The following is a 102,332-nucleotide window of genomic DNA, read 5'->3' on the forward strand; positions in this document are numbered from 1 at the left end:
ATTAGTGTCCTGTCATTCTGCTCCACGCATTATAAGCTTCCTATCCATTTTTCACCTAATCGTTTTCACATCCATTGCTATCACCATGAAAATCCATGATTTTGCAAAATTAAAGAGTGTCATTTTCAAAGTCTGTCATTCATTTGATCTTTTTTTTTTTTTTTTTTTTGAGACGGAGTCTCACTCTGTCGCCCAGGCTGGAGTGCAGCAGCACGATCTTGGCTCACTGCAAGCTCCGCCTCCCAGGTTCAGGCCATTCTCCTGCCTCAGCCTCCTAAGTATCTGGGACTACAGGCGCCCACCGCCACGCCCGGCTAATTTTTTGTATTTTTAGTAGAGACGGGGTTTCACCATCTTAGCCAGGATGGTCTCCATCTCCTGACCTTGTGAGCCGCCTGCCTCGGCCTCCCAAAGTGCTGGGATTACAGGCGTGAGCCACCGCGCCCTACCTCCTTTGACATTTTAACCAGTTGGAATTCTCTAATAATAAACAACTTTCCTTCACCAACTTTTGGTTGTCTTGAAATATAGTCCGTAAAGGATAGGCAAGGTAAATATTCTATTCTTTTCCTTTGTTAATAATGCTCTAAGTATGCTCCATAACTCATCAATGCATTTGGTTCAGGAAAAAAAAAAAAAGCTGAAAGGTTGGAGTGCTCATGATAAAAGGACACAGGAGTCAATTTGAGGGGATTGCCATTGGCCAAATATAGGACAATTTAGCATTTTTAAAAACTGCAATGAAGTAATTAAAAAAAATTAATGGAGCTTTATAATAAGGTGATTTTTGATTTCCAAAGTTTCATGTTATCCTTTGTCAATTTTTAATATTGACTGGGGCCAGAGAATGCTGATTGTAGATTTTTTTTTTTTTTTTTTTGAGATAGGGTCTTGCTGTGTCACTCAAGCTTGAGTGCAGTGGTATAATCACAGCTCACTGAAGCCTCAACTCTTGGGTTCAAGTGATCCTCCCACCTCAGCCTCCCAAGTAGCTAGGACTACAGGCATGCACCACCATGCCCAGCTAATTTTTAAAGTTTTTTTGGTAGAGACAGGGTCTCACGATGTTGCCCAGACTGGTCTCGAACTTCTGGCCTCAAGCAGTCCTCCTTACTTGGCCTCCCAAAGTGCTGGATTTACAGGCATGGGCCACCTCACCTGGTCTAGGATATCTGTTTTTTAATGAACAAATTGGAAAGGAATTCCTTACTTTCAATATTTTAATGAGAGTAAGATATCTCAAGTTCAATGAAGGATAAATGTTGGTAGAAGGCATTTCTATATTCATTATGCCCATAGCCTTTAGTATGATTTATCTACAAAGAAATATTAAATATGATAATAAAAGAAAGTTTAGTGGCTTAAAATGACAACCATTTTATTATATCTCATGTTTTTGTGGGTCAGAAATTTGGGCAGGGGCTCAGCTGGTCAATTCTTCCATTCTACATGGCATCAGTTGATGTTACCAAGTCACTCAGTGGCATTTAGCTGGTGGCTGGTCTGGTGGATCCAAAATTTCACTCAAATGTCTGGTATCTTGGCAGATGTCAAGAAGACAGGGTTCAGCAGGTGCCTCTCCCTCTCTATGTAGTTTCAGGGCCTCTTCATGTGGTCTCTTCAGCACAGTAGCCAGACTCTGTAACATGACAGTTCTCTCATTTCATGAGATGAAGTAACTCTACCAGTAAAGTCTGAGTCAAGAAACCAGCACAGCAGTACATCTACCATATTCTATGGGGCGAAGCAGTCACAGAGTCTGCCTATATACAACAGAGGGATGTAAATTCCACCTCTTGATTGAAAGAGTGTCAAATTGCTGCACTCTTATATGACCATTTCATAAATTAAAAAATTAAAGCACACAGCAGTTAAGCTTCTTGTCCAGTATGACACAAAGTGATGGGATAGGGATGACGGTATCTTTCTCATTCTTATAACAGGATTCGTTTTTAGAACAAATGTGCTGAAGTTTCAGGTTTGAGTGATGACGGAATACAATACATTATCACACTCTTTTAATGGTATAAAATCTCTAATGCCAAGTCAGTTGCATGTATGGAGCAAAAGAGATTAATTACTACATTCATAGAATGTTCTATTACACAGAAGTTGAAAAGACTTTCTTAGATTTTTACATTATGAATTTTCAGATGATGAGTAAGGTGTGAATGTTGCCTAAAGGCCTTCTTACATTCCTTGCATTCATAGGGTTTCTCACCAGAATGAATTCTCAGATGTTGAATAAGGGATGAATTAAGTCTAAAGGCCTTCCTACACTCCTTACACTCAAAGGGTTTTTCACCAGTATGAATGCTCTGATGTAGAGTAAGTTTTTGGCGCAATCTAAAGGCCTTGCCACATTCCTTACATTTATAGGGTTTCTCACCAATATGAATACTCTGATGCTGTGTGAGCTGTGAAAGTAGTCTAAAGGCCTTCCCGCATTCCTTACAGTCATAGGGCTTAACACCAATATGAATACTCTGATGTGAAATAAGTTGTGAGTAGCGACTAAAGGCTTTCCAGCATTCCTTACATTCATAAGGTTTTTCACCAGTATGAATTCTGTGATGGAGAATAAGATGATAACCACGGCTGAAGGTCTTCCCACATTCCTTACATTCATAGGGCTTCTCACCAGTGTGAATTCTCTGATGCAGTGTTAGCTGTTGCCGCACTCTAAAGGCCTTTCCACATTCCTTACATTCATAGGGTTTCTCACCAGTATGAAGTTTGTGATGTACTCTAAGACCAGAGCCACACAAAAACGCCTTCCCACATTCTTTGCACTCATAGAGCCTGTCAGCACTATTAAGCTTCTGATGCCGAGTCAGGTGTGCATACTGTCTAAAGGCCTTTCCACACTCTTTACACACATAGGGTTTCTCACCAGTATGAATCCTCTGATGCAGAGTAAGTTGTCCTCGTACCCTAAAAGCCTTCCCACATTCTTTACATTCATAGGGCTTCTCACCAATATGCATTTTCTGATGTACTCTAAGATCTGCACCACATATGAAAGCTTCCCCACATTCCTTACATTCATAGAGTTTTTCACCAGAATGAAGTCTCTGATGTCGAGTAAGGTGTGCAGTCTGTCTGAAGGCCATCCCACACTCCTTACATTCATAGGGTTTTTCACCAGTATGAATTCTGTGATGAAAAGTAAGCTGTTGGCGCACTCTGAACGCCTTCCCACATTCCTTACATTCATAGGGTTTATCGACAAAATGAAGTCTCTGATGTGAAGTAACAGATGTGCGTTTCTGGTAAGAGGACACCTTTTCAGATGGCATTTTCACACTACTGAAGTATCCTTCTTGAGGTCTCTCCTGTCCTTCCATTTTTCCTGTGGATTCCCAATCATGTTTTAAAATGAGACCCTTAAGGCCATGGTTTTTAATTCTTTCCATTATCTTCCACGGGGATAAATTTATTTCATAAATGTCATTTTCTAAAGATAACTTCTTGGTTTCATACTTGGTCTCCAAATCTAAAATGAAACAAGAAAGCAAACACATGCTGTTTTCTTTCACTAAAAGAAGCAACATTTCTAATGTAGAAATAAAAGACAACAAAAGTAATCCTCAACCAAACTCTAAAATTGGTTATACAATTTGGAAGAAAAAAAAAAGCCAAAGGGAACATCAGGAAAAATGAGAGTTCATACCATATAGCAAGATTGGTGATTAAATAAACATTTTAAGTCAGTGGTTCTCATATTGAGGTGTGGATCACAATCACCACGTAGCTGGTTACTAACACTGAAGTTTAGACACCACCCAAACCACCTGGATCAGACTCTGCAGTCCTGGAAGGATATTTAATATTCTCTACACGACAATTCTGATGAAGATGAGAGGTTGAGAATCTATACCTACATTTTTTTCATCTTTCGTCATTCTTAGAATCCACTCAATCTCACTGTGGTTAAGAAGGCTTACCTACATCATATGATCTCAACACAGTATCCCCTTTACTGCTCCCTGGAGAGGTCTCCTTGTAGACCTCACATGTCCTAACTTACTTCCATCTCTTAGGACTCTTCACAGTCTGTTCCATCTCCCACAAATCTCCTGACTGGGCTCTTTGCATCGCTGGCTCCTTTCATCCTGAGATCTTAGAGTAAAAGTCATTTCCTTTAAGGTTGACCCTATTGATAGTACCTAAATCCATGTTGCTATTCTCTATTCCTTGCCTTTATAATAGCTCTCAATTTAAAAATTATATATTTATTAACTTCTCCAATTGTCATACTGTTTATTCTCACCTATAAATCTCCTCAAGGACAGAAACAATCCCTAGTTAACTCTACATTAAGTAATAAATGCTAAGCATATAATAGGTTTTACTCATTTAATTCCCATAGCTATATACTTGTTCTAAATGTATCTCTCTGCCTCTAGTCTCTCATGCCTTACTACAATGATTAAATATTCTCTTTATTCATCCAAGGTAGCCCAGCTAAATACAAGAATGGAAATAGGTGGCTATATATTCCTACGCATCCGCCACCGCTTATGCCCTTACCTATGCAGTACACTGCCCATTTGCTCCTTCACATAGCTATGGGTAACTTTTTCTTTGTCTCTACACCATAGCAAAGGTATTGAGGAGTTCTACCTACTCAATCTCTCCTTCAACTTATTCTCTTTTTTTTTTTTTTTGAGACGGAGTCTAGCTCTGTTGCCCAGGCTGGAGTGCAGTGGCCGGATCTCAGCTCACTGCAAGCTCCGCCTCCCGGGTTCACGCCATTCTCCTGCCTCAGCCTCCCGAGTAGCTGGGAGTACAGGCGCCCGCCACCTCGCCCGGCTAATTTTTTTTTTTGTATTTTAGTAGAGACGGGGTTTCACCGTGTTAGCCAGGATGGTCTCGATCTCCTGAACTCGTGATCCGCCCGTCTCGGCCTCCCAAAGTGCTGGGATTACAGGCTTGAGCCACCGAGCCCGGCCAACTTATTCTCTTACTCATTCATTTGCCAAATGTTCAACTGGTTTTGTTCTTTCCTCCCATTGCTCAAGTTTTGTCCTTTCCATTCCCTCATAGTCAAGGCCATTCCTGTACTTTTAGGAAATGTGTATCAGTGATTTTTTAGACAGGAAAACACATCTGTATCTTATTGAAGTTCTTATGAAATTCATGGCACAAAAAGATAGGATATGCTTGTAACTCAGTAATGTGGACAAAAGTAATGTGCATGTTCAAATGCTGCAGTCATCTGAATGTGAAGGACTTGCTAAGAAACGTCACATCAGATGTAGGCCAGAGGATAGCAAGCCAGCAACAGGAACAGCCAGAGGAAAATCTACGTGCTGAATGAGTTGTGTATGAGAGAGAAACAGGATGAGGTTTTCAATTATGGCAATGTGGTCTCTATTAAAAAGTTGAAATCTAGAAACACAACTAGGAGTTAACCAAAAAAAAAAAAAAAAAAAAAAAAAGTTGAAATCATATAGACATTTTCTACTAAAACTAGAAATTAATAACAAAATTTAAAAAACTAAAACTAAAATCTACCTGAAAATTCAAAAGTCTATATTAAATAACTCTTAGGTCCACAGGAAAATAAGATCTGAAACAGTATTTTTGTTTTTGTTTGTTTGTTTTTTGAGATGGAGTCTCCCTCTGTCACCCAGGCTGGAATGCAGTGGTGTGACCTCGGCTCACTCACTGCAGCCTCTCCCTCCTGGGCTCAAGTGATTCTCCTGCCTCAGCCTCCCGAGTAGCTGGGATTACAGACGTGTACCACCACACCTGGCTTTTTTTTTTTTTTTTTTTTTGGTATTTTGTATTTTTAGTAGAGACAGGGTTTCACCATGTTGACCAGGCTGGTCTCAAACTCCTGACTGATCCTCCCGCCTCCGCCTCCCAAAGTGCTGGGATTACAGGCATGAGCCAGGGCACCTGGCTGTATTTTAGTTTTTTTGAAAGTCATGGGAGGCCAGGTGCGGTGGCTCACACCTGTAATCCCAGTACTTTAGGAGGCTAAGGCAGGAGGATTTCTTCAGCCCAGGAGTTTGAGACCAGTCAGGGCAACATGGCAAGACCTCATCTCTAAAAAAAATAAAAAAAAATTAGCTGGGCGCGGTGGTGTGCTATAGTCCCAGCTACTTGGGAGACTAAGGTAGGAGAAGTGCTTGAGCCCAGGAGGTCAAGGCTGCAGTGAGTTCTGTCTATGCCACTGCACTCTAGGTTGGGTGACAGAGCAAGACTCTGTTTCTTTAAAAATAATAATAATAGCCGGGCGCGGTGGCTCACGCCTGTAATCCCAGCACTTTGGGAGGCCGAGGCGGGCGGATCACAAGGTCAGGAGATCGAGACCACGGTGAAACCCCGTCTCTACTAAAAATACAAAAAATTAGCCGGGCGCGGTGGCGGGCGCCTGTAGTCCCAGCTACTCAGGAGGCTGAGGCAGGAGAATGGCGTGAACCCGGGAGGCGGAGCTTGCAGTGAGCCGAGATTGCGCCACTGCACTCCAGCCTGGGCGACAGAGCGAGACTCCGTCTCAAAAAAAAAAAAAAAAAAAAAAAAAATAATAATAATAATAATAAAGTCTACATTTTGAAAACTTTCATATAAGTATCTATAAAATATAACCATAGTGCTTATAAGAAAATTTAAAAACTAAAACACAGCAAAAGTGAAAAACATCATTAAAAGTCTCACTCAAAAAAAGAAAATAAAATTAAGCTGAAGCAAAGCAGAAGAAAAATATTAACCGATATAAAGCAGAATCAGAATACAGAAATAGAAGTAATAAAGCATAAACAAATTTTTTTTTTGAGATGGAGTTTTGCTCTTGTTGCCCAGGCTGGGGTGCAGTGGCCTGATCTTGGATTGCTGCAACCTCCACCTCCCGGTTCAAGCGATCCTCCTGCCTCAGTCTTCGGAGTAGCTGGGATTACAGGCACGTGCCGCCATGCCCAGCTAGGTTTTTGCGTTATTAGTAGATGGGTTTCATCATGTTGGCCAGGCTGGTCAAAAACTCGACCTCAGGTGATCCACCTGTCTTGGCCTCCCAAAGTGCAGGGATTACAGGCGTCAGCCACCGCGCCTGGCCTCATAAACCAGTTTTTTAATCAACAAAATATAAACCGTGGTTAAGATATTGAAAACAGCAAGAAAGTACAGACATAGAAATAAGAACAAAGTAAAAATGATCATGAATACAGAGGACAGATGACTATGCTAATAAATTTGAAAACATAGCTAAAATGGATAATTTGTTGTTTTTTTTTGTTTTTTGGCTTTTGGTTTTTGAACGGAGTCTCAGTCTGTCACCCAGGCTAGAGTTCAGTGGCGTGATCTCTGTTCACTGCAACCTCCACCTCTGCCTGCCGACCCCCACCCCACCCCACTGCCTTCAAACAATTCTGCTGCCTCAGCCTCTCAAGTAGCTGCGATTACAAGCGCATGCCACCGCACCCGGCTAATTTTTGTATTTTTAGTAGAGACGGGGTTTCACCATCTTAGCCAGGCTGGTCTTGAACTCTTGACCTCATGATCTACCCACCTCAGCTTCCCAAAGTGCTGGGATTACAGGCATGAACCACCGTGCCCAGCTTAAAATGTATAATTTTTTAGAAAAATATAATTTATCAAAACTGACCATGGAAGAGACAGATATTAATAAAATGTTTATATAGATCAATTCCCATAGAGCAAATAGAGAATGTGGTGAGACTTACCATCCCTTTTGTCAAAAATAAAGTTTTACAAAACTTACTTAAGCTTAAAGACAGGCTATCAAAATTCTTTTTCAACTAAGAATTATCAGGACTTCCAAACTGTTTTCATAAAGTGATACTGAAATAAAGATCGCTCACAAAAAGAAAACTACACACTAATTTTCTAAACACTGAAGAAAAAATTCTAAATATTTAATAAAACAGCACACTGAAAGACCCAAGGGGTGTTTATTACAAGAACGTTTTAGGCCGGGCGCAGTGGCTCACACCTGTAATCCCAACACTTTGGGAGGCCAAGGTGGGTGGATCACGAGGTCAGGAGTTCGAGACCTGCCTGGCCAATATGGTGAAACCCTGTCTCTATTAAAAATACAAAAGTTGGCCGGGCGCGGTGGCTCAAGCCTGTAATCCCAGCACTTTGGGAGGCCGAGACGGGCGGATCATGAGGTCAGGAGATCGAGACCATCCTGGCTGACACGGTGAAACCCCGTCTCTACTAAAAAATACAAAAAAACTAGCCGGGCGAGGTGGCGGGCGCCTGTAGTCCCAGCTACTCGGGAGGCTGAGGCAGGAGAATGGCGTGAACCCGGGAGGCGGAGCTTGCAGTGAGCCAAGATCACGCCACTGCACTCCAGCCTGGGCGGCAGAGCGAGACTCTGTCTCACAAAAAAAAAAAAAAAAAAAAAAATACAAAAGTTAGCAGGGTGTGGTGGCGCACGCTTGTAGTCCCAGCTACTTGAGAGGAGCTGAGTCCCAGCTACCCGGAGCTACTTGGGAGAAGAATCGCTTGAACCCAGGAGGCAGAGGTTGCAGTGAGCCAAGATCATGCCACTGCACTCCAGCCTGGGCAACAAAAGCGAAACTCCGTCTCAAAAAAAAAAAAAAAAAAAAAAATGGCCGGGCGCGGTGGCTCAAGCCTGTAATCCCAGCACTTTGGGAGGCCGAGATGGGCGGATCACAAGGTCAGGAGATCGAGACCATCCTGGCTAACATGGTGAAACCCCGTCTCTACTAAAAATACAAAAAACTAGCCGGGCGAGGTGGCGGGCACCTGTAGTCCCAGCTACTCGGGAGGCTGAGGCAGGAGAATGGCGTAAACCCGGGAAGCGGAGCTTGCAGTGAGCTGAGATCCGGCCACTGCACTCCAGCCTGGGCAACAGAGCGAGACTCCGTCTCAAAAAAAAAAAAAAAAAAAAAATAGAAGAAGAAGAAGAATGTTTTAATGGTTCAATATGGGGAAATCTATTAAGACAATTCAACATATCAACACAATGAAGGAGAAAAAAAAATCACAGAATCAATTCCATAGATGCTGAAAAGGTAACTAAAAAAAGACCAGAACTGTTCCTGAATTTGTTTTCCCAAGAAACAGCGTCTCCCTCTGTCACCCAGGCTGGAGTGCAGCAGTGCAATTACAGCTCACTGCCGCCTCTAACTCGTGGGCTCAAGCAATCCTCCCGCCTCATGTTCCTGATTTTTTTAAAAAAGCTCAATGAAACAGTAATGATACTTCCCTAAATGATAAAGTATATATTATCTTACCAAAAAGGCAGTTTGCCTAACATTACCACTACTATTAATGATGTAGTATTAGAGTTATTAGTCAACACAATTTAAAAATCAGGGAAAAAAATTAGAGGTAGAAGAATTACAGGTAAAACTCTATTTCCGAAGGATATGCCTGTCTAATTGGAAAACTCAAAGGTTTAAATATTATAAATGGCAACAAAATTTAGAAAGAAAATGTATAAAGTCAAAAAAATTTGATTTTATATCAAAATCAAAATACAAACAACAATAACCTTTGAATATACATTTAACAATAAAATATGAAGGGAAAGATCTCATTCATAATACTTACAAAAATTTAAAATATATGGATAACCTTTATGAGGAAAACTTTGAAACACTCACGAAGTATTTAGCATTGGGTATACTGAAGAAATCATACACCAAATCACAAGGAAGAGATTCCTGCACAGAAGCTAAGGGTGTCCCATCAAGGGTGGTCATATTAAGAAGTTGCTGAGCAAGAAGCAGGGATGGAGACAGTGGCAAAACACAGGGTAACTGCTGTGTTCAAAGTGGTCAGATATACTTAACCCTCAGGTTACCTCTCCAAGGCCAGACAGCAATTACTACTGTTCACCTCCAGAGGAGGCAACAGACAAGGGGTTAGGGTATCAGAGACAGGTCAGTGGCTGGTCATGTCCTGGGGATACAGCCACAGTCACAGGCCCAGGTGACAAAGCACCCCACCTCACAAGAGGCAACTATGCTTGTTCCAAACAAGTTTAGGTGCGTTTCACTTTTTTCCTGAAAGTATCTAATTTAATAAACGTTAAATAAATTCATGAGTGTAAACTCACGAATAACAATGAGGAAACAGCTGATTCTATGAAAACAAAATTGAATGCTTCAGAAAACTGATGATAAATACAGATTGCTAAAAATCTCAGCTGTTGAAAATTAAGTGTAGGAAATACAATAGTAAAAAGTGAAAGAAAACATAACAATCAAGAAGTATTCTGTACTCATACTGCAAGTTTGATTCCTATTCTACTTTAAAAATAAATAAAACTGGGCTGGGTGCGGTGGCTCAAGCCTGTAATCCCAGCACTTTGGGAGGCCGAGATGGGCAGATCATGAGGTCAGGAGATCAAGACCATCCTGGCTAACACGGTGAAACCCCGTCTCTACTAAAAATACAAAAAACTAGCCGGGCGAGGTGGTGGGCGCCTGTAGTCCCAGCTACTTGGGAGGCTGAGGCAGGAGAATGGCGTAAACCCAGGAGGCGGAGCTTGCAGTGAGCTGAGATCCGGCCACTGCACACTCCAGCCTGGGCGACAAGCGAGACTCCGTCTCAAAAAAAAATTTAAAAAAATTAAAAAAAAAATAAATAAATAAAACTGGAAATAATAGACTTTGTATTATGTGTGTGATTTAGATGAAAAATGAAATACAATGAGACAATGGAAAGGAAGACTTGGACACTATCAAAAATACTGGCAAACAGACATACATTTGAATGTTCTAAGTTAAAATAATACTTTCATGGTATGTACATAAAATATATGACCCATTTTTTTTTAATGACTAACAGATCTATTACCAGTCCCAAATCTGTTGGATCAAAGGATTTCTAGTCTATTAAACACTTCTGATGAGAATGTAGAAAAGTCCTTTTTTTGATCAGGTAAAAATATATAAATATAAAAAATCATAAATGTGATTCCTCTTTGCAGAGAACCACCTTTAATTAAACAGAAAATGTCATATAAATCACTTAGACTTACTCTATTTGGGCACTGTATCGGCCATCTTACTTTGTTGAAACAAGAAGTCTGGGATACAAAAGATTTGGTTCCAAGGAAGTCCTATTTGCATTTCAACACAGGGACAATGCACAAAGATCTGAAAATAATAAAACCTGACATCTAAGGAACTGTACTTCGGAGAACCAATTTTAATCACACCCTGAATAAGCCCATACTGAATGCTAATAATATTCCATTGATGCTCTCGCATTCTATTGATCTTTCTTATTTCACTGAGAAAACAGCAACAGAAGAATAAGCTGTCTTCTCTCCACCATCCTGACCAACCTACCTGCACACGTAACTACACTGTTTTCCCTTTTATTCCCCTTACTCACTGGATCCTTTCCCACTCCAGTCTTGAAGACATTGCTCCAACAATTATGCCCTTTCTCTACTGTATTGATTTCCTCCACCCATAGAATCATTCCCATGAGCACACAAACATGCCCTCATGTCATAAAATACACTGCTTTTTAACCCATATCCCCAGTGTAACTGCCAACCCTATTTCCCAGCTTCCCTTCATACATAATTCCTCCAAAGAGTTGTCTTATATTCATTCTCATTACTGCCTCACCAACCCTTCTCTCATCAAGTCACTCCACTTGGGCTTTCATCCTGACTCCACTGAAATCTTTCTTGACAAGCTCACCAGGATTCTCCATCTTGCTAGAACCTGGGGTCAATTCTCAGTCCTCATTCTCTACTCCCTCCATGGTGAAACATTTGCTTTATTTTTATTTTATCTCAATGGCTGCTCCTTTTTTCTCTTTTGTTGTCCCTCTTTCCCTCTTTCAAAGGTCTACATGGTAGAGTGACCCATGAGTCAGTTCTCAGGCTGCTTCTCCTTATCTGCTTTATTTCACCTGCCTGCCTTCCCTAGTTGGTCACATCCAGACCCATGAATGTAAATTCCAACCATCAAGAGAGCCAAACATAAACCAGGCTGTAATCTCTCCAAGTTCCGGGTGTACATATTCAACTGCCTATGCAACATCTCAAACTGGACAGATATTAATCATATCAAATTTAAAATATCTTAAACAGAAATTCTTAGTGTCAACTTTCCAACTTGCTCTTCCTATCTTCCCACTTCAGTAAATTCTGCTTCTATTAACCCAATTGTTTAAGCCAACACCCATTTCTTCTCCTTTTATATCACTCCTTCCCACTTAGTTCACTTATAATCCTATCAGCATGTTCTTTTGACAGTGCCTTCAAACACATCATGAGCCTAACAGCTTCCTACTACTTCCTAACAATGCCATTCTTATCCAAACCACCACCCTGTCTAACTCAACAACTGAAACTGCCTCCATATCAGTGCTTCCTGCTTTTGCACTCAACTGGAGAAATCATCTTAGAATACAAGCAGCCTGTGGCTTTCAATTTCTCTTAGTGATTACATTACCAGGTCCTTGCCTAACTCTGATCTCATCTTGTTACTTTCCCTTTCCCTGCTCTGACCATAATGGCCGTCTTTGTTATTCCTCAGACAAGCAAGGCTAATGCCCCACTCAGACCTTTTCTATCAGCTCATAATGCCCTTTTCCCAGAAAATGACATGTCTTGAGCCCTTACTTCATGTCTCTTTTCAAATATCACCTTAAGAAAGTCATTTGTCCACTTTTCTGAAGGCATGTTATTTATAGTTTAATCAAACTTTCTTAAAGGAAGAATAGAAAAGAAAGAAAAAAAAATACATGGTCTTGTTTAAGGTGTCTAACTCTGAGCCAACAGTTATTATTTTGGCAAAATGCTTCCTGACTAAATGGATATTATCTTATTCACTTGGAACCTCTGCATTACATTTTGAGTATTAATAATTGTAGATGTCACTTAATTACCTGAATGTGAATTTTAAAATAGATTAGGGGGCTGGGCACGGTGGTTCACGCCTGTAATCCCAGCACTCTGGGAGGCCGAGGCAGGCAGATCACAGGGTCAGGAGAGAGACACCATCTTGGCTAACATGGTGAAATCCCGTCTCTACTAAAAATACAAAAAATTTAGCCGGGCGAGGTGGCAGGCGTCTGTAGTCCCAGCTACTCGGGAGGCTGAGGCAGGAGAATGGTGTGAACCCGGGAGGCGGAGCTTGCAGTGAACTAAGATCACGCCACTGCACTCCAGCCTGGGCAAAAGAGCGAGACTCCGTCTCAAAAAAAATAAATAAAATAAAATAAAATTTAAATTTAAAAATAAGATTAGAGATTAGAGGGAAAAAGCATGTTTTTCTTTCTTTTGGTAGAAGGTTAAGTCGGAAGATAGAACATTACAAACAGTGTAGGCACTGAAATGGCCCTACGGTTATAAAATAAGAACTAGTACCCTAAAATAAGTGTCCTCATCCAGACCTGAATATACAGAGAAGAAAATACAAAATTACAACATATGTCTCTGTATAAAAACATTTTGAAAGCCTTTTGTGGCTGGGTGCGGTGGCTCTCACCTGTAATTCCAGCACTTTGAGAGGCCAAGATGGGCGGATCATGAGGTCAGGAGTTCGAAACCAGCCTGACCAACATGGTTAAACCCCATCTCTACTATAAAAATTAGCCAGGCATAGCCAGGTGCGGTGGCTCACGCCTGGAATCCCAGCACTTTGGGAGGCCAAGCCGGGCAGAACACAAGGTCAGGAGATCGAGACCAACCTGGCTAATGTGGTGAAATCCTGACTCTACTAAAAAAAAATACAAAAACTTAGCTGTGCATGGTGGCGGGCGCCTGTAGTCCCAGCTTCTCGGGAGGCTGAGGCAGGAGGAATGGCGAGAAACTGGGAGGTGGAACTTGCAGTGAGCCGAGATTGCACCACTGCACTATAGCCTGGGCAACAGAGCGAGACTCCGTCTCAAAAAAAAAAAACAAAACAAAAACATTTGAAACAAGAGCTGCAAAGAGAGATGAAAACAGCACCTAGACAAGGTAAATGAAAGATAATGAGATCATTCTCTCTAGAGTCTACTATATCCATATTTCTTCTTAATGTGAAGATAGATAGATACATAGATGGAAAAAGCAAGTAAGAATGATATTCTGTGATCTAGAAGCTATCTTCTAGAATAATTCATATGAAACTTTAGTTGCTGATAACACACACATGATTATAATATCAAGCATACCGTTTTTGTAGTCTTTTATTTTCCTTTAATAATTTAAGAGAAAAGATGGGGGGAAAAAGGCTTCTCTGATAACTAAAATAATCTTCCCATAGCACATCTCCATCCCCTTACTCTGCATACTTTTCGTTATAGCACTCTCATTACCTGACATTGTATTTCCTATTTATTTATAGGTATTACGTTTTTCTTATTACAAGGTAAATTCGGTGGGAATAGAAACTTGACTGGTTGTTTACTACTGTACTCCGAGGCCACCTATCTATTTATTAAAGACCGAAGTAAAAGTCCTAAACCCCGACAGACGGAAGGACCCTCTTTTGGCTAAAGACCCCCAAACTTTAAGTTCCCAGTCATGGCACATGGCGGAACAGAAGGCTGGTCATGACCCATTTGCTTCCAATCCCTTTCACCTTTCTGATCATTAGATTTTCTCAAAAGTCAGCTTGAGAAAATCAAAGGCTGAAAGACCCTTTTGCTTACTTCATCAGAACACTCCCCCACCACTCCACACTCCTGTTTTTATGGTTCCAACATGACAGCTATTCCAGTCCACAGCTTGTTCTTGATAAACAACTTACAGCCTTGGACTGGTTTTGACTGGTCTCCTAAGGATACACAGATCATGGACTTGTGTCCTACATTTACCCTTTTAAAGTATAGGTCCTACTTATAATGCATTTAAATGTTAAATCTCTACCCTAAAGTGATCATAGGACTTATGTTAACCTAATATGCATGTGTACAGTCTCCTTCCTGAGTATTCATAGCTCCTCCTGTAGCCTGTTGAACATGTATACTTGGCTAACATTCAGCATATGTTTCTGTCTTACCCTCTACCTCCCTTGAAGTGCCTGTCTCTGGGCAGAAACCTAGGCTACACTTCCCAGTCTGTCAGAATAACCACCTTGCAAGCTGCAACCCTTTATGAAAAAAAAAGCACTCCTTTCCAAATGTATGAACTTTGTCATTCTTCAGCTGACACTATAAATGCAAAAGAGGGGCCGGGCACGGTGGCTCACATCTGTAATCTCAGCACTTTGGAGGCTGAGGTGGGCGGATCACCTGAGGTCAGGAGTTCAAGACCAGCCTCGCCAACATGGCAAAACCCTGTCTCTACTAACATGGCAAAACCCCGTCTCTACTAAAAATACAAAAATTAGCCAGGCGCGATGGCACATGCCTATAAACCCAGCTACTCGGGAGGCTGAGGCAGGAGAATCGCTGAACCCAGAAGGTGGAGGCTGCAGTGAGCCGAGATCGTGCCATTGCACTCCAGCCTGGCAACAAGAGCAAAATTCCATCTCAGGAAAAAAAAAAAATGCAAAAGAGGAAAGCAACTGAATCAAAATATACAATGGTTGTCAACAGTGAGCCAAAGAGAGCACCACCCCACCCCTCAGTTCCATCAAAGAGGAGGAAAACTACAGAGAACAATAATAAAAAAGAAGAGTGGTAAATGGGACAAATAAGTGGTTATTTTAGTACCCCCCAACTAAGACCTTAATTTGCTCCCCAGGTTGCAGACCTTTCCTCCTTGGGCCACAGACCTTTCAAGAGGGCTTTCTAAACAACATAAGGATGTGCCTCTTCCCCAACCATCTGGGGCTCCCTGTGGTGATGGCTTCTTCCTGCCCAACTGGCCCTCACCTGGATATTGTCTTCTTCCTTTCCTCACAACTTTCCAAGGCTCTTTTCCTTGTTCCAATAAGGAAATCACATCTGGTTTAGAAATGAAGCATCCTGTTTAGAAGAAAAGGAATATAAGGTACATGAAAATAAAAAATAAATCAAAATTACTTTGATTCAGTCTTGGTTAAATTATATGTCAAAACAGTAATTGATAAGGCAAAACAAAGAAGTGAAAGATGTTTTAAAAACATGTACATTAAGGTTACACAATAAATAGATATTAGAGAAGGAATGAAAAAATCTTTCCAAAATCTATATTCATATAAGTGTTTCTTCTTCAGAGGCAATAGTGGTTGAGATCACAGACTGCTGGGTGCAAATCCTGTCTGAGCCACATCCCAGTTGTGTGGCCTTGGGCAAGTTACTTCTATGCTACCTTTTCCTTCCCTATAAAATAGGGATAATCATAGTACCTATATGATTATTGTTAATACTATATTTATATATGTCTGTATCTAAACATTGCCTAGAGTATATACCAAACACTATTCATATTTCATTAGCTATTGGTTATTCTTCTTTTGCTGAGAGGAAAAATAAGCTTCCTACGAGATGTATTATTATTTCTTGGATATTCAAACAATGTTAAATTAAATGTAAAGTTCTTGGATTTTAACAGCTTTACTGCAATATAATTTATGTAACATAAAATCTAACTGTTTTAAGTGTACAATTCAATGATTTTTAGTAAATTTACAGAGTTGTGCAAACATCACCACAATCAACACTTAGAATATTTCCATCATCCCCCAAACATCCCTGCTGGTCACTGGCCGTCAATCCTCATTCCTACTCCCAGCCCCAGACATCCATTGATCTTCTTTTTGTCTCTACAGATTTGCTTTTTCTGGGCATTTTATATAAACAGAATCATATAATATGTAATCTTTTGCATCTGGCTTCTATCACTTAGCATCGTGTTTTTGATATTCTTGCATGCTATAACATGTATCAGGAGTTTGGTCCTTCAATGAATAGTCTATTGTATGACTGTGCCATATTTTATTTATCCATTTATTTAGACATTGTGAATAATGCTGCTGTGAATACTTATACATCTTTGTATAGACACATGTTTTTATTTCTCTTGAGTAAACATTTAGGAGAAGAATTACAGGGTCATATCTTTAACATCTTACATTCCCACTGTAATGTATGAGGGTTCCAGTTTTTCCATATACTCACTAATAATTATTTTGTCTTTTGACTAATAATTGTATATATTTATAGGCTACAATGCGATGTTTTGATACATGTTACTGTGAAATTAGCAAATCAGGGTAATCAGCATATCCATCACCTCAAATATTTATTATTTCTTTTCTTTGTAGTGAGGACATTAAAAACACTCTCTTGTAGCCATTTTGAAATATACAATACACATTATTATTAACTATACTCATCTTGCTGTGCAATAAAACACATGAACAAAATTCTTACGTTTTTAATTTTCAATCATAAAAGTAGGTAAAGCTGGTAAAATTGAGTATGTTTATTTATTAATGAAAGGTATGAGTTCTCTTGAATTGTAAATAAATGCTGTTGATCCATTTTGCCACTACATAAATCATATGTATTCTTTTGATAGAGTAAACTCAATAAACAGGATCTAGCTATTTCCCTTACAAATACACCAACAAACAACAAAACATCTAAAGTAATTCTGAATCCAAACACAAAGTGAAACTTGTTTTCTTTGACACTGGTAAGGCTACAAATCACAAAGATCTCAAACCCAGCCCCTTCGTTATTAAGGAAGGCCCAAGGGCTACTTAAGGATGGGGAGGGTGGATGTGCTTAATGAAAGTGCTCACTTCCAGTGAAATAAAGCTCAAAGTGTTCCCTTTAGAAAGTGCAGCAAAAATTTAGATAGTTTCCTAAAAGATACTCTTGAAATTTCCAGAGGAAAAAGCTGATGTTACAGAGAACAGAGTCTAAATTCCTAGAAGCAGACCTTACCCAGAGAGACCAAGTTGCTGTAGTTCTCCAACATCACATCTCTGTACAAGTCCTTCTGTTCCAAGTCCAGGTATTCCCACTCTTCCGGAGAGAAGTCTATGGATACATCACTGAACATCACCGATCGCTGAAATGACAAACCACACATTATAAATGAAATGGAAGAAAATGTATTTTAAGATAGAAGGAGAAAAGAGAGAAGAGATACTGCAGGAAGTGGACCATATGGTAAGAAAACAGGCTCGGGCTGGAAGCCTGCAACACAGCGAGTCAGGAAATGAGTGTGCCTGAAGCAAAGTGCCTAGGTTCCTGAAGGATCCTGTTGCTACAGACACAGCCTCTTTTTTTTTTTTTTTTTTTTTTTTTTGAGATGGAGTCTCGCTCTGCCGCCCAGGCTGGAGTGCAGTGGCCGGATCTCAGCTCACTGCAAGCTCCGCCTCCCGGGTTCACGCCATTCTCCTGTCTCAGCCTCCCGAGTAGCTGGGACTACAGGCGCCCGCCACCGCGCCCGGCTAGTTTTTTGTATTTTTTTAGTAGAGACGGGGTTTCACCGTGTTAGCCAGGATGGTCTCGATCTCCCGACCTCGTGATCCGCCCGTCTCGGCCTCCCAAAGTGCTGGGATTACAGGCTTGAGCCACCGCGCCCGGCCGACACAGCCTCTTATACTCCGGCAAATCTTAATCTAGACATGCCTGGGAAAGAAAAAAAAATCAGTTTTCCAATTAAATGAAATACTGTATATAAGCCTTTGCCTACTATGTCTCCCTCATAAATTCCCAAGGAAGGTAAGTTCTTCCACCCCTTTCTCCTTAAATAACAGATTGTTTTTTAAAGCCTCCCTCCGTATAATATCTTTATTTTAGAAAAGGATCTAAATGCAATTAGAGAATGTCTTCTAAGTTTGTCCTAGAAGCAGATCATATCATAAGCATTTTTCTAATTATGACTGTTAAAAATTGGTTGTATAGTCTGGGCACCGTGGCTCACGCCTGTAATCCCAGCACTTTCAGAGGCCGAGGTGGGAGGATTACCTGAGGTCGGGAGTTCGAGACCAGCCTGACCAACAGGAGAAACCCTGTCTCTACTAAAAATACAAAATTAGTTGGGCCTGGTGGCACACACCTCTAATCCTAGCTACTCGGGAAGCTAAGGCAGCAGAATCGCTTGAACCCAGGAGGTAGAGGTTTTGGTAAGCCAAGATGGCACCATTGCACTCCAGCCCAGCCAACAAAAGCAAAACTCTGTCTCAAAAAAAAAAAAAAAAAAAAAAAAAAAATTGGTTGTATAATAGTCTATACAATGCATATGTGAGATTTAATCATTCTTCTATACTTAGATATTTTGGTTGGACAAAACCTTAAGATCCTCCTCAATTCTGGGAGTCAACATGACTACTTATGTACCTGGATTACCTTCTCACATGCTATCACTTTCCATCCCTCACTGTATGCCTTCCTGATTCCTGAGTTAAAGGATACTGATACAGCATAATCCAGAATCACAAAGATGTCACTCTAGACCAGCACATCCTGTTCAACAAAAAATGGAATCTTGTTCCTGTGTAACTCAGGAATTCCAAGAGAAGATCTCAGATCTCTCTGTATGTAAGACCTAGCCACACCCCTAATCAGTCCTAAAAGCCTCACAGAGCATGAGATCTTATGATATACTGAGGCTGAGGCCAACTAACAGCAACTCTTACCTTTTTGTTTTTTAACTTTTTCTTTTTTTTTAAGAGACAGGGTCTCCCTCTGTCACCCAGGCTGGAGTACAGTGGCACATCCACAGCTTCACTGCAGCCTCGAACTCCTGGGCTCAAGCAATCCTCCCATGTCAACCTCCTGAATGGGTGGGATTACAAGTGCAAGCCACCATGCCCAGCCACGACCCTTATCTTATGTACTTGGAAAACTCAAGTCTGGAAAAGTTCAGTTTTCCTATAAGTGGCTAAATGGGCCCATCCTCTCTTACCAACTCACAAAGACTGGTAAAATATTTAAGAGATTTCATTTTTCCTCCATCGCAGCTTTTAGCAGAAGACTGAGCACATATAGGAGACGCGGAATGATTTGTTCAACAAATACAAGAACAATGACTAGAATAAAGAGTGTTCATAGGACAAGCATTGTGGTTCACCCGCCACTGGATGTGGAAGAACTGGAAGAAGGTTCTTCCAGTTAGGAAGTTTCAGGATAAAAAAATGGTGACAGGACCTTGACATGATAGTATTCCCAGAAGGAGAAAAAAACTTACAAGGGCCATGGTACAGAAATTCAAGAACTGGTCAGTCCTCCTTGGGGTTTACTTGCCAGGAGAAGCACCGAGTTCACAGAGGCTGATCTAGGGGGAGGAAAACAAGGCCATGAGATCAGATGGACCTCAGAAATCCCCAAATGACTTGAGTTACTATGATCTTTCCCCTCTCTTCTGATCTCTCCACCACAGCACCCCCAACACACACGTGTGCACACACACACAGACAGAGAGAAATTTGAGGGAGCCTGGACGAGTCTAATCCGTTGCTAATTCCAGGGCTGATAAGGGGCCATATCATCTAAACCATAATCTTCCTCCTTCAAAGTTTCATAGGTCTGTTTAGATTCACCAGACACAAAGAGAGAAATTCATAAAGACCAAGCCTGGCAGCCATTACCACCACAAAATTGCTGCACTGGCAGCCCTGCTTGCAGCCAGAACAACTTTCAAAGTCCTCCTGGCTCATCACTCTCATTTCCAGTCAGAATCAGAATCATCCACATTGTCTTCTGGAATGAATTCATTTGTCATTCTCTTTCTTACAACCTAGGCTGAACAGGCATGGACTCATGCTCTTGGTCATTTGACAAGAACGAATGTCTATTTATCAAGAATTCCCGTATGTTGGGTGTTATATGTGTGTGTGTATGTGTGTATATATACATACATATATAAATATATATATATATATTTTTTTTTTTTTTTTTTTCCTTTTTTTTGAGACGGAGTCTCTCTCTTATTGCCCAGGCTGGAGTGCAGTGGCACAATCTTGGCTCACTGCAACCTCCAGCTCCTGGGTTCAAGCGATTCTTCTGCCTCAGCCACCCGAGTAGCTAGGACTACAGGCGTGCGCCACCACACCCGGCTAATTCTTGTATTTTTAGTAGAGACGGGGTTTCACCATATTCACCAGGCTGGTCTCGAACTCGTGATCTGCCCACCTTGGCCTCCCAAAGTGCTGGGATTACAGATGTGAGCCACCGCACCTGGCCTGTTTTATATATATTAACTCTATACTCAGGATGGCTCTTTAGCACAATAATTATTCTATCCATGCAATGGATCAGAAATTCACATGAAGAGAAATAAAACCACTTGGGCTGGGTGTGGTGGCTCACGCCTATAATCCCAGCACTTTGGGAGGCCGAGGCAGGTGAATCACCTGAGGTCAGGAGTTCGAGACCAGCCTGACCAACATGGTAAAACCCTGTCTCTACTAAAAATACAAAAATTAGCTGGGTGTGGTGGCAGACACCTGTAATCCCAGGTGAGGCAGGAAAATTGCTTGGACTTGGTGGGGGCGGAGGTTGCAGTGAGCCGAGACTGCGCCATTGCACTCCAGCCTGGGAGACAGAGCGAGACTCCGTCTTGAGAAAAAATAAAAGGAAATAAAATCACTTGTAGAAATGCAGTTTATGAGTAGCAAAGCTGCATTTGGAATCATTTATCTAACCACAGAGTCAGCTTTCCTTCAACTCTAGCTCTTTTCTCTGAAACCCAGAATTTCTATTCCAGTGAGAGAAAACTGGCATGTATGATTCACCAAAAATAAAATAAAATAAAATAAAAATAACACATCAACTCGCCAACAGGTATCTGGTACTGATGCCCATATTAGTAAGCATGAGAGCAAATGAACATTCTAACCAGTATACTGCAGATTATATAGATTTTAAAGTATGTACAAGCAGCATTTAAACCATACACACTCTTTGATTCAGAAATTCTACTTTGGGGATTAAAAAAATAATTGTACATATGATCAAAGGTATGTGTATGAGTATGTGGATATTGTTCATAATAGAAAAAAGCTGGAAAGAATCTAAATGTCCTTCAATAGAAAACAGGTTAAATAAATCATAAAGCATCCATAGAGTAAAACAAACTGCTGTCATTTAAAAAAATGATGATGTAGCTCTTTTTTTTTTTTTTTTTTTGAGACAGAGTCTCGCTCTGTTGCCCAGGCTGGAGTGCAGTGGCCGAATCTCAGCTCACTGCAAGCTCCGCCTCCCGGGTCTACACCATTCTCCTGCCTCAGCCCCCTGAGTAGCTGGGACTACAGGCGCCCGCCACCTCGCCCGGCTAGTTTTTTGTATTTTTTTAGTACAGACGGGGTTTCACCGTGTTAGCCAGGCTGGTCTCGATCTCCTGACCGCGTGATCCACCCGTCTTGGCCTCCCAAAGTGCTGGGATTACAGGCTTGAGCCACCACGCCCAGCTGATGATGTAGCTCTTTAACTGGAAAGATGGAAATATATTCAGTACAGTTTGTTGAGTGAAGAATGCAGTAACAGTTGTGAGTGGTATGATCCTGTTAAGGTACAGCAAAAACAGATGTGAAAGAGAGAGAGAGAGAGAGAGCATATGTGTGTGTGTGTGTGTGTGTGTGTGTGTGTGTGTGTGTATGAATCTCTAAATACTAAGTTTTAGAAAATATACAAGGACATATTCTTAGAAAAATAAAATGAACATTATGAGGACATCTGTAAAGTATACATACAAATCAGCACAAAGAAACACTGAGAGGCATCAATAGATAGTGATCTTGATTTTCTTTTTGCTTACATTTATTTCATGATTCTACATGACCATATATATATTTGAAATATGGATTTTAACTTTGCATAGTGGAAAACGTTCTTTTTTTTTTTTTTTTTTGAGACGGAGTCTCGCTCTGTCGTCCAGGCTGGAGTGCAGTGGCCGGATCTCAGCTCACTGCAAGCTCTGCCTTCCGGGTTCACGCCATCCTCCTGCCTCAGCCTCCCAAGTAGCTGGGACTACAGACGCCCGCCACCTCGCCCGGCTAGTTTTTTGTATTTTTTAGTAGAGACGGGGTTTCACCGTGTTAGTCAAGATGGTCTCGATCTCCTGACCTCATGATCCACCCGTCTCGGCCTCCCAAAGTGCTGGGATTACAGGCTTTAGCCACCACGCCCGGCCGGAAAACGTTCTTTAAATAGTTTAGATACTTTTTAAAGTAGTCATCCCTTGAACTTGGAGAAAAAACTCAATATCTTAAAAAACGCTGCTATGTTTTTACTGGTTTTGTTGATTTCAGTTTCCAAAATTTGAACTGACTCCATTATTTCTAAGTGTGTTCATGTATGTTGGAATTCTGCTTACATAAACATGGCTACACATCTTCAATTAATGCCTTGTTTCACTGCTGCTACTTCTCATGACTTCTTGACCAAGCTTTTGTTTTGCTTCTCAAAGAGTTGTTTTAGCCATGAGGCCCTCCTAGGAGTTGCTGAATCTTCTTGTCCTGTTCATTTGCATCAACATCATGAGAATAAAAACTAAAAGGCATATGCTTATTACATAAAATCCATTACCCCATAGGAACCCCATGAGTTTGGTATTATTTGGCCGTGACCTGACAATGCTTGCTATAATCAGCTGTCTCCTTCCCATGACCTCTCAAGCCATGCCATCTGACTTCTTCAATGACCTTTACCTCACCTATCTCAGTCTTATTCTTGCATAGGCTTATCTACCTTGAAAGATAACAAACAACCTGAGGATACCAACCAAGTCATTTTGGTCACTGTATTTCCCCTGAGGACTGGCACAGGATCTGGCATATTGTGAGTACTTTATAAATGTCTCATAATTCAACCCAGAAATTCCACTTTTAGGAATTTATCATTAGGAAATATTTGTAAAAGTATACAAAGATGTATTGCAAGAGGGTTCATCAAAGAATAGTTTACTGGCTGGGCGCAGTGGCTCACACCTGTAACCAACACTTTGGGAGGCCAAGGCGGGCAGGTCACTTGAGGTCAGCAGTTTGAGACCAGCCTGGCCAACATGATGAAATTCCATCTCTACTAATAATACAAAAATTAGCTTGGCATGGTGGCGGACACCTGTAATCCCAGCTACTTGGGAGGCTGAGGCAGGAGAATCACTTGAACCTGGGAGGCGGAGGTTGCAGTGAGCCGAGATTGCACCATTGCACTTTAGCCTGGGCAACAGAGAGAGATTCCGTCTCAAAAAAAAAAGAATAATTTACGACAACCTGAAATCAAATATCTAACAGTAGGCAACAGTTGAATAAATGATGTTCCACTATATTATAGCATATTATGCAATTATTATTGATGGCATTGGCCCATATTAATTAAAGAAGGAAGATATTCATGATAAATTACTAGCTATGGGAGTCAGACTAAAAGAACATGTACAATGTTGGGAGGTGGCAGATTCTCATTTATTAAAAATACAGGCTTTGTTGTCAAGATTCAGGATATGAACAGAGCTCTGGGAATTATTAACTGTGAGAATTTGGACACATTAATTTTCAGTGTCTCAGTTTCCTCAGAGATAAATTAAGGAATCAACAGTACCTACCTTATAGGGTTGTTGTGAAGGTTAGGAACATAATACGTAAAGCACTTAAAATGGCTTACTGTAAGCACTAAATTCAGTGAAAAACATTACATACCCCTCATTCCATTATTTTAAAAATTATCTTCGATAATTTTCAATTTAAAAATTTGGTATTTGCTGATAAATTATCTTTAATAATTTTAATAGTAGTCCCTTTCTCTAAAAACTTCTTGAGATTTTTCAGCACTGCTCTTAAAACACTGATAAATGTTAGAACTAGGCTTGAAAACGTAATTATTTTTTTTTTTTTTGAGACGGAATCTTGCTCTGTCGCCAGGCTGGAATGCAGTGGCACGATCTCGGCTCACTGCAACCTCTGCCTCCCGGATGCAAGCGATTCCCCTGCCTCAGCCTCCCAAGTAACTGGGACTACAGGCACCCGCCACTACGCCCGGCTAATTTTTTGTATTTTAGTACAGACGGGGTTTCACCATGTTGGCCAGGATGGTCTCGATCTCCTGACCTTGTGATCTGCCTGCCTCGGCCTCCCAAAGTGCTGGGATTACAGGGATGAGCCACTGCGTCTGGCCTATGTAATTCTTCTTAATAATGTTATCAAAAAAGGATTCACAGAAATCAAAAAGTAGAGCAAGGCCCCTGTTGCTTTCCATCCCTAGTAGTTCCAAAGGGAAATCATTCCATATCATAAAACCAGCTCAAGAATTTTGCTTTGATAAGGTATCATATTAAATACTTTTTTTTTTTTTTGAGACAGTTTCGCTCCTGTTGCCCAGGCTAGAGTGCAATGGCACGATCTCGGGTCACTGCAACCTCCGCCTCCTGGGTTCGGTTCTCCTGCCTCAGCCTCCCAAGTAGCTGAGATTACAGGCATACGCCACTACGCCTGGCTAATTTTGTAATTTTTTTTTTTTTTTTTTTTTGAGACAGAGTCTCACTCTGTCGCCCAGGCTGGAGTGCAGTGGTGCGATCTGGGCTCACTGCAACTCTGCCTCCTGGGTTCACACCATTCTCCTGTCTCAGCCTCCCCAGTAGCTGGGACTACAGGTGCCCGCCACCATGCCCAGCTAATTTTTTGTATTTTTTTTAGTAGAGGTGGGGTTTCACTGTGTTAGTCAGGATGGTCTCGACCTCCTGACCTCGTGATCCGCCCGCCTCAGCCTTCCAAAGTGCTGGAATTACAGGCGTGAGTCACCGCGCCCGGCATAATTTTGTATTTTTAGTAGAGACAGGGTTTCACCATGTTGGTCAGGCTGGTCTCGAACTCCCGACCTCAGGTGATCCACCCACCTTGGCCTCCCAAAGTGCTGGGATTACAGGCGTGAGCCACCACACCCAACCTCTTTTTCGTTTTTCAAACAAAGTGTTGGAGAGTCTTTGTCTCCTTAAATGATCAATTGTTGTGATTCTATTTTGGAAAACAAACACATGTGCACAAGTGCACAGAAAAAAATGGAAAAACAAACATTAGAATAGTAATATTTATTCTGCACGGTGAGACTACGGGCAACTTAAATTTTAGTATTATAGAGTGAAGATGACTGGGTGGTAGGGGATGGAGAAAATCTTTTCTGAATAGTACTAAAAATAGTTGGCAGCTTAAACCAGGACTTACTTTCTTTTTTTTTTGGAGCCAGAATCTCACTCTGTCACCCAGGCTGGAGTGTAATAGCAGGATCTCGGCTCACCGCAACCTCTGCATCACGGGTTCAAGCAATTCTTCTGCCTCAGCCTCCCTAGTAGCTGGGATTACAGGCATGCGCCACCATGCCCAGCTAATTTCTGTATTTTTAGTAGAGACGGGGTTTCACCATATTGACCAGGCTAGTCTCAAACTCCTGACCTCAGGTGATCTGCCCACCTCAGCCTCCCAAAGTGCTGAGATTACAGGCATGAGCCACTGCGCCCACCCAATTAAACTATTTTCATACAAATAAAATTAAAAACAAGAGTTGTGAAGAGGGAATATCTTTTAGTTGTTAAGAAAATTGTGATTCTATAAGCCTGTGACATGAGTGGGTTTTGGGAAAATAAACAACAGCATGGCACAAATAAGTAACACCCATCAGTTCTTTAACTGTTCTTCATCAAAACGATGGGCTATTTTCACTATCAAGATTCTTCTATGAATGAACACAATCAAGTAACATTCCTAAATTCAGTAAAAGTATACCAAAGCAGACAGAACAGTGTGGTAAACAACTGTTTATCTCTTTTTCTCCACTAAGAAACTAGTTTTATATTATGTATAATCCTTGCAAAATGTTTTATTAATCTCTGTTCTAAGAGCTTTACACATAGTAATTAAAAGAAGGCCCACAGAAGTAATGAAAAATATCTACCAAACGGGTATGTGCATACAGGCTCTCGGGAGCGGACCTAGGTATCAACTCAATGGACAGGACATTTATGGAGAATGAAACAAATATTCTCATGTCCTAAGAAATAAGAATGCATTTCACAGAAGAAAGCAGAAACACCCACTCGCCTCGACCTTGACTTAAACAGGCAACAGCAACTCATTCCTCCTCCCCCTCAGACCCCTTTTCTTAAAGAGTTGGGCAGGACTGGCTAAGAAGGGAACCTGGCTTTTCTTGCAGCCCAGCCTCGCATGGTTAAATTAGGGCACAATGCCACTACCGCCCACCCACACATAACCAGAGTAACATAAGAGAAAGGGTTGTTAACTCTTCCCAGTATGGCCGGGCGCGGTGGCTCAAGCCTGTAATCCCAGCACTTTGGGAGGCCGAGACGGGCGGATCACAAGGTCAGGAGATCGAGACCATCCTGGCTAACACGGCGAAACCCCGTCTCCACTAAAAACACAAAAAATTAGCCGGGCGAGGTGGCGGCGCCTGTGGTCCCAGCTGCTCGGGAGGCTGAGGCAGGAGAATGGCGGGAACCCGGGAGGCGCAGCTTGCAGTGAGCTGAGATCTGGCCACTGCACTCCAGCCTGGGCGACAGAGCGAGACTCCGTCTCAAAAAAAAAAAAAATAAATAAATAAACTCTTCCCAGTATCAAAGAAAGATCAGGGTCATGGATGCCCGGGGCTGGAACTGGAGTTCACAGTAGCTTCCTGGAAGCAATGCTGTGGTTCTGAAACCTGCAGCTGGACTCTTCAGAGCTGTGAGTGTACGTGCATGGGTCCGGGTCCGCGGGGAGGTGGCGTGGGAGTCCCTCCAGGAGCAAGCATGGGCGGGAGCGGGGGCTCGTTCAGTTCTAACATTCCTATCCCAAGGTCGGGTCTGAGCCTTGTTCCGCTGTTGCCCAGGCTGAAGTGCAGTTGGTGCTATCATAGCTCACTGCAGCCTCGACCTCCTCCTAGGCTCAAGCCATCCTCCCGCCTCAGCCTCTCCAGTAGCTGGGACCACAGGAGAGCGCCACCACACTCGGCTCATTTTTTAAATTTCTGGTACAGATGGGAGTTTCGCTTTGCTGCCCAGGCTGGTCTCGAACTCCTGGCTTCCTGCGATCCTCCCGCCTCGCTCTCCCAGAGCGCTGGGATTACAGATGTGAGCCACCTGGCCCGGCCTAGTCTGAGCCTTTCTGCTGGGAGTCTTTTTTCTGGCGCGCAGAAACTAACCAAGGGCCATTTCTCTGCAGCTGGGCCCGGTGTAGGCAGAGGATGCTGGGGTCAGTCACGCACTCCACGGCCACAACAACCTTCGCTCATACAATAGGCTCTGCACCCAAGTCAGCCGCACAGACGCCGTCACATCCCAGCCCCGGCCCCGTCACGCCCACGACACACACACCCGGGCCTGAGGCGCGGGGTCCCGCCGCTCTGCGATACTGCAGTGGTCCCGCTCCCCTCTCCTTACCCCGTGCCGCAGTGCTTTTCCTACGGATTGCCAGGACCGACGCTTCGGGCCAGGACTGCTCACTCGGGGCGCGAACCCGAGGCACAGCGATGCCGGAACAGAGGGAGCCGCGGCCGGATCGGGCCACAATCCCCGGGGCCTAACGGGCTGCGCGCGGGGGCTGCTGGGAGGGCCGGGCGCGCTCACGGAGTGCGCAGGCGCGGCTAGTCTCAAGGGTCCGCTCACTGGTGCAGCCCCACGCTCTGTGTGAACCGCGAGCCGGAGTTAGGCCTGTCCCAACGAGGCTGCGCTTCGAGCCCCTTAGCGCTTGCGGATAGGGCGGCAGGGCCTGGAAGGGAGCGGAGACAGATGGCTGGCGCGTTAAAGAAAGGCGCCCGCGACCGCCTCTCCATAGGGCCGACTAGGGAGCTCTGTGAGCGAGGACGGCGCTGCGGGTCTGTCCTTGGCGCGGTCCTGTCCCTGGCACGGTCCTGTCCCTGGCGCGGTCCTGAGTGGGATTCTTTCACTGGGTGTGGCTGGTTGGGATTTGAGACGATGTGACTCGGCAGACTTGGGGATGACCGGGATGAGGTTTGTGACAGATTGTGTGACTGGAATTGAGTCGAGCTCCGTAGGACTGAGAGTACCGTGGGCGACTGTGAGGCCACCCGGTTGACTGCGTGCGCTTGCGTTTCTGTGAGCGCGTATATAACCCACGATAAACTTTAATGTGGCGCGGTTTTTTTGATGTCTGTTTTCCTCTTCGGATCTTTCCTGGAGATCGTGTGAGTCAGTGTGTGTGTGAGAAACGACGCCCCTGATTGTGTGGTGGGTGTGTGCCCGCGGGGCTGTGACGAAGTGACTGGATAATTGATTGTGACCCAGAGCCTCGCTCTCCTCAACTACGAAACAGAGAGGGGAATGTTGCATCCTCAAGAGCATCAGCTTGACTGCAGGATTTGGTGAAAAGCGCATTTTTTAAAATTCCGTATTTATTTTCCATTTAATCACAGGCTTATTATGGGGGAGAATGCAAATGAGCGTAACTTTTACATTAAGATTTTATAGGAGATTCCTGGCATAGTTTATTTGCTTCTGCCCCAGATTCCTTCTTTATTAGGGATTTTGAGGGGGAAGTGAGGGAAGATTTGAGAAGGCCTAGACTAAGAAAAAATAAAAGCAGCAGTATGGCTAAATCAGACAGCCCAGGATTATGGAGTCAGATATCTTGGGTTCTAGATCAGGCATTGTTTTCCCTTTATTAAAGCAGTGCAAGAAACTTGAGACCCAAAGCATGAGTTCAGACTCACATTACTAATCTAAATTTAACATCACAGGGTTTTATTCTTGCCTTTTATATTCCTGTTTATTTTCTTTAACAAATCTTGGTTCCTAGCAATATTAACATATTTATTAGTTTTAGACTAAATCGCTATAAAAAGTTTAAAATTGCAACACCAATATTATTGCTAACAACAAAGCTAGTAATTGAAATATCAGATTGCAGTTCTTTTAGAGCAGCTATATCCTGCAGGCCAAATCTGTCCTGCTGCCAGTTGTTGTATAGCTAAGGAAATAGGAATGGTGTGTGTGTGTGTGTGTGTGTGTGTGTGTGTAAATTTTTTTTTTTTTTTTGAGACAGAGCAAGACTCTGTTGCCCAGGCTAGAGTGCAGTGGCACGATCTCGACTCACTGCAGCCTTCATCTCCCAGGTTCCAGCAATTCTCCTGCCTCGGCCTCCTGAGTAGCTGGGATTACAGGTGCCCGCCACCATGCCTGGCTAATTTTTGTATTTTTAGTAGAGATGGGGTTTCACCATGTTGGCCAGGCTGGTCTCAAACTCCTGGTCTCAAGTGATCCACCCACCTCTGCCTCCCAAAGTGCTGGGATTACAGGTGTGAGCCACCGCGCCCGGCCCGTTCCTATATTTTCCATTTCTATATTTTTAAATAATAAAAAAATGAAAAGGAGAATATTTTGTGAAGTATGAAAATCATACATGTCAAATTTCAGTGTCCATAAATAAAAGTTTTATTGGAACATAGCCGTACTTGGTTGTGTACTGTCTATGGCTATATTTGAACTACAAGGACAGACTCGAGTAGTTACACAGACCGGATGGCCCACGCATCCTAAAATACAGTCAGTTCTCACTATTCACAGTAGTTATGGTCTATAAACTTGCTGCAAACATGGAATTAGTGCATACCATACCACTGCTTCTAGGGGAAATACAGGGTTAGCTTCCTGTAAGCATCTCGTCACATTTTAGTCAACTGATGAATGCATAAGCTTATTTTGTTGTGTTTCTTGTCTTTCTTTTTTCTTTCTTGCTTTTTTTTTTTTTTTTTTTGAGATAGGGTCTTACTGTGTCACCCAGGCTGGAGTGCAGTGGTGGGATCTTGGCTCACTGCAACCTCTACCTCCCAGGTTCCAGAAATCTCCTGCCTCAGCCCCCAGAGTAGCTGGGAATACAGATGCATGTCACCATGCCCAGCTGATTTTTGTATTTTGTAGAGACGGAGTTTCACCATGTTGACTAGGCTGGTCTCGAACTCCTGACCTCAGGTGATCCACCCGCCTGGGCCTCCCAAAAGTGCTGAGATTACAGGCATGAGCCACCGTGCCCAGCCTTATTGTGTTTCTATTTAAACACCTTAATATATATTATTGATTCATTAACACTTGAACTCATGGCCAACAGCTCCATAACTCATGCCTGAATGAAACTTATCTAACACATGTATTTTTTCTGTAAGACACAAGACCGCTTTCTCATTCATAGCAACATTCAACAGCACTTTAGCACTACTCCATTTGGGGTCCCTTTGAAACAGCAAAATCACCAGCAATCACAAAAATACGAGAAGCCAAGGTACTAAATGGACGGTAAAAAGGGCACTTGTTTACAGTATGAGAGCTGAAATAAGAAGACAGAGAGTCACTTTGTTTGACTTTGGCTGAGAACATGCCTATTAAGGGACTCAAAACTGTTCACCGCTCTTCAGATGTCCACAAATAACCACAAAGGTGCTGCAAATATTGACTCTGAGTTTACACAAAAAAGTTTTAGGAAGTAGATGAATTCACAGATACAGAATCTGTGAATGAAGATTGACTGTATTTACTATCGGGCCCTGTAAAGTAAAAGTTTGCCAATCCCTGTTTTTATATGTCCCTCTTAGTTATACAGCTAGTGTTTAAAAACTACTTGAAATAATTATTTTCCCTATGCCATCAATTATGTCTATAATTGATTGTACCCCATTAAATAAGCAAAAAGAAAAAAAGCTTTCTTTATAGAAGGCCAGCTAATAACTATCAGGTGTTTGATTTTACGTGGCTTAGACACTGTGCTTCAAATGCATTTATGATGTTTGGTTTTAACAAGGATTTTGCACAGTATAGTATTTTCCTTAAGTTCAATGTCATTTCTTTTTTTTTTTTTTTTTTTTTTTTTTGAGACGGAGTCTCGCTCTGTCGCCCAGGCTGGAGTGCAGTGGCTGGATCTCAGCTCACTGCAAGCTCCGCCTCCCAGGTTTACGCCATTCTCCTGCCTCAGCCTCCCGAGTAGCTGGGACTACAGGCGCCCGCCACCTCGCCCGGCTAGTTTTTTGTATTTTTTAGTAGAGATGGGGTTTCACCGTGCTAGCCAGGATGGTCTCGATCTCCTGACCTCGTGATCCGCCCGTCTCGGCCTCCCAAAGTGCTGGGATTACAGGCGTGAGCCACCGCGCCCGGCCAGTTCAATGTCATTTCTATGTCATGGCAGCCATCACCTGCAGTTAGGTAAGACAGTGACATCATTAACATGGATGCATTTTCATGGCATGAAGGCTAGCCATTGGTGGGGTAATATTATAACCCAATTTATCAGTAAACGCTGAGTTTTCTTTGAAGTCAGTCTCTGATTTCTTACAGTACTTGATGTCTGCTTTGCCTGCTAGTGACCAATTCCCCTGCGTCTTTACAGAGCCTTGTCACTCACTCAGTGTAAATAAACACAGTGGTGGAAACGAGGTTTCCCAAAGTATCCTTATGTGCAAGAGTGTTTCTTATTACTTTGGAAATACTAAGCTGAGTTTAATGTTTATTCTTTTTCTACCAACAGACACAAAAAGGACAAGTACATTCCTTAGAATATTCAATAAAATTTTCTACAGGGATATGGTTAAATACTCTTCTGTCTTCACCACTTTTTTTGTTTTTACTTTACTTGGAAATTATAATTCTCTAGGAATAATGGGGCAGGAGTCTAAAATATACTTTGTGGGAGTGAAGTATATATTTTTTCCAAGTAAAAAAAAAAAAAATCAGGCTAGGCGTGATGGTTTAGGCCAGGCGTGAAGGCTCATGCCTATACTCGTGATGGTTCTGACACATACTCGGAAGGCCGAGGCAGGAGGATAGCTTGAGCCTGTGAGATCGAGATTACAGTGAGCTATGATCAGCCACTGCACTCCGGCCTGGGCAACAGAGCGAGACCGTGTCTCAAAAAAAAAAAAAAAAAAAAAAAAAAAAATTCTGCGCTCCCCGGGGTCCGAGGAGAGGACCCAGGAGAGGAGTCTAGCTCCTTTTGCCTCAGACGAGTCCAGGGCGCCGGGTTAACTGGTCTAAAGTCCCAGGCGCTCTCTGGGACTGCTCAGCCACCGGCCGCTCCCGGCACCAGGAGACACCGGACGCCCTCTGGACAATCGGCGCACTTGCCACGATCTTGGACGGGCCTCGGGCATCGACCTTGGGATTCCCCGCTCCGGCTCCAAAATGTCAGCAACGCTGATCCTGGAGCCCACGGGCCGCGGCTGCTGGGACAAGCGGTGCGCATCGCCGTGCGCGGCCTGGCCCCGGAGCAACCGGTCGCGCTGCGCGCGCGTCCCTGCACTACGAGAAGAGCGCGCTCTTCCGGGCCCACGCGCGCTACTGAGCTGACGCCCGCGGCGAGCTGGACCTGGAGCGCGCGCCCGTGCTGGGCGGCAGCCTCGGGGGCTCGAGCCCATGGGGCTGCTCTGGGCCCTGGAATCCAAGAAGTCTTTTTGGCGCTTTCTGAAGCGGGACATACAGATTCCCTTTGTGGTGGAGTTGGAGGTGCTGGACGGCCACGACCCCAGGCCTGGACGGCTGCTATGCCACGCGCGGCACGAGCGCGGCTTCTTCTCGCTGGGGGTGCGGCGCGGGTCAGTACGCGCGGGCCGGGTGCGCGCCACGCCCTTCCTGTCGCCAGGACCTGGACCCTTCCTAGGAATCATTGGCATCTTTGGTTATCGGAGGGAGCCTGTTAAAATATCGAGGCAGCCTCCTTGCTGGCCGTGGCTTTGTCACGTTGGCTCTAGCTTATTATAACTTTGAAGATCTCCCCAAGATCGTGGACAACATACCCCTGGAGTACTTCGAAGAAGCCCTATGCTACATGTTTCAGCATCCCCAGGTAAAAGGTCCAGGCATTGGGCTTTGGGGCATTTCTCTAGGAACTGATACTTGTCTCTCAATGGCCTCATTCTTGAAGAATGTCTCAGCCAGTTTCCATCAATGGATCCCGGATCAGTGGGAACAGAGGCATAAACTAGAAGCAGAATAGCATTCCACGATTGGGCTATGACCTGAGGAGAATCAAGGTAGCTTTCTCAGGCCTCGTGGACGTCGTGGATATAAGGAATGATCTTGGAGGAGGGTATGAGAACCCCAGCATGATTTCAATAGAGAAGGCCCAGGGCCCCATCCTTTTCATTGTTGGTCAGGATGACCATAACCGGAGGAGTGAGTTGTATGCCCAGTCTTTGAACGGTTACAGGCCCATGGAAAGGAAAAAGCCCAGATCGTCTTTTTACCCTGGGACTGGGCTTTACATTGAGCCTCCTTACTTCCCTCTGTGCCCAGCTTCCCTTCACAAATTACTGAACAAACATGTGATGTGGATTGGGGAGCCAGGGCTCATTCTAAGGCCCAGGTAGATGCCTGGAAGCAAATTCTAGCCGCCTTCTGCAAACATGTGGGAGGTATCCAGAAAACAGCTTTCCCTAAATTGTAATGCATTTGTCTGTTGTTGACATGACAGATTCAACATCAGATTCTAGTGTTCAATAACCCTATGTGAATCAGCTGTCTCCTGGATAACATTAAAGCCATGTCTTTGTCATTAAAAAAAAAAAAAAAAAAAATCGGCCGGGTGCGGTAGCTCAGGCCTTTAATCCCAGCACTTTGGGAGGCGGAGGCGGGTGGATCACAAGGTCAGGAGTTCGAGACCAGCCTGGCCAACATGGCGAAACCCCGTCTCTACTAAAAATACAAAAATCAGCCAGGAGTGGTGCAGGCACCTATGATCCCAGCTACTCGGTAGGCTGAGGCAGGAGAATCGCTTGAACCCAGGAGGCGGAGGTTGCAGTGAGCCAAGATCATGCCATTGCACTCCATCCTGGAAGACAAGAGCAAGATTCTGTCTCAAAAAAAAAAAGAAAAAAAAAATCAGTAAACTAGAAATCTCTGAACGAAGTATCATACATGTAACTTAATTTTCCCATAGATATAGGCAAAGAGAAGTTGTTTAGTTACAGCCTCTATCTAGCACAGCAATCTCCTCAAAACACAAGGTAGCCACCTGGAGAGGCCACAGAGGAGATATCTAAGAGATATAACACTAGGGACGTTTGCAATTGGAAATTAAATGACACTTTAGAAGTGTATTTATCAATGTCAAGCCTTGATAGAGTGTTCACATATGTCTGAAACCTAATACATGTTTTATATGTAATAAATGTAAACAGCTTAGCTCTCATCCATTCAAGATGGGAGAAAAACTAAGTTAATGTGATAAATGTATTGAGGTGTTTGGCTTTCACTCAATGCTTCCTGATACTCAAAAAGTCTTCAAGGGAAGGAACCAAATAATGCAGAGTATGGAAAAAATGAGGCCATACACATATTAGTGTGTGGTAAATGTTTCCATTGAAAGTAAAATCTTTACACTCACCAAAGCGTCTCCATAAGAGAGAAGCTGTATATTAGAAATGTAAATGTTTTGATAGCAACTGAAATCTTTACAGAGATAGAGAAATCTGATAACTGTTATTATTGTAGTAGGGATTTAAGCTAAGTTCTTGTCTCATGGTAGTCATCTAGGTTCTTGATGTTTTGAACAAAGAATTGGACAAAATGCACAAAGCAACAAAACAATGAAGCAACGGAAGCACAGATTTATTGAAACAAAAGTACACTCTGCAGAGGGGGAGCAGGCTTAAGCGAAAAGAGTTCTGGTTACGGAATTTTCTGGGTTTTAAATACCCTCTAGAGGTTTCCCATTGGGTACTTGGTTACACTGTATGTAAATGAAGGAATGGCCCACAACCAGTCTGATTGGTTGTGGAAGGCAGGACCAATCAGAGACTAAAAGGTAGTTACAAAGTTATGCCCTATGCAAGTGTCTGATTGATTTCTGCACCACAGTGCAAAGGTAGTAGCTTCTGATCCTTTTGTTACTTGGGTGTGGAGAGACAGGATTTTCCTTTTGATTCAGTTCTAAGAAGTCAGCGGGAATGGCCTTATGTTCCCTGCCTCCAGACCTATTCTCTTGTCTCACCTCCATTTATCACTGAAGAGTTCACAATACATGACTCTCCAGAAAGAGACATGTGACATTAATATGTCAGACTCAATCAGTGTCTTCACACTGGAATGACTTTATTAGTATGAAGCTGGAGTAACATTTTATCATTAGCACAGAACGAGAAGCATTGCAGATGATAGAGCCTTTTTTGGTCACCAAGTGATGCAGCCAGTACACTATTGACTAGCAGTGACGGTAGCAGGTCTTCTTGCCTTGGTCCTGATCTTAAAGGGAAAGATTTCAGTATTTCATCATTAAGTAAAAAATATGCTGTTGTTGTTTTTTTGAAACAGGGTCTCCCTCTGTCGCCTAGGTTGGAGTGCAATGGTGCCATCAGGGCTCACTGCAGCCTCTACCTCCTAGGCTCAAGTAGTTCTCCTGACTCAGCCTCCTAAGTAGCTGGTACTAGACAAGCACCACCACACCCAGCTAATTTTTAAATTTTTTTGTAGAGATGAGGTCTCACTATATTGCCCAGGCTGGTCTCAAACTCCTGGGCTCAAGTAATCCTCCTGCCTCAGCCTCCCAAAGTGCTGGGATTACAGGCATGAGGCACCGTGCCCATCAAAAAAATGCGCTTAAAGTTCTCCTTTGATATCCTTTCTTAGAAGTTTCCTTGTATTTCCATTTTTCCAAGAGGCTTGATGATAATTTAATTTGAAATTCTATCATCTTTTCTATATCTTTTCAGATGATCCTGGGGTTCTTTCTAAATTAATACATTAATGTGGGGAATCATATTAACTGATTTTTAAATAATAAGTCAAACTTGCATTTCTGGAATAAATATCTCAAGTTGGTCATAATCTAGTTGGCTAAAAATCTAGTTCCCTTAATGATTTAGATAAGAACTTTGTATCTACCTTCATGAATACAACTACCCCATAATTTTCTTTTCTCATACTGTCTTTGAGAGATTTTGAAATCAAGGTGATCATATTTTCCTTCTTTTTAATTTTTTTGAGAAAAAGTCTGTCTCTGTTGCTCAAGCTGGAGTGCAGTGGCATGATCTCAGCCTACTGCAACTTCCAACTCCTGGGTTCAAGAGATTCTCCTGCCTCAGCCTCCGAAGTAGCTGGGAATACAGGCACACGCCACCATGCCCAGCTAATTTTTGTGTTTTTAGTAGAGATGGGATTACTATGTTGGCCAGGCTGGTCTTGAACTCCTGACCTCGTGATCCACCCGTCTCTGCCTCCTAAAGTGCTGGGATTACAGGTGTGAGCCACCACGCCCGGCCAGTGATCCTATTTTCATTAAAGAAGTCATTGTTTCTGCCTTTTTATTCTCTGGGAAAGTTTATGTAAGGTTGGAATTGTTCTTAACCTGAATGGGTTGGTAGAACTTTTCAATTAAATCATTTGGAACTGAAATTCTCTTTCTGGGATGCTATTTGCTGATAGTCATTCCAAAAACTTCTGTGCCAAAAAAGCCACACACTAGGTATCTTAGTTCATGGTCTACTCAGTGTAACACACAATAAATATCTCCCCGAAGCCAAGGAAAAGGCCACCTTCCACCCTTCAGTGAACAACAATGAGTTCAGGGAGCAGTAATCTCTTTCTCAATTCCAGCTGGTCTTATCTATAGTTCTTCTATGCCAGATTCCCTTTTGTATCTTTTGTACCTTTGTGGATTTGATTACAAGTGGGGTCACAATTGTGGATAGCCTGAAGATATGAGAAATGTCTATTGTGAGAAGGTAATGAAGGAGAGTTGGTGACCAGCAGGATGAGAGCTTTAGCCATGGGGCAAATAAGACAGAGCCAAGTCAGCAGGGATGTAAGATGTAAGAGGGCTCTGGTGCTCAGGTAGAACTGGATAAAGGATGGGTGAGTTGGAGTTAAAAGTTCCATGTCATAACACCAGGAAGGCAATAAAAATGTTTTTATTGTGGCAAAATATACATAATATAAAAAGTCACCATTTTAACCATTTTTAAAGCATAACATTTAGAGGCACCTAGTGAATTCACAGTAGTTTTTGTTTTTGAGACAGAGTCTCGCACTGTCGCCCGGGCTGGAGTCTGGAGTGCAGCAGCACGATCTTGGCTCACTGCAACCTCCGCCTCTGCCTCCCGTGTTCAAGCCATTCTCCTGCCTCAGCCTCCTGAGTAGCTGGGATTATAGGTGCCCAACACCACGCCCAGATAATTTTTGTATTTTAGTAGAGACGGGGTTTCACCATGTTGGCCAGTTTGGTTTCAAACTCCCGACCTCGTAATTTGCCTGCCTTGGCCTCCCAAAGTACTGGGAATACAGGCGTGAGCCACTGTGCCCAGCTGAATTCATGGTGTTCTTTCATCACCACTATCCAGTTCCAGAACATTTAATCACCACCCCCCAAAAAAATAATAATAATAAAAATAAAAGCCATTGATATGGTTTGGCTCTGTGTCCCCACCTAAATCTCATCTCAAATTGTAATCCCCATAATCCCCACATGTTGAAGGAGGGACTTGATGGGAGGTGATTGGATTATAGGGGCAGTTTCCTCCATGCTGTTTTTGTGATAGTGAGTGAGTTCTCACCAGATCTGATGGTTTTATAAGTGTTTGACAGTTCCTCCTTCACACTCTCTCTCTCACCTGCTGCTGTGTAAGACGTGCTTGCTTCCTCTTCCGTCATGATTGTAAGTTTCCTGAGGCCTCCCGAGCCATGCGGAACTGTGAGTCAATTAAACCTCCTTTCTTTAAAAATTACACAGTCTCGGGCAGTTCTTTATAGCAGTGTGAAAACGAACTAATATACCCCCATACCTTCTAAGTTGCTTTGCGTTCCTTACTTCCTCCAGCCTTGGCAACTACTAATCTGCTTTCTGTCTCTATAGATTTGCCTGTTATAGATACTTTATATAAATGGAACCATACAATATGAGCCCTTTTATGTCTGGCTCCTTTCACTTAGCATAATATTTTGAATATTCATCCATGCTGTAGCATACATCAATACATCAATACTTTATTTCTTTTTCTAGCTGAATACTGTTCTATTGTATGAATGTACCACATTTTGTTGACCCATCAGTAGATAGAAGTGCATTGTTTCTACCTTTTGGCTATTGTGAATATTGCTGCCATAAACTTTGTGTACAAGTTTTTGTTTAAACACTCATTTTCAATTCTTTTAAGTATATACTCAATATATACAAGTGGGCCAGGCATGGTGGCTCACACCTGTAATCTCAGCCCTTTGGAAGGCCAAGGTGGGCAGATCACTTGAGGCCAGGATTTCAAGACCAGCCTGGCCAACATGGTAAAACTCTGTCTCTACTAAAAGTACAAAAATTAGCTGGGCATGGTGGTGTGCACCTGTAATCCCAGCTACTTGGGAGGCTGAGGCATGAGAATCACTTAAACTCAAGAAGGGGAGGTTGCAGTAAGCCAAGACTGCACTCCAGCCTGGGCAACAGTGCAAGATTCTGTCTTAAAAAAAAAAGTCTTAAAAAAAAATGCATAGCATGTGTGTGTGTATATATATATATATATACACACACACACACACGCACACACACATACACAAAGCACATATATATATATATGGAATTCCTGAGTCATACAGTAATTTATGTTCAGTTTATTGAGTAACCCCCAAACTTTTTTCCACAGCAGCTACACCATTTACATTTCCATAAACAATGTATGATAGTTCCAATTTCGCTACATTCTCACTAGCACTTATTTTCCTTTAAAAAAAAATTATTGGCTGTACGTGGTGGCTCAAGCCTGTAATCCCAACACTTTGGGAGGCTGAGTGGGCAGATCACAAGGTCAGGAGTTTGAGACCAGTCTGACCAACATGGTAAAACCCCGTCTCTACTAAAAATACAAAAATCAGGTAAGTGTGATGCCTCATGCCTGTAATCCCAGCTCCTCAGCAGGCTGGGGCAGCAGAAACGCCTGAACCCGGGAGGAGGAGCTTGCAGTGAGCCGACATCTCGCCACTGCACTCCAGCCTGGGCAACAGGGCGAGACTCCATCTCAAAAAAAAAAAAATTTGCCCTTGAATGTTCATAGTAGCTTTATTCACACTGTCAAACACTGGACGCTACCCATTCTCTATCAACTGGTAAACAGATAAACAAATTAGAAGATGTCCACACAATGCAATATTACTCAGAAAACAAAGAATAATTTACTGACATATGCAACAACATGAATGAATCTCAAAAGCACTATGTTAAGTACAAGAAGCTTTACATAAAAGATCAAATACTATATGATTCTATTTATATGAAATTCTAGAAGAAGTACAACTATTGTGGACAGGAAGGAGAACAGCGGCCCTCAGGGGCTGGGGCAGGGGTTGGGGAGGAGACGGACTGCAAAAGTGCATGGGTGGCCGGGCGCCGTGGCTCATGCCTGTAATCCCAGCACTTTGGGAGGCTGAGGCAGGCGGATCACGGACCAGCCTGGCCAACATGGAGAAACCCCATGTCTACTAAAAATACAAAATTAGTTGGGTGTGATTGAGCATGCCTGTAATCCCAGCTACTTGGCAGGCTGAGGCAGGAGAATCGCTTGAACCTGGGAGGTGGAGGTTGCATTGAGCCAAGATTGTGCCACTGCACTACAGCCTGGGCAACATGCGGGGCTGGATGCGGTGGTTTACACCTGTAATCCCAGCACTTTGGGAACCCGAGGTGGGCGGATCTCTTGGGTCAGGAGTTCGAGAGGAGCCTGGCCAACATGGTGAAACCCTGTCTCTACTAAAAACACAAAAATTAGCCGGGTTCAGTGGCACCATAGTCACAGCTACTCTGGAGGTGGGGAGAGAAGGTGCAGTGAGACGAGATCACGTCACTGCACTCCAGCCTGAGCAACACAGCGAGACTCTGTCTCAAAAAAAAAAAAAAAAGGACATGAGGGAACTTTCTGAGTTGATGGAAGTTCTGTATATCATGATTGTGGTTGTGAAAGGAACACATCTTGGGCCCCCAAAATCACTAAGGTAAAGAGAAAAGTCAAGCTGGGAACTGCTTGGGACAAACCTGCCTCCCGTTCTATTCAAAGTCATTCCTCTGCTCACTGAGATAAATGCATATCTGATTGCCTCTTTGGAAAGGCTCATCAGAAACTCAAAAGAATGCAGCCATGGTCAGGCGCGGTGGCTCACGCCTGTAATCCCAGCACTTTCGGAGGCCGAGCCGGGCGGATCACCTGAGGTCAGGAGTTCAAGACATGGCCAAACCCTGTCTCTACTAACAATACAAAAAAATTAGCCGGGCATGGTGGCAGGCGCCTGTAATCCCAGCTTGGGAAGCTGAGGCTTACAGGCAGGAGAATCGCTTGAACCCAGGAGGTGAAGGTTGCAATGAGCCAAGATCATAGCACTGCACTCCAGCCTGGGAGACAAGAGTGAAACTCCGTCTCAAAAAATAAAAATAAAAATAAAAGCCATGAATAAAAAGAATGCAACCATTTGTCTCTCACCTACCTGTGAACTGTCCTACCTTTCTGGACCAAACTAATGTTCATTTTACATATATTGATTGATGTCTCATATCTTCCTAAAATGTGTAAAACCAAGCTGTGCTCTGACCACCTTGGGCACGTGTCATCAGGAACTCCTGAGGCTGTGTCACGGGCGCATGTCCTCGACCTTGGCAAAATAAACGTTCTTTTTTTTTTCCTGAGACGGAGCCTCACTCTGTCGCCCAAGCTGGAGTGCAGTGGCGAGATCTTGGCTCACTGCAACCTCTGCCTCTCGGGTTCAAGCGATTCTCCTGCCTCAGCCTTCTGAGTAACTGGGACTACAGGTGCCCGCCACCATGCTTGGCTAATTTTATTTTATTTTATTTATTTATTTATTTTTAATTTTTAGTAGAGACGGCGTTTCACCATGTCGGCCAGGCTGGTCTCAAACTCCTGACCTCGTGATCTGCCCACCTCGGCTTCCCAAAGTGCTGAGGTTGCAGGCATGAGCCACCGTGCCCTGCAGCAAGATAAACTTTCTAAATTAACTGAGACCTCTCTCAAATTTTCGAGGTTCAATGGTAATAATTACATGATTGCATATGTGTCAAAACTCATCAAATTGTACACTTAAAATTGATACATTTTGTTGCATGCAAATTTTCCCTCAATAAAGCTGATTAAAAGAAAACAAAAACAGAAGCACCAAGATTCTAGAAAAATTGTGCCTCCAGCAGTAGTTTTTGAATCTTCCAAAATTCTCAAATAAAAATAGAGCAATCAGACAGCAAAACCAAAAGCCTGTTGACAACATTCAAACAAAACTACGTGAGATAATGTGATGGGCTGAATTGCACACTTCCAAAATTCGTATGTTTAAGCTGTAACCCCCAGTACCTCACAATGTGAGTGTATTTGGAGGTGCAGTCTTCAAAGAGATGATTAAGCTAAAATGAGGTAGTTGCGGTGGGTCCTAATCCTATATGACTGCTGTTGTCCTTATTTTATCTTTTTTTTTTTTTTTTTTGAGACAAGAGTCTCACTCTGTCACACAGGCTGGAGGGCAGTGGCTTGATCTTGGCTCACTGTAACCTCCACCTCCTGGGTTCAACGATTCTTGTGCCTCAGCCTCCCGAGTAGCGGGGACTGCAGGCATGTGTCACCATGCCTGGCTAATTTTTGTATTTTTAGTAGATACGGGGCTTCGCCATGTTGCCCAGGCTAGTCTCCAACTCCTGACTTCAGGTGATCCGCCCGCCTCAGCCTCCCAAAGTGCTGGGATTACAGGTGTGAGCCACCACGCCCAGCCTGGTGTCCTTATTTTAAAAAAGGAAATTTGTATATGCTGAGGCACATGAGGGATGTGCACATGCAGCGGAAATGCCGTGTGAAAATCCAGCAAGAAGGCAGTTGTCTGCAAGCCAAGGAGAGAGGCCTTAGGATAAACCAGACCTGCCAACACCTTGATCTGTGACAAAAAGCCTCTAGAGCTGTGAGAAAATAAAGTTATGTGTAAGCTACCCAGCTGTGGTGATCTGTTATAGCAGTACCAGCAAACTAATACAGGAAATGTCCCCATGAGCCCCCAGATATAAGCAGATCAGAACAATCATAAACATCACAATACCTGCAATAGTGGACCTGAGCATCTGTGAAGGAGGCAGCCGAGGGAAGTGATGGGGCATCTGAAATCATCTGAAAACGGAAGAGCCTCAAAACGAGTATTAAAACACAGAAGGGGTTGGGCATGGTGGCTCATGCCTGTAATCCCAGCACTTTGGGAGGCCGAGGCAGGTGGATCATGAGGTCAGGAGTTCAAGACCAGCCTGGCCAACGTGGCGAAACCCCATTGCTACTAAAAATACAAAATTAGCTGGGCATGGTGGCAGGCACCTGTAATCCCAGCTACATGAGAGGCTGAGGCAGGAGAATCGCTTGAACCCGGGAGATGGAGGTTGCAGTGAGCCAAGATTGTGCCTCTGCACTCCAACCTGGGTGACAGAGCAAGACTCCGTCTTGAAAAAACAAAACAACGGAAAACAGAGGGCCACACTGAGAGCAGCAAGCAGAGAGGGGTTGAGGCTTTGCCCACATCAACAGGAGGGGAATGCAAGTGGTCCACGAGGGAAGACCTGAAGGGGCCAGTGAACTCTTCTCTGTGACAACTCTTAAAACCGACAGCCAAAATTCCTTTCCATTTCTAAATAAATAAATAAATAAGCAACACCGGCGGGGCACGGTGGCTCACGCCTGTAACACCAGCACTTTGGGAGGCTGAGGCGGGTGGATCATTTGAGGTCAGGAGTTCAAGACCAGCCTGGCCAACATGGTGACACGCCGTTTCTACTACAAATACAAAAAAAATTAGATGGGCATGTTGGCACACTAAATCCCAGCTACTTGGAAGGCTGAAGCCGGGCGCAGTGGCTCACGCCTGTAATCCCAGCACTTTGGGAGGCTGAGGCGGGCGGATCATGAGGTCAGGAGATCAAGACCATCCTGGCTAACACAATGAAACCCTGTCTCTACTAAAAATACAAAAAAATTAGCCGGGCGTGGTAGTGGACGCCTGTAGTCCCAGCTACTCGGGAGGCTGAGGCAGGAGAATGGTGTGAACCAGGGAGGCGGAGGTTGCAGTGAGCTGAGATTGCGCCACTGCACTCCAGCCTGGGTGACAGAGCAAGACTCCGTCTCAAAAAAAAAAAAAAAAAAAAAAAAAAGAGGAAGGCTGAGGCAGGAGGATCATTTGAGCCTGAGAAGTGGAGGTTGCAATGAGCTGAGCTCCCACCACTGCACTCTAGCCTGGGTGACAGAGCGAGACTCTGTCTTAAACAATAAAATTAAATGGAATCCCAGCACTTTGGGAGACAGAGGTGGGCGGATCATGAGGTCTGGAGTTCGAGCAGCCTGGCCAACATGGTGAAACCCCGTCTTTACTAAATTAGCCAGGTATGGTGGTGCACACCTGTAGTCCCAGCTACTTGGGAGGCTGAGGCAGAAGAATGGCTTGAACCCGGGAGGCGGAGGTTGCAGTAAGCCAAGATCGTGCCACTGCACTCCAGCCTGGGCGACAGAGCGAGACTCCATCTCAATAAACAAACAAGCAAATAAATAAATAAATAAATAAATAAATAATTTTACAAAGCAACAGAAAAGTATCAAGCATGAATTCTCTAAGAGTTACAATTTAAAAGAGAGAGAGAGAATAAGGAACACAATAACATTCCTCCAGACAATAAAAGCATATCCAAAAGCCATGCCCACAGGAGATCAGAGCTGGAACTTGCTATTTCAAATTGAGCTAAAATTTCATTAACAAAATGATACAAGATATGAAAGAATAAAATCAATTAGAATCAGAAAATGTGGGAAATGAGGTAATAATTCAGAAAATAATTCAAAATAAAAGAATCATTTCAGAAATGAAAACTAAACTAAAAGGACCACCACAAAGAATAAACACAACAAATGCTTAAGAGAAACTGAAGGTAAAAATGGGAAAATTTCTTTTGTTTGGAGCAACCTCATTAACTGAAAAATGAGGACAATTTCTTTCTTTTTTTTTTTTTTTTTGAGATGGAGTTTTGCTTTTTTGCCCAGGCTGGAGTGCAGTGGCACATCTCGGCTCACTGCAACCTCCGCTTTCTGGTTTCAAGCGATTCTCCTGCTTCAGCCTCCCAAGTACTGGGATTACAGATGCCCACCACCACGCCTGGCTAATTTTTGTATTTTTAGTAGAGATGGGGTTTCGCCATGTTGGCCAGGCTGGTCTCGAACTGCTGACCTGTGATCCTCCTGCCTCAGCCTCCCAAAGTGCTGGGATTACAGGCGTGAGCCACTGCGCCTGGCCTGCCTTTCTTTCTTTTCTTTCTCTCTTTCCTTCCTTCCTTCCTTCCTTCTTTCCTTTGTCTCTCTCTTTTTTTTTTTTTTTTAAGTTTTTCAGACAGGCTTTTAGCTCTGTTGCCCAGGCTGGAGTGCAGTGGCACCATCATGGGTCACTGCAGCCTTGATGTCTTGGGCTCAAGCCATCCTCCTACCTCAGTCCCTGCGAATGGCTGGCACTACAGGCACGTGCTGCAATGTCCAGTTAACTTTTTTTTTATTTTTTGTATCACCAATGTGTCACTATGTTGCCCAGGCTGGTCTTGAACTCCTGGGCTTGTGATCCTCTTGCCTTGGCCTCCCAAAAGCTGGGACTACAGGCATGAGCCAGCCACCACACCCAGCTGTGATTGGAAGTTTTTAAAGTGACTCAAATCTTCTTTCATAGGATCTGAATTATTGTTAGTTACTATAGTTTTCTATTAACTTTTACTATTGTAAAAGGTAGAGGTAGGAGTTGACCCAGGGGAATCTTGGCATTCTATCCATGTTACATTTAGAAGGTTCAAACCTATTTCTTGCTTGAGAGCCAGGATCAATCAGCCCAGCAAACACCAACCTACTCCCCCTTACCTCTCCCACCCCAAACTTTGGTCTGTTGCCTATGGTCACAAGGAGCACCAAATAGCTGGATTATATTCTCACTTTCCATTTTATTGGAATCACTGTTGTGTCTCTGGTGAAGGTGCTCCTTCATCTATTCGCTACATTATTTTTAGATAAAGTTTCAAAATCTGGCAATATTTTTGATATGTAGTTTTGATTTCATAATTGGTCATTGAGAGAATGCTGAGGTTTTTATTACATTTTATGGTCTGGATGTTACAGGGGGAGCAAGAAAAACAGTAACACCCTTGCAAGGTAACTACCTCAGACACGATCATTATAGGATCTTGAAGCAAGACATGTCTCATAATGCATTTTGTCTTAAAGTTTCTGTTATTGGGCCGCGTGTGGTGGCTCACACCTGTAATCCCAGCATTTTGGGAGGCCAAGGCAGGCGGATCACCTGAGGTTGGGAGTTCCGGACCAGCCTGACCAACATGGAGAAACCCCATCTCTACTAAAAATATAAAATTAGCCGGGCATGGTGGCACATGCCTGTAATCCCAGCTACTTGGGAGGCTGAGGCAGGAGAATCACTTGAACCTGGGAGGCGGAGGTCGTGGTGAGCCGAGATTGCACCATTGTATTCCAGCCCAGGTGACAGAGGGAGACTCCGTCTCAAAATAAAAATAAAATAAGATAGATATAAAAAATATTGTGATAGGTACGTCACCTTTATCTGCAGATTATGTAACTATAGAGCCCAAAAGAATCTATCACCTTATAAGCAGAACCCTAATAAATTTTCAAATATTACTAGCATATTTTAAGTTTTGTGAGACATTACAGTAGATAGTGTTATTATTAGATATTAGAGGGTCAGGAGGATAAGGAGTTATAAAAGAAACCTCAAGATGTGTTATGAATATCCACTCAGCGTCAATCGTTTATTCATTTAGGATACTCTGTATTTAAAACTGAAGAAATTCAAAATATAATCCTAATGTGTTTTTCATTGGAAAATGAGTAAGTCAAAAATTCTCATGAAGAAACATGTCTTTATTTGCAAATAATAAACTATATATTAATAATATATACATACATCTTTATTTCAAAGTAATAAAAGCTACTGAAAAGTGTCAAGGATTGCTAGAATATGGAGAACAGAAATAGATGTATAGCACTTAATATACAACTGATAGTATTTTAATTCAGTAGGAGAAAGGTGAATAATAGTTACTTCTGGCATAATTGGTTTTATTCCTGGATAGAAACAAGTCTGACAGCCTGCATTATATTGTATAATCAGTTCCTGATGTATTAAAAGATTAAATCTGTGTATACACACTCAGAATCACATGTGAAAAACTGCACTCTGTACCTTTATTCTCTTGCCCTCTGAAATCCTCTAGAAGCAAAACCTTCCTAGGAAACATAGAAAACACTGGAAATGATGCTGGGCGTGGTGGCTCACGGCTATCATGCCAGCACTTTGGGAGAACGAGGGGTGGATCACCTGAGGTCGGGAGTTCGAGACCAGCCTGACCAACATGGAGAAACCCCGTCTCTACTAAAAATACAAAATTATCCAGGTGTGGTGGCGCATGCCTGTAACCCCAGCTACTTGGGAGGCTGAGGCAGGAGAATCGCTTGAACCCGGGAGGCAGAGGTTGCGGTAAGCCAATATCGTGCCATTGCACTCCAGCCTAGCCAATTAAGAGTGAAACTCTGTGTCAAAACAAAACAAAACAAATACACTGGAAATGACTTGGGGAGCTTATTTTACAGAAATAAAACAGAGAATACAAAAGTGTTTATTGCAGCATTACTTTTAGATGGCAAAAAAGCGCAAACAGTCCATAATATCACAATTGGGAAAGTGGTTGAAAAGGCATTGGTAAAGAATACTGTGGAACATACTGCAACCATCAGAAAGACTGTTAGATCATCATCTATTGAAGGAAAATCCAAGATGTACAGCTGAATGTAAAAAAGCAAATTTCAGGGAAATGTATAGTTATCCATTTTTCTGTAAAAACATAATAAAATAAATAACTGTGTGTTAATGTTTTAGCATGAAGATATATATGGGTAATATACACAACCTTTAAACATTATTCAGAAGAAAATGGACAGAGGGAAGGGAATGAGGAATGGAGAAGAGCAAAGATAATCATTTTTTCTTTTTTTTTTTTTTTGAGACAGATTTTTTTGAGACTCTGTTGCCCAGGCTGGAGTGCAGTCAGGATCTCGGCTCACTGCATCCTCCGCCTCCCGGGTTCAAGTAATTCTCCTGCATCAGCCTCCCGAGCAGCTGGGACTACAGGCATGTACCACCACGCCCAGCTAATTTTTGTATTTTTAGTAGAGATGGGGGTTCACCATATTGGCCAAGCTGGTCTTGAACTCCTGACCTCGTGATCCACCTGCCTTGGCTTCTCAAAGTGCTGGGATTACAGGCGTGAGCCACCGCACCCAGTCCCTTTTCTTTTTCTTTAATGGTATTGCTTCATTAATTTGGGTGCAAATGCACTATCTCTAATTTTAGATGAGGAACTTTAAAGACTTATAAGCACACAAGAAAGTAAAAAAAATTTCATTGGGCAATTCTCATTTTGATAATGCAAAATATTACAACAGTCCATTTTTAGTAATTCTCTCATTTGCAGATATTTTTACTCACTCTACCTTTCTCAAATTTATTATGAAATATTTTACTTCCTTATGCCAGTAAAGTAACACAACGTTCAGAGAGACCCGTCTACACAGGATCTAAGAAAAAAGGAAGTGGGGCATAAAATGACAGTTCTACAGACATAAACTTCATCCTTCCACACATGCGATCTGTCCAGTGTGGGGAGCTGCTTGCTAAGCATGCTTTGAGCACAGGGAAGGCCCATTTCAAAACACTAACTTAACCCCAAACAAAGCTACACTGTGGACATTTTTTTTTTTGAGACACAGTCTCAATCTGTCTCAGGCTGAAGTGCGGTGGCGTGATCTTGGCTCACTGCAACCTCTGCCTCCTGCGTTCAAGTGATTCTCCTGCCTCAGCCTCCCCAGTAGCTGGGATTACAGGCATGTGCCACCACACCTGGCTAAGTTTTGTATTTTTTACTAAAAATGGGGTTTCAACATGTTGGCCAGGATGGTCTCAAACTCCTGGCCTCAAATAATCCTAACACCTAAGCCTCCCAAAGTGTTGGGATTACAGGCATGAGCCAAGACATGTACTTCTATATAACTGAAATAGTTCCTTGAACATTTGATAAAGTTTTCCTGAGAAAGAAACTGGATTTCGTGCTTCATTAGTAATAGTTAATTGATCACATGCTCATTTTTCCCATTCTCTGTGTTTATGAGAGTCTTCTAAGAGTCCTAATTTTCTTGGAGTCAATATTGATGTATACTTGCCTTAAAAATCATTTTGTTTAAATTTTCAAACATATCAGAAAAAAGCATTATATTTAACATAACCTTTTAAATCTGTAACTATGTTTCTATCTCTGTCCATTTTTTAAATATGATGCTATTTCTCTTTTCATACTTTTTTTCCTCAGTGCACCAATATTTTGTTTATGTTCTCTTTTCTTTTATACTGGGTATATAATGTGGCAAAAAGAGTATTCTGGAATAAAGTCCTTCACACACATTATTCACAGTACTTTCCCCACCAATAGCTAGGATTATTCCATGTTCAATAGGAAGTACATGATGATGGGAAATTTTCTTAACTTGTTACCTTCAAAAAGGGTCTTTCTTCAGTCAATTACCCTGCCTAATGGTGACTAAGTTCTGCAGAAGTTAAAAAGCCTTTCTACAAATAATAATACTGATGACGATGAATATAATAATGATGACTAACATTCAGTGAGTATGCATTTATCATGTCAGGCACAATGCTAAGCACTTTATGGGTCTTAATTTAACCCTCACAAAGCATTATGAGGTAGGTATTATAATTATCCCCCATTTTCTAATTTTTACTGAGACACGCATGTATATATAAACAGAAAAATGATCAGCAATAAACAATAAACTGATAAAGACTATACTTTGGGAAGGGAATGGACACAAGACAATGGTCAAAGGGTACATTTGCCTTTTTGTAATGCTTGAATCTTTTATAAGGAAAATATATTCACACATTATTTCTGCAGTTAAAAGATATGATATGAATATGTGCTTAGGGAGAATGTCCATCAGGGACTTGTATTTTGGCATGTATTATGGCAAAATATCTAGAGGAGACCATGATATCCACCAATAGGATTTCATAAGCGATATTACAGTAACACAATGAAACACCATGAAGATATTGAAGGATCTCTATTAAGTAAAATGTTGTTCATGAACATTTTTACAGTAAGAAAGCCTTAATGTTATAAAGAATGAAAAGAATAAGCCATCTTCAAAAATAAAGAGGTCATTTCTCCCAGATACTAAAAGTATTTTTAAGAATGTAAGTTGCCGGGCGCGGTGGCTCAAGCCTGTAATCCCAGCACTTTGGGAGGCCGAGACGGGCGGATCACGAGGTCAGGAGATCGAGACCATCCTGGCTAACACAGTGAAACCCCGTCTCTACTAAAAAATACAAAAAACTAGCCGGGCGAGGTGGCGGGCGCCTGTAGTCCCAGCTACTCGGGAGGCTGAGGCAGGAGAATGGCGTGAACCCGGGAGACGGAGCTTGCAGTGAGCCGAGATCCGGCCACTGCACTTCAGCCTGGGTGACAGAGCGAGACTCCGTCTCCAGAAAAAAAAAAAAAAAAAAAAAAAAAGAATGTAAGTTAGACAAATTACAGGAAAAAATGAAAACCACAGGACTACATTTCTACAAAAATTCTCTGATGTTTAAGAGGGTTAGAAAGGTGTTAAAAGTGCTGTCATTTTCAGTACGACAGACTGAATTATCTGATGTCAAGAGAAGTGAGCATTTGGTTAAGGTTTTCAAAATATATTCTATCATAGGGTGTTTCTCCAACATTATTTTTTCCAGGCTGAATAAGCTATAGTCCACAAATACAATGTTTCTACATTATTCCATCTAGGGAAATTATTAACAAGATAAATTCTGTTTTGAGCCATAATTAAAAGCCTCTCTACACATTTCATATATTCTGGCTCATCACCAGTACAAATTTTGATGCTGAATAAGTTGTGGGTTATAATTAAAGTTCTTTCCACATTCCCTATATTCATAGGGTTTCTCACTAGTATGAATTCTATGATGACTAATAAGCTGTGAACTCTGAGAATAAGCCTTCCCACATATCTTACATTCATAGGGTTTCTCACCAGTATGAATTCTCTGATGTCTAGTAAGGTCTGAGCCAGAACGAAAAGCCTTTTCACATTCCTTACATTCATAAGGTTTCTCACCTGTATGGATTCTTTGATGTTTAATAAGTTGTGAGCTCTGACTAAAGGCATTGCCACATTCCTTACATTCATACGGTTTTTCCCCAGTATGAATTCTCTGATGTTGAGTAAAGTTTGAGCCACTACTAAAGGCCTTCCCGCATTCTTTGCATTCATAAGGCTTCTCACCCGTGTGAATTCTCTGATGTCGAGTGAAGTTGGAACCACTACTAAAGGCCTTCCCACATTCCTTACATTCATAGGGTTTCTCACCAGTGTGAATTCTGTGATGTCGCGTAAGGTCTGAGCCACAAATAAAGGTTTTTCCACATTCCTTACATTCAAAGGGTTTCTTGCCAGTATGAATTTTCTGATGATGAGCGAGTCTTGAGGGATGTCTAAAGGACTTTCCACATTCCTTACATTCATAGGGCTTCTCAATGGTATGAATTATCTCATGTGTAGCAAATTGTGAGCCATGTCTAAAGGTTTTCCTATATTCTTTAGATGCACAGAATTTCTTTTTACTATTAATGATTTGCTGTAATGTAAAGGATGGATGCTGACTCAAAGTGGGCAGATCTTCATGAGTGAATACCAATTGATTGAAATGTCCCCCCTGAGAGCCGAGCTGTTTCTCAAACTGGATATTACAATCCCAATCATCTCTGAAACTAGAGCACTGAAAATCATGTCTTGTGAGTTTTTCCATTATTTCCCACTGGGTTGATTCTATTTCATAAATTTCTTTCTTCAGAAATAATTTCTTGGTCTCACATCTTGATTCCAGGACTGAAAGAAAATATGAAAGTAATTCACTCATGTTTTTCTTATTTGGGAGAAACGAAACTTCAATCAATATGGGAGAATTTCACTGATTTTTTTTTACAAATGAATGAGGAAAAAAGAGAGTTAGAAGACAGGTTACATAATAAGATGAGGGTAGTGATTAGGAAAACAAAATAAGTCACTGCTTCCCAAACATTGCTATAGATCAGGATTACTTTGGGAAGCTTGCTAAATACACACATGCCTTAGTCCTGTCTCCCTTGTTAAAGGATGACTCTAATCATACACACACAAAATGTCTCATTGCATATACACACATGGGACATATAATAGGATCCCACAGTATTAATTGTAAAATAAGGGAAATGGCCAGGCATGGTGGCTTACACCTGTAATCTCAGCACCTTGGGTGGGTGAGGCAGGCAGAACACTTGAGGTCAGGAGTTTGAGATCAGCCTGGCCAATATGGTGAAACCTGTCTCTACTAAAAATATAAAAATTGGCTGGGCCTGGTGGCATGCGCCTGTAATCCCAGCTACTGGGGAGGCTAAGGCACGAGAATTGCTTGAACCCGGGAGGCAGAGGTTGCAGTGAGCCAAGATTGCGCCACTGCACTCCAGCCTGGGCGACAGAGTGAGTCTTTGTCTCAATAAATAAATAAATAATCAATCACACTGTTAACAGGGCTATTGTCAGGATGAAATGAATACGCCTAATGAAAAATTCCCAGGGATCAGTAAACTATGGCCTATGGCCCCGCACTGATTTTTATAAATGCAGTTTTATTAGCCATACTTGTTACGTATTGTCTATGGATGCTTTTGCGCTAAAAGGGCAGAAGTGAGTAGTTATGACACAGAATGTGTGAACTGCAAACCTAAAATACTTACTATTTGCCTTTCAAGAAAAAGTTTGCCAGCCCCTGGTTAGATACGCATTGTCTAACACGGTAGCTACTAGCTACATGTCGTAATTAAAATTTCAAATAATTAACAATGAGATCACTTGGACTCGGGAAGGGGAACATCACACACCGGGGCCTACCATGGGGAGGGGGGAGGAGGGAGGGATTGCATTGGGAGTTATACCTGATGTAAATGATGAGTTGATGGGTGCTGACGAGTCGATGGGTGCAGCACACCAACATATCACAAGTATACATATGTAACAAACCTGCACATTATGCACATGTACCCTAGAACTTAAAGTATAATAATAAAAAAATTTTTCAAATAATTTAAATGAAGTGTGCATTTTATTTTGAAATAAACAGCCGAATTTGAAAATTCAGTTTCTCAGTCACACTATTCACATTTCCAATGTTCAACAGCCAAACTTGGCTGGTAGCTTTTGTACTGGAAGTCGGTACTAAACATCACAAATATAAAACATTTCCAATACCACTGAATGTTCTCTTGGATAGCCCTGGTCTGGATTCTGTAACTGGAGGTCCAGAGCTCTTTAAAAAATGATAAGGAACTAGAGGGTAGCCATCCAGAAAAAAGCCTAGCTTAAGAAAAGTCAAGTGTGGAATGAACATAGTATGAGTGGTAGGTAGGACTCATGTGTGCACAGATATGATATATGTTTGGGGTTGGATGAAAATAGTGTTTGTCTTGTAATTCTGAGATGCTGGCCTTTGTTTTTTTTTTTTTTTTTTTTTTTTTTTTTTTTTTTTTTGAGATGGAGTCTCGCTCTGTCGCCCAGGCTGGAGTGCAGTGGCCGGATCTCAGCTCGCTGCAAGCTCCGCCTCCCGGGTTTACGCCATTCTCCTGCCTCAGCCTCCCGAGTAGCTGGGACTACAGGCGCCCGCCACCTCGCCCGGCTAGTTTTTTGTATTTTTTAGTAGAGACGGGGTTTCATCGTGTTAGCCAGGATGGTCTCGATCTCCTGACCTCGTGATCCGCCCGTCTCGGCCTCCCAAAGTGCTGGGATTACAGGCTTGAGCCACCGCGCCCGGCCGATGCTGGCCTTTGTTAAAGAGAAGAGGGGATTTAACAAGTACACGAGCACTATAGTAGTGATGACTGACTGGCAGAAAAGACATTTGTAGGTTCAAGGAAAGGAGAGAGAGTAAAATGGAAGGCATTGTATGGTACTGACAGATCAGAGATACTAGATTCAATTACATGCGTTTTATACTCAAACTTGAATAATTATAAGCTTTGTTTTCTTGGGCAAATTAGTTCCACTTTCCAAACCTCCAGTTCTCTGTCTAATACAATAGGAATGATAGCCCTTACAGCTGTTGTGAGGATTGGGATTAATGTTTGTAAATACCACGGAAGAATTTCCGCCAGGCACGGTGGCTTATGCCTGTAATCCCAGCACTTTGGGAGGCCAAGGCAGGTGGATCACGAGGTCAGGAGTTTGAGACCAGCCTGACCAAAATGGTGAAATCCCATCTCTACTAAAAATACAAAAATTAGCCAGGTGTGGTAGCGTGTGCCTGTAATCCCAGCTACTCAGGAGGCTGAGGCAGGAGAATTGCTTGAACCCAGGAGGCAGAGGTTGCAGTGAGCCAAGATCGCGCCACTGCACTCCAGCCTAGGGAACAGAGTGAGACTCTATCTCAAACAAACAAACAAACAGACAACACACAAAAAAAGAATTTCCATACAAAAGTGGGGACATTAGGCCCGACCCCTTGATTCCTAAAAAAAATAAAGTCAGGGAGAATAGCTAGAAGACTTGAAAGTCACTGACTCTTAGACAAGGAAATGGAGGGGTAAGGAAGGTACAGCTTTGTAAACTATTATAATATACATGTAATACAAATATATTTTTAAAAGAAATAGCTTGGTCTGGTTACAGAGGGACAGGATCTCAGCTAGTATTCTTATCACTTACCCATAGAGAAAGAAATGACTACGAAATGAGATATGATGAAAAGAAAAAATGAGTATAGCAAGGTGGTTGAGAAAACTGAAGGCTTTAGGGTTGTAAAAGAGGTCTGAATTCTGGACTTTTTAACTAGCTGAGAGGCCATAGACAAATTATGAAACCTCAATGAACACTGTTTTTATCATCTGTAAAATCATCAAGTGTATGACACTAATAGGTACTCAATATTTTTGTGGAATAATGTTCTGAATTATGTAAGGAAGATAGTTTGAAATCATACTAGATGATATGGTAAAAACGTACATCATGCCGGGCGTGGTGGCTCACGCCTGTAATCCCAGCACTTTGGGAGGCCAAGGCGGGCGGATCACGAGGTCAGGAGATCGAAACCATCCTGGCCAACACGGTGAAATCCCGTCTCTACTAAAAATACAAAAAATTAGCCAGGCAAGGTGGTGGGCGCCTGTAGTCCCAGCTACTCGGGAGGCTGAGGCAGGAGAATGGCGTGAACCTGGGAGGTGAAGCTTGCAGTGAGCCAAGATCGTGCCACTGCACTCCAGCCTGGGCGACAGAGTGAGACTCCGCCTCAAAAACAAAACAAAACAAAACAAAAAACCGTACATCATACAATCTTTCTCTGATAGCTGTAAGGCATTTAATCTGATCACTGAATCCCAAACAAAAGACGTGAGAGGATATCAACACTAGATTTAACTTATAAGAAACACCAAAAAGAGTTCTTCAAGTAGAAAGAAAAGGACACTAACAATATAAAAATATAAAACTCATTGTAAAGGTATGAATATAGTTATATTCAGAATACTCTGATAATGTAATAATAGTGCATAAATCACTTTTAACTCTAGTATAAAAGTTAATAGATAAGGTTGGGCACAGTGGCTCACACCTGTAATCCTAGCACTTTGGGAGGCTGGAGTGGGCAGATCACGAGGTCAGGAGTTCGAGACCAGCCTGACCAATATGGTGAAATCCCGTCTCTACTAAAAATATAAAAATTAGCTGGGTAGGTAGCGTGTGCCTGTAATCCCAGTTACTCAGGAGGCTGAGGCAGGAGAATTGCTTGAACTTGGGAGGTAGAGTTGCAGTGAGCTGAAATCGTGCCACTGCACTCCAGCCTGGGTGACAGAGAAAGACTCTGTCTCAAAAAAAAAAAAAAAAAAAAAAAAGTTAAAAGACAAAGGTATTAAAAATAAACCTACAATCATTTGCTAATAGATGCACAATATATAAAAGACGTACATTGTAACATCAATAACGTAATGTGGCTGGAAAAGTGCAGACTTTTTGTATGTGGTCAAAGTTAAGCTATTATTATTATTATTATTATTATTACTATTATTATTATTATTGAGAAACAGGGTCTTGCTCTGTAGCCCAGGCCAGAGTCCTCACTGTAGCCTCAACCTCCTGGGCTCAAGAGATCCTCCTACCTCAACCTCCTGAGTAGCTGGAACTAGATGTGTACCACCACACCTGGTTAACTTTTTTTTGAGACAGACTCTTGCTCTGTCTCCCAGGCTGAGTGCAGTGGCGCAATCTCGGTTTGCTGCAACCTCTGCCTCCCAGGTTCAAGCAATTCTCCTGCCTCAGCCTCCCAAGTAGCTGGGATTACAGGCGCCTGCCACCACATCTGGCTAATTTTTTGTATTTTTAGTAGAGACAAAGTTTCATCATGGTGGCCAGACTGGTTTCAAACTCCTGACCTCAAGTGATCCTTAAACATTTTGGTGGAGACAGGGTCTCGCTATGTTGCCCAGGCTGGTCTCAAATTTCTGGGCTCAAGCGATCCTTCCACCTCAGCCTCCCAAAGTGCTGGGAATACAGGTGTGAGCCACCACACCCAGCCTAAAGTTAAGGTATTATTAACTTACAATAGACTGTTATAACTATGAGATGTTTTATGTAAGCCTTATGGTAACCACAAAGAAAAACTCTCTAGTAGATACACTGAAGACAAAGAAACATCAAATCATACCACCATAAAAAAATCAAATCAGAAAGAAAGAGTGAGCTAGGAACAAAGACACCATAAAACAGTCAGGATTAGCTCGGCAGAGTAGTGCACGACTATAGCCCCAGTTACTTGAGAGGCTGAGGCAGGAAGATTGCCTGAGCCCAGGAGTTCAAAACTGGAGTGAGTTATGATCATGCCACTATACTCTAGCCTGGGCAACAGAGGGAGACTTCATCTCTAAAACAACAACAACAACACAAACAAAGAATCATAAGTGACTACTACGAATAATTATATGCCAACAAATTGGATAAACTAGGAAAAAATGGATAAATTCCTAGAAACATACACTACCAAGCCTGAATCATGAAGAAAGAGAAAATCTGAAGAGACCAATTATGAGTAGGATAGTTCAATCAGTAATCCAAAACCTCCTAATAAAGAAGAGACAAAGACTTGATGGCTTCACAAGTAAATTCTATCGGACACTTAAAGAAGAATTAACTCCAATTCTTCTCAAACTCTTCCAAAATGTTGAAGACGGAACACTTCCAAACTCATTTTATGAGGATAGTATTACCCTGATACCAAAGCCAGACAAAAAAATCTACAAGAAAATAACAGGCCGGCCAGGCGCTGTGGCTCACGCCTGTAATTCCAGCACTTTGGGAGGCCGAGACGGGCGGATCACGAGGTCAGGAGATCGAGACCATCCTGGCTAACACAGTGAAACCCCGTCTCTACTAAAAATACAAAAAGTTAGCCGGGCGTGGTGGTGGGCGCCTGTAGTCCCAGCTACTAGGGAGGCTGAGGCAGGAGAATGGCGTGAACCCAGGAGGCGGAGCTTGCAGTGAGCCGAGATCGTGCCACTGCACTCCAGCCTGGGCCACACAGCAAGACTCCGTCTCAAAAAAGAAAAGAAAATAACAGGCCAATATCCCTGATGAACATAGATACAGAAATCCTCAACAAAATACTAGCAAATGGAATTCAACAGCACATTAAAAGGATCATACAGCATGATCAAGTGAGATTTATTCCTAGGATACAGGGACGTTTCAACATAAGCAAATCAATCAATGTGATACATCACATTAACAAAGTGAAGGACAAAAACCACATGATCATTTCAGTAGACACAGAAAAATCATCTTACAAAATTGAACATACTTTCATAATCAACACTCTCTCAACAAATTAGGTGTACAAGGAATCTACCTCAACATAATAAAGGCCATATATGACAAACCTACAGCTAACATTATCCTCAACATTGGAAAGATAAAGGTTTTTCCCCTAAGATCAGAAACAAGACAAGGATATCCGCTCTTGACACTCTGCTCAACATAGTACCAAAAGTCCTTTTTATTCATTTAAGGCAATAAAAAGGAATAAAAGCCATCCAAGTTCAAAAAAACCCTAGAGGATCTACCATAAAATTGTTAGAAGTAATAAATATTATTTATTTACAGCTCAGTGTGCTTATACCAGTAATTCCAGCACTTTGGGAGGCCAAGGCGGGCAGATCATTTGAGGTCAGGAGTTTGAGACCAGCCTGGTCAACATGGCAACACCTCGTCTCTACTAAAATTACAAAAATTAGCCAGGTGTGGTGGTGGGCACCTGTAATCCCAGCTCCTCAGGAGGCTGAGGCACGAGAATTGCTTGAACCCAGGAGACGGAGGTTGCAGTGAGACAAGATCATGCCGCTGCACTCCAGCCTGGGTGACAGAGCACGATTCTGTCTCCAAAAAAAAAAATATGTAATAAGGCTTGGCACGGTGGCTCATCCCTGTAATCCCAACACTTTGGGAGGCCAAGGCGGGTGGATCATGAGGTCAGGAGATTGAGACCATCCTGGCTAACATGGTGAAACCCCTATTAAAAATACAAAAAATTAGGCCGGGCGCGGTGGCTCAAGCCTGTAATCCCAGCACTTTGGGAGGCCGAGACGGGCGGATCACGAGGTCAGGAGATCGAGACCATCCTGGCTAACACGGTGAAACCCCGTCTCTACTAAAAAATACAAAAAACTAGCTGGGCGAGGTGGCGGGCGCCTGTAGTCCCAGCTACTCGGGAGGCTGAGGCAGGAGAATAGTCTAAACCCGGGAGGCGGAGCTTGCAGTGAGCTGAGATCCGGCCACTGCACCCTAGCCTGGGCGACAGAGCAAGACTCTGTCTCAAAAAAAAAAAAAAAAAAAAGCCGGGCGCGGTGGCTCACGCCTGTAATCCCAGCACTTTGGGAGGCCGAGGCGGGCGGATCACAAGGTCAGGAGATGGAGACCACGGTGAAACCCCGTCTCTACTAAAAAAATACAAAAAATTAGCCGGGCGTGGTTGTGGGCGCCTGTAGTCCCAGCTACTCGGGAGGCTGAGGCAGGAGAATGGCGTGAACCCGGGAGGCGGAGCTTGCAGTGAGCCAAGATCGTGCCATTGCACTCCAGCCTGGGCGACAGAGCGAGACTCCGTCTCAAAAAAAAAAAAAAAAAAAAAAAAAAAAAAAAAAAAAATTAGCCAGGCATGGTGGTGGGCGCCTGTAGTCCCAGCTAATAGAGAGGCTGAGGCAGGAGAATGGCATGAACCCCGGAGGCGGAGCTTGCAGTGAGCCGAGATTGCGCCACTGCACTGCAGCCTGGGTGACAGAGCGAGACTCCGTCTCAAAAAAAAAAAAAAAAAAGTTATAAATGTATGTGTATTCAGTAAGATACAAAAATCAGTTGTTTCTATACACTAGCAACAAATTATCAGAAAAAGAAATCAAGAAAACAATCCCATGTATAATAACATCAAAAAGAATAAAATACTTGGGAAAAACTTTAACAAAGGAAATCTGTATACGTAAAACTATAAAACACTGATGAAAAAAAATGAAGACACGCCAGGCGTGGTGGATGACGCCTGTAATCACAGCACTTTGGAAGGCCAAGGCGGGTGGATTGGTTGAGCTAAGGAGTTCAAGACCAGCCTGGGCAACACAGTGAAGCCCCATCTCTACTAAAATTCAAAAATAAAAGAAAAAAAAATTAGCTGGGCGTGGCAGCATGTGCCTGTTGTCCCAGCTACTCGGGAAGCTGAGGCAGAAGAATTGCTTGAACCCGGGAGGCATAGATTGTAGTGAGCTGCGATCATACCACTGCACTCCAGCCTAAGCAACAGAGTGAGACTCTTGTCTAAAAAAAAACTGCATTAAATAAAAAAGGGCGGGGGTGGGGAGCTAGGAGAGGGATAGGATTAGAAGAAATATCTAATGTAGATGACGAGTTGATGGGTGCAGCAAACCACCATGGCATGTGTATACCTATGTAACAAACCTGCACATTCTGCACATGTATCCCAGAACTTAAAGTATAATAAAAAAAAATGAAGACACAAATAAATGAAAATATATTCTGTATTCATAAATGGGAAGAATTAATATTGTTAAAATGTCCATACAACCCAAAGCAATGTACAGATTCAGTGGAATCCCTAACAAAATTCCAAAGGTACTTTTCACAGAAACAGCAAAATCAATCCTAAAATTCATATGGAACCATAAAAGACCCTGAATAGTCAAGGTAATCTTGAACAAGAAGAACGAAGCTGGAGGCATCACTACATCAGATAGATTTCAAAACAGATGACAAAGCTGCAGTAATCAAAACACCATGGCACTGGCATAAAAATAGACACATCAACCAAGGGAACAGAATACAGAACCAAGAATCCATACAGAACCCTTGCATTTACGGTCATTGGATTTTCAATAAAAATGCCAAGAACACACAATGGAGAAAAAGACAGTTCAATAAATGGTGATGAGAAACTGGATGTCCACATGCAAAAGAATAAAATTGAATTCCTATCACATACATATACAAAAGTGAACTCAAAATGGATTAAAGACTTAAACATAAGACACAAAACTATAAAACTACTAGAAGAAAACAGAGGAGGGAAAGTTCCATGATGTCAGTCTAGGCAATGATTTTTTTTTTGCATATGACCCCAAAACACATAAAAGAAAAGCAAAAAATAGAAAAATGTGATTACATCAAACTAAAAAGCTTCTGCACAGCAAAGGAAACAACAGAGTAAAGAGACTATCCACAGAGTGGGATAAAATATTTTCAAGCCTTGTATCTGGTAAGATGCTAATATCCAAAATATATAAGGAACTCAACTCAGTAACAAGAAAACAAATAACCCAATTTAAAAAGTGGGCATTTCTCAAAAGAAAACATAGAAACAGCCAATAGGTATATGAAAAAAACACTCAACATTACTAATCATCAGGAAAATGGAAATTGAAACCACAATGAAATATCACCTCATTGCCGGGCACCATGGCTCAGGTCTATAATCCCAGCACTTTGGGAGGCCAAGGCGAGTGGATCACTTGAGGTCAGGAGCTCGACACCAGCCTGACCAACATGATGAAACCCCATCTCTACTAAAATACAAAAAGTATCCAGGCATAGTGGTGGGCACCTGTAATCTCAGCTACTTGGGAGGCTGAGGTGGGAGAATCACTTGAACTCCAGAGGCAGAGGTTGCAGTGAGCCGAGATTGCACCACTGCACTCCAGCCTGGGCAACAAGAGTAAGACTCCGTTTCAAACAAGCAAACAAATGAACAAAATCCTCTCACACCTGTCAGAACTGCTATAATCAAAAAGACAAAAAATAACAAGTGTTGGAAAGGATGTGGCAAAAAGGGAATCCTTGTACACTGTTAGTAGCATAAATTGAAACAGCCATCATGGAAAACAGCATGGAGGTTTCTCAAAACTACCCTATAACCCAGCAAACTCACTTCTGGGTATATATCCAAATGAAATCAAATCAGTATGGGGAAAAAATATCTGCATTCTTATGTTCATTGCAGCATCATTCACGATAGCCAAGATATGGAGTCAATGGATAAACTGATAAAGAAAATGTGATGTGTGGGTGTATGTATGTATACACACACACATACACATACATACACACACAATGGAATGTGTATGTATATATACAAATACACAAACACTGGAATATTATTAAACTTTAAAAATGAAGAAAATCCTGTTACTTTCAACAACATAGATAAAGCTGGAGGGCATATGTGAAATAAGCCAGGCACAGAAAGACAGATACTGCAGTGATTTCACTTATATAGGAAGTCTAAAACGTTGAACTCATAGAAGAAGAGCGTAGAATGGAGGTTGCCAGGGGTTGGGGGATGGAGGAAAGAATATATTGGTCAAACGGTACAAAGTTCCAGTTACGCAGAATAAAAAATTTCTGGAGATCTAATATACAGCATTATATAGTAATAGTATATACTGCCATGTAAGTACATGCCATTAATAGTAATACCAGTACAGAATGTATACCATGGTAACTATAGTTTATAATACTGTATTATATACTTGGAATTTATTATGGGAGTAGATCTTAATGTTCTTACCATATACACACATATACAAATTGGTAACTATGTGATATGATAGATACATTAATTGGCTTGATTATGGTAATCATTTCACAATGCATACACATATATCAAAATACCTAATTGCATACTGTAAATATATATAATTTTTTTTTTTTTTTTGAGACAAAGTTTTCACTCTTGTTGCCCAGGCTGGAGCGCAATGGCACGATCTTGGCTCACTGCAACCTCTGCCTCCTGGGTTCAAGCAATTCTCCTGCCTCAGTCTCCCAAGTAGCTGGGACTACAGGCATGTGCCACCACACCAGGCTAATTTTTGTATTTTTAGTAGAGATGGGTTTTGCCATATTGGTCAGGCTGGTCACATAATCCTGACCTCAGGTGATCCACCTGCCTCGGCCTCCCAAAAGTGCTGGGATTACAGGCTTGAGCCACCACACCCAGTCAATATATATAATTTTTATTTGCCAAATATACCTCAATAATGCTAGGGAAAAAGCTGGAATGAATTGTTTAAAAAACTTTCAGAGAAGGATGAAAATGATGACAGAAAACAGTAAGTCACAGGGAAGAAAAATTGATGTAAGAAATAAAATGAATGTAAAATATGAATTCTGGAAGGAAAATATGGCAATGATATAGAACCCTAATAAAACAAATTTCCAGGGTTGATTAAAACTCTTAGTATTCAGATGGTTCCCTTTTTACTGAGCAATATATATGAGGAAAGTGGTTTTTGTTTCATTTTGTTTTTGCCTCAGCCTCCCAAGTAGCTGGGATTACAGGCATGCGCCACCACGCCTGGCTAACTTTTGTATTTTTAGTAGAGATGGGGTTTCACCATCTTGGCCAGGCTGGTCTTGAACTCCTGACCTTGTGATCCACCCACCTTGGCCTCCCAAACTGCTGGGATTATAGGCGTGAGCCACCGCACCCAGCCTATTAATTTTTTTTTTTTTTTAGATGGAATCTTGCTCTGTTGCCCAGGCGAGAGTACAGGGGGGTGATCTCAGCTCACTGCAACCTCGCCTCCTGGGTTCAAAAGATCCTCCTGCCTCAGCCTCTGGAGTAGCTGAGATCACACCCAGTTAATTTTTTTGAATTTTTAGTAAAGACAGGTTTCAACACGTTGGCCAGGCTGGTCTTGAACTCCTGACCTCAAGTGATCTGCCCACCTCGACCTCCCAAAGTGCTGGGATTACAGGCGTAAGCCACTGTACCTGGCTTCCATAAGATTTAAAGAAGATCTGGGGTCTTACAGAATAATATTCAGAATGCCTTAGGATACCATCCAAAATCACTCAACATATGAAGAATGAAGAAAATTTTAACTCACATGGCAAAAGACAACAGACACCAAAATAAAGGTGATTCATGTTGGAATTATCAGATAATGACTTTAAAGCAGATATTTTAAAAATGCTTGAACAAGGAACCATGCACACTCTGCAAACCAATATAAAAATAGAAAGTTTCAGCAAAAGAGTAGAAGATATAAAGAAGAATAAACAAATTTTAGAACTGAAAAGTGCAGTAGCCGAAATAAAAACTACTGGCTAGTCTCAAAAGCAGAATGGAGGTAATAAAGTCAATAAACTTGAAGACAGTTCAAAAGAAATTAGCTAATATGAATAACAGTAAAAATAAGATGGAAAATGTAAAAACAACACAGCCTCTGGGAATGTAGAACAAGAAAAGATTTAACATTTGTGTCATCAGGGTTTCAGAAGAGAAAGTACAGGACTCAAAAAAGATTTGAAGAAATAATGGCTGAAAACTTACCAATTTTGGTGAAAGATAAAACAAAGCCATTTTGAGAAGCCACCCCAAATAGGATAAACCCAAAGAAATCCATACTCAGACATATCATAATCAAACTGCTGAAAATGAAAGACAAAATAAATAGTGAAAGAACTGTAAAAAAATAATGTATTACTTATGGGTGAAACAATGATTTGAATGACTGGATTACTCTTCATAAACTCTGGAGGCCAGAAAAAAGTAGAACAGTAATTTATTGTGCTGAAAAAAAGAGCTGTCAATCCAGAATTTTATATCTAGCAAAAATATCCTTCAGTAATGAAGGTGAGATTAAGGAAAGTAATATTGCAAATGTACGTTGCAGCTCAGGCTGTGCCCTCAGGGTCTGTGTGGGAGTAGGCAATAGTGGGGACAGTGGTTAGTGAAAGAGCTTGTACTCCTTCTCAAAGGGGTTAAGTGCTTGTTAAATCTAGGAGACAGCTGTCATGTAAGAATGAAGGTCCAGTGCTGCTTTCCAGCTCTCCAAAGAAAACCAGAAATCCAGATTTCTGTATTAAATCCCCTGATAGCTTGAGTCTGGTAACTAATTCAGAACTTTAGAGAACTGCAGGGGCAGCACCAAACACAAACATGTATAGGATACACCCTGAGTCACTAGGTTGTTACTTCAGTGGAGTTTTCTCTGTTTCTTTGAACTTCAGAAATTATACCAAGATACATCTAATTAAAATTCTCGGCTGGGTGCAGTGGCTCACGTCTGTGATCCCAGCTCTCTGGGAGGCTGATGCGGGCGGATCACCTGAGGTCAAGAGTTCGAGACCAGCCCGGTCAACATGGTAAAACCTCGTCTCTACTAAAAATACAAAAAAAAAAAAAAAAAAAAAAAAAGGCTAGGCTTAGTGGTTAATTTGACTTGTTTATTGCATAGGATAGAGATAATTCCAGCTGGAGTGTAGTGGTAAACCCACAGCTCACTGCAGTCTGGACCTCCTGGGCTCAAGCGATCCTCCTACCTCAGCCCACGAGTGGCTGAAACCGCAGACGTGTGCCACTATGTCTGTAGTCCCAGCTACTCAGGGAGGCTCAGGCAGGAGAATCCCTTGAACCCGGGAGGCAGAGGTTGCAGTGAGCCAAGATCGCGCCACTGCACTCCAGCCTGGGCGACAGAGCGAGACTCTGTCTCAGAAAAAAAATAAAATAAAAAATAATAAAACATAAAATAAATCCTATGGAGATGGTTGATACTTTTGTTTTAACAGGTATTGACCGTGTTGGGTTCAGGCTGCAAGTTCCAACAAGCCTTGTGTGGACTGTGACTCCAGTGTCAGTTTTCAAGGCCTTTGCAGTGTTATTTGGATTTGTCCACTGTGTGCACCATCCAATCCAATCTGAAACTTACACTTTAGTTCTTAAAGTCTTCGATATGTTATTTAGGGACAGATCCACATATATTCAGGCAAAAATGAGCCTAAGAGTTCCTAAAAACTGAGTTTTTTTGAACTTTGGGGGTTTTTTTTTTGTTTTTTTTTTTTGTTTTTTAGACGCAGTTTCGCTCTTGTTGCCCAGGCTGGAGTGCAATGGCACGATCTCGGCTCACCCTAACCTCCGCCTCCCGGGTTCAAGCAATTCTCCTGCCTCAGCCTCCCGAGTAGCTGGGATTACAGGTGTGCACCACCACGCCCAGCTAATTTTGTATTTTTAGTAGAGACGGGGTTTCTCCATGTTGGTCAGGCTGGTCTCAAACTCCCGACCTCAGGTGATCCACTCACCTCAGCCTCCAAAAGTGCTGCGATCACAGGCGTGAGCCACCATGCCGGGGCCAACTTTGGGTTTTTTGAACTTGAACATGGGTTGCTTTTTGAACTTGTTCCTTTCTGGGATCTTCTTGATACTTTCTAGTTCCCTGGAGCTCCCCTATTCAGTTCTTCAGTCATAATGCTGGGGTTTTAGTTACCTCCCTCTGCTATGTACTTTCTATGTACTTTCTACAACTATGTAGAAACTATGTACTTTCTACAACTAGGCAGGAGGAAACAGAGAAAAAAAGTGATGGGGGTTCACTCCACAGCAACTCTAATAGGAAAAGAAGGTTCCTACCCCTTGTAGTTTTAGACACCTGCAGGCCCCCACTGCTTCCACTGTTGTTGCTGCTGCTGCTGTGAGATTGTCTGGAGGCTGGGATGCGCAAAAACGGGGGGGAAAATATAGACACATATTTGTGTATATATACATGTATGTATGTATGTACATATGTATGTAAATACACACACAAGCAAGAGATTGCTCCAATCTCTCTTGGTGTTAGGAATCCCATTTCCCCCCATCTCTACTAAAAATACAAAAAATTAGCCGGGTGTGGTGGCACGTGCCTGTAATCCAAACTACTTGGGAGGCTGAGGCAGGAGCATCGCTTGAACCCAGGAGATGGAGGTTGCAGTGAGCCGAGATTGCGCCACTGCACTCCAGCCTGGGTGGCAGAGCGAGACTCTGTCTCAAAAAAAAAAAAAAAAAGAATCCCATTTCCTGTGCCTTCTGCCAAAACTAGAAGGCTTGTCTTGGGCCAGGTGCAGTAATCCCAGCACTTTGGGAGGCCAAGATGGGAGGACTACTTGAGCCCAGGAGTTCAAAATCAGCCTAGACAACACAGGGAGACCTGGTTTCTACTAAAATTTTAAAAATTAGTTGGGCATGGTGGCACACATCTGCAGTTTCAGCTACTTGGGGGCTGAGGTAGGAAGATCGCTTGAGCCCAGGAGGTCCAGACAGCAGTGAGCTGTGGGTTCACCACTACACTCCAGCTGGAATTACCTTTGTCTATACCCTATGCAATAAACAAGTCAACTGCATTTGTAGTCCCCCCAAAACATACAGAAAATACCTAGAAATAAAATATCAAATGAACTATAAGCCCTTTTTTGGGATAAGTTTATAAAAATACACTGAAATATCATCAAGAAGGCCTAAATAAATGGAGAAAAGTACTGTGATAATGGCAAATATGATTTAATATAATAAAGATATCAGTTACTACTAAAGTGATATAAAAATTCAATTTTTTTTTTTTTTTTTTGAGACAGAGTCTCGCTCTGTTGCCCAGGCTACAGTACAGTAGTACCATCTTGGCTCACTGTAATCTCTGCCTCCTGGGTTCAAGTGATTCTCATGCCTCAGACTCCCGAGTAGCTGGGACAACAGCTGTGCGCCACCACACCTGGCTAATTTTTGTGTTTGCTTTTGTTGGGTTTTTTTGAGACAGAGTCTCACTCCATCACCCAGACTGGAGTGCAGTGGCATGATCTCGGTTCACTGCAACCTCCACCTCCCAGGTTCAAGCAATTCTTGTGCCTCCGACTCCCGAGTAGCTGGGATTACAGTTGTGCGCTACCACGCCTGGCTAATTTTTGTATTTTTAGTAGAGCCAGGGTTTCACCACGTTGGCCAGGCTGGTCTCGAACTCCTGGCCTCAACCGATCTGCCCACCTCGGCCTCCCAAAGTGCTGGGATTACAGGAGCGAGCCACCACACCCGGCCAAATTCAACTCAACATTTTAAATAAAATATGAAGTAATTTTTAATACTATATGAAAGATCACAGAGATAAGTATAACCAAAACACGCCTAAAGAAAAGGTGGAGGGATATGTCCTACCAGAAATCAAGACTTGTTATATAAACATGAGTAATTTAGGCAGGGATAACAAGGCTCAATGTAACAAGAAATACCCGTGCATATATGAAATCTGAATATATGACAGAGGAGCATTATTGATCAGTGAAGAATAGATGGAGTTTTCATTTGAGAGGGAAACATAATTTTTTTTTTTTTAGGAGATGGTGTTTCCCTCTGTTACCCAGGCTGGTTTTGAATTTCTGGGCTCAAGCAACCCTCCTGCCTTAACCTCCCCAAGTGCTGGGATTATAGGCATGAGCTACCACACCCAGCCAATTCGTTTTCTATACAGGAAAAATAGCTGATCTCCATCTCATACTATTCATAAAAATCAATTAAAGTTGCATTAATAGGGCTTTAATAAGAAAGCGAAAACATAAAAATTGTTGGGAGTTTGAGATCAGCATGGGCAACATGGCAAAACCCTGTCTCTACAAAAAATATAAAAAGTTAGCCAGGAGTGACAGCATGTGCCTGCAGTCTCAGGAGGCTGAGGTGGGAGGATCACCTGAGCCTAGGAGGTAGAAGCTGCAGTGAGCCGTGATTGTTCCACTGCACTCTAGCCTGTCTGACTTTTTCTGTCTAAAAATAAAAAAAAGAAAAATCTTGGAATTAAAATAGAAAATTGGGCTAGGAAAGGTTTCTGAGGATCCAAAAAGTATAAAGCATACAGGAAAAAGATAAAAATGTTTATAAGCAACATATAATTTAACCATTAAACATACAATTTGGCAATATTAACACAAATAATTACTGTTCATCAAAAGATACCATAACAAAAGTGAATAAAAAAGATGTAAACTGGAAAACATATCTACAAAACATGTGATTGATCAAAAATGAGTATCTAGAATTTACACAAGGAATTCCTACAAATCTTCGGAAAAAGACAAATTAGCCTAATACAAAAGGATCAAAATGACATTACACAGAAGAGACACTAATGACCAATAAACATATGGAAAGGTGATCATCTTCAATAACGACCAGGGAAATTTAATTGAAAACGATAAAATAAGATTTCATACTCATCAATCAGATTATTAAAAAATGAAAAAATCTTATAATATCATAAGGAGAGATGGTGGAACAAAAGTACTTCCCACATAAACTAATACATCACTTGGAAAACAGTTTGGCATCACCTTGCAAAGCTGAGTAAGCATGTACACCAAGATCCCGCAATGGTATTCCTAATATATTTCCTAACAAATCTCTTGCACATGTAAGTCTGCAGATGTAAATATTATTGTCATAATTATATGTTTATGTATATACATGCTATATATTCTACTATGTTTATAAATACCATTTTAAGGGAAAATTTTTTTTTTTTTTTTTTTTTTTGAGACGGAGTCTCGCTCTGTCGCCCAGGCTGGAGTGCAGTGGCCGGATCTCAGCTCACTGCAAGCTCCGCCTCCCGGGTTCAGGCCATTCTCCTGCCTCAGCCTCCCGAGTAGCTAGGACTACAGGCGCCCACCACCTCGCCCGGCTAGTTTTTTGTATTTTTTAGTAGAGACGGGGTTTCACTGTGTTAGCCAGGATGGTCTCGATCTCCTGACCTCGTGATCCGCCCGTCTCGGCCTCCCAAAGTGCTGGGATTACAGGCTTGAGCCACCGCGCCCGGCCTTAAGGGAAAATTTTAATGGACGGGTTCAAAAGTGTAAAGGTCATTGTTACAGAATATATTAGCAAATCAATACAAATGAGGGCCAAAGAAATATATACAAAGGCAGTATAAATGGAAAAACAGATGAAGAGTAAGAGACACAGGAGATAATACAGAAGTTTTATGTCAGTCTAACAGAAGGAAAAAAGGAAATGGTAACAAGGCAATATTTGAAGAGATGACTACTAAGAATTTCCTATCACACACACAAAAAAAGATGTAAGTCCTCAGATTGAAAAATGCTACCAGAGGCAAAGCATAAGGGGAATAAAGCTAACCATATCTGAATTTATCACAGTAAAAATTTAGCCTGTTAGAGGAAAACATTTTTCTCTAAAGGAAAGGAACAAGAATCGTCTATCAGAAAGAAAACAGTGGAGAGTACCTTCATGGCCTTGTGGCAGGCAAAGATATATTTACAAAGACAATAATGTACAGCTGGCCCTCTGTACCGGGTGGGAGGCGTGAGGAGGGGTGAGGTTTGGTTCCAGGATCATGGCAGACACCAAAATCTGCACATGCTCAAGTCCCTTATACAAAATGGCACAGTAAGTTGGTTTCAACCAACTATGGCTCTCAACCTATTAATACAGAGGGCCAACTATATGTATTTTACATCCATGATTGGTTGAGTCTGTGGATGCAGAATCCATGCATAGGAAGGGCTGACTATACACATGCGGTGATTCCATTTATGTAAGATTCAAATATAGGCTAAGGAAGAATTTCTTAAGTCCCTAGAAGTGTGAAGCATAAAAGAAAAGATGGATACATTTGACTACAGTAATCATTAAAAACTTCTCCTCACAGAAAAGAAAACCATAAAGAGAGCTAAATTCAATTCAGAGTAGAAAAAGAGACTTGTAGTTTGTAGAACATGCAAAGTCCCACAAGCAGAATATATAAAGAACCCTTACACATTATTAAGAAAAATACAGACAGCCAGGCGCGGTGGCTCAAGCCTGTAATCCCAGCACTTTGGGAGGCCGAGGCAGGCAGATCACGAGGTCAGGAGATCGAGACCATCCTGGCTAACACAGTGAAACCCCGTCTCTACTAAAAATACAAAAAAATTAGCCGGATGTGGTGGCGGGCGCCTGTAGTCCCAGCTACTCGGGAGGCTGAGGCATGAGAATGGTGTGAACGCAGGAGGCGGAGCTTGCAGTAAGCCAAGATTGCGCCACTGCACTCCAGCCTGAGGGACAGAGCAAGACTCCATCTCAAAAAAATAAAGTAAAATAAAATAAAAAAAAATACAGACAATTCAACAGAAAAACAGGCAACAGATTTGAGCAGGCAATTCACTAAAGAATTTCAGCTGGCGTGGTGGCTCACACCTGCAATCCCAGCACTTTGGGAGGCTGAGACAGGCTGATCACAAGGTCAGGAGTTCAAGGCCAGCCTGGCCAACACAGTGAAACCCTGTCTCTACTAAAAATACAAAAAATTAGCTGGGCATGGTGGTGGGCACCTGTAATCCCAGCTACTCTGGAGGCTGAGGCAGGAGAATCGCTTGAACCTGAGAGGTGGAGTTTGCAGTGAGCCAAGATCTCACCACTGCACTCTAGCCTGGGCAACAATGTGAGACTCCATTTCCAAAAAAAAAAAAAAAAAGAATTTCCAAAAACTAAAAATGACATGAAAATGTGTGCTAAAACTCACCAGTAAAGAAAGAAACGTGGCCGGGCACGGTGGCTCAAGACTGTAATCCCAGTACTTTGGGAGGCTGACACAGGTGGATCACTTGAGGTCAGGAGTTCAAGATCAGCCTGGCCAACATGGTGAAACCATATCTCTACTAAAAATATAAAAATTAGCCGGGCATGGTGGCATGTGTTTATAATTCTAGCTACTTGGGAGGCTGAGGTAAGAGAATTGCTTGAACCTGAGAGGTAGAGGTTGCAGTGAGCCAAGATCGTGTCACTGTACTCCAGCCTGAGTGACAGAGCAAGACTCCGTCTCAAATAAAAAAAAAAAAAAAGAAAAAAAAAAGATGGAAATGTAAATTAAAACCATACCGAATTATTATTATACACTCACTAACTGATAAAAATCAAAGTTTGGGCTGGGTGTGGTAGCTCATGCCTATAATCCCAGCACTTTGGGAGGCCGAGGCAAGCAGATCACCTGAGGTCAGGAGTTCGAGAGCAGCCTGACCAACAGGGAGAAACCCCATCTCTACTAAAAATACAAAATTAGCCAGGCACATACTAATTTTGGTGGTGGCGCATGCCTGTAATCCCAGCTACGTCGGAGGCTGAGGCAGAAGAATCACTTGAACCTGGGAGGCAGAGGTTGCAGTGAGCCAAGATCGTGTCATTGCACTCCAGCCTGGGCAATAAGAGCGAAACTCCATCTCAAAAAAAAAAAAAAAAAATCAAAGTTTGATAATACCGTATATTAGGAAGCATGTGCAACAATGGGAATGTTCATATACTGCTGGTGAAATTGTAAACAAATACAAGTGTTGAAGAAAAGTTAAAATTAGGCAGCTCAGCTGAGCGAGGTGGCTCCCTCCTGTAATCTTAACACTTTGGGAGGTTCAGGTGGGAGGATCACTTGAGGCCAGGAATTAGAGACCAGCCTGGCCAACATGGCAAAACCCTGTCTCTACTAAATATACAAAAATTAGCTGGGTATGGTGGTGCATGCCTGTAATCCTTGCAATTCGGGAGGCTAAGGCATGAGAATTGCTTCAATCTTGGAGGCAGAAGTTGCAGTGAACCCAGATCACGCCATTACACTCCAGCCTGGATCACAGAGCTAGACTCTGTCTCAAAAAAACTAAAATATTAGGCAGCTAGGTTGGGAGCAGTGGCTTATGCCTGTAATCCCAGCACTTTTGGAGCCTGAGGCGGTGGGATCACTTGAGCCCAGGAGTTCCAGACCAGCCTGGGCAACATGGTAAAACCCCATCTCTACAAAAAATACAAAAAATTAACCAGGTGTGGTGGCATGCACCTGTAGTCCCATCTACCCAGGAGGCTGAGGTGGGGGGATCACGTGAGCCTAAGAGGTGGTCAAGACTGCAGTGAGCCATGATAGTGCCACTGCCCTCCAGCCTGGGCAAGAGTGAGACCCTGTTTCAAAAAAAAAGTAAAAGCACCCTCTGGAAACCAATAGGTAAATATTATTATTTTGCAAAGTCCATAAAAACTGAAAGAATTAACTCAGTAACAGATTAAAAGTATGAAATATAGAAATGAACAAGTTAATTATGCTATGGTGAAAACGTCCACTCTCACAAGTACTCAATATAACGACAATAAAGCAGTCCAGTATACAAAGAAATCACTGTAAAATTTATATAACTTTGCATTAAAGTTATATAACGGAGAAAATATCCATATTTTTTAGAATTACATAATGAGATTATGCAAGGGTGAAATGACACGAGTATCTGCGGTGGGGCGCGGTGGCTTACATTTGCATTCCCAGAATTTGGGAGGACAAGGCAAGTGGATCACTTGAGGTCAGGAGTTCGAGATCAGCTTGGTCAAGCTGGTGAAACCCCATCTCTATGAAAAATACAATAAAATTAGCCGGGCATGGTGGCGGGTGCCTGTAATCCCCACTACTCGGGAGGCTGAGGCAGGAGAATTGCTTGAACCCGGGAGGCGGAGGTTGCAGTGAGCTGAGATCACACCATTACACTCCAGCCTGGGTAACAAGAGCAAAACTCCATCTCGAAAACAAAGAAAAAAAAAGAAAATATTTGTGCAACAATAGGGGTAGATGAGTGGCATGTAGTTTTGAAAATTTTCACAATGAAAAACAACATTCTATGACTTGTAAAATAAATGAGCGAAAACATTTATTTCAAATAAAAATTAACCATTCTTAAAGAGTACAGTGAAATGAATACTACCAAACATTGTGTCTGAAAGTTTCAGAAATATCTTGTCTCTGAGAATCTATCCTAAGCAAATACAGAAAAATCTATATGCATAAAGTTGTGCTTTTACATAAAGAATGGTGCTTTTACAAACAAGCATTGATTAGAAAGCAGCCTAACTATGTAAGTATAAGTACTTGAACTGTACTAAAAGAAAAAAACAGAATTATATGAGAAAATGCAGGTAGAAACTATTACATACCTATCTAATCTTCATGGCCAGATCTTTCTGGTACTTTTCTTTCTGAGTTTCTGAGTTCACCTTCCATCCTGCTGTCTTCTCAACCTACATTTCCTTGCCATATCTTCTCCTGCTGTAAACCTCTAGGTATTAGGGTGCTTCAGGTTTCTGTCCTTGCTATATTTATTCCCTAGGAGATTTCATCCAGTCACAAGACTCTATATCTCTTTTTTTTTTTTTTTTTTTTTTTTTGAGACGGAGTCTTGCTCTGTCGCCCAGGCTGGAGTGCAGTGGCCAGATCTCAGCTCACTGCAAGCTTCACCTCCCGGGTTCACGCCATTCTCCTGCCTCAGCCTCCCGAGTAGCTGGGACTACAGGCGCCCGCCACCTCGCCCGGCTAGTTTTTTGTATTTTTTTAGTAGAGATGGGGTTTCACTGTGTTAGCCAGGATGGTCTCGATCTCCTGACCTCGTGATCCACCCATCTCGGCCTGCCAAAGTGCTGGGATTACAGGCTTGACTCTATATCTCTATATTGAAGGCTCTCCAAATTTTCCTCCAACGCTGATCTGACCTCCCAGTTCCAGACTTCTATACTGAACTGCCTGCATGGCATCTATGCTGCGTCCAATAAGCAACTGAAGCTTAACATAAGCGAACCCACCCTTGATTTTGCAACCCCCAAATCTACTCTTTCCCCATTTCAGTAATTACAAAGCCCATTCTTCCATAGGCTCTCCCTAAAAAGCATGAATCCTTTTCCTCTTACACTCCAAGACTGAATCCTGCTAACTCTTCCTTGAAAAGATTTCAAACCCACCACTTCCTTCCACTGCCACTGATAACATTTCAATGGTCTCTGAGCCATCACTGTATCCCAACCAGACTACTATAAAAATCTGCTAAACAGCCACTCTGCTTCCAACCTTGTCTCCTACAAAGCAGTTAGGGAAATCCTTTTAAAACACATGTTGCATCAAGTCCAGGTGCAGTGGCTCACACCTGTAATCCCAGTACGTTGGGAGGCTGAGGTGGGAGGATTACTTGAGGTCAGGATTTCGAGACCAGCCTGGCCAACATGGTGAAACACTGTCTCTACTAAAATACAAAAATTAGTTAGACGTGGTGGCCTGTAATCCCAGCTACTCAGGAGGATGAGGCACGAGAATCGCTTGAGCCCAGGAGGTGGAGGTTGCAGTGAGCCAAGATCATGCCATGGCACTCCAGCCTGGGCGACAGAGCAAGACTCCATCTCAAACAAAAACATGGCCAGGCATGGTGGCTCACACCTATAATCCCAGCGCTTTGGGAGGCTGAGGTGGGCAGATCACAAGGTCAGGAGATCGAGATCATCCTGGCTAACATGGTGAAACCCCATCTCTACTAAAAAAATACAAAAAAATTAGCCGGGCGTGGTGGCATGCGCCTGTAATCCCAGCTACTCAGGGGGCTGAGGCAGGAGAATCGCTTGAACCTGGGAAATGGAGGTTGCAGTGAGCTGAGATCATGCCACTGCACTCCAGCCTGGGCAACAGAGCAAGACTCTGTCTCAAAAAAAAAACACAAACAAAAAAATAAGTTGCATCAAGCCATTTCTAGGTGCAAAGCCTTCTGATGACTTCTTGTCTTAGAATGAAAAGATTTCCCATGGCCTGTATGGCAGACTGTACATAAACTGACCCACTCTTTCCCACTCCTGCCTCTTTGATCTCATCTCCCACCCATGTACCCCTCTGCTACCAGTCACTGCCCTCTGGTGCTGCTCCTCAAACACAGCCAATGCACAGTTGCCTCAGGCCTTTGAAGGTCTGCGTTCCTCCATCTGGAGCAGTCTTCCGCCTCGTGCCCATATACAATGACTTACCGTGGTACTTCTTTGGGTCTCTGCCCAAATGTTACCATATCATTTGGTAAGATATGGTAAATTTATCTTGCTTCTTCACATAAAATATCATCCTTTATCCCTTTCCTCTACTTCTTATTTCTTTTTAGTATTTACTATTACCTGGTATGTTATATATTCATCTATTTTCATATCTCTCCCTACACTGTGGGGTAGGCTGTGGGAACACAGATTATGCACGTTCTTTTTTTTCTTTTTTTCAGGCTGGAGTGCAGTAGCATGATCTTGGCTCACTGCGACCTCCACCTCTTGGGTTCAAGTGATTCTCCTGCCTCAACCTCCTGAGTAGCTGGGATTATAGGTGCCTGCCACCACACCCGGCTGATTTTTGTATTTTTTAGTAGAGATGGGGTTTCATCATGTTGGCCAGGCTGGACTCAAACTCCTGACCTCAGGCAATCCTCCTGCCTCAGCCTCCCGAAGGGCTGGGATTACAGGCGTGAGTCACTGCACCCAATCACGCATGTTCTATTCATTACTGTAACCTCAGTGTTGAGAATAGTGCTGGGCATACCATAGGCACTCCAGAAACATAAACTAAATGAATGAATGTGCTCTCCTCCCCTTCATACCAAATCTCTCTTTGCCAGCTCTTACCTTCTCCATGGAGACACAAGCCCTTTATTTCCAACCCTCTATATAAAGTCAATGACGCTCACAACCAAAATCTCCCCCTATGACTTCTATGTGGATCAACTCCTCTTCTACATCGTTAGCCCTCGCTTTCTGCTAAGCTCCCTATTTTAACTTCACTTATGGTGGTTCTATTTTGTAGAAGTTATTTGTAGACATGTTCTAGTACTTCTACTAGGCAGTAAGTTCTGAAATTGCTTATTCCTTTTTTAAACTCTGCAGCACCTAGCCGAGTGCCTTATACATGTTAGAAAATCAGTAGATGTTGGTAAAAAATATTAATGAATCAATGAGGGCATAAACCCCATCCCAAAAAAACTTAGTAAAAGAAAATAAGTCTCCGGCAGTGCAGGAAAAAATCTCTTTCTGGAGACAGTGATGCTTTTATTAGACTAAATACAAAGGGGGATGAAAAGCTAGGAAGGAAATGGGCCCAAAATATGGATAGAAAGGAATATCACTAGAGGGGTAAAGGAGGGCACCAGCTGGTTAGAACTGAGAGAGAAGAATAAGAGAAGAAAAGCAGGCAAAGTGTGTTAGGTAAGGGGGAAAGGTAGGATCATTTGAAAGCTCATGTAGAAAAGGTCTTACATTTGCACAACAGGCCAAAAGCCTTTGAGGAGAGTTTCCCAGATAGCATGTAAAAGATGCAGTCTCTCTACTGGCCAAATCACACATTACCTGCTGTGCCTCACTTACCTGGCCACTGGCCTCTTGTTAGCTCTCTGTCAACCAACCAGGGCTCCTTCCCTTGCTCCAAGTAGGAGATCACATTTGGTTTAGAAATAGAATGCCCTGCTTACAAAAGAAGTGACAAAACAAATTTATCATGAGAATATCCTAGAATTCAAATCCAGTCCCTTCATTATAAAGAAAGACATGGCACTACGAGAAGAGTCAAAGAGAGGTACAACGGACTTATGAAACATAACGGAAGATGTAAAACATCCCCCGAAACTCAATGCAGCCTCCTTTTTCTAACTCTACCATATTCAGAACATTCCTGTGAGAACAGGATGTCAAAATTCGACTGGTTTTTGAAAGCCAGGTGAGCATTTCACATTGGAGGAAGTAGGCCTTCCAAGGCCGGAATCTAAATTACTATGGACAGATGTCCTTACCCATTGAAACCAGGTTGCTGTAATTCTCCAACATCACATCTCTGTATAAATCTCTCTGATCATCATTCAGGCACTCCCACTCCTCCTGAGAGAAGTCTATGGACACATCACTGAACATCACTGACTCCTGGAACAATAACCACGTATATGACTTGATTAATTAAAAAAAAAAGTATTTTTGTGAAGGAAAGAGAGAAGAAAAAGATTAAAGTAGAGGAAGTAAAACATAGCATATGAATGCCTGGGATGCAGTGGAGGACTGTAATCAAGTAAGCACAACTGAATCACTGGGTTTCCATGTCATTCTTTTTCCTCCAAATGAAACTGCCTGAGTACGGGAGGATACCTCCATTATCCAAACAAGGTTGGGAAGGTATAAAAATTCAGCTAAGAGGGCTTTCCCAATTAAATGAAATTGTATATGCAATGCCTTGCACTATACCTGTCATATAATAAATCAACAATACATTTGATCTGTCTCCCTCTCTTTTCCCAAATAGCTGAAAGTCAAATTTCAGAATAAGGGATAAAGACAAGACATTAAAAGCCTCCAGAGCGAAGAGCAGGTCATATAAAAGGCATCAAAAATTAGAGTGGCAATTGAATTCTCAAGAACACCTCTAAAAGCGAGAAACAATAAGAACAATTCTTCAATATTCAATATGGAGAAAATAAACTCTGACCTAGACTTTCATAAACAAACTATCATTCTATTTTGAGAGTTGAGAAAAGACATTTGTAGACATCCAAGGACTCAAGAAGAGTTTCTTCGGAAACTTCTAGAGGATATGCTCCACAAAAACGAGGGAGTAAATAAAAAAAGAAGACAACATAGGATTCAGGAAATAGGTAAAGTCTCAGGAAAGCTGTGACTGAGAGAGTAAACCAGACCAGATGGGAACAAGGACACAGGAAATGGGGAAGCAAGTCTCTACATCAAAAGGAACTGATGTGTCTGACCAGAGGGAAAACGTATTGACTGGCCTGTGGCAGTGATGCTGGAGATTCTGGATGTAAACACACAAATGACTAAGCAAATGGGGGGAAAGCAATTAACCCCAGGAAAATGAAGGTTTGTGTGGAACAAAACTATGAGCTCGCTTGGCAGAGAATAATATTTGCAGCCATAACAAGGTGTATACTGTTGATTTAACCAAAAACAGTGATATGGTAACAGTCAGGAAAAATGAAAGTGCAGTATAGGAATACAATGTTCCCTTTAACTTTGCAGTCAATCAAGAGATAATGACTAAAGTGGGCTTATCAAAAAATGGTAGTAAACCAATTTTCAAGAGTTGCTTGGAGTGGGACTGGTAATGGGACAAAACCAGAAATGAACTACTTCCCTTGTAGACATGTGTAAAATTACTTGTAAAAAATTTGTATCTTAGAAAATAAAATTAGCATATAATTTAAGACTCTGATCCATTCCTATGCCAGACTATTATACAATAATAAATGTTCCTTGTTAAAACAAATACTATTCAAATTTGTTGTAACATAATTTGAATAATATTTATTATAAGCCTATAAATGATATCTGTTCTTTGGCCTTTAGAAATTCAGGCTGCAGGTGATCTTTAAAGACCTCTCCAACACTGGCCCAATCTTATTTATAACCACCTACTGCCCAGCTGTAAATTCTCCTTATAACTAAGCTACAGAAAATTAGTGAAGGGATGATCCAGTTTCACCGTTGGTATTAGTGACATCATTGTTTTTGTTTTTCAAACAGGGTCTTCTTCTGTCACCCAGGCTGAAGTGCAGTGGCATGATCACATCTCACCGCAGCCGTGACTTCCTGGGCTCATGTGATCCTCCCACCTCTGCCTCCCGAGTAGCTGGGACTACAGGCGTGCACCAACAGGCCTGGCTAATTTTTGTATTTTTTGTAGAGATGGGGTTTGCCATGTTGCCCAGGCTAGTCACCTGGGTTCAAGCAAACCACCAGCCTCAACCTCCCAAAATGCTGGAATTACAGGTGTGAGTCACCACATTTGGCCACTGACGTCAATTTTTCATGGATGCTTAGTGAGGTGTGAGAGCTTTGTACGAACCACTAGTCACACTCTCGAACATAAAAGGCTCATTAACCAGGAGGCCTTGCCCTGTACTAGGACTGAAATCAAACAAAACCACAGCATGTATTTTGTTATTGGAAAACCCAGGTCTACAGAGCTAATGAGGGCTTTTCCCTATAAGGTGCCCCTAATTACTTATTTTCATCCCATCAAATCACTGTCCAAGCAAATTAGATTCATATTAATTAAATGTGGGGAACACATTTCTGTCCTATCAGGATTTTTGGTAGAAGCCTGAGATAGGAGATGCTAAAGGACTTCGTAAACGAGTATGTAAACATTGTTTAAAAGCGGGGGTAACTGGAGAGGAGACTGGGGTTGTTTAGGAGGAAATGCATGTCCTTTTCCTGACAGGGGGCCCTGGAAACCAGCGTAAAAAAATTATTCCACACCTGATCTGGGTCAGATCATTTTTACATTACATAATTCTTAATCTCTTTATGGAAAGAAATAAGTATTCTTGATGCAATTGATAGGGGATTTTCTGATGGACATTAATCTAAATTAAAACTTCTTCAGAGAAATTTGTTATTCAACCACTTGGCTGACTAATACGTAACTGTGAGTTAAGAATATAAATTTTTTGCTGGGCACAGTGGCTCATGCCTGTAATCCCAGCTCTTTGGGAGGCTGAGGCAGGTGGATCGCTTGAGGTCAGGAGTTCGAGGCCAGCCTGGACAACACGGCAAAACCTCATCTCTACCAAAAATACAAAAATTAGCTGGGTGTGGTGGTGGGCGCCTGTAATCTCAGCTACTTAGGAGGCCGAAATAAGGAATCACTTGAACCCAGGAGGCAGAGGTTGCAGTGAGCCGAGATTGTGCCACTGTACTCCAGCCTAGAAGACAGAGCGAGACTCCATCTCAAATTAAAAAAAAAGGGGGGGGTATGTGTAAATTTTCTAACAATGATTATCTAATCAATTCTTTTTTTTCTATGAATTGGCCTGTTAGAGATCCTTTCCTTTACAGCAAAATTCCGGCATTGCTCATAACCAAACTTTCTGAAAGGTTGTTTTTCTAACATCAAAAAGCATCATAATGAGGAAAACAAATGTTTACAGGTACTAGAGGTAAAAATCACTCTATCTGAGCAAAAGGAAACAGAATCTCACCTGAGCCATGGCTCTGATATTTGTAGAAAAGGACCTTCTCTTGGCTCTTCTTTTGGAGAAGAGTAGAGCTGGGAGAGGCAAAAGAAGATAGATAAGACCCCACTTTCCTCACAGCTCCGGCCCAGAATGATCATTTCCCTTCTGTTCATGCTTCAGAAATGCTTGCAGGGTATCAGTGAGGAGAATGGGCAAATGTCTCTATCATCCCTAGCTTCAAAGATACCAGGCTATAACTGGAACAGGATGGATTAGGGCAACTCAACATGGCTTGGAAAATATATGTTTATATACACACACATACACACATATAAAGTTTTTTTTTTTTTTTTTTTTGAGACGGAGTCTTGCTCTGTCGCCCAGGCTGGAGTGCAGTGGCCGGATCTCAGCTCACTGCAAGCTCCGCCTCCTGGGTTTACGCCATTCTCCTGCCTCAGCCTCCCGAGTAGCTGGGACTACAGGCGCCCGCCACCTCGCCCGGCTAGTGTTTTGTATTTTTTAGTAGAGACGGGGTTTCACCGGGTTAGCCAGGATGGTCTCGATCTCCTGACCTCGTGATCCGCCCAACTCGGCCTCCCAAAGTGCTGGGATTACAGGCTTGAGCCACCGCGCCCGGCCATGAAGATTTTTTTAACTCATATTATACACACTACTTATACACATTGCTATTTTTACTTAATGTATCTTGGAATGAGGTCCCAATGAGTATATATTGTGTTACATAACTGGTTTAATAGCTACACTGTAGTCCATTATATGGATATAACTTAACTTTTTTATTTTCCTTTTGAGACAGAGTCTCCATCTGTCGCTGAGGCTGGAGTGCAGTGGCACAATCTTGGCTCACTGCAACTTCCGCGTCCTTCTGCCTCAGCCTCCTGAGTAGCTGGGACTACAGGCGTGTGCCACCAGGCCTGGCTAATTTTTTGTATTTTTAGTAGTGATGGGGTTTCACCGTGTTAGCCAGGATGGTCTCGATCTCCTGACCTTGTGATCCGCCCGACTCTACCTCCCAAAGTGCTGGGATTACAGGCATGAGCCACTGCACCTGGCCATAACTTAATTTATTTAACCAATCTGTGGCCAATCATCATTTAGGCTTTTTCTAGTTTTTCATTATAACAAACAATGCTGTAATAAATATCCTTGTGTATGTATCATTTTACTCATATATGAATCCTTCACAATTAATTCCTAAAAGCATAATTGCTCAAAGATAATACACATTTTAAGTTTGGATATACCTAGGTCAAACCAGTTTTCAATGTGCTTGGATTGTACAATCACGTTGCAAGTGCTAACAAAAAAACAACTCCTTTGCTTAGTTTGAGAAGACTTTTGGGATTAATCGGTCTTGACTTAAGATAATTGAAACCCAGAAAATAAAAAATAATATTACTGAAACCTCAGGAAGATACTAAAATTAATAACAGTAACAATAGGAAGGAATTAAAAAGTATAAAGTAATGTAGAAATGAACTAAACTCACATCACTGATATTTTAGAATAGCTTTTAAGTGTAAGTGTAGCAATAAACTTGTAACAATTCTATGTATTCTTTTTTTTTTTTTTTTTGAGACAGAGTTTTGCTGTGTCGCCCAGGCTGGAGTGCAATGGTGTGATCTCTGCTCACTGCCACCTCCACCTCCTGGGTTCATGCAATGCTCCTGTCTCAGCCTCCCGTAGCTGGGATTACAGGCGTGTGCTACCACACCTGGCTAATTTTGTGTTTTTGTATTTTTAGTAGAGATGGGGTTTCACCATGTTGGCCAGACTGTTCTCCAACTCCTGGCCTCAAGTGGTCCGCCTGCCTTGGCCTCCCAAAGTGCTGGGATTACAGGCGTGAGCCACCCCATCTGGCCAATTGTATGTTATTCTTTTTTTTTTTTTTTTTTTTGGAGATGGAGTCTTGCTCTATCACCTAGGCTGGAGTGCCGTGGCAGGATCTTAGCTCACTGCAACCTCCACTTCCCATGTTCCAGGTATTCTCCTGCCTCAGCCTCCTGAGTAGCTGGGATTACAGGCTCCCGCCACCATGTCCGTCTCAATTTTGTATTTTTAGCAGAGATGGGGTTTCACCATGTTGGCCAGGTTGGTCTCAAACTCCTGACCTCAGGTGATCCTCCCACCTTGACCTCCCAAAGTGCTGGGATTACAGGTGTGAGTCACCGCACCCAGCCTTGTGTGTATTCTTTATAAACATCTTCACTTTAAGATGTTTAAAGTGCCTGAAAGAATAAGTTATGGCCGGGCGCAGTGGCTCAAGCCTGTAATCCCAGCACTTTGGGAGGCCGAGACGGGCGGATCACGAGGTCAGGAGATCGAGACCATCCTGGCTAACACGGTGAAACCCCGTCTCTACTAAAAAATACAAAAAACTAGCCGGGCGAGGTGGCGGGCGCCTGTAGTCCCAGCTACTCGGGAGGCTGAGGCAGGAGAATGGTCTAAACCCGGGAGGCGGAGCTTGCAGTGAGCTGAGATCCGGCCACTGCACCCCAGCCTGGGCGATAGAGCAAGACTCTGTCTCAAAAAAAAAAAAAAAAAAAAAGAATAAGTTATACTAAAGGAAGACTACATTGTTTAAGGGGAAGAACTGAATTAGTGATCAACATTTAAATGTTTATGAAAACTTTGGTGTTTTGCTTATCAGCTACAAGAACTTAATAAACTTAAAATTATACAAGCTATAAAGAGCACTATTATTCTCTATGCACCAAGCTTCCTGATCATTAAACAATTCATCAATTATTTCATGTAAAACTGACCACCCAGAAAGTAGCACCATGTTGTCAATTACCTCACGGTTTCCTCTACTCACAGGCACTCACTCACTGTACTTCCCCAGATGAATACCAAAGGAATACAAGTGTCTCTTCTTTAAAACCTAAATGCACCCTTTGATATTATTATTATTACTACTACATATTACGCTCTTAGTATTCTTTTATCAACCAAATAGCCTATGATATATGATAGCCAGGCATCGTGCTAGATACTAAAGAGTCAAAAATTATCCAGAAAGATCTGGGAACAGAGTTCCTTCTTGTATAGTGCTCACTTTAAGCCCTCCTTTCTGGTCTCTCCTCCTGGCCTTCCTCTGGTTAAAGGGATGTCTTCAAATGCTGTACCTTCCAAGCAGGATGGCATGAAACATTCCCACTTCAACAGCTCCATACCATGCTTGTTGCATTCTCAACACTCCTTATCTTTGCCCCAGAGGGCAGCCTCCCAGACTGAATTTTTGCATGGGGGATCTGCTCCTCTCTTTTAAATTCAGCCCTCATTAATGTAAAAAAAAAAAAAAGTCTTAACGAAATGAGAAAGAAAACTTCCTCAACTTGATGAGTAGCATCTACAAAATACCTACTGTTGGGAAAGACAGTCACCGTGGGTCTCTCACATTCTTAGGCATCTTGCTGGGTATGCCTAGAATGCAAGATTCTAACTACTCATTTCCCAGGGTTATTTATGCAGCTGATAACCTTGAGAGAAGAGGTAAGAGCACAAACAGCAGGCTTGCTTACTGCTGACTATAAAAGCAATGGATTATCCAGGCTCAGTGTTCCTCAGTGGCTATGCCTGTGCACTGCATGAATAGCATCCATATAGACCCTCATGTTGTCCCCATGGGAGCTGAGAGAAAGAGGAACTGATGAACACTGATGCCTATGCTGCTTGCTGTGCCATGAGTAATTAAGTCTTTGTCTCTGATCCAGGAGTCTCATGTTTTCCGCCAGCATTCATGAAACTAACAGGCTAATGTATTAGCTTGTATGTAGGAAAATATCAAATCCTAGAGTTAATATTATACCTAATGTTGAAACACTGAAAAATGTCCCCCTGAATCCAGGAAAAAAAGAATAATGTGTATTATCATCATTTCTTTTTAACAATGTACTAAAGGGCTTGGTCAGTACAATAGGGCACGATGAAGAAATAAAAGGTACAAAGATTGGTAGGAAAGAAATAAAACGATCATTATTCACAGATGATAAGTTGCAGACATAGAAAATCCTAAATAATCAATAAACTCTTAAAATTAGCAAGTGAATTAAATAACATGGTCTCATATAGGGCCAATAGACAAAAATCAATTGCATTTCTAGTAACAAGTAATTGGAAATTTTTTAAAAATGTAAATACTATTCAGAGTTTCGATAATAAACATCAAATACCCAGGTATAAAGCTAGCAAAAAATGTTGCTAACAACGACAACAAATTGGTAAGAGAAATTAAGGATCTTAACAAATGTAGACATATACCATATGTACTATAGACTGAATATTGATGTCAATTCTCCCAAAATGAACAGTTTTTGTTTTTGTTTTGAGATAGGGTCTTGCTTTGTCATCCAGGCCGGAGTGCTGTGGCACAATCAAAGCTCGCTGTAGCCTCAACCTGAGGGGCTCAAGCGATTCTCCCACCCCAGGCTGCTGAGAAGCTGGGAGTAGAAGCACACCATCAAGTCCAGCTATGTGTTTGGAGTTTTGTTTCTTTGTTTGTTTGCGTGTTTGCTTGGTTTTAGTTTTGTTTTTGTTTTTTGTTTTTTTTGTAGAGACAGGGTCTCACTATGTTGCCCAGGCTTGTCTTAAACTCCTGGGCTCAAGCAATCCTCCAGCCTTGGCCTCCCAAAGTGCTGGGATTACAGATGTGAGCCACTGCATCGGGCCCCAAAATGAACACATAGATTACGTAAACAAAACCCCAGCAAGGCTTTGGGGGGTATGAGGTAAAAATTAGCAAGTTGATTCTAACATTTATTTGGAAATTGGAAGAGCTTATAATAGCCAAGATAGTTTGGAAAAGAAAAAAAGTAGGAGGACTAAAACTACAGATTTCAAGACAGCAGTCCATAGAAGAGAATAAATAAAACCAAACAATATAGAGTCCAGAAAGACAGCCACATAGCCACATGTATATACTGTCAACTGATTTATGAGAAAGACTCCATGCAACCAACCTTCCTTCCTTCCTTCCCTCCCTCCCTCCCTCCCTCCCTCCCTCCTTCCTTCCTTCCTTCCTTCCTTTCCTTCCTTGTCTCACTCTGTCACACAGGCTGGAGTGCAGTGGCATGATCTTGGTTTACTGCAATCTCTGCCTCCCAGGTTCAAGTGATTCTCCCACCTCAGCCTCCAGAGTAGCTGGGATTACCACCACGCCCAGCTAATTTTTGTATTTTTAGTGGAGACAGGGTTTCAACATGTTGGCCACGCTGGTCTCAAATTCCTGACCTCAGGTGATCTGCCTGCCTTGGCCTCCCGAAGTGCTGGGATTACAGGCATGAGCCACCATGCCTGGCGAATGTTTTCACATTCAAAATAGTGTAGCCTGCTACAATCAACCAGGATGTGGGGGAACCCAAATGCAACGAATGATCTTTAAATGTAAGAAAAATGAGTAGCAAAACCACACTGAAAAAAGTGGCAAAGAAAATAACTAAATTGAGTAACTTTGGAAGATGTTTTTTACTATATACTATAAGCTTAAAGAAAAGAGCTACACAGAGATTCTCTACTGTAGTTAGTAAATTTGTTTTTTACACAGGTCCGGGTTAGCAACTCTGAACTAATTTGCATGTATTCTAGGATAGCGCTAATTATTGATTCTGAGAAGCAGATTTCTCTCTGTTGGAAAATGAAGTAACCAGCAAATGGCTAAATTTGATGGGAGACAATTCTCCATGGGTCTTGCATGTTTCTGCGTATCTTGCAAGCAGAGGTACTAAGTGCTTTTGTTCTGCACTATTTTGCCAAGTTGTTTATACAGTGAACGGCCTTGGAAGACAGAGTTCATCTCCTTCTACAGCAAAGGGTAGGCATTCTAACTTCCCATTATAAAAAATTCAGGTTTCCTAGGGTCAAGGGAACACACAGATACCCATGTATTTTGCATAATCCTGGGTGTATGACTGAATCAGTGCCAAGAGAATGTAGATATTCTGAAGATTGCCATGAGCAACAAAGCATCCTTTGTCTCTGACTCAGAAGTCTAATGTCTTCTGAACGTATCTGTGATACTGACAAGCTAACTTACTGGCTTACAACTAGGGTAAAATCTCAGATATTTCATAGTTCTTGGGGAAAAAAAATATCCTGTGGTACTGGAATAGAATTGAACATATGAGTGTAAACTGGTGTGTTTTTAACATATAAATAAATAGACATAAATGTGTGTATAGACATTTGTGTATTTTCTCACTGTCTGCACTGACCAGAACCAGAGCAAAGACACACCAGTAGTAATAAGCACACCAAGTGCCCAGATCTTGGTTTAAAAATTCATTCTCCAATAAAAGAAACTAACACTGCTTGGAGAAATTGCTGAGCCCAGAGATGGAAGAGGGAAGATACAAGATGAGCCTGGAATATCTTATGGTGCCAGAAAGCGGGGTCCGGGGGAAGCTTTAAAAAAATGATCACACGTTGGAAAGGACACAAGAGCCAACTTAAGGAGCTTCTGATGGCCAAATCTGGGAAATTTTAAACAGCAAAATAAATAAATAATAATAATAGAGAATAGAATAAAATAAATGTCCATAAGTCCATAGGTAGACAATTGAATAAACAAATGGGGATAAAAGAAAAACTTCAGCTGAATTAAATGTAAAGGAGTTTCACTGGGCAATGAACGATTCGCAAATCAGGCAACCCCCAGAATCACAGCAGATTCAGAGGCACCCCAGGGATGCCTTGTGGTCAGAACACATTTATAAACAAAAAGAAAGGGAAGTGACGTACAAAAATCAGAAGTGAGGTAGAGAAATAGCTCAACTGGTTACAAGTTGGTATTTGCCTTTTGTTTTCTTCCTTGAGATGGATTTTCGCTCTTGTTGCGCAAGCTGGAGTGCAATGGCATGATCTCGACTCACTGCAATTGTCCTGTGTCAGCCTCCTGAGTAGCTGGGATTACAGGCGCACTCCACCACACCTGGCTAATTTTTTGTATTTTCAGTAGAAGTGGGATTCCACCATTTTGGTCAGGCTGGTCTCCAGCTCCTGACCTCAGGTGATCCGCCTGCCTTGGCCTCCCAAAGTGCTGGGATTACAGGCGTGAGTTACTGTGCCCGGACGGTGTTTGCCTTATTTAACACAGTTTGAACACTCACCAGTAGTATGAGTGGTTGAAGTATTGCTGCTGGGATTGGTCAAGACTCAGCTTGTTACAGGCACACAAGTTAGGTTTCCAATTCTGTCTACCTATTAGGATACAGTTCATCCGTAAGGACTCAAATATAGAAATACAAAGTCCTTCTCAGGCCATATTTAGTTCACTTTAACAGGAGGAAGAAGAGACAGCTCTTCCTTATTGTAGAATTTAAATTATCAAAGTGTAAGAAATGATAGAAGGAGAAAAGCACCACTAGGCAAACATCACAGTAATAATTGTTACAGGTAAAAAAATAATAATAATAATTGTTACATTGTAAAAATTGGTTTTTACAATGAATGTTAAAACCAATGGGTGAGAAAGCATGATGAGAAATCGGATTTTTGCATAGTTTCAAATTATTTCTCCACAAGATACTTACTAAATAAAGTGGGAAAAACAGTAATTTTACAGAGGAGAAATCTGGCAAACAACATTGTTACCAAGTTTTCAAAGTTAACATTGCCAACGAGATATACTAATATATATATATCTCCTGATGTGACGCACTGAGAAGAGTTTAATGTCATTTCTGTGACCTTCTTGCCAAAACTGCACGGTCTAAATCTAACCATAAAGAAACATCAGGTAAACCCAAATTGAAAAATATTCTACAGGCCGGGTGTGGCAATCCCAGCACTTTGGGAGGCTAAAGCAGGAGGATAGCATGAAACCAGGAGTTCAAGACCAGCCTCGGCAATATAGCAAGATGCTATCTCTACAAAAAGAAAAGAAAAGAAAAGAAATAGCCAGGAGTGGTGGTGTATACCTATAGTTCCAGCTACTCAGGGGCTGAGGTGGAAGAATTGCTTGAGCCCTAAAGGTTGAGGCTGCAGTGAGCCATGATCATGCCACTGCACTCGCATTCGCACTCCAGCTTGGATGATGGAGGAAGACCTTGTCTATTAAAAAAAAAAAGTGGCCAGGACCAGGTGCGGTGGCTCACACCTGTAATCCCACTACTTTGGGAGGTCAAGTCGGGCGGATCACCTGAAGTCAGGAGTTCGAGATCAACCTGGCCAACATGGTGAAATCCCATCTCTACTAAAAATACAAAAATCAGCCAGGGGTGGTGGCAGGTACGTGTAATCCCAGCTACTCGGGAGGCTGAGGCAGGAGAATCACTTGAACCGGGGAGGCAGAGGTTGCAGTGAGCCGAGGTCGCGCCATTGCACTCCAGCCTGGGGGTCAAGAGTGAGACTTCGTCTCAAAAAAAAAAAAAAAAAAAAAAGCGGCCAGGCGCAGTGGGAGGCCAAGGCAGGTAGATCATGAGGTCAGGAGTTCAAGACCAGCCTGGCCAATATGGTGAAACCTCGTCTCTGCCAAAAATACAAAAATTAGCTGGGCATGATGGTGTGTGTCTATAGTCCCAGCTGCTCAGGAGGCTGAGGCAGGAGAATCACTGGAACCCAAGAGGCGGAGGCTGTAGTGAGCCTAGATCGTGCCATTATACTCCAGCTTGGGTGACAGAGAATCCGTCTCAAAAAATAAGAGAGAGAAAGAAAGAAAAAAAAAAAAGAAAAAAAAAGATATTTTCCAAAATAACTGGCCAGTACTCTTCAAAAGGGTCAAAGTCCTGAAAGATGAAAAGGATTAAAGAACTCTCACAGATGGAAGGAGACTAATGAAACAAGACAATTCAATGCAGGACCTTGGATTGGATCCTGAAACAGTAAAGAAAATTTAACAAAATATGAAAAAAGTCTCTAATTTAATTGAAAGTCTTCCTATCAGCATAAATTTCCTGGTTTTCATCATTGTACTATGGGCACCTGAAAAGTATTTGCAAATTCCTTATACTATCTTCACAATGTGAAAATAAAATTTTAGGCAGGGCATGGTGGCTCACACCTGTAATCCCAGCACTTTGAGGGGACGAGGCGGTTGGATCACCTGAGGTCAGGAGTTCGAGACCAGCATGACCAACATGGCGAAACCCTGTCTCTACTAAAAATACAAAATTAGCTGGCCGTGGTGGCACAAGCCTGTAATCCCAACTACTTGGGAGGCTGAGGCAGGAGAATTGCTTGAACCTGGGAGGCGGAGGTTGCAGTGAGCTGAAATTGTGCCATTGCACTCCAGCCTGGGCAGCAAGAGGGAAACTCTGTCTCAAAAAAAGGAAGGAAGGAAGGGAGGGAGGGAGGAATATTTTTAAAAAATTAAAAAGGGGAAAGCGGACACAAAAAAGAGGATATACACTGGGGCTGGGCACGGTGGCTCATGCCTGTAATCCCAGTACTATGGGAGGCCGAGGCGGGCAGATCACAAGGTCAGGAGATCGAGACCATCTTGGCTAACACAGTGAAACTCCGTCTCTACTAAAAATATAAAAAATTAGCTGGGCGTGGTGGTGGGCACCTGTAGTCCTAGTTACTCGGGAGCCTGAGGCAGGAGAATGGCGTGAACCCGGGAGGCGGAGCTTGCAGCGAGCCAAGATCACGCCACTGCACTCCAGCCTGGGTAACAAAGGGAGACTCCATCTCAAAAAAAAAAAAAAAAAAAAAAAAGAGGATATACAAATGCCCAGTAAAAATACAAAAAGGTGCTGAACATCATTTCACATCAAGGAAATACAAATTAAAACTATGATGAGGCTGGATGCAGTGGCTCACACCTATAATCCCAGGACTTTCGGAGGCTGAGGCGGGCAGGAGTTTCACATGGTAAAACTCTGTCTCTACTAAAGATACAAAAATTAGCTGGGTGTGGTGGTGTGCACCTGTAATCCCAGCTACTCAGGAGGCTGAGGCAGGAGAATCACTTGAACCTGGGAGGCGGAGTTTGCAGTGAGCTGAGATCACACCACTGCACTTCAGCCTGGGCAACAGAGCAAGACTCTGTCTCAAAAAACAAAACAAAACAAAAACCTATGATGAAACTGTACCATACAACAAACAAAATAGTTAAAAGACTAACAGTACCAAATTATGGAGAGGATATGAAGCAACTGGAACTCTTATACATTGCTGGATGGAGTGTAAACTGGAACACCCCCATGAGAGCGTGGTAGCATCTATTAAACATTAGCCTACCCTATGAGCTAGGAATGCCACTCCTAAGTATCAACCCAGGAGAAAAGCCTTCATGTGTTCACCAAACACAGCGTAGAGTGTTCACAGCTGCAGCATCATTTGTAACAGCCCCAAACTGGAAACTATCCAAATAGTCATTAACAATGTAATCGACTAATATACTACAATATATCCCCAATGTAATGAGAACTATGTACAATTATGCTGAACAACATGAATGAATTTCACAAACATAATATATAACAAAAGAAGCCTGGCATAAAACAGTACATGCTATATAACTACATATATACAGGAAGTTCTAGAATGTGTAAGGGAGCCAGATGCACTGGCTCATGCCTATAATCCCAGCACTTTCGGAGGCCAAGGCGGGCGGATCACCTGAGGTCAGGACCAGCCTGGCCAATATGGAGAAACCCTGTCTCTACCAAAAATACAAAAATTAGCCGGGCATGATGGTTGGGTGCCTGTAATCCCAGCTATTCAGGAGGCTGAGGCAGGAGAATCGCTTGAACCCAGGAGGTGGAGGTTGCAGTGAGCCAAGATCACGTCACTGCACTCCAGCCTGGGCGGCAAGAGCAAGACTCTGTCTCAAAAAAGAAAAAGAAAAAAAGAATGGATAAAACTAGTTAATGATGATAGAATTCTCAATAGATTGTTTGGGGGAGAAATCACTGAGAAGAGGCATGAGGGAACCATCTCAGGTCCTGGCAAAGTTCTTTGTATAGATCTAGGAGTGTTATACAGCTGTACACTTAAGATTTGCACACTCTATCTATGTATCTATTGACAGCCTCCTGCTCTGTTGCCCAGGCTGAAGAGCAGTGGTGTGATCACTGCTTACTGCAGCTGCAAAGTACTGGGCTCAAGCGATCCTCTCATCTCAACCTCCTGAGTAGCTAGGACTTATAGGTGCCAGCCACCATGCCCAGCTAATTTTTTATGTATGTATGTATGTATGGTAGAGTTAGGGTCTAACGATGTTGCCCCGGCTGGTCTCCAACTCCTGGCCTCAAGCGATCCTCTTGCCTTGACCTGGCAAAGTGCTGGGATTACACACGAGCCCCCACACCTGGCTTAAAATTTTTTTTTTAACTCTTGGAACTATGCTTTGGTAGTGATAAGGAACAATAAGATATTTCAGCCGGGTGCGGTGGCTCACGCCTGTAATCCCAGCACTTTGGGAGGCCGAGACGGATGGATCACGAGGTCAGGAGATCGAGGCCATCCTGGCTAACACAGTGAAACCCCGTCTCTACTAAAGAATACAAAAAATTAGCCGGGCGTAGTGGCGGGCGCCTGTAGTCCCAGCTACTCGGGAGGCTGAGGCAGGAGAATGGCGTGAACCCAGGAGGCGGAGGTTGCAGTGAGCCGAGATTGTGCCACTGCACTCCAGCCTGGGCGACAGAGCGAGACTCCGTCTCAAAAGAAAAAAAAAAAAAAAAGATATTTCAAACACTGCTGTTCAACTACAAATTTGTGCAGCCACTCTGGTATATATTTTGACACTGTTTAGTAAAGTGGAAGATATACGAACCAGCAATTCTGCTGGTAAATAAGCATGTGTACCCCATGTGAAAGAATGTTTGTGGCTGTGTTGTTTATAAAATAAAAAACTATAAATAACTAATATGGGCATCATTACTAGAAAGGATGAATAATTGTGGTGTACTTCAAAAGCGAGAATACAATATAGCAAAGAAATTGAATTAACCGCTATTTTATCTAATAGAAATGATTCACAGAATTGTAAAAATAAACCAAAGACAGTATGACAACATTAATATAAAGTTTTAAAATGGGGAAAAACTGGAGTATAATGCCTAGAGAAGTATACTTAAGTGATAAAACCTCACACTGATAAGTCTATCCAGTCACACAAACCTGATCACATCCCCACCATGGGGACATTCAGCTACAGACAATCCACGCCCAAAGCAACAGGGTCGCACACGGAGGGCCTCCATCGGTCACATAAGCACAAGTGCACACTTACCGAAGAGACATTCACAGTCACAACCACATTGTCACAACCACATTGTCGGCGCACACCTGTACCCGGTCACAGTCACGATCACACATTAACCACAGCCACACACACAGATAGAAACATGCAGTTACTCGCAGGTATCCCCACCTGAACTCTGCCGCACAGTCACACAGCACACAGTCGCACATCACTACGGGGACAAACGCGGTAACACTCAACCAGACACCAGCTCCCCACGGCCGCACACACAATGCCGCACGTGGTCCCGCTCCCTCTCACACACACCAGCAGCCACAGTCTCCGAGGCCGTGCTGCACACGGTGTGAGCGTTGGAAACACACTCATCACAAGAGCAGCCTGTCACAATCGCGCGATCATTCACCACACACCTCCACACAGACGCAAGCGCACACTTTCAACCTCACCTCCACCGCCGCACAAAGCCGAGGCCCGGCCCCCGGCCCCGCCCTCTCCCGGGTTCCTCACCTCCGGCCTTACGAGCTTCCGAAGCAGCAGAATCCTCCCCAGCACTGGGGTAGTTGCTGGTAAAGCCCTCAGGGTCCCGCCAGCGCGTGACTTGGATGCTGAATTCCCGCGAGAAATACAGTCTTGCCGAGGAGTCCTCTGGGAAACGTAGTCAGAGACGTATCAAGGGCGGAGAAGATGGCTCCCGATTGTCAGAATTGCTGTCCGCGCCTAGCGTCAGCCCAGCCGAAAGGATCGCCCCCCTCATCAAACCGCTCGCGCCCCAGAGGCCTCACGGAGCCCTGGCTCAGGCTCGAGCCTTGGCCCCCAAAGAAAGCCACTCCGACGTGTTTGAGATGGGCTTAGTTCCCGGACCCGTCCTACTGCCCCCAGGCGCTGGACAGCCTCAGAAAGAGGACAAGTCCACACGGAAAGATAATCGCACAGCTGAGCCTTCTGGGAGATGTAGTTCGGAGCTGGGAAGGCGGTTGGACCCTCCGAAAGTCATCTTAATTGCTCTCACAGATAAGCCGGCGCTGCGCTGTAGGCCTGAGTGCTGTGCGCCCAGAGTACGCAGGCGCAAACACGCCGGGTTGCTGTTTTGGCCTTTTAGTGCTTCTTAGTGCAGAGGGGTTATGGGACCAGAGGTTGTGAGACTCAAAACTAATTGGAGAGGCAGAAGGGGTGTAGACCAGGAACCTGCGACGTGATGGGGGAGGTCGAAGGAAAGGAATCGCCAAACGTGGGACAGGTTTGGAGAGGCAGAAAGAGAGGAGTGTGAAATTGCAAAGGGCAGGTGTTATTCTGAGTTCTGTGTACTTTGTGATAAATGAGTGCAACAGGAAGTAAGAGGAGTTTCACTTTCTCCTTCTGCAATTATTTGTGTACTTGGACTAAGTATATCTTATGGCCAATATTTGACTGCTTTTGACCTATAAAGATATTGTATAAACAGTAATGCATAGCTTAATAATAAGGATATATTTTAGCCGGGCGCGGTGGTTCACGCCTGTAATCCCAGCACTTTGGGAGACTGAGGGGTTCGAGACCAGCCTGGGCAACATAGTATAAACCCCATCTATATTAAAAATGCAAAAATTGGCCAGGCGTGGTGGTGCGCACCTGTAGTCCCAACTACTCTGGAGGCTGAGGCAGGAGAATCACTTGAACCCAGGAGGCGGAGGTTGCAGTGAGCCGAGATTGCACCACAACACTCCAGCCTGGGCGACAGAGTGAGACTCGGTCTCAAAAAAAAAAATACATTCTGAGAAATACATTGTTGGGCAATTTCATCATTGTGTAATAATTTCATCATTATAGAGTGTACTTACACAAACCTAGACAGTATAGCTGACTGAATACTTAGGCTATATGGTATAACCTGTTGCTCCTAGACTACAAAGCTATACAGCATGTTACTCTACTGAATACGGTACTTGTACTGAATACAGTTGGAACGCTTTAGGGACCAGCCCCACAGGGTCTGTGGGTTTTTCTCCCCGTGTGTGGAGATGAGAGATCATAGATGTAAAGACAAAAGACAAAGAAATGAAAAGACAGCTGGGCCCGGGGGACCACTACCACCAAGACGCAGAGACCAGTAGTGGCCCCGAATGTCAGGCTGCGCTGTTATTTATTGGATACAAGACAAGGGGGCAGGGTAAGGAGTGTGAGTCATCTCCAATGATAGGTAAGGTCACATGTCCACTGGACAGGGGGCCCTTCCCTGTTTGGAAGCTGAGGTGGAGAGAGAGTGAAGACAGCTTGCACCATTATTTCTGCATATCAGAGACTTTCAGTACTTTCACTCATTTTGCTACTGCTATCTAGAAGGCAGAGCCAAGTGTACAGGATGGAACATGGAAGCAGACCAGGAGTGTGACCACTGAAGCACAGCATCACAGGAAGACGGTTAGGCCTCCAGAAAACTGGGCAGGCCTGACTAATATCAGGCCCTCCGCAAGACGGGGTGGACTAGAGTCTTCTCTAAACTCCCCCAGGGAAAGGGAGACTCCCTTTGCTGGTCTGCTAAGTAGCGGGTGCTTTTCCTTGCCACTGACGCTACCGCTAGACCACGGTCTGCTTGGTAACAGGCATCTTTCCAGATGCTGGCATTACCGCTAGACCAAGGAACCCTCTGGTAGCCCTGTCCAGGCATAACAGAAGGCTCACACTCTTGTGTCTGGTCACTTCTCACCATGTCCCTTCAGCTCCTATCTCTCTATGGCCTGATTTTTTTCTAGGTTATGATTGTAGAGTGAGGATTATTATAATATTTGAATAAAGAGTAATTACTACAAACTAATGATTAGTGATATATATAATCATATCTGTGATCTATATCTAGTATAACTCTTGTTATTATATATATTATACTGGAACAGCTCATGCCCTCAGTCTCTTGCCTCAGCACCTGGGTGGCTTTTACCCACAGAACACAATGGTAAGTATTTATGTATCTAAACATATCTAAACACACAAAAGCTACAGTAAAAAATCAGCATACGAAGTAAAAAATGGTATACCTGTATAGGGTACTTACCATGAATGGAGGCTGCAGGACTGGAAGTTGCTCTGGAGAGTCGGTGAGAGGTGAGTGAATGTGAAGGCTGGGACATTACGGTACACCACTCTAGACTTTATAAACACTGTACACTTAGGCTACATTAATTTAAAGTTTTTCTTCCATAATCCTTCCTTGCTGTAACTTTTTTACTTTATAAACGTTCAAAATTTTAAAAACTTTTTGACTCTTCTGTAATATCACTTAGCTTAAAACACAAACACATTGCACAGCCCATGTGGGATCCGTATTTCTTGGTAAGGAAATGTTCCAGGTCAGATGTCATTCTTATGTGACCACGTAGAGGTAGAAAGACTGCATATATGATACCGCCTTTCCCAACCAGGGGTTCATATTCTAACATATCACAACAATGCCCAATATTTATGGGGTCATAGAAAATAGGATTCACTATGGTTGGAGAATTTCCAGAGCCAACTTAAGTTCAGGAATGCTGGCAATGAGAATGGTGAGTGGGAATCTAGTGTAATGATTTACATAGTTGAAACTATTAACTGGACCAGGCACGGTGGCTCACGCCTGTAATCCCAGCACTTTGTGAGGCTGAGGTGGGTGGATCACCTGAGGTCAGGAGTTTGAGACCAGCCTGGGCAACATGGTGAAACCCCGTCTCTACTAAAAATACAAAAATTAGCCAGGTGTGGTGGCGGCCATCTGTGATACCAGCTACTCAGGAGGCCAAGACAGGAGAACTGCTTGAACTTGGGAGGTGGAGGCTGCAGTCCACTGAGATCATGCCACTGCATTCAAGCCTGGGCAACAGAGCAAAGACTCCATCTCAAAATAAAAATTAAAAATTAAATAAAACATATTTCTGATAGCCATTATTTTTCTGTTTGGGGCAATTTTAAAGTTTTTCTTTTGTCACAAAAACAGGAGTGTACCTATGCAAAGACTTGAAATAGACCATCTTTTTTTTTTTTTTTTGTGTTGGAATTTTGCTCTTGTTGCCCAGGCAGGCTGGAGTGCAACGGCGCGATCTCGGCTCACCACAGCCTCCATCTCCCAGGTTCAAGTGATTCTCCTGCCTCAGCCTCCCAAGTAACTGGGATTACAGGCTTGCACTACCATTGCCTGGCTAATTTTGTGTTTTTAGTAGAGACAGGGTTTCTCCATGTTGGTTGGGCTGGTCTTGAACTTCCGATCTCAGGTGATCTGCCTGCCTCAGCCTCCCGAAGAGATGGGATTACAGGCATGAGCCACTGTGCCTGGAAAATAGGCCATCTTTTTAAACAAAAGGCAATGATTCACAAAAGTCTATGAATAGAACATGTAACTAGTTGATATAAATCTAATAGGATTTGTTAAAAATCAGTCAAATCTAATACATCTGAAGTGTTCTTGTATAAAATACCACGAAAAGAAGACTTTATTAATGTCTAAAAACAATGGGTTTGTTCATAGACAGTATGACAAGTTACCATTAAAAGTGTTTCTGGAGACATAAGGAAATGCAACATTATTCTTCCTGAACACTTTGAGTTCAAGACTTTCCACTCAATAAAATAGGAAAGGATCTGAAACTGAGAAAATGTATTTTGAGTACAAACAGCTTGGGAAACGTAATACTTTTTTTTCTTTTTTGCATCATCAGAGGGTTTTACTGAACTCATGACTAACTTCCTAACTCAGTATGCAATTCAGATGTGAGCGTGGGACCGGGCGCAGTGGCTCACGCCTGTGATCCCAACACTTTGGGAGGCTGAGGCAGGTGAATCACCTGAGGTCAGGAGTTTGAGACCAGTCTGGCCAATATGGTGAAACCGCATCACTACTAAAAATACAAAAATTAGCTGGGCGTGGTGGTGTATGCTTGTAATCCTAGGTACTCGGGAGGCTGACACAGGAGAATCACTTGAACCTGGGAGGCAGAGGTTGCAGTGAGTCCAGATCTCACCACTGCACTCCAGCCTGGGTGACAGAGCAAGACTCCATCTCAAAACAAAACAAAACAAAAAACAGATGTGAGAGGAGAAACGTGTCTCACAGGAGCCTGTACTGTCTTCAATCCTATGTATGCAGGTATCTACCACAGGCAAACAGTTTTCTCCCCATTTTGTAGCAATATTATCTTCCTACTAGCAAAAAGAGTTAAACAGCCCCTGTAGACTGAAGGGACTAGAGTCACGGGATGAAGCTTTCCTCTTAATATTTTTTATTTTGATGTTTGAACTCTTTTTTTTTTTTTTTTTTCCTTGAGACAGAGTCTTGCTCTTTCACCTAGGCTGGAGTGCAGTGGCACAATCTTGGCTTACTGCAACCTCCACCTCCCAGATTCAAACAATTCTCCTACATCAGCCTCCCGAGTAGCTGGGATTACAGGCGCTCACCACCACGCCCAGCTAATTTTTGTATTTTTAGTAGAGACGGAGTTTCACCATTTTGGCCAGGCTGGTCTCGAACTCCTGACCTCAGGTGATCCACCTGTTGGGCTCCCAAGTGCTGGGATTACAGGCATGAGCCACCGTGCATGGCCTGATCTTTGAACTCTTTTTTTTTTTTGAGACAGAGTCTGGCTCTGTCGCCCAGGCTGGAGTGCAGTGTCCGGATCTCAGCTCACTGCAAGCTCCGCCTCCCGAGCTTACACCATTCTCCTACCTCAGCCTCTGGAGTAGCTAGGACTATAGGTGCCCGCTACGTCACCCGGCTAGTTTTTTGTATTTTTTTTTTAGTAGAGACGGGGTTTCAACGTGTTAGCCAGGATGGTCTCGATCTCCTGACCTCGTGATTCACCCATCTCGGCCTCCCAAAGTGCTGGGATTACAGGCTTGAGCCACCGCACCCGGCCTGATGTTTGAACTCTTAAGGCAACATTCTAGAGAACGGTGTTTGGGACCTGCTGTGCCCAAGGGACCAATAAAGAAAAAAGCTCTATTATTTGTGGTTTGATGCACAGATGAAAAACTTAACACACAATAACGGAAGTTGGTTGTTATTAAGTCACATCCTAGTCTTTCAGCGCTTCCATAAGCAGACGACATCTTCAGTTGTCTAGCTCTTGTAGTTTTAGCACTGTGACATCAGTGATGCCTCTGTCCAGAATCAGTTAAAAAGACTGTAATATTTTTTTCTTAGTTCATCTATTTTTCACTGGCTCATGGTCCCAAGTGTGTCAGAATGATTACCTTTGGGCATTCTTTGCTATTGCTCATTAGGGTGCTCTCAGTTGTCCCCATGTTTTGTAGGCTGGTTGGGAGAGGGAGCTTGGGAAGGATGTGCCACTCTCAGGAGGTTGTAAGTCATTGGGACGCCTCCAGGGATGATTCCTTCCATGGCTGCAGGAAGTCCTACTGGAGCCACGCCCATGATGCCTGGCAGATACCTGTATGTTGCACGGTTGAGCTCGGGATGAATTGCTTGCTGGTCTGTTGCTGACCAAGGTGCTGATGTGACAAATAATTCCTTGTTCACACAGTTTCTTAAGCTTTCTGGGATGCGAACTGTGATGGCTCAGCGAATCTCAGTGGCAGCTGCCTCCTTCATCTCCAGCGACGCCTGCTTGCTGTCCCAGGCAGTGTGCGGAGTGCAGATGAGATTTGGCGCATCTTTCAAAGGAGCCTGAGCAAAGCTAACGGGCTCCGATTTGTGCAAGTAGAGGGCTGCCCCTCGTATCCTGTCCTCCTTGAGGGCCTGTGGTAAGGCTTTCTCGTCCACCAGGCCACCACGGGCTGTGTTCACAAGGAATGCTCCCTGCCTCATCTGCTTTATAGTCAAGTCAATGACGAGGTGGTGGTTATGTTCACTGAGATTGCAGTGCAAGGAGACGCAGTCACTCTGATACAGCAAATCCTGCAGGGTGTATCGGCATCCCCTCTGCACGCCCTGGGACTGCTCTATCCCGTCCTACAAGTAGGGGTCATAAAATATGACGCTGAATCCAAAGGCCTTGGCTCGAACTACAACCGCCTGCCCTGTGTGACCGAAGCCCATGAGGCCTAGCGCCTCCCCATGAATGTGGGCCACTCCCGAGGCCATCTCGAGGATCTGCTCCAGGCTCTGAACCTGTGTGCCTTCCCACAGTGCCTGGTACAGCCACGTGTTCCTCCGGCACAGATTGAGGATGTGGCAGACAGTGGAGTCGGCTGCCTCTTCCACGGCTGCAGAGGGGTGTTGCACATAGTAATCTGGAGCTTGCTGGTAGCCTTGATGTCTACATTGTTGTAGCCACTTGCCTATCCACACGATCACTCTCAGGACCTTGAACTTCTCCAGGTCCTCCCTGGTGAGGGTGACGGTGGTACATCATGGCGCCTACGGTTTTGTTTAGAACCTTCTCGTGGATCCCCTGTGTGGACTGTGCATCACAGAAGGCTGCGGTGGCCCAGATCCTTCAGGATGGGCATCTCCATGGTGCGGTCAGAGCCATCCAGCAGTGCCAGCAGCGGGAGGGGGTGCAGGGGGCCGTTTGTGATCTGGAGGTGAAGACCTTCATAAATTCTGTCCAATCGCTGTCTTGTGATTTTGTGTTTATCCACAAGGGCATCTTTACAGAAGTTTGCAACTCTCAGATCAAAAGTCAAGGCAGGCCTGGCATGGTGGCTCGTGCCTGTAATCCAAGTGGCTCGTGCACTTGGAAGGTCGAGGTGGGAGGATCCCTTGAAGTCAGGAGTTTGAGACCAGCCTGGCCAACATGGGGAAACACCATCTTTACTAAAAATATAAATATTAGCTGGGCGTGGTGGCACACTCCTGTAATCCCAGCTACTCGGGAGGCTGAGGCAGGAGAATAGCTTGAACCCAAGAGGTGGAGGTTTCAGTGAGCTGAGATCACATCACTGCACTCCAGCCTGAGCAACAGAGTCAGACTGTCTCCAAAAAACAAACCAAAACAACAACAACAAAACAAAAGGCAAAGCAGTCCTCTAAAAACTTACAGAAACTCACAGAAGTGTGCGTGCATGACACCACTATGAACCCAAAATATATCTGTCCACAAACTCTGTAGTTCACAGGATGCGCTGTCCATCGTTTTTTTTTTTTTGGTCATCAGGCTGTTGGAGTACAGTGGCACGATCTCGGCTCACTGCAATCTCCACCTCCTGGGTTCAAGGGATTGTCCTGCCTCAGCCTCCCGAGTAGCTGGGACTACAGGCGCCCACCACCACGCCCGGCTAATTTTTTTGTATTTTTAGTAGAGACGGGGTTTCACCGTGTTAGCCAGGAAGGTCTCGATCTCCTGACCTCGTGATCCGCCCGCCTCAGCCTCCCAAAGTGCTGGGATTACAGGCATGAGCCACCGCGCCCAGCCTTATTTTTTTAATTTATTTTTTCTTTTTTTTTCTTTTCCTTTTTTTTCTTTTTTGAGACAGAGTCTCACTCTGTCGCCAGGCTGGAGTGCACTGGCACGACCTCGGCTTACTGCAACCTCCACCTTCCAGGTTCAAGTGATTCTCCTGCCTCAGCCTCCAGAGTAGCTGGGACTTCAGGTGCCTGCCACCATGCCCAGCTAATTTTTGTACTTTTAGTAGAGATGGGGTTTCACCGTATTGGCCAGGCTGGTCTCAAACTCCTGACCTTGTAATCTGACTGCCTTGGCCGCCTATATTGCTGGGATTGCAGGCATGAGCCACTGCGCCCGGCTAATTTTTTTTTTTTTTTGAGACGGACTCTCGCCCTGTTGCCCAGGCTGGAATGCAATGGTGCGATCTTGGCTCACTGCAACCTCTGCCTCCTGGGTTCAAGCAATTCTCCTGCCTTAGCCTCCTGAGTAACTAGGATTACAGGCGCCCACCACCATGCCTGGTTAATTTTTGTATTTTTATTATAGACGGGTTGCACCATGTTGGTCACGCTTGTCTCGAACTCCTGACCTGGTGATCTCCCCGCCTCAGCCTCCCAAAGTGCTGGGATTACAGGCGTGAGCCACCGTGCCTGGCCCCAAACATTTATTATTTATTATTCCTTATATTACATTTCCAGGAGCTACTATATATTTTTTATATTTTCATTTTATTTTTAATTAAGAAGTAATAATTGCATGTATTTATGGGGTACAATTTAATGTGTACATTGTATTCATCGCGATGTGTATACAATGACACGGGTACATTGTGGAGTAATTGAATCAGCTTTTCCAAGTGTCTTTTCTTCTAGCATCTCCAAACCTCTCCTCAAGTTAACTTCAAGCCTTGAGAGACACAAAGTGCTCTCCCTTAAACTGGGTTGCTTTGATTCCCAGTGGAAAGGTGAGTCACAGAGGGAGGCTCTCTCTCTCTTTCACGTGCTTGGGTTTCACTCACTTTTATCAGCTGGCCACTGCCGCAGGGGCTGATTGCTCCCACTCCCTTCCCCAGGTTCTGGGTTATCGTTCATGATTCCAGTGGATTTCCATTTTTCTTCTTGAAATAAAGTGCGCAGAGTTTATCTTTATGCACTACCATGCTATTCCCAAGTGGCTGAGGCATGCTGTAATCTGCCATCTTGGACGAAGAGAAGTTTTATGTTTGATGTCACAGTTTACATGTAATTTGTGTCAATTAACAAATTATGGGTGTTTTGTCTTTTTTTTTTTAGTCGGAGTCTCGCTCTGTTGCCCAGGCTGGAGTGCAATGGCGCAATCTCAGCTCACTGCAACCTCCACCTTCCAGGTTCAAGCAATTCTGCCTCAGCCTCCCAAGTAGCTGGGACTACAGGTACGTGCCATCATGCCCAGCTTATTTTTTGTAGTTTTAGTAGAGATGGGGTTTCATCATGCTGGCCAGGCTGGTCTTGAACTCCTGACCTCGTGATCCGCCTGCCTGGGCCTCCCAAAGTGCTGGGATTATAGGTGTGAGCCACCGCACCTGGCCTCCAGTTTTGTCTTTTAATCTTCAAACTAGAGAGAGAATTGATTTACACCTCACCATTACAGTATTAGAGCGTTGTGAATTTGACAATATACTTATTTTTTATCTGTAAGTTCATTTTCGTTTTTTTGTTTTTTAAGATGGAGTCTCATTCTGTCACCCAGGCTGGAATGCGGTGGTGCGATCTTTGCTCACTGCAACCTCGCCTTGCGGGTTCAAATGAACCTCCTGCCTCAGCTTCCCGAGTAGCTGGATTACAGGCGTGTGCCACCATGCCTAGCTAATTTTTGCATTTTTA

The 102,332-nt window shown here is 42.8% G+C and overlaps 2 protein-coding genes, 1 long non-coding RNA gene and 3 pseudogenes across 11 annotated transcripts; 3 read left to right on the top strand and 3 right to left on the bottom strand.

Annotated features, from left to right (window-relative positions):
• Window positions 1-1,357: 1,357 nt before the first annotated feature.
• Window positions 1,358-28,348, bottom strand: ZFP82 (ZFP82 zinc finger protein). Of its 4 annotated transcripts, none has more exons than XM_077982333.1 (6): window positions 28,208-28,348; window positions 26,001-26,167; window positions 20,033-20,119; window positions 17,779-17,905; window positions 15,778-15,870; window positions 1,358-3,496 (listed from the first exon to the last, which is right to left on the bottom strand). In XM_077982333.1, exons 3-6 carry the CDS (start codon window positions 20,039-20,041, stop codon window positions 2,127-2,129), a joined length of 1,599 nt encoding a protein of 532 aa, XP_077838459.1. In that variant the 5' UTR covers window positions 20,042-20,119; window positions 26,001-26,167; window positions 28,208-28,348; the 3' UTR covers window positions 1,358-2,126. The 4 variants fall into 4 exon arrangements, with proteins under 4 accessions (XP_077838459.1, XP_077838460.1, XP_001112876.3 ...); XM_077982334.1 differs by having other exon boundaries at window positions 26,001-27,074; window positions 27,393-28,348; XM_001112876.5 differs by lacking the exon at window positions 26,001-26,167.
• Window positions 26,923-30,234, top strand: LOC144337423 (uncharacterized). The gene is made up of 3 exons (XR_013410531.1): window positions 26,923-27,081; window positions 27,402-27,518; window positions 27,990-30,234. It is a non-coding gene; the product is annotated as an uncharacterized LOC144337423 (long non-coding RNA).
• A 2,716-nt stretch (window positions 30,235-32,950) lies between these two features.
• On the top strand, window positions 32,951-34,211 carry LOC712916 (peroxisomal succinyl-coenzyme A thioesterase pseudogene; annotated as a pseudogene).
• A 1,142-nt stretch (window positions 34,212-35,353) lies between these two features.
• ZNF566 (zinc finger protein 566) lies at window positions 35,354-92,774 on the bottom strand. 6 transcript variants are annotated; one of them, XR_013410513.1, is made up of 8 exons: window positions 92,687-92,774; window positions 80,035-80,102; window positions 76,840-76,966; window positions 76,418-76,513; window positions 50,407-51,774; window positions 49,989-50,086; window positions 48,039-48,106; window positions 46,668-47,191 (listed from the first exon to the last, which is right to left on the bottom strand). XR_013410513.1 is itself a non-coding variant. In XM_015123758.3 (6 exons), exons 2-6 carry the CDS (start codon window positions 80,041-80,043, stop codon window positions 35,967-35,969), a joined length of 1,044 nt encoding a protein of 347 aa, XP_014979244.3. In that variant the 5' UTR covers window positions 80,044-80,102; window positions 92,687-92,774; the 3' UTR covers window positions 35,354-35,966. The 6 variants fall into 6 exon arrangements, 2 of the variants coding, with proteins under 2 accessions (XP_014979244.3, XP_014979242.3); XR_013410512.1 differs by having other exon boundaries at window positions 76,418-76,516; XR_013410515.1 differs by lacking the exons at window positions 46,668-47,191; window positions 48,039-48,106 and adding an exon at window positions 39,343-39,500.
• An 89-nt stretch (window positions 92,775-92,863) lies between these two features.
• On the top strand, window positions 92,864-93,627 carry LOC100424308 (uncharacterized; annotated as a pseudogene).
• Window positions 93,628-98,390: 4,763 nt separating this feature from the next.
• Window positions 98,391-100,215, bottom strand: LOC719182 (C-terminal-binding protein 2 pseudogene; annotated as a pseudogene).
• Between the last annotated feature and the right edge of the window lie 2,117 nt (window positions 100,216-102,332).

The sequence above is a fragment of the Macaca mulatta genome, chromosome 19 (assembly GCF_049350105.2).
Source record: "Macaca mulatta isolate MMU2019108-1 chromosome 19, T2T-MMU8v2.0, whole genome shotgun sequence".
Lineage (NCBI taxonomy): Eukaryota > Metazoa > Chordata > Mammalia > Primates > Cercopithecidae > Macaca > Macaca mulatta.

What these genes read in the sequence shown, in the direction of transcription:
- ZFP82 (XM_001112876.5), bottom strand. An exon ending in CAGCAACTTGGTCTCTCTGG is followed by an intron (nt 15,871 to 17,778) that starts GTAAGGTCTGCT and finishes TCTTCTAAACAG; the next exon opens with GATGCTTCATTTCTAAACCA. An exon ending in AGGAAGAAGACAATATCCAG is followed by an intron (nt 3,497 to 15,777) that starts GTGAGGGCCAGT and finishes GTTTCATTTTAG; the next exon opens with ATTTGGAGACCAAGTATGAA.
- ZNF566 (XM_015123756.3), bottom strand. An exon ending in AACAAGAGGCCAGTGGCCAG is followed by an intron (nt 51,775 to 76,417) that starts GTAAGTGAGGCA and finishes ATTTTCTTTCAG; the next exon opens with TCCTGGAATCAAGATGTGAG. An exon ending in ACATCAAAGAATCCATACAG is followed by an intron (nt 36,008 to 51,003) that starts GTGAGAAACCTT and finishes TTTCCCTTTAAG; the next exon opens with ATCAGGACCAAGGCAAGAAG.